At 37.5% G+C, this 144179-nt stretch overlaps 2 protein-coding genes across 4 annotated transcripts; one reads left to right on the plus strand and one right to left on the minus strand.

Annotated features, from left to right (window-relative positions):
* Window positions 1-1339: 1339 nt before the first annotated feature.
* On the plus strand, window positions 1340-7014 carry DNAJC19 (DnaJ heat shock protein family (Hsp40) member C19). The gene is made up of 6 exons (XM_052641575.1): window positions 1340-1494; window positions 2228-2279; window positions 2368-2441; window positions 4397-4476; window positions 5137-5207; window positions 6521-7014. The coding sequence occupies exons 1-6, from the start codon at window positions 1492-1494 to the stop codon at window positions 6589-6591; spliced, it is 351 nt and encodes a 116-aa protein (XP_052497535.1). The 5' UTR covers window positions 1340-1491; the 3' UTR covers window positions 6592-7014.
* Window positions 7015-12912: 5898 nt separating this feature from the next.
* Window positions 12913-84507, minus strand: FXR1 (FMR1 autosomal homolog 1). 3 transcript variants are annotated; one of them, XM_052649643.1, is made up of 18 exons: window positions 84369-84503; window positions 63498-63550; window positions 61885-61978; window positions 40916-40987; window positions 40352-40500; window positions 40027-40120; window positions 39256-39372; window positions 37790-37960; window positions 36246-36324; window positions 32503-32612; window positions 27707-27793; window positions 26119-26176; window positions 25969-26031; window positions 20954-21157; window positions 19031-19231; window positions 18262-18342; window positions 14697-14788; window positions 12913-13965 (listed from the first exon to the last, which is right to left on the minus strand). In XM_052649643.1, exons 1-18 carry the CDS (start codon window positions 84417-84419, stop codon window positions 13795-13797), a joined length of 1947 nt encoding a protein of 648 aa, XP_052505603.1. In that variant the 5' UTR covers window positions 84420-84503; the 3' UTR covers window positions 12913-13794. The 3 variants fall into 3 exon arrangements, with proteins under 3 accessions (XP_052505603.1, XP_052505596.1, XP_052505611.1); XM_052649636.1 differs by having other exon boundaries at window positions 25969-26176; window positions 84369-84502; XM_052649651.1 differs by lacking the exon at window positions 14697-14788 and having other exon boundaries at window positions 13809-13965; window positions 25969-26176; window positions 84369-84507.
* Between the last annotated feature and the right edge of the window lie 59672 nt (window positions 84508-144179).

Raw genomic sequence — 144179 nt, forward strand, 5'->3', positions numbered from 1 at the left:
TGAGAAAATGAAGAATTAGGAATAACTTGCCCAAATGCACATAAATAGTAAGTGACAAAGACAGATTGTGCATCTAGTTTGATTTGCATCCAAAAACAGCTATCTACACTTCAAGTGTCTCCCTATGTTGTCCACCTCTGGTTTCCTAAGTCTAGGCTTGTGTTCCTCAAGCAAGCTACATATCATAGCTTGTATATACCAAAACCATATGTAACAGGAAGTTTTAAACATAGGAACTTTAAACTTTTTTCAGGCCAATTTGATCCCAAGGTCTTATGTCTTACTTATCTTTTGTAGTTGTTGGGTTAAGAACTAGATTTTAAAAAGGCAAAAAAGGAAGACGTACACTTAACACTAGGATCTCAGTTTGGGATAGTTTGTTAACAATAAATTTCATTACAGCTCAGGGCTGCCTTGGAGATCCAAATACAGAATCTTTTTACAGAGGAGGAAACCAAAGCCAACGAATTCACATATTTGTCTAAAAACCAAAGAGCTCATCAAAGCAGAATTTTATTGCAATGTAAACAGACTTCTGATACTTTCTAAGTGGGAATTAATTCCAAATTTATTTTCATTATACAAACACACTGCAAAATTTTCATTATTGTCTCCGTTGTTTTTCTCTTCCCCTTTTATGTATAGATACATGATACCCTGTAAGGCAAAACCAAACATTACTTTTTATTTTGAAAAAGGGAGTAATCTTAAATAGCATTTTTCAGGTGAGGTGATTCTGAGATCCCATGATCAGAATATTAACTGTCCTTAAGTGGTAATTCCATTCCACAAAACCAAACCCCAAACATTCACACAAGTTCCCGTCAAGTCACGTATTTAAATAAAATTATTTAAAAAAAAAAAAAAAGAATCCCACAGAACCCCGAAACAATATGGCTTGCTCCTTTGATTTTCTAGAACATCTTTTTGCTATACTGTATCGCCACATTTATTTGGCTTTATGGTGGAATCGTAACGGCAGGTATATGGATATTAATTACTCTTGACAGTTACAAACAAAATAAATTCCAAGTGGAGGTGCTAACATGTAAAGAAAGAAAAACGTTCAGAGCGAAGCTACACAGTATTTGCTCATGCTCTTCTATACCAAAACCCCTCCCGTAGGAATTCCCATATATTCTAGAACCAGGAGCAAAGAACAAAACGGGGCCAGACTTGAAGGACAAAACGCCAAGAAGCCCTACCTTTGAACCCGATAAGGAGGTGACCCGCCCACCCACCAACCAATCCAAAGTCGCGTTCTCCACCACCCACTGCATGAGCGACCTTTTCCTTCCCGTCTGCGGGCCCACTTTTACGACAGTTTTCCGACCTAGTTTACGGCCGCCACTACCGTATTTCCTGGGGCGCCCTTGCCTAGGTGGTTTGTAAGTGCTGGTGGTGGCCGAATCGCTTCGTGAGAGAGGCATAAACTTGGTGGGCTGGGATGAACCACGCTCCTGGTGGAGGCACGGGAACCGAGCAGGTGCCATGGTGAGTTCGGCCTTCCGGCCTCTTGGGCGATCTCAGGCCCAGTTCTCAACCTCTGCTCAAGGCCTGGGAGAGGAGCCGATGTCTCCCTAATGCGACTCTGAGCTGGGGGTGTAGCGCCTGGGGGAGTCGCCTTCTCTAGGACACAAAGCTGTTGGCTCACCGCTCTCGGGCCTTTGTGCCTGCAGTCCCTAGGGCTCGGAGATAAATGGGAACGCATTTGATTATACCTGCCGTTCCCCTCCATCTCGTCGCAGTCTTATCTACATTGCACTGTCTTCCCCCTTTTTTCTTGCTGACTGACACACTTCTCGATTCCTATACATATTTGGCGGAAGGCGCTATGGAAAGCTAATCTTTGTTAAGCTCACGTATAACGTTGAATCAGAATTTACAGGAACCCTCTGTAAAGTTTTTTCTCTGGCAGAAACTTTATTTCCATTCCTCTTGATTGAATTTAAATGTGACTTCACTTTCAAGGGGCAGGAAATCATCCATTGTTGTAAAAGTAAATAAGCAAATCGACTTGCTTTGTTTCCTCCCGTAGTGAAAGCCCCATACCTTTACAACGCATTGGATGTAAAATTTGCAGGATCCTTGGGCGGAGTATTTTCATCCTCAAAGTTGTTTCTCCCGTTGAAATAAAACTTGTAGTGAGTTGAAATGCAAGAATGGGCATGATAAGGATAGGGGGAGAATGAGAGAAATAAATACTTACTCTGCTTCCCTTTACCAGGCCAGTACAGTGGTAGCAGTTGGACTGACCATTGCTGCTGCAGGATTTGCAGGTTTGTTTATGGTTTGGGGATAGAACTGAAGTAGGAGACGTTGAGGACTTTTTAATTATTTTAATTATTTTGTTGCTTTTGTGTTTAGGTCGTTATGCTTTGCAAGCCATGAAGCATATGGAGCCTCAAGTAAAACAAGTTTTTCAAAGTCTACCAAAATCTGTAAGACTTATTTAGCACTTTTGCTAATTCTTTGCTGTGTATGAAGCCTAGAGCCAGACATCCGTGGCATTCTAAGTGATTGCTTTAGACCCCTTCTCTTGTTTCCTACAGGAAAGGTTTAGAAGTTCTGAGCTTTGTAATGGGGCTAAAGAATCAAATGTTACATATGATGAATTTGGGGAAGAGATGTTAACAGTTCTAGTATCATGAAAGGTAATGTCACTTTATTGTTCATATGTGATTACCTTCAGCATCATCTGCTCTGATCACAAACACAGAAGGATCTAGGGATCTGAAGTGACCCATGGTTACTGTGTGGCCGTGGCACTCCATAACAGCTTACTTGGATAACACAGCAGTTAATTGGGCTCTGGGGTATGACTGAATGTGATAATACCCTCTGTGGTCAAAATTCAGAGTGAATATGATTTTGACAGTCTGTAGAGAATTGCCTTTTATTGTTGTGATTGAGTTACATAATGGGTAATGGTAGGCTTTACCAATAGCATTTCTGACACATGGAGGTCAATGGACCTAATAGCCTGATTTTCTTAGTACTATCTTAAAGTCTTGTTTTAGTAGCTGCCTTGAACCTCAAAATATCCTTGAGCAACTTGCTCAAAAGATCTCCAGATCCTATAAAGCACTTGTTCTAAAACATTTAGTCATAGTCTGAGATCAAGTTTTTATTTGAACATGGCTAGCTTGGAATATCTATATGCAGGTCAGGAAGCAACAGTTAGAACTGGACATGGAACAACAGACTGGTTCCAAATAGGAAAAGGAGTACATCAAGGCTGTATATTGTCACCCTGCTTATTTAACTTATATGCAGAGTACATCATGAGAAACGCTGGGCTGGAAGAAGCACAAGCTGGAATCAAGATTGCCGGGAGAAATATCAATAACCTCAGATATGCAGATGACACCACCCTTATGGCAGAAAGTGAAGAGGAACTAAAAAGCCTCTTGATGAAAGTGAGAGGAGAGAGTGAAAAAGTTGGTTTAAAGTTCAACATTCACAAAACTAAGATCATGGCATCCAGTCCCATCACTTCATGGCAAATAGATGGGGAAACAGTGGAAATAGTGGCTGACTTTATTTTGGGGGGCTCCAAAATCACTGCAGATGGTGACTGCAGCCATGAAATTAAGACGCTTACTCCGTTGAAGAAAAGTTATGACCAACTTAGACAGCATATTAAAAAGTAGAGACATTACTTTGCCAACAAAGGTCCATCTAGTCAAGGCTATGGTTGGTTTTTCCAGTGGTCACGTATGGATGTGAGAGGTGGACTGTGAAGAAAGCTGAGCGCAGAAGAATTGATGCTTTTGAACTGTGGTGTTGGAGAAGACTCTTGGGAGTCCCTTGGACTGCAAGGAGATCCAGCCAGTCCATCCTAAAGATCAGTCCTGGGTGTTCATTGGAAGGACTGATGGTGAAGCTCAAACTCCAATACTCTGGCCATCTCATGTGAAGAGTTGACTCATTGGAAAAGACTGATGCTGGGAGGGATTAGTGGCAGGAGGAGAAGGGGACAACAGGGGATGAGATGGCTGGATGGCATCACTGACTCTGTGGACAGGAGTTTGGGTGAACTCCGGGAGTTGGTGGACAGGGAGGCCTGGTGTGCTGCGATTCATGGGGTCAGAGTCAGACATGACTCAGCAACTGAACTGAACTGAGCTTGGAATAATCTTCCCTGCACTCTCAGAAGAACTGGCTTTGCGGCACCGTTATTTTGTCTTGTCTTTGACAGTTTAGGTTGTCTGGTGCGGTGGGAGGTTGGAAATGGATATTTAATGATCATTAAAATACCTGTTGCTACTTATAAGCTAAAATACCATAGGAATTACTCTTAAAAGTTTTCCGCTGGTTCTGTGAACATTTATAGACATTTTTTAGCAACTTTCAGTTTGATAATCTTTTCCTACAAATGCATTTCCTCTTTCAGGCCTTCAGTGGTGGCTATTACAGAGGTGGGTTTGAACCCAAAATGACAAAACGGGAAGCAGCATTAATACTAGGTGTAAGGTAAATTAATTTCTTACATTTTTAATATTTTTCTTTCAAATTTAGAGCTGTAAGCAACTGTAAGAGAGACCTTTTATTAGTAGTTATTTTTTATTTTTGGCCACACTGTGTGGCATGTGGAATCTTAAGTTTCCCAACTAGGGATCAAACCCATACCCCCTGCAGTGGAAGCAGGGAATCTTAAACACTGGACTGCCAGGGACTTCCATCTATTATATACATTTTTTTAAACCTTCACATTCCCTACAAAAGTCCAAAGAGAAGGCCCACTGACACAGAACTACATTTTAACTCACTGGAGGTAGGTTTTTCAACAGATCATCAGTACTCAATGTTGTTCTCTATAATTGAGTGACAAATTTTGTGGTGAAAATTCTTTCATTTCCAGATACTTAAAGATGCTTTCCAATAACAGGATTGTTGAAATATAGTTTCAAGTTCAACTCAATTTTTGAGAATACCTTATTTTTCTAAGCTCTTGTTTAGTTCTGTGATTCAGAATAGTCATCTTCCTTGTGATAAAGAGGAGGCTCCTAAGTAGCTTTTCATAGTTTTATTGACTTACTCCAGTTTCACAATTTTCAACTTACCTTTATAGTTTTTTAATGTGATCCAGAACTAGTCTGAAGTAAACCAATACCTTTTCCTTTTTAAAATTAGCCCTACTGCCAATAAAGCCAAAATAAGAGATGCTCATCGACGAATTATGCTTTTAAATCACCCAGACAAGGGTATGTATCATTAGAGTTAACACATTTTGTTGGGGTGACTAATTGTTATTAATGGGATAATTTTATAGCTAAATCTTGGTTGTTGTAAGGAAAATGCTTTGATTTGTTTGGGAGCATTGTCTCCCAAGCTGGGTCTACTTGCTGTTTTGGTATCTTAAAAGAATAAATACTGAGTGGAAAATTTACTTATAGACTAATAAGCAGATCTAGTAACTACTTCATTTGGAAGTAGTGATAAGCATTAACCATGTTTTCAGACCAGCAGTTGTGATGTATATTAAATACTGCTAATTACTTTTTGGGGTGGGGCGTGAAGGGTGTCTACATTCTTAAGGAAAATGTTGAATTTCAGTTAATGAAACTAACAAAAACTCCCCCCCCCCCCCGAATCCATTTAGACTTTTTAAACTAGTGGTTACCTAGTTAGAGATAGGATATATTTATTAGTTTCTGATGCACTTCTAAGCAGACTAGGCTCTGTTGAAAGATCAAATGGAATACCAAAATATAGACCACAAAATCCATGAATCAGTGTTTAAGTCCTTTTACTTTCATGTGAGGGGTCTCTCATTAAAGAGTTTTGGCTTCAATGGCGTGGTAAATATTTGGTATTTGACTGCATAACATCTTTTACAAAACTTAGCTGGTATTAACTGTATTCTTGCCTGTATCCCCATGGACAGAGGGCTACAGTCCATGGTATCAGAGAGTCAAGACATGACTGAGTGACTAAGCACACACCAGAGAACTTGATTCCTTAGGTCTGGGATGGAACCCATATATTTGCATCTTAACTAAGCTGACTGACTGCTTGATAATTTGGGGCCACACTTATAAGACTCACTCAAATCACAGCTCCAGTTTAGTAGGAAAGCAACTGTAGGTGATACCATGAAGGGACTGTTGATAACTGGAAAAGGAACTAGACTGAGGTCTTCCAACAAAGCTCAGAAGCCTCTGACAGTTTCTGATTTTATAATAACAATACAATAAATAAGTGTTCATTTATGAAAAAGGTAACTTACACTATTTCAAAGTCACATGAGTATTTTTTAAAATCTCATTTCTGTTTAAGCTTTTTCAAAAGGTGCCATTGTGTGTGTATAAATCTCCCTCATCATTTCCCATTGATCAAATATATTAACTGTTTTTAGTCATCCAGTTCCAGTGTCAGCTATTTTTTAAAAAAATCAAAACTTCATTTCTGCTCATTTCATCTTAAACAGGAGTTCTTGAAACAAAGTAATAGCTTTTCACCAGGCAGAAATTGGAAAATCCAATATAATAACTATTCTTTTTCTTTCTTTCTATAGGAGGATCTCCTTATATAGCAGCCAAAATCAATGAAGCTAAAGATTTACTAGAAGGTCAAGCTAAAAAATGAAGTAAATGTATGATGACTTCAAGTTCTTATTCTCTTATGCGTACCAGCTTTTTATAATAAAATGCCTCAAACCTACAAATTTTAGAAGTTATTTAGCACAAGCTAAATCAAACCCTTGGTATAAACGTTTAAATTTGAGGATTTTAAATCAGATCATAGGTTAGTGTTGTTCACTACTCATTTGACAAATAATTTGGTACCTATTTCAAGACAAAGTGAACAGTCTCTGCCCTAAAGGAATCCCCAATCCAATGGAAGACTGATAATTAAAATGTGATAAGTATGATATTAGCACAGGTTTAGTAGGGACTCATCTCACTGGGAAGGAAGGCTCTTCAAGGTAGGGAGGACTCCCTAGTCACTTAGAACCCTGAATTTTAAAGTGAGTTCAGCCACAACTTTAACCCAAGAAATTGATGTATTTACCTGTCAGTGATAAATCTGAATTGTTTCAGATTTCATACATTAAAAACTGTAACAGCATGATAAAAGATTTGAGAGAACATGTTTTATTTTTAATGAAGTATGTGCATTTTATTTAGGTAGCCCCTTAAAGAGACTATTTATAAATTAATTGGTTATTTACATAATCAAGTTAAACATTTGTTAAAACACAGTAGGCAGAGCACTACTTTGTAGAGACCAGGTGACTCATTTGCACAGCCTACTGGGAAATCACAGGTGATTTTGGAGGTATGAACTTGAAAATAAGAAATCTGCTAATGATTACTAGCCTTTTATTTCAATCTTTGGGACTAATCAAAAATTGCTTATGAACAAGAGTTTAGTATCAACTAAAAAGCAAATTTTTCAGATACAGAAAATACGCCCAAAGGCAATCACGCATTAAGTTTAAAAAGGAAAAGTTCATATGGTAGGTATACTTGAGTGTTTAATGCAAAAATAGCATACCTGTTTTAAGACAGGTATTAAGACAATGGAATACACTTTAAAATAATACTAAGGAGCACAACAGCACATTTTTCTTTCACAATGATCAGTTTTTCTCTAGGCTTAACTTTTAAGAATCTATTTCATTGAAAGCTATTAGACTTACCATTTTTCTTGGGTAAAAAAGTCATGAATTTCAGGGCTCTAGGTCATGATAATTTTTACAAAATACTTGTGTATTGTTACCATTTATTGACTATGATGTGCTAGCACTGTGCTAAGCATTTCCCCTCTATCTCCACAGTAGTTACTATTAATGTACATTTTACAGGTTCAGCGAGGTTAAGAAATTTGCCCAAAGCAACATGGTGGGTCAAGAAAGCTGATCTTTTGCAAACCCAAAGATCTACGCTGTTAACCTCTACACTGTGGTACCTTTCACAAATACGATAACCCAGGGATGTTTTCCTTGGTGGTCTGGTACTTGTCATTACCCTTACACCTTGGGACCTTTTATCAGTTGCTCCTTTCAGATGTAGACACTTAAAAGGGAGGAAGATTATGGTTGAATACAGTACTAGGGAATAGGAGATAGAGGTTTCAAGTAAAACCTTCTGCTATCAATAGCCAGGCAACTTTGAACAAGGAATCTATATGCTTAGAGCTCTGCTTCCTTATCTGTTGGCAGCTGGGGGGTGGGGGTGGGGGGCGCGGAGATGACAAATTGTGACGATTTTTTCACATTTTGTGGAAGGGAAAATGAGAAACTATGCTGAGTTGCACAGCTACCGAAACTACAAGCCCAGAATATGTTCTCCAGTTTACTATGTTCACTTATAATTTGATTCTCTATGTATTAGTCATTAAAAGATGCCTATTTACAGCCGTAATATTTAGAACTAGCATACCCGAGGTTTAGTTTTCCTACTGAGCCCCTTTCCTTTTGCCTTCACTGGGCCTTTAGGTTGTATTAAGATGAGTCCTAAATGCTTCATAAGCTTTATAAACCTGCTTTGCTGGTGATGAAGGTAGGCTATAACGGGTGGTCTTGAAGTTAAATCTATTCCAACCCATCAGAATTTTAAACAAATTCTCTTGCTTTCAAGTGTTTTACAAATGATGGGAATTCCTATGGAAGCATTTAATACAAGTCATGCAGACCAAAACCTTTCAAGAATTAATTGATAACCTGTGGGAAAATACATGGGAACACAAGTCTGTATCTATATATTGTGATGTTTGGTTTTATAGTTTTCTCTGCAGTTCTTAATTTCTTCTCTAAATTACAACAAGGGTAAAAGGCAACTAGATGTAAAAATGAGAAGTGGAAGAAACTACCAACTTAACACAAGGGTAAAAACCTAAACATATTGGACTACTACACATTATAAAACTTTATAATACTCAGCACACTAGAAATTTTATGTCCTAAAGACCTTGTATCAGAAGTCATTTAAATTAATCCAGACAGAATGCCTTCATTTAAGAGATAAACAAGTTTAAACATTTTAGGCTAAAATACTGAGTTTAACTGTTTCAATGAGAATTTATAAGGCATCTTTCTGTTGATAACAACCTGTTAACAGTTTTTTTGCACTTCAGAAGTGTGTCTTGCAGTCATATTTTACTCAGCATAAATGATTCCCCCCAAACATATTAATTCCAAAGAAAATTAAGCAACTGGTTCCAAAACTTCAAAGGATAGAACATGATAGAAAAAAAAATCTATAAATCTGAGGTTAAAATTAAAATGCTAGAATATGTTTTTAAAGAATCCTGGACTGAGAGAACCTTCAGTACCGGGAAACTTAAATAACCTTAAGCTCTGCTATTTGTTGTTGGCACTGTTGTTCAGTGCTGTTTATCTGCTTAGAGTCAGCTGTTGCCTTAGCAACAGGATATAGGAAGAGCTTCTCTCCAATGTTAACCTATTATTCTCGACCCAATGACAAGGTCACATAGTCCAGTGTTAAGATATAATCTTGAAAATGTTAACACTTGCTGTGGCCTTAGTGGTGTTTTAGTTAATGGAATTTCAAGTGAAGTGTTTACGTGACTTTCTTTACAGCCTGAAAACAGCAAGGTGAAAAATGAAGCTCAAAGAGGTTGCAGGACGAGCTCCAGGCAACAATGAAGCATAAATTAGTTCATCTAGAGAAACTATGGAATAATTTTTATAATAAAAGTTGTCTCTAACCTAGAAAATGAGTAGCTACATTTGACAATCCAAGTAAAATAAGGTACAAAATACCAAAACATCCGGAAAATACCCCTGTAATTTCACTCTCCACCCCCCGTAAAATACCACTCATTAAAACACAAACTTGAGAAACTAACTAGTATACTTAATAGTGGAGCTTTGACATTAAGAATATTGGTAAAAAATAATTTTGCCCTTTATTTTTAGATTGTATACAACATAGCTGGAAATGCCTGGGATAGATACATATATAAAACCAAAAACATTTTAATTCAGCATACTCTTTTAGAGTACATAGGACTATAGTTAAGTGTCACACAGTATCTGACATATGACTAGAACCAAGTTATATTAGAAAGGCCCTTATAGGATCTAGTTGGATAAAACAGAATATAGGAAAGGGTAGTACAACTAAGATAGTCACTCCCAATTCTGTACTTCAGTACCTGAAACATTAATATAGAAGATACAGATGAATCTGAATCTAAAGTGATCCACTGATAAACCATTTTTTACAAAATTGTATCTCCCTTATAGAGTATGCACCTCCCTCATCCAGTAATTAAGGGTTTTCTGGATGATTAGACTCAGAAAAGATTCACTGCTTGGATGTCCAGAGTAAATGGATGTCCAGAGTAAATGATTATACCTTAAAATGTATTATTATTAGGCTGAACCATAAGAAACTGTCACTTTTGTGGGTTAGAAGTGATCAGCTCTTGGCAATTTCCTATGTTTCAGCATAACTGAAATTTTCAACTAGCAGCTGAATACAGTTTCAAATTACCACCACTTGCAAAAAGTTTTACTATAGCAGACTGCAGTTATTGTTTTATTCCAACAGTCCTCTGAAATTAAACCCAAATGTTATTATAGGTTAATCATGGGTTATAATGACTATTACACATTCCAGCATCCTTAATAAACTAAAACTTAAAAATAAGGGGTCAGCAAATTCACTATATCAGATATCCTTATAAAGGGTACAAGGGATCCAAACTGTAAATAGCAAAGATAGGAAGACTAAATGAGACTTTACAATGAACACTCTACTTGCTACCTTCTGGAATATTGCTAAACCCATAGATCCAGTTCAAATAAAAGTTCCTGGAAACTTAGAAAACAAGGAATTTTCCTTTACTCGTTTCCAATAACCATCAATCATCTGATGTAGGATTAACTGCATTATGTAACTAATTTTCCATCCACCTGTCTTTAGTTAACTAAGCTCACTATAGACACAGCCTGTAAGAATACTGACTAGTTGGTTTCAACCTCAATCTGTTTACAGCAATATTAAATTAACATACCAACTTTGCAGACCATTCTCAGGTTAAACACCAAACTTATAGCAAACAGTAGCTACAAAAATACTTCCAAGGTGATGGATCCTAGCCACGAAAGAATGGCTGACCAGAAAAAAGAGTAAAACACCAGCTTTAGTGTTTCCCTGTTTAATTTTTTTGCTTACCTGTATATATCTATACTTGCTTTTTAAAGAGTATTTACTTAAGCAATCTCCCTCAGCCTTGTCCTAAGCAGTGTCTCAGTGGTTTGAACTCACTACTTTGATATTCTTTCTCTCACCTTCACATCAAAATATAGTAACTACTTTAGAGTTTTATGTATCCCTACTATAATTTCACCAACAATGACTGACCTGTCAACAGATTCCAATACCATTTTACAAAACAGTTTTAGGCCTAAGGCATCCCAAGTTTCAGGAAATGATCATTTTTACCCCCATGTAATCTCACCTCTTAATTTGTATTTTAGTTCAGATATCATATATAATTTTGTATATATATGCTAAAACAGTATTTAACCTGCAGAGAAACTTTAGAATTGGAGGGGGATGGGATGAGGTCATGGCAGCTGGCAAGTTCTCCCATAGCAACATTTTATGTAACTAATAGCCAAAAAAGATGCACCTCTCTCAAAGTTTGGAAGGCTACCTCTATAAAGAATAGTTACCTTTGGGGACTGGGCTTTTCACTTCTAAATCTGAGCATATGCTATTAAAAAAAAGCCTATCATGATGCTATAGTATGTATTCTTAAAGGATATTGGGATTAGTCATTTGTAAAAAATGAAATCTTAATATTTATATCCTAGAATATGGCTGTCAGTTCTAAAAACTCCTTGGGCTAACCCCACTTTTAAAATGATTTTGTTTCTTCCTTCCTCATTGAACCAGTCTTTACAGAACAAGGAGGATTTTCATGAATATATTCTACTACCTGGAAGAAAATGAAAAATCATTTTCTTTTTGCCATATTTACCAATTTGGAGATTACTGAAAATTCCCATACCTTATAGTTAATTTATAATTCTACTATTAAAGAGAATAATAATAAAGCCAAAAATGTGGTTTTTAAAGTCCAAAGACTGCACTGTTAACACTTCACCTTACTTTAAAATTTTCCATTATTAGGGTTTTAGGAAAAAGTATTTGATATTATCACAGCTTAACCTCACCAGTAATAAATTTGAGGGCTAAGGTTTATATACACTGACCTAGCAAATATTTTTAGCTACACCCTGAATTATCCTTCAGTTGTAAAATCACTGAAGTTTTTTTTTATGCACATAAATTAACACAAGTTATGCACATAAAAATACTTCTCAGATCCCAAGTGAACAAAAGGGCTCCCTCTTCTTGCTCAGTAGTCTTTATATAATATTGTGGAGCAAAACCCTCCCACAAATTCACAATTATTATCAGCTTGCAAACTTTTACTTTGTGTAAAAGTTTGTATAGTCCTAACATTAAACCATCTGGACAAAATATTTACAAAAAATCCAATCAGTAATATGAGAACCTTTAAAATTATTACCTTGAAAACCAAAAATCAGTGACATTCCTTATTTAAAAACTGTTCATTATACTTTATAAAAATAACGAAGACTCAAAGGCAAAAGTAAAATTCTGGATTTTACCCCAATGCCTTCCAAAAGTTGCCTATGACTAGAATTTTGTTACAAAGACTTTCCTAATATCAAATCTCTGAGACCAATTCCCTAAACCATTCTATTCTAACATACTAAATTTTTAAGTACTAAGACTTCAGAGGATTCATTACAAAATGACCAACTAATATTTTAAAACTATTTATGAACAAGTATAAATGCATCTTAAAAAGCAATCAGAATACTACTCTAGGCCTTTAGGTAGGTCCAACTACTTTTCAACAGTTGGTTTAAAAAGTAGAAAGTTAAAAATCAGCAAATGGAAGATCAAAAGTTTATTTACTACCTGCATACAAAAACATATTGCACATCAAACAATCAAAACCAAAAAGAAAAAAAAAAAAAGGAAAAAAAAGGGAGGAAAAAGAAAAGATACTCTACTGAAGGCTAACATGTAGTTTATACAGAATAAACCTTCTGGAAATTGATCTTTTCAGTAGTTCAGGTTATGTCTGAATGGACATGACTAATTCAGCTTAGTGTTTTAACTAAAGCTATGTTTGATTTTTTAAATACTGTACACTTTAATAAATAAACCAAACAAAGCCTCAATGTAGAACAGTCACTGCCAATAACACCCAGTGTCCCTGCAGATGAGTGTTTAACAAATGTATTCCAGTGGTCTGCAGATTTTCCTCTACAATACAGCATTTTAAAAACACATTAAAACAGACCAGTTTCCAGACTAAAACTAATGAAGAAATTACAATTCAGTGCAAAATATCTTAGACTGCATTTCATTCTAGTTTTCCTCAGGTGAAGAAGTGGTTGCATATTATTAAAAATGTAACAAAAGCAGCTAATGCTTTCATAAAGAATATTAGGTTAGGGATCCCACCCCACCCACCTCCCCCCCATCTCTGCCATATTTTGAAAACAAAATAACATTTCCTATAGCCAGCAACTTTTTTTAATGTTACATATACTATTCTCAAGGCACATCTGATGATATATAACACAGTAGGTGTCAAAGTATGTTTAACATATGATTTCTTCAGGATCCCTCCCCTTTCTGAATTCCAAATGGAGGAACTGAAAGTGCGATGGAAAGACTGGCGATCCATATTCTATCTTTGGCAAGCTTGTACAAGCACTATTGTAAAATGTAATGTAAAGAACTGTAAACTAGGAACTTCTTCAGTTTATGAAACACCATTCAGGACTGCTGCGTCTTGAGTATTTTCTTCTTTTAAGGTATTAATCTTTTCTTCTCCTGGAGTACGCTGTAGCTTAGAAATTTCATCGCCAGAAGCACTAGTTGGGCCATTTATTGCCTTTTCTGAAGGACCATGCTCTTCAATCACATCTTTTGCCTGCCAAAGGGAGACAACTTTTTCAACTTCTTTATAAATAAAATCTATAACTGAGGAGGAAAATAACTACATAAACATCAATTAGCTAATAAATAATTTTAGTTTCATATACCACAATGATCTGAATTAAAACATTCTTAAAATTTAAAAAAAAAACCAAAAACCCAATGTATTCACCTCTCTGGGTCTTTCAACTCTTTATCTCTAGTAGCTAGCAGTATATAAGCCACAGGAAGAATCTGTACCTGTTTATTGAAAACTTGCACCTAATTTCATTTTAACCACTGGAAAACTCACCATACAAAAAGACATAAACAGTTAATACCCTAAGTAAGGCAAACAACCACCTATTTACTCACCTTTTTTGGAAACTCAAATTTACGTATCAAATCCCTTAAAATATTTAAAAGAATTCAAACAAAGGTCTTCATCCACCACTTGAAGAGGGTCTATTCAGCCTATTGCTCCCCAAATTAAGGTTAACAGTCTCTATGCCCAATATCTTTTACAAATGCTATTTCTAGTTCTAACTGAAAAATATTTCAGGCTCAAGCATGCATATCTTCAGTTACCTGGGGCCAAAAACAAAATCAAGAGTAGTCTTTAACTAAAATATTTCTGGTCTAGTTGGGTAAACAAGTGATCATACAAGTTAAGAAGTAAAAAATAAAACTAAACCATAACAAAACAAAACCAAAAAAGCCAAAACCTACAGGTTAAATTCTCCTTACCATTTCTTTCTTGTTTTTAGCCAAAGTTTCCCTTGGGAGGTTTCTTTGTCTGCTCTGAGACTCAGCTCTAGAAATATAATCTGCAACTGTGACTGTTGAAGATGAGAAAAAAATTACAGGTGTTGAAAAAATATTTCTAAAGTTTATTTATGGATAAAGAGTAATTTTACTTTTAAAATAGACTAATGGGGGGTTACCCAATTTCAAAATTTTCTTAAGATGGGTACCACCTCCAACCAAAAATGAAGTTTGGAAAATATGCCTGTGGTTTGGTGCTGACTATAGAATATTTCAAGCTGGATATAGAGGACGCCTAGATTAAAGTCCTCTTTCACAAGAATCCAGCTATTTGCTTCTGGTTAGTCTACAGTTGTGGGATAAGTTTGATATAAAAATCCACAACTAAGAATAGGAAATGCCACATTCTAAGCCCAGACAGTGTTTGCACTTATCAGTGGGGGTGGGGAATGGGGGAGGGAAAGGGTAAATTGGGTGCAGATCATGGTGTAGCATGCGTCAATATGAAATTTTCATCAAACATATTACTCAAGTATTATTTAATAGTTCTTTTTTTTTTTAAAGCATAGTAAGATTTCAAAGCGTGTGTTTTATGGTTCCTTTTTAATATTTCACACTAAAAACTGTTCTGAGTAATATAAAAAAATTAAATCAAACTAAAGATTTGTCCACCATCTTAAAATGTGGACAATGATCATGGTGGAAAATGTCCACCACTAATTCAGTAACTATCCCCTTTTCACATTTTGCCAATCTTTCAAGGGACTGACCTTTTTGCAATGGTGGTAGGGACTGGGGAAAAGAAGGGGAAAGACTAACCAAAACTAATACTCTACCAGCAACCCAATGGCAACAAACTATCTCTGGTCTGCTGGGACTGGCCTCATTTTAAACCTGAGAACTTTCTCTTCAAGGACTTGCAACTTAGAATTCACTGATTTGAAGAAATATCAAAATAATCAGTCTCTTCCTTTCAAAGAATTTGTTTTTTCTCAGAAACTGATGAAGAAACATCCCTGATTATGTAAAATATGGTATAAATTATGGGAGCAAGTAAATTATATAAGAATTAAAACTTTGATAAACTTAATATAAGTCACTACATACATGGGAGAACTAATCCATCAAGTTCAAATTACATAAATCATTTTAATATAAGACTGGACTATATTTACATTTCTCCTAGTTACGCATTAAAATGCTAACACCTCTGTAAGATTCATTATTATATGAATCTTTTTAAATCTCAAGAAAACAAGTTAATTCAGAACTCATAAACATCTTTAGAAACACCACTAAAAGATGTTTCATGTCTTAGACTGTTTCCCTCTGTAAGAAACTCAATATTCTCACTTTGGAGCTTTATAAATCATCATTTAAATTCACTGTAAATGAATCTATGAATAAATTTAATAGTTTCCAAAACTGGGGAGAGGGATCAAACCCACTTCTTTATTATGTCTCCATATATGGAAGCCCAAGCATCCTAGGAAGTATTGTAGTTTGGAGAGCACCATAATGAATTCACTCTGTTTCCATGGTTCAGCCTTCAGTGACATCAGGAAGAACTCCGCTACCTGGAAACCTTGATGTACAGGTGCACACACTGCTAAATCTGAACTTACGGTAATTCTTAGAACGTTCGCCCACTATGCAGACACAGAACTTTGATACAGTTTATCAATTAATAGGCACTTAGCTGGAAAGGTAAAAACCAGTGCCCATCCTCCACCAAACAGAGGTAAAATTACAAACTCAGTTGATTCAGAGAAAAACCTGTTTATAGCCAGATATAGTCTGTTTATAGTCCTCATAATGCAAGCCACTTAAAAGTTCAAAACAGATAAGCACTTACATAGGGAAAAAAAAATGAAGCAATTTGTGTGGTATAATTTGGACTCCAGAATTTCCTCTAAGGGATCCAAAATTAATCAGTTGTACACCAGTACACTGTTGCACTTTGCTAAGTATAGTAAATACTCACTGCTTAATACTAAAGGCAACAAGAAATTTTAAGCAAATAAGAACAAATTAAATAACTATTTATTTCAGAGAATGCTGACATTAACTTTTAGATAGACACTTCCTTCCTAGAACTGCTGCCAGAGAGAGCCAAAGGAGAAAATGATGTGTTTGTTCCACCTATCCTATCTTCTGGGTGTGTGGCTATGTGTGTGTTGAGGGCAGGCTGAGAAAGGCAATGAGTTCTAAAGAGGAAATCAGTACTTCCAAAGAACAGAGTAAAAACAGGAATAAAAGCAGTAGAGAACACAAATCATTGTCAAATTATTTAAAACTCCAATTACTCAAGTTCTGATTAATACCATGCAGAAATCTCTTCCTCTTCTTTATCAAAGCCTTTTATGTTATTCCCTTTATGTCCTTTGACTTAGTAATGAACCACCATCCACCTAGTTACTAAATTATGTTTTAATTTATCCTATCTCAAGCCCATACTAGTAACTTAAATTTCCTTATTTATAAAGTATGGCCAGAAACTGGTATTCACTGCTATGCCAGCTTCAAAAACACAAACTAAATACAATCTCTTCATCCCAAAGATATTTCTAACACTAAAGAGAGAGAAAAGAAGATAAAAAAAGACAGTATTTAATTTCTTTTAAATTTACAACTATTGCTAAAACATGAACTTTTTTTCCCCCTAAGAATGGGAACTAATCCCCTTAATCAGTTTTCTCACGTCTCGACAACCACTAAATTTAAAATACTAAATAAAGATACTAGAATTTATATTCTTTATTTGGGGGAAAACACAAGAATTTGCTTTGGAAAGAATGCAAAATTGATTAGTTTAACAAAAGGGATTTATTTCTGGTGCACACAATTTCTCCACTGTGAATATACATGTGATTCTCTGTACACAAGAAATGGAATTATGTTCAAGATAGTATAGACACAGCAAACATGTTTAAGTTACTAAAAACTGTATCTACTTAAATTAACATTCTAAAACTAAGTAAGTACTATTAATTTGAATAGTTAGTAGGTGTAAGGGAAAAGGCATCACACTACAATAAACAAAAACATAACATGCATTCCTCTTATTAGGAAAAAGACACTTTCAAGTATTTTTCTCATTTATACTTTTTAAACTGTGGGTACTAGAACCCCCACAAAAATGAGGTGCTGAATCCAGATACAGTAGCAGGCACCATGCAAAAGCTGTCCAGTTTTGCCAATCATCCAAAATCACAAGCTACAACATAGTCCCTGGGATGGCAGGTCCCAACTCAAATGTGCAGAATCTGCCAAGTGGACAAAATAATGGTCTTTTCAACAGTATTTTCATGTAAAAAAATTGAGACACAACATTAGTTCAATTAGACAGGTTACATTACGGTGTGAAGGAAGAATGCATTTTCTTAATAGTAGTCTTATTAGTTGAGAAAACAATTTATGCAATGCACATCTTGAATGTATATACACACATGTGTACATGTAAGTATAATATATTTAGAAAGCAGACACATGACATTTTTTTTTCATGCTTATGACCTGGTGTTGTCAACAGGTCCACTCAAGTTACCTGGCTGTCTATCTTCTGCCTGACCCCTGAAACGACGCCTGCGGCTACGATTGCGTCGCTGGGGTTTTTTTTCACTATCATCTGTAATTGCAAAGTTCACCATGAAACTATTCTGACAAAAACAATGCAAAAAGACAAAGAAAAACAAAAAATTTCTTGCCTTCAAAGATTTAAGGGGAAAGAACCTTTTAATTAAACAGGAAAGATAAAACAATACATGCTATTCACAGGAAAAATACTTTTGCAGTTTTAAACATTCCTACTAGATTAACAGATGGAATTATCATCCAGAAATTAAGAGGGTTTTTAACTCTTGATTAAACAAACTCTAAGACTTAATTTATCATTCAGGAATAAAATTTTCCTCTCCAACAGAGTTTAGTTTTTACCAAAGTTAATGACATTTTAGTGCTTTGGAAATCAATGCCTACAAAGTATACACACTTTCATCAGTGTCATTTATAATAATACATAAAGAGGCAAGATGAAAGCCCAATTTTGGCTTAGAAGATTGAGAGTATTAAGTGCCCTGTAGTTTGAATATCTGTATTGTTTTAATGGCATCAAAGGGCACTTTAATAAACCCTCCCAGTTTCAAACAGTTTGGCTATACAAATCTGAAAACTAGACATTTAAGACAGACACAAAGCCATCTACCTACTTGAACACTAGGAAAAATTCAATTTGTGAATTGCATATTTTTTTAAAGGCATCATATATTAACAATAGTATACAGTAGTATAAATCTTTTCCCTAAATGCTTACATACCTAGCCCATTTTCATTAACTGAAGCTGTATCGGATTCAGTCATCCCATCCATCAGAACAGCATCTTCATCAGTCCTTCGTCTACGAGACCGCCTACGACGGTTAGTACTGTGATGAGATTCGCTGGCATCAGTGTCTGCAGTCTGATCTGATTCTGTATTATCAAGTAAGCTGTATGGATTGCTGTCTGGATCTTTGAGCACTAAATGCATGTCAGAGGCAAGAAATATTTGTTTAAGAGAGCTGCAGTTATTAGGAATGTTTTGACCTATATTGAACTATATCAATTAATAATAAACTTCAATTTCCCCCAATAAAAATACATCCTCTGTCTTCAGACAAAATGTTTTCTGTATCACTATTTTATCTGAAAAATAACAAATATGAAAAAACTTTAAATGGTGATGTAAAATTAAAACAGAAAATGAGTGAACACCTTGGCTTTCTATCATTTCTTTGACTTGTCTTAAAAACATATTAGGAACTAGTATACATGTTACTTTTTACATTCACATTCCTAGCTAATTCTGTACAGAGGCTAAAGAAATAAAAATGAAAACAAATATTCAGCTAATATATTTCCAAATAATACTCAACACTTGCACTCTATGACATAACAGAAATTTATTATTACAAACTGAAGCAAGCAAACGTCTACACAAAAAAAGGCAAACTAAAAAGTTTGAAATTCTAACTGGTTGTAGGAAAATGTGGGAATGAATGCTGACTAGTACTCCCATCTCCAGAAAGAAGAGTATAGGTGGGATATGGTAGGGTAAGAGTGGGAAAGGAAAGATTTGTAAGACATAAATTATAGGGGAAAAAAAATACCCATCTTACCTATGTGCATTATTGCTTCCAGCAATCAAATTATAGAAGAAATTCACCTAATCACGATTTTTCCTAAGTTTCCTTTGGTAACAGCTAGCAAGCTAGCATCTTTGCAAAAGACACTAAGTTTATCCATTAATCATAAACACTAGGTAAAGTACATTTACTCTGAAATTCAGCAAACTGTAATATTAAACCGTGGTAAAAGTGAGCAATGTTCTAAAATATAAAAACGATTTCCCTAAAAGTCTATAAAATGAACTTAGGACTTGAAGATTATCACTAGAAGTAGAGAGTACTTTTTAAAAAGTTCTTTAAAAAATGTGATTTGATTCACTTTTAAAAAAAAATTAAGAGTGGTTTTCCTACAGATGCCATACAATAACTGTTATGGTTATATCCCTGATAAAATCTAATCCCTGATAATCTTTCCCCAACTCATTATGCTAAGCAAGAACATTCTGTCAACTCCTACACCACCACTTAAGTTATAGCATTTAAATTTTCAAAACAACAATGAGTAAAATGTTTCTTATAGTATCTCAAATCTCAGTCTTCTAGACACTCCTCTTTACAGGTGAATTCCTCAAACAATAAAAGATTTTTTAAAAAGGTGATTTCACAGTTTTTCCCTGTTCCCAAGTGGTGGAGTAGCAATAAATGCTCTTCAGTTGTATACAAAGGTATTTAGATCTCTCTATACATTAGAATTATCTGGGTCTCTCTGGGAAACAGAAATATATAACCCAAAAAATTCTAGAGGGGAAAAAAATTCTAATTACCTAAGCGTCCAAAGTCTGAACATCTGACCAATGAAGCAGAGAAATCAGCTCCAACTAAAATTACTCTGATCTGAAAATTCTGACTAAACTTTCACTGAGAGACACTCTATAGTGCCTTTCCTTATGTTGTTGTTGCGTGTGTGTGTGTGCGTGCATATATATATATATATATTTTACTGTTTTCCTGAGACAGTTAAGCAAAAAGAGAAACTTCCAAAAACAGAGGGCGGGGGTCCTGGGAAATGAATTAACTTTTATAAAGTTATACTGTTTACAAAGAAAAGATTCTGACAGAGTATATAAAAGACTACCAGAACTGATGGAAGATTTGCCACCACGTGGTCCACCACGACCTCGACCCCCTGAAACACTTCTGCCTCTTCCTCCTGGGCGTCTCCTGCTGTCACGCTGATGCCGACTCTCTCGGTCATCTTCTCCCGCCAGTGACCAATCACTCAGCTCATCTTTACGCTCAGATTCAGTTTCAGATGGGTTAGACAGCTCAGAGTTTGTACCTTGGGAAAGAAGAGAACATAAGCTTACTATATTTCTATTTTATAAAAGGAGTGAAAGTTTTCAAACAATTTCTTGCAAATCATTGTTTAAATAACACTGATATATGAAAATGAATTTAATATGGAAAATATTTTTTAAAAAATTTTGCCCACTTTTAGGTCTTTAACAAATTGCTAGTATAATTTAAAAAAAAAAACAAAACACTATCCAAGTATTTAAAAGCCAATTTAATGATATTTAGAAAAATGAGTAACAATTGTATTGTGTATTCTATCACTTGATTCTAAGAAGCATTTTTTTCCCCACATTTAACAGCTCTGAAATCAGGATATTTCTTACGATTGATTGTCTCATAAAATGGGAGTGCATTTTTATTGACTGTACATAAAATTTATCTCTTTTGCACAATAATGTCTTAAGTTAGAACAACACAATGTTTGAAATCACTGAATAAATGTTAGGTTGCTCTGGAAAAAGAAAACTTCAACGTGACAATAAGAGATGAAGCCATTACCAGTGAGACAAAAATTCAGCATAACTTTGAAAGTTAACTACAGACTATTTCTAACATCCCAATGACTGAATTTAATACTTTTTAAAAATGTAGACACCACAAAGATTCTATAAAAGCCTACAATATCATATAATATCACAATTTCTGTGTCAGATTTATATGACCCAATCACTAACATACTCATTTCCACTTCTCTGTTAGCTCTGGGATGGCACTTTTTTATCCTTTCATCATAGAGATATCCTATGCTTTTCAGAAGTTCATTTTACACCATTTGGCTTTTACAAAAGACTTACACTAGTATTTGTTTTCACAAACCAAAAGAAATCCAAAGAGGATTTTCACTTTTAAGGGAAAAAAAGGGCACGAAGAGAAAATAGCCTTCAGTATTCGCTTTGCAGCAAGCCACTGCAATTAAAAGAGGCAGCAAGCAGAGCAAGCAGTGAGAGCAGCATCCCCCAGCTCCTGCCTCAGGAACGAAACTCAGCATCTCAGCATCAAGCCAACATATCTTTGAACTGTACTGGTGAGCATCTGTGCTTTATTTTATTTCCTGCATCTATTAGCAAGATGTGTCCTAAAGTAATTGCTTCTTCACTTTATGCCATTTCAGCTTACAAAAGGTCTCCCAGGAAAACTACTTCCTGATAATGTGGGAAACTATATGTGCAAATCTATCTCCTTAAAATTAAAAGCCCAGTTCAATGTCTGTAGCTTCAGACCAATTTAACTGAAAACAGATATCTCCCCTCATTTCCTTAAAATTAATGTAAAATTAATACAGTATTGCCGTGTTGTTTTCTTTTTCCAATGTGGATTTACCTCCACATTGGTTTACAGTAAAGGGGAGCTCTCTTATACCTCTAAATGCCCACAGAAGCCTAGCAATGCACGTATCAATTTTCTCTTGATAAATTAATTTACTGCATGTTTATGAAGTTCTTATGCTAAACTCTCAAATAAGAACAATTTCAAGATAAACTAAAAATACCCTATATTAACTCCATAGTCATTTAATGATAAAAGCAAAATACAAGAGCTCTTCAAGGACTAAAATGTAAAGTTGAACAAAGCCTACCAACTTCCTTTCTCCTTTAAAGAGGACTCTTCTATCAGTCTTTTTTCTCCATATACCATATAGATGTAGCTAGTAATAAATGGATTAATTTAAGAAAAATATAGCAAGTTTCTAGTACTGACATTTGCATCTTTGTTAAGATGAGTCTCATACTAGAAAATGAATCAAAACACTTATTTTTCCAAAGGATAAGAAAGAATTTTGTTAACTGATGTCATGGTTTGGTGGAATAAGGATAATGTATCATTTCATGAGTAGTTTAAAACAAAACAAAGAAGACTTGGGAATTATAAAAACTTCTGTTGGATTTATTTACAAACCTACATACCCTGACTGAAAACATTACCAAATTTTGAGGTTAGATGAGTATCTCATTTTAAAAGGTTTTAACAAAAGTTCCTATCAAATTATCTTTTAAAAATACAGTGTAGTATTTAACTCAATATCATGAGCAAAAAATTTTTCATAGTTTTAATTTAAATCTAGCATTCAAGATACTTATAGAAGGTATCTAAAATCATAAATAGGTTTCAGGACATAAAGACAACTATTAATGTTAAAAACAACAAAAAAGGCTAATGAACTGGTAAGCTCTCCATTTTCTTCATATTAAACATTTCTGAGCTGGCAAAAGTAACTTTGCAAATGCAATTAAGGTTAAGGAAACAGGTTTGGGGATTATTCTAGACTATTCAGGTGAGGCCAATTTAATCACATGAATAGAATATTTAAAAAAATAGAGAACCATTCTCAACTATGGAAAACCAGAGAGGTGGCTGAATAAGGACTCTCTGTAATCTGTTGTTGTTTAGTCGTTAAGTCAAGTCTGGTTCTTTTGTGACCCCATGGACTGTAGCCCACCAGGCTCCTCTGTCCATGGGATTTCCTAGGCAAGAACACTGGAGTGGGTTGCCACTTCCTTCTCCAGGGGATCTTCCTGACCGAGGGATTGAACTCATGTTTCCTGCATTGGCAGGAGAATTCTTCACCACTGAGCCACCAGGAAAGCCCATCCACCTGTAATTACTGGCTTTTTAAGATGGAGGAAGGAGGACCTAAGCAGAGGAATAAAGGTTGTCTCTAGAAGCTGGAAGTATCAAGGGAACAGATTTTTTCCTAGAGCCTCCAAAAGGGAATACAGACACGCCAACACTTAAGATTTCAGCCCAGTGACATTCACGTCAGATTTCTGACCTATAGAACCATTAAGACAGTAGTACTGTTAAATGCTTTGAATTTTTAATTTGCTGTATAATCAACAGAAAACTAATAAATCTATTGAAGTCATCACAATCATTCCAATCTCAATTTTGTAAAATATAAATTCATGAATCCAGAAATTAGGGAGGGGGCTACAAGAAATAATGATCCATAAAACCAATCCAATTTGTAATGGCTCCAACAAATAAAAATTGTTTTCAACAGAATTTAAATCAGATTTCCCTAAAACTTCTAAAATCACCTTATGAAGATGGTTCACATTCTTTTAAATGAACATGTATGCTGAACTTAACATTAACAGCTAAAGCACCACATTTTATCAAATCCACCATGCCATCCATTGTAAGTCACAATATTTTTTTGTGCCACTTTAGAAAATCCTGCCAATTACAGTTCTAAGACAGCATCCATTGTAAAGCACACTGTAAGTTCAGAGATGTTAAATTCAGAAAGTTTCTTATATAGATTATATATATATTCATCACCTTAAAAATCTTCTGCCATTAAGCAGACAGGAACATCTATAACCAAACTCAAATAATTTTTATTTCTCTGGAGCCCATTTAAGTTCAACAGCTATTTCAGAAAATACAATGTTACTAGTTCAAAAAGACTCAGAGGTAAGAGTGCCATCTACTGAACAATTTGCATAGCGTTCTTCAATCCAAATATTATTCCTCTACCTTCTTATTTAAATTTATTATCTACTATCAACAAAAGCATTTTGCCAAAGAGGGACCTCTCATCAATAAGCTGACTTCCCAGAGGCTTATAAAATTCTTGGATGAATTCATCAACCAAAAAGACAAATCTGATTATTTGCACTAAATAATTTGTACCTCTAAAATCATTCAGTATGTACTTAATCTCTATTTAATTACTGTCTTTTGTATTAAATGTGTTTTCAGGACTGCAATTCTCAATCCTTCACATACCAAATACATTAACTGGAATTTTTCTTTTCAGGTTTCAATATACGGTTAACTTTAAAATAATGAGAAAGCAGGAAGGGAAAATTACCATTCAACTCTACAACAAATCAAATATAGTACCAAACTGACTCTGACATTGTTAGATGATCCTTCAAACATGAAATATGGATGTGGAATCTGTACACTATAAGCATTCATGTATTCGGTTTTCCCTAAATGCCTTCTATTCTGGAAAAGGCTTATGAAATATTTTCCCAAAGCAGTTTGGATGAGCATAGGGGAGTAGAGAAGAGAGAAGAGGAGAGGGAAGAGAACAGAAAAATCAGGTCACTGTTAAGATCCAAGTCCAAATGTAGAAAAATGGAACAACTCCAAAGCTGAAGAAGAAGTAAGAAATTTAGGATTAGAAAATTGTTGACCATCACCATCCACTGGCCCCTTCCTACATGGGTTAAGTCTGATCTTCAAAATGAAATGTATTTTAGAAAAATGTCCATTTATGTTAATTAACTTCTAACTTTTAAAGCCATATTACTGAAATCCTGTATTTCACAAAATAATTGCAGATGTGATATTAATATTCAAAACTACCATGTGAACCAATATAGTGTATTTTAAAAACTAGTACAGACTTGCTATATATAAACACAGCACAGTGACTAGCGTATTTTTTACTTTTACTTTTCCTAAAGGATAAGCAAAAGGTAAATCCTAGTAGTATCACGACCACCACTAGGTTTTTATTGGAAAATGTATATAATTGTACAAGGTAACTATCTGAGAAAACCAGTTGTATATATATTTAAATATTTAGAATAAACATGATCATGAGCTATAAATTTAACAAAAACATGTTTCATTTCATTACATAGCTACTTGAACACTGAACACTACAAATCTTGTACAGTCATTAATATAAAATACAGTCACTACTATTAAAACGTGTACCTCAGAACTATCTCCTACCCTCAAAACCAAGATAAAGTGATGAACTGAACAATAATAACCAGAATGTACTGGAGCACCTAAACTACAACTACTACCAAAAAGAAAAATTTTTTTTACCATAACCGGAGGTGTAATTAGGGCCCCGACGACCTCTGCCTCTTCCACTATAAGACCTAGAACCTTGTACAGAAGAGACGGTACTTTCATCAGTGGCATATCCTTTCTCTTTTTCAGGCCCTCTGGTGGAAGAAGGTCTGAAACCCATACCAATCTGTCGAAGCTGTTCATCAATCTGTAGTCGTTCCATTCTTAGCTGTTCTACTTCCTATAACGAAAATGAAAAAGGATAAATCTTACATGTATTTTTTTTTTTTTCTTAAAGCCTAGAGTTGAGCTATAGTCTGGTCCTACCAGTGAAAGCAGCTGTGATCTTGGGCAGTTACTTGGCAATGTAGACTGTATTCCTAGTAAACATAATTTACAAGGTCAATTCACCAAGCATTTACTAAATGCCTTAGCATCATGTGCCAACCATGCTAAGTACTATAGGTATACAATATAAAAAAGACAAGGACACTTCTTCAGGGGAATGTTTACAGATGAGCATTAAAAAAACCTAGGGGATGGTTAACAGACAACTGTTGAAATAACCTACTTTAATAGCCAATTATCAGACCTAGTCTTTAAGGAGTATCAAACTCTGCTAAATGAGGTAAAGTATCACCTATGACAGGTATTACTAATTAACTACTTTCCTATCAAAATAGTGACAACTGAGTTGTGGCCTAGCTGAACTGGTAGACTTGGTCATTCAGAGACTGAGGTCATTACAGAATGTGAAAGTAAGGTATCTATAGAGAAAGCTCTTGGCTAAAAAGCAGTAGAGTACTGGAAAAGACAAGTTTTTCAAAGAAAGGAAGGACTTAAGGGTGCTTTGAAAATATTAACGTAACAATGATCTGAGTGACTAAAAGGAAAACGTAACTAGAGACAGCAGTTCAAGTACCATAAACCAAAAAAAAAACACGGCAGGAATAAGAATAAAAAATTACAATTGCAACTTAATTTATAGGGCATTTCTTTTCCAAAACCTTTTCTCTTTATTAACCCAGACAGACTAAACAACAATGGTTGCTGCTGCTGCTGCTAAGTCCCTTCAGTCGTGTCCGACTCTGTGTGACCCCATAGACGGCAGCCCACCAGGCTCCCCCGTCCCTGGGAGTCTCCAGGCAAGAACACTGTAGTGGGCTGCCATTTCCTTCTCCAATGCATGAAAGTGAAAAGTGAAAGTAAAGTCGCTCAGTCATGTCTGACTCTTAGCGACCCCATGGACTGCAGCCTACCAGGCCCCTCAGTCCATGGGATTTTCCAGGCAAGAGTGCTGGACAACAATGGTTAACAGTTATCAAATGACATATAAGGAGGTAGTTCACGTGATTCAGAGAGTACCAGTAACCATCAGGTGCCAACTCTGCTAAGTGCTACAGGTATACAATATAAAAAAGACATGGACTCATCTCCTTCAAGGGAATGTTTACAGATGAGCATTAGTAACCAACAGAGGCCACATCATTCCCGGTTCTATCTCCTATTTGCAACAAATTTAAGAGTGGGCATGTCTTAAACAGAAGGAAAGAAATATAAACGTTCAGAGGGAAAGAGAAAAATGTACATGAGGCCAATCATTTTACTATGGCAAAGGATCTTTTAATATTTTCACACAGAAAGAAAAAAAAAGGGAAATATGAAGCTGAATTAACAAAAATTAAGATTTAAAAGTTTACTACAAATACTAATATAAAATTAAAGTTTAATGTGTGGAGGAACATGATATAAATATGAACACTATACAAACCTTTAGATAAGCAATATGATACTCTAAAAGCACTTGCACATTTCCAATGCTTTCTTTAGTGCCAACAAATACAAATGGAACCATTCCCTGTAAGAAAACACAACATCCCAGTATTTAGTATTTATGTCCTCTAATTCAAGCACAGCTTTTAAGTAAATAAACCAACTTTCAAAGAAATTTTCCATCAAACTGGAATGAATGTACAGATTAGATGTATTTTTAGTAGTGCTTGACTTAAAAACATAATAAAACACAATGGGCAGGTTATCCCTGTAATATAGCTCATATAGCAAAACTTTCAACATCTGTAGGTTGGAAGTACTTCGTGACCATTAACAGAAGTATCATGTACAAACTTTCAATATTTACAGTGTAAAATAAAGAAATTACTGATATGGGCAAATAGTCACCTTAAGTTATTAAACCAAATGAAAGGATTAACCCTGACCTGTTTTACTTAGCTGAATTTCAAAAGACGGTTTTAAAAAGTGAGAAGGGAAGTAAGATACCTAAATGATATTTGGTTTTTTTCTTTAAAGAAATAAATTTTCAGCTTCCTATTGGCTAAAGAAAATGAACAGTCTAAGGAAACTCACCCAATCATTTTCAATGTCCTTCACTTTCTTGATTTTATAGAATCATTCCTAACAGTTATTTAAATAACCTGGCTTAAGAATTTTGGGTTCTAAAGACAGAATTAAGTGTGGCTTAACTTTTTATTCTATATAGGAAATCACTATGTGACTTATTTTCAAAATAATTTTTTAAAAATTTAATTAGTGAATTTTAGTATGGGAAATTAAAAAAGAAGAAAGGCACCAGGGCAGGTGCTAAAGCTACAGTACAGAGTACAGCTATCATGGAGCTTAAAGTTGCAGTGACTCTAAAAGAAGTAATTCCAACTAGGAAGGTATGAACAAGGGACTCTAACTTAAGCTTAGGAAGTGAGAATGCCTTGAGCTATCCTCAAGAATTCACATGCAGAAAACAGAGGATGCAAAGTGAACGAAAGATAGGAGGGGGAAAAAAGGAGCTAGAAAGTTTTAATCCATAATGTAACTCTGGGACTATATTATTTATGGTCATTTTAAAGAAATAACCCAATTCTACAGATGGGAAAAAAAATGTGCTCAAAGTCATAAAATCAGCAATTAACCCAACCAATTTCGTATCCAGTTACCTAATTCCAAATAATACCCACTTGTTAACTGCCATAATCTATGTTAAAGAAAAAGGTAAAGAGAATCACAATCTCAGAAAAGGTACTAAACATTCCTGTAATAATCTCATTGTAAAGTATTTGTGGAGGTGATGGAATTTCAGCTGAGCTATTTCAAATCCTAAAAGATGATGCTGTTAAGTATGCCAGCAAAATTTGGAAAACTCAGCAGTGGCCACAGGACTGGCCAAATGTCAGTTCTCATTTCAATCCCAAAGAAAGGCAATGCCAAAGAATGTTCAAACTATCGCACCATTGCATTCATTTAACACATTAGCAAAGTAATGCTCGAAATCCTCCAAGCAAGGCTTAAGCAGTAAGTGAACCAAACAGATGTTCAAGCCAGATTTAGAAAAAGGCAGAAGAACCAGAGATCAAATTGCCAACATCCCTTGGGTCACTGAAGAAGCAAGAGAATTCCAGAAAAACATCTACTTCTGCTTCCTTGACTACTCTAAAGCCTTTGACTGTGTGGATCACAATAAACCATGGAAAATTCTTCAAGAGATGGGAATACCAGGCCACCTGACCTGTCTCCTGAGAAATCTGTATGCAGGTCAAAAAGCACAGTTAGAACCAGACATGGAACAATGGACTGGTTCAAAATTGGTAAAGGAATACATCAAGGCTGTATACTGTCACTCTGCTTATTTAACTTATATGCAGAATACATCATGTGAAATGCCAGGCTAGATGAAGCACAAGGTGGAATCAAGATTGACAGGAGAAATATCAATAACCTCATATATGCAGACAACACCACTCTCATGGCAGAAAGTGAAGAGGAACTTTCAGAAAGTGAAGAGCCTTCCTGATGAAAGTGAAAGAGGAGAGTGAAAAAGCTGGCTTAAAACTCAGTATTAAAAAAACTAAGATCATGGCATCTGGTCCCATCACTTCATGGCAAATAGATGGGGAAACGATTTTAACAGCAAGAGACTTTATTTTCTTGGGCTCCAAAATCACTGCAGATGGTGACTGCAGCCATGAAATGAAAAGATGCTTGCTCCTTGGAAGAAAAGCTATGACCAACCTAGACAGCATATTAAAAAGCAGAGACATTACTTTGTCAACAAAGGTCTGTCTAGTCAAAGCTATGGTTTTTCCAGTAATCATGTATGGATTTTAGAGTTGGACTATAAAGAAAGCTGAGAACTGAAGAATGGATGCTTTTGAACTGTGGTGTTGGAGAAGACTCTTGACAGTCCCTCAGACTGCAAGGAGATCCAATCAGTCCATCCTAAAGGAAATCAGCCCTGAATATTCATTGAAAAGACTGATGCTGAATCTGAAACTCCCAATATTTTGGCCACCTGATGTGAAGAACTCACTCATCGGAAAAGATGCTGATGCTGGGAAAGACTGAAGGCAGGAGAAGGGGAGGAATAGAGGATGAGATGGTTGGATGGCATCACCAACTCAGTGGACATTAAGTCTGAGCAAGCTCCAGGAGCTGGTGATTGACAGGGAAGCCTGGCATGCTGCAGTCCATGGAGTCACAAAGAGTCGGATGTGACTAGTCGAAGTGACCCCACATAAGCCAATATCAACTTCCAGATTTATTTTCACGTTAAAAGGTTTTGGTTATTTAGGCTTTTGGCCTTTCTTTAAAATATTAAAAGATATAGCAAAACAGAATACATACATACCTACACAGCAACCAGATTAAAACTAAACAGCATTGGTTTCTTTTATAGAAAGGCATAGTGTGCCCTCCCCTTCCTTTTTTATCCCAATCTGTTTGATAATTTACATAATCTACTTGGTATCTTTTAGCATTTAAATTTTTTAATTCTGGCACAGAGATGGGAGGTAAAAATAACCACAACTACAAAGTAAAGTGTACTAATTTATGAAGGACATCCTAAAACAATCAGCTTGCAACAAGGTGGTAAATACTGGAAAGCAGCTAGAATATGTCAAGCTAAGGGAAGACTAGATATTAGTATGAAGCTAAGATATTTATAACTGAGTCATTTAATGACCCTGCCCAGTAAACACCTTCATCTTCAGACCAATTTTAGCCAGCAGTTATAAGCCAAACTGTTATTGTTGTTTAGTTGTTAAGTCATGTCCAACCGTTCTGCAACTCCATGGGCTGTAGTCCATCAGGCTCCTCTGTCCATAGGATTTCCCAGGCAAAACTACTGGAGTTGGCAGTCATTTCCTCCTCTGAGGCTCTTCCCAACCCAGGAATCAAACCTGCATATCCTGCACTGGCAGGCAGGTTCTTTACGACTGTATCACCAGGGAAGCCTGGTATGCCAAATGGGTCACCATTATTTTACACATTAAATATATAAACAGAGATGGTGTCAATCATAATAGTATGACACCCTTGATTTTAATGGGGTCATCACCCACCCTCCAGGTAGGGTATGGTGTTTGCTTAATATGAAGTAAAAATTACTTAAGGTTTACATCAATTTTTAAAGCTGTGTAAGATGTAATCAATCTACAAGTACTCATTTGCATAACAGTCATTTGTTTTTCCTCATTCGTTTTTATCACCACATTCTAACTAATTAAAAGAATCAAGGAAATGGTATCTTTCACTGGGATCTTTACAACATCCAATATGTGGTGTGAGGCTGTTTATCTTAGCAAATATCTTCAGTTTCCTCCATGTGTCTCTTTAAAAAAAAAACAAAACTTACTTTGTCCAATAAGCAAATGAACTCCCCAGTTACCCACTGTGCAAAACTGAAGAAGTTGTGAATGTACTGCTTTCTGGGAGATAATTTTGGGGGTGGGGAAGGGGGAAGTCTTTGCCTTATATTCATTCAGACATATAACTATATAGAGTTGACCACTAGAGCCACAAAGGTTAGTGATGCTTAAAGTGGTGGATAAGAAGTTTAAAAAAAAAAACAAGGTGGACAAGACAGTAACATGTAACAAAAAGACTGAAAAAAAATTTCAGAAAGTTGTCATCAGCTGCTGCTGCTGCTAAGCCGCTTCAGTTGTGTCCAACTCTGTGTGACCCCACAGACAGCAGCCCACCAGGATCCTCTGTCCCTGGCATTCTCCAGGCAAGACTACTGGAGTAGGTTCCTATTTCCTTCTCCAATGCATGCATGCATGCTACGTCACTTCAGTCGTGTCCAACTCTGTGCGACCCTATGGACTGCAGCCCACCAGGCTCCTCTGTCCAAGGGACTCTCTAGGCAAGAATACTGAAGGGGGTTGCCATTTCCTTCTCCAATGGCATCAGAATGACCAACAATGTTAGAGCTTAAAGATTTCATTTAAGAAATGGTCAGAGCGTACCAAAAAAAAAAGTCAAAGAACCGTTATTAAGAATTCCTTCACAGCCAACTGTTTTGTTTAGAGTACCAAAATCTTTATACTCTAAGTACAAAAAAAAAAAAGAACTGATAAGATTATCAAACTAGAGTCTTTTTTTTTAATAAAAAATTGGCCTTTTTACTTAAGCACTGAGAAACTTAAAAAAAAAATTTCACTGCAGAGGGAGAGTAGTTCACTGGATATAACTTTCTTCAAACAATTTTTAAAATATAAAAGAATGGGTGGGGGGCTGGGGGGGACACAGGCAAATTACGTTTTAAATACTTACATCTTCTCTAGGTAGTTTATTTTCATTGTCTCCTTCAATTCTCACCCGAACCACACCAGATTTGTCTACTATTTCTTGAATAACTTTGCCATTTTTCCCAATTACTTTTCCTTTAAGAAGAGAAAACATATATAATAATAAATTAAAAACCAACACTGCTATAATTTCAACATCAGCCCAAATAATTTATGACTTGCTATCAAACTATGAAAACCAAGCAAAACTGCATCTTTTTATTCTCAATTAACTCACCCTAACGACTGAGAAACATATCCTTGGTATGAAACCTCCTTCTCTTCAGTATGGCTAAGGTTGCTACTGTTAACTGAGATTAATAACTCTACTCATGTGTAAGATATTTTCAAAGTTCAACTATTTTTTACTATGTTCTATACCATTTTTATATTTTTAAAATATCAAGTCCAACCCACTTATTCTAAAAGCTTGAATTATATAAATGAAGGCAAAAAGAAAACTTTTATTTTGGTATTAATTACATCAATTTGTTTACATTTATGACACATTACATATATTATTATTCAAACAACTAACAATGTCATCAACTTGGCTTTTATTTTCAAAGTCCTACTTAAAAGACAACTGTGACTTGAAGATTCTTTTAAAACGAATATTCTCTTCACTGAAATAAAATGTTTACATTTAACAAGTATTACATTTTACACCTATAAGTGTTTAAAGTACTTTAGAACTATACAACTACATACAAAATGTATATGGGTTGCGTCTTCCTAGATATGAAACACTGTGAAATGACACAGAATTCAAATTATTTACCTTCTCCACACTTAACTTGTTAAGTCTGTCAAATAACAGAGTATCTGACAATTAGAGGAGAAACTAAAAGGAGGAATATGAAGATGCTCTTCACTTAGGGAACTCACTTTTTATAAAGCTAATATACATCCATAAAATAACAAACCAATACTGGGTAGTGTTACCTGGTAACAGAAGTAAATGTTCCAGTAACCATTACTATAAATAGATGTATACTAAGTTAACAGTAACATCTTACTTGTTATTAAGTTCAAATCCTCAGTTAAAATGTTACACTATACCAGCAATCTATTTCCACAATAAATTAATTTTGGATGACACAGGCTATAATGTAAGTTTCTCCTACTGCATGTCTGACAGAACAGCTTCCAATAAAGAATAAATAAGCGGGCAGGGGGACAAACAAGGGAATAATGGCAACAGTAAGCCAGTCAATACAACAGACACTATTACAGGATTTTCGAACTTCCTTGCCCAATAACCCTAAATTTAAAAGCAGCAGCAACTGAACAAGAGAAAAAACAAAACAGAGTAGGACAGGGAATTCACATGATGCATGTCTTCTCAGAACAGCCCTAGCAGCAGCATATAAAAGCAACCTTCATGTTAACACAGTGAAGCTCAAGCAGCAACTCCATCCTTGACCCTGCTAAAAATAAGCAAATATCTTTTCGAAAAAACAAAAATCAGATTGTTACATTATACCCCCTTCCCCAAAATCTGTGCCCCTTACTTCTTGTGAACTATACCAGTGGTGAGTGAATATCCATCACCCTTCTGGGGTCTGTGGCAAGGACCTACCTGCAAGTTTTATTTAGTCCCACCAGAGACCGTCAATATTTTAACTGATCATTTCCACAGTTTAAATTCCAAAGCATATTGACAAACTGAAGCAGACCTGTGGTATAATTTGAGCACTGAGCATAAATGCTGAAGGGACAGAGTAGAGAAGTGATTAAGGAAGGCTTCCAGGAGCTGAAGTTTCAATTCATTTTCAAATCAATGTTCACATAATACTTCTGATTTGGGAGGAGTGGGAATGGTCAACAAGTCTAGAATTCTTGGAACCTGAATATATGTGACAATTCTCTCTGAAACTTACCCACCAAGTAGTCCTCATTTCCTTTTACTTCTCAGTCCTCTTTTTCTCTTTCACTTTGACTAAGAATGTACTATTTTTCAAAAGACTGCTTCACCCAGAAAACATTTTAGAGAAAGATGTAGTACTACTATAAATAGACAGCACTCAACTCAGGTCTTAGTATTACTTCTGAGTATTTAACCAATGTATAACAGTTGCTGCTAATATTTATTTTCTAAATAATAAACAAATAACCCAAATAAACAAAGCCAAACAAGCCAGGGTAGAGGAAAACAAGAGACATGTTAGGTTCTCACATCACTGAACAGATAAACAAAGAGAAGAATCTGAGAACTATAAATATATCAAATTTTCTATTTCTCAAATATGAGAAATTTTTATTTAAGGTTAACACTACCACAAATTCTGTAAGACCAATGCTATCTTCTACAGAACTGTTGGGCTGGAAAGAACCAGGACTCCCCTGGACACACTCACCTCCAAATCATTTTTACAAGTGAAGAAATCTAAGTTAAATTACGTTCTGTGAAAGCAGCAACCAAAATGTTAGTACTGATAGCTGTCAATAATGGGAGCATTATATAAACAATCAAGGGGATCATTTTCAAAAGCATCGTTCTTGTCAAAGGTGATTTCCCTTGACAGCAATGAATATTTGGTAACATTTTGTATCTTACAATTTATTTAAATTATATAAAATTCATAAGACTTATATTTAATTTTAACCTCTCAACTCATCATCTCCAGCCACTCAGTACACAGTGATTGCTAATAATAGATTAAGTGGAGCTAAATTAACTGGTAGTATATCATAGACATCCAAATGTTTAGGCAGAAGTGGAAAGCTTTTTCTATAGTTGAATACCAACAGATTGTCCAAATTCTTGTAGTGTATGCTATTATCCCAAATACACTACTTGTTATTGGCCAAAACAAACATTTCTAATAGCACAAGTGTGCTGTTGTTTTTTAATTTTCACCTATTAATGTTTCAGACTCTGACAAGTAAAATGTGTACAGAATCTTTTCCTAAAGGTAGACAAGGTGTACTTATATATAAATGGAGCCCAAGGGCCTCAATTTCATTATAGTCAAAAAACTAAGGAGACTCAACAGATGACCAAAAAGTCATAAAAAAAAATCATTCCCCTAGAAAATGTCATTACTTTGTGTTAATGCTTATATTAAATATAGAATCACTAAGTATACTTTAACATGTGACCAAGATTTCTGTTTCAGACTGCATCTTAAAGGATAGATCACACAGATATAGGGAATATTATTAACAAAGCTATTAAACAATTGATCTTTCAAATTATAATGCTCATTAACTGCAGCTTCAAAAGCAAAACCTGTTGTCACTTAACTTACAACCCACAGGCACAGCAGTTTTCATCAAAAGTGTCAAAAATTTAATAGTGAAACCTTCCCTAATATCATCACCATCCTTCTCTTCTTATGACTTCTTATCCTTATTTGAGGTTTTTGCAACAACTATCACTTTCTCATACCCTACTCTGTAGTTTATTACCCTATTGTTAGTCCACTCAAACTTTTTCTTCTGCATCAAACAAAAGAAAACAATTATCACAAATACCTTCTCAAAAAAGTACTACAATTTTGATGGATGTATGAAAGATAAAAAGACATCAAGCAAATGAAAATATTAAGGAAGAAGCGAAGGGGATGAAAAAGCTTAAGAAAAACTGTAATGCCAAACCGTTATTAAAAAAAAAAAATTCCACATAACTTAGAAGGTAAATGTTATCAGAAAAAGCTAATTTTTAATTAAGTCATCATATGTAATTAAATAACATTTAACTTAACATTTAGTAGAAGTACTTACCAACAAGATTCCTAGGAACCTGAATAAAATCCTCCACAAATTCCAAGAAACCTCTAGCCTTTTTTACAGCATCAGCACTCTGCAGGGTAGGGTGGGGTGGGGGAACAAACATGAAATTCAATCTCGAAGAAACCCACAATCCACAACAAAAACACAAGAAAGAAAAAAGAAACTGAACTGTCATGCTCCAGTACAAGATTCTGCTCAGACGACCAAAGTGCTATTTCAAGTCAAGTATTCATAGAGTACTTTTCCAAAAAAAAAAGAGGAATCATTAAAGAGCTAGGGGAAAAAGGCTTTTACAATCAAAATGTTAGACATCTTTACAGTCCCTAAGACATCTAAAACTGTCTAAATAGACATCTTTAAGCTCCTGAGAAAACTAAGAGAGTTTTACTTATGTTAGAGAAATTTTAACCCCATCCTAAATACATCTGGCCCACCCTTGTATGTTGGATTCTCCAGGTGAATTAAAAAAAAAACTGTTCATACTGTATGTGCTGTCTGCATTGTTTTCTCCTTCTCAATGTAAGAAATGATTTAAAAGGCTGTTTTTGTAGAGATGCATTTTTAAAATTACCTACTAATATGACCATTAAAATTCCTAAGCTCTAACAGTTAAAATTTAAAAAAACTAGAAGATGGGGGGAAGGTCAGGTCGTGTTCTCTAAAAGGAATTTATAGTTCTCAGTAACAATTAACTTCCACTTTTAATGTTTGTCCTTTAATAACCATAAATCAAGTATGTTGTGTGCTCACCATATCATACACAGCAAAAATTTAAAATCCATATTCAATCTTCATAAACTGTTATGGTAAGCACTATTATTATTTTCATTTTACAATGTGGAAACTATGCAGGGGAACTGCCTAACTTTCTCCAAGTCCTCTCAAAGTGGTAGAGACAAAATTCCAATTCTGATAAATGGCTCTAAAGCCTTTCATCTTAATCACTATCGTATATTGCCTACTTCTAAAAGGTTTCACAAATAAAAATAAATCAGACCTCCAGTCAGATTCACTATATGACTTAAATGAAAAGTCAAGACTTAAATTATCACACCCCAAAACTTAACTATTTACTCTAATGTGAAGGATGGTCTTAATGAAGGAAAGCTTGTTTTATTTTTCAGATTATCTTCATGCCCACACAGCTGTCACAATTAACCAGTGACAAAATATTTAAAATTCAAGGTCTACAGAAGGTATTATATACTATTTACAGCTGCCAGTGCCTGACATAATAAGCACTCAAAAAATACTTGAATAAATTATTTGTAATGCACATAAAGCTGAGAAATTCAGAAGCAGTTGATTAAGGAACAGTACACATTAAATATCCAGTAATCTTTCAAGGCCCCATAATTATATATATTACCATATTATAATACTATAATATATATACTAATATAGTATCTTTAATCAACTTACATGTAATGATACTAGACTGGCAATTTTAAACTATTCTACCCAGAAACTAAAATTCCAGACAACAGTTAATATGCTACAGTAAAATTACCCAAGGTGGGGGACAAGCAGCATACCTCTCCGTAGATTCTAAATGTTCCAGTATCTTCATCTAGCTCAATAGCTGTAACTCCAGGAACCTTTCTAGCTTGCTGTATATTACTACCATGTGTTCCTATCGCCAGGCCCATCAAATCTTCTCTCACAACAAATTCCTCATGAAAAGCCGCTGCAAGTTGCTTTGTGCACTAGTAAAAGGCAAATTCGTATTATAAAAGATAAAAAAAAATGTTTGTACACCCATGTTCATAGCATTATTTACAATAGTCAAGAGGAGGAAGCAACCCAAAAGTCCACTGAATAATGAATGGATAAACAAAATGTGATAGATGCACACAATCAGAATTATTCAGCCCTAAAAAGGAAATTTTGATACGTATATGCTACAACATGGACAAACATTGAGAATATTATACTTAGTGAAATAAGCCAGTCACAAAAAGATAAATACTATATGACTCCACTTACAAAAAGGTTATCTAGAGTAGTCAAATTTGTAAACACAAAGTAGAATGGTGGTGGCGTGGAGCTGGGGGAAAGGGAAATAGGAAGTTATTTAAATGGAGACAGAGATTCAGTTTTCCAAGATGAAAATGTTCTGAAGATTGACTGATCAACAGTGTGAATATATTTAATACTATGAACTGCACACTTAAAAATGGTTAGGATGGTAAATGTTATGTTTATTCTACTACAATTAAGAAAAAGAAACGGGAAAAAAGAAAAAAGGTAGTTCACTTGGTCATGTAATGGAAGGGGCAAGTCTGATCATTCTATTTAATCATGGTCACAGAAAACAGTAATTCTAAAACAATTTTCCAGAACTACTCACACATGGAGCTCTCCAACTCAAACGATTCCTATTTCAAAACTCATTCATGTATCACTTGTTTGGAAGTTTGAAATTAGTTAAGGGCACTCATGTACTTGTCCTAAAGATAAACAAACCTCAAATTCCCTAAGACTATGCGTGGGAGCACATATATGTGTGGGAGGGAGTAGGGGCAACAAATCACCTAACAATGTGGCAGTAAAAAGTAGAAGAAAACAGGAGTACCACAGGACAGAACAGAGAGAAGCAATGACAGGCTCTTTTTTAAAACTACAAGCCGTGTGACCTCCTCTCTTCTTACCCAAGAGTTGTTATACTAATGAACTAGTTACTGAGAAAGTGCATTGACGGATAGCTCACAGGACAATAAAAAAACAGAGTAAAGAACTAGCAATAAAGTTCTACTGGAAATCCCTAATGAGTTTCTAAGCTTTGGCACCATTCAGGTATTTAGCAGCTAAGAGGCTATGTTTGATAAAAGTAATAGAGAAAAGTAACTCTAAGGACACAATAATTCCAGTTATTAGCAATAAAATAGTTCCCAAGTTGCCTTACCTAACAGTCATATAGTTTCAGCCATAGAACTTGAATAATATACTTGGGAAACTAAATGAGAAGCACAAAAAATCTTTTACATGTAAACCCACTTACTTCTAAATGCTTAGTGGCCTCTTCATTTCTGGACATAAGCATCAATTTTGTACGAATACTTCGCAAATGCATGTCACTCAAAATATTTACTCTCTTCACAGTTGCTTCACTGGCAGACTATAAACAAATAAGTTACTAATTCAAAAACTTAAACCCTTTTTTTTTTAATACAAACACAACCTTCCAAATAAAGCCTCCATTGATTTTCATCTACTGTACCCTCCTTACCTAACATGCACCCCCTCCCACAAATAATCTTACTTGTTTTTTTAATTTCCATATTACTTAGATCTGCTCTTCAAATTATAATGCGGGGAGGAGGGATATAGAATCCCGGATCCCATACGTTAAGAGTTTTATGATGTAAAGAATGCTGTATTCAGATTTTTCCTCCTTTCTCCAGGAAAGATTTGCAAATTAACAATTTTATAACTGCAAAAACTTTTTTCTCCCACATTGTATTCTAATAAAGTCACCATAAAACAAGTTATCCTTTATCTTTGAAATATTTAATTATAAAATATGTACAATGTACAGTTTAATAAAGTGAAAAGTGTTAGTCCCTCAGTCCTGTCTGACTCTTTGCAAACCCCATAGACTGTAGCCTGCCAGGTGCCTCTGTCCATGGAATTCTCCAGGCAAGAATACTGGAGTGGGTTGCCATCCCTTCTCCAGTGGATCTTCCCCACCCAGGGATTGAACCTGGGTCTCCTGCATTGCAGGCAAATTCACAATATTCATTATATACCTCAAAATATGGAGTTATCTTACCAGTATCATTAGCTGTGTTGTTTCTGGATGGTAAAAAATTCTGCATGCTCCTACTGCTTTCTTAAAATCTTTATGTGCATTTTCATTAGCACACCTAAGGAGAGAGTAATTCACGTTTAAGACCGAAACAACAAGTTAAATTTAGAGGGCAACTGTAATGAAAACTTTTGTATTTCATACTGACACCACCCACTGAAAACTTTTGTCTGTTAGAAACATTTTCTGTCAAAGTTTTAATTGGGTGTTTGGGGTAAAAAAGATTTCTGTAGCACTGAAAAATCCCCTTAATTCACAAAGCAATTCAACAGTAAACAAAATTACTCACGCCTCTCTCAAATCCTCAGGAACATCCACTGTGCATTTAAAGAAGGTATTTTTTTTGACAGTTTTATTTTGATTGACAGGCCGAAGTCGTTCAAATGTGACTATTTCATTGTAAGTGGCATCACAAGCAGCATATTCAATGACATAAAACTAAAAGACATCAAAACACTTTAAAAATCCCATCCGAACAAAAATAATGACCTTTAAATGAAGTTCTAATTACTTTGCTTGGATTAAGCAGTAGACCCTCCCCCTTGTGGCACAAGTACTAAGCACAGCTTAGTTACATCAACCTGATTTGCCTAAACTAGATTAGAGGTTCTTACAAGCAAGAACTCTGGTGGTCCTCACATGCTTGCAAAATACCTCTGGAGAGCAGCTTTGGTATTTGCAAATCCAGAACACAAACAGAAATTAATGATCTGATGAATTTTTGAAATACATGATTATTTCTGAAATAGGCTTTTTAACAACAAAACTAAGAGTTGGAGTAACAGTTACAGAAACCAAGAGTCAACTTATTTCCTTGAAAATTAATCACAAAGCAAGTTTCAACATAACTTACTTCTCCTTTCATCATTCGAACTTTAGCCAACCACCATCCACATGGTTCTTGATCATTTGCTCTTGAATATACCTGACAGAAAAAAAAAAGTGCCCTTATTCCTTTATCCCAAAAGATTAACACTGTAAATAATGACTTTTTATAAGTGCAAAATTATGTTAGACTCAAGAATCAAAAAATGTTACTGTGAACAAGATGAAACTGCTACATAAGCGTAATGTAACAAGAACTATATATGCATAAGGCAGAGGAATCAGAGATCAAATTGCCAACATCCACTGGATCATAGAAGAAGCAAGGGAATTCCAGAAAAACATCTACCTCTGTTTCACTGACTATGCTAAAGCCTTTGACTGTGTGGATCTTAACAAACTGTGGAAAACACTTAAAGAGATGGGAATACCACACCATCTTATCTCTCTCCTGAGAAACCTGTATGTAGGTCAAGAAGCAACAAGTAGAACCTTCTATAGAACTGACTGGTTCAAAATTGGGAAAGGAGTACAACAAGGCTGTTTACTGTCACACTGTTTGTTTAATTTATATGCAGAGCACATCATGCAAAATGCCGGGCTGGATGAGTTACAAATCAAGATTGCCAGGAGAAATATCAACAACCTCAGATATGCAGATGATACCACTTAGTGGGAGAAAACAAAGAGGAACTAAAGAGCCTCTTGATGAGGGTGAAAGAGAGTGAAAACGGCAGCTTAAAATTCAATATTAAAGAAACTAAGTCAAGGCATCCAATCCCATCACTTCATGGCAAATAGAAGGGAAAAGGTGGAAGCAGAGACAGATTTCCTCTTCTTGGGCTCTAAAATCACTGCAGATGGTGAGTGCAACCATGAAATTACAAGACAATTGCGTCTCGGTAGGAAAGCTATGGGAGAAGGCAATGGCACCCCACTCCAGTACTCTTGCCTGGAAAATCCCATGGACGCAGGAGCCTGGTAGGCTGCAGTTCACAGGGTTGCAAAGAGTTGGGACACGACTGAGTGACTTCACTTCCCCTTTTCACTTTCAAGCACTGGAGAAGGAAATGGCGACCCACTCCAGTGTTCTTTCTTGCCTGGAGAACCTCAGGGACGGCAGAGCCTGGTGGGCTGCCGTCTATGGGGTCGCACAGAGTGGGACACGACTGAAGTGACTTAGCAGCAGCAGCAGGAAAAAGCTATGACAAATCTAGACAGCCTATTAAAAAAGCAGAGACATCACTTTGCTGACAAAGGTCCGTTTAGTCAAGGCCATGGTTTTTACAGTCGTCTTCTATGAATGTGAGAGCTGGACCAAAGACTGAGCACTGAAGAACTGATACTTTCAAACTGTGGTGTTGGAGAAGATGTTCTTGAGAGTCCCGTGGACAGTAAAGAGATCAAACCAGCCAATCTTAAAGGAAACCAGACCTGAATACTCACTGGAAAGACTGATGCTGAAGTTCCAATATTTTGGCTACCTGTTGCAAAGAGCTAACTTACTGGAAAAGACCCTGATACTGGGAAAAATTGAAGACAGAAGGAGAAGAAGGCAACAGAGGATGAGATGATTGGATGGCATCATTGATTCAGTGGACATGAGTTTAAGCAAATTCTGGGAGATGGGGAGGGACAGGGAAGCCTGGCATGCTGCAACCCATGGGGTCGCACAACTTGGAGACTGAATAACAATGTATACGCTTAAATTTTACTACTGAAAAACAGAATTGAACCTGTTTGGGCAATTTGGTGCCCTGAAAATTGAACTTCAAATTCATGAAAGTCTAGTCTAGTGAAAGTGTCAGTCACTCAGTTGTGTCCAACTCTTTGTGACACCATGGACTGTAGTCCAACAGGCTCCTCTGTCCACAGAATTCTCCAGGCAAGAATACTGGAGTGGGTAGCCGTTCCCTTTTCCAGTGGATCTTCCCAACCCAAGGATTATACCCAGGTCTCCTGTATCGCAGACAGATACTTTACCATCTGAGCCACCAGGGAAGCCCCAAATTTATGAGTGTCTAATAAACATAAATAAGTATTATTATAAAGAAATGTTTCTTACAGGACAGTTTCACATAGTGTAAAGCACACGTCTTTAAGCTTACGTCAACACGGTTCACCTCTGAACATGGCATTCTGATGATTTACGTATCAGAAGTGAGGATAAGCTAGAACTTTAAAAAGATGTATTTTAAAACTGGTATCAGTGTTGAGAAAATGCTGAATTAAGAATTGTTTTTAGAAAGTATAGTAAGACAAGGCTGTATATTATCACCCTGATTTTTAACTTCAATGCAGAGTACATCATTGAGAAACGCTGGGCTGGAGGAAGTACAAGCTGGAATCAGGATTGTCGGGAAAAATATCAATAAACTCAGATGTGCAGATGACACCACCCTTATGGCACAAAGTGAAGAACTAAAAAGCTTCTTGATGAAAGTGAAAAAGGAGAGTGAAAAAGTTGGCTTAAAGCTCAACATTCAGAAAACTGAGATCATGGCATCTGGTCCCATCACTTCATGGCAAATAGATGGGCTAACAGTGGAAACAGTGAGAGACTTTATTTTTCTGGGCTCCAAATCACTGCAGATGGTGATTGCAGCCATGAGATTAAAAGACGCTTGCTCCTTGGAAGAAAAGTTATGACCAACCTAGATAGCACATTAAAAAGCAGGGACATTACTTTGCCAACAAAGGTCCATCTAGTCAAGGCTATGGTTTTTCCAGTAGTCATGTATGGATGTGAGAATTGAACTATAAAGAAAGCTGAGCGCCGAAGAACTGATGCTTCTGAACTGTGGTGTTGGATAGACTCTTGAGAGTCCCTTGGACTGCAAGGAGATCCAACCAGTCCATCCTAAAGGAGATCAGTCCTGGGTGTTCACTGGAAGGACTGATGCTAAAGCTGAAACTCCCAATACTTTGGCCACCTGATGCGGAGAGCTGACTCATTTGAAAAGACCCTGATGCTGGGAAAGATTGAGGGCCAGGGGAGAAGGGGACGACAGAGGATGAGATGGTTGGATGGCATCACTGACACAATGGACATGGGTTTGGGTGGACTCCAGGAGTTGGTGATGGACAGGGAGGCGTGGCGTGCTGCGGTTCATGGGGTCGCAAAGAGTCGGACACGACTGAGCGACTGAACTGAACTGAAACCCTATTTTAAAATTCCTTCAAGGTATCACATTTAAATCCCTTGCTAAGGAACTTAGATGTACTAAAAGTCTGTAATTAGTCACTCAGTTGTGTCTGACTCTTTGTGACCCCATGAACTGTAGCCCATCAGGCTCCTCCCTTCATGGGGATTCTCCAGCCAAGAATACTACAGCGGGTTGCCAAGCCCTCCTCCAGGGGATCTTCCCAACCCAGCTCTCCCACATTGCAGATTCTTTACCATCTGAGCCACCAAGGTCTAGCTAACAAAAACATTATGAATGGCATCACACTCCAGTATTCTTGCCTGGAAAATCCCATGGACAGAGGAGCCTGGTAGGCTGCAGTTCATGGGGTAGCCAAGAGTGGGACACGACTGAGTGACTTCACTTTCACTTTCATGCATTGGAGAAGGAAATGGCAACCCACTCCAGTGTTCTTGCCTGGAGAATCCCAGGGACAGGAGAGCCTGGTGGGCTATAGGGTCGCACAGAGTCGGACACGACTGAAGCAACTTGGCAGCAGCACCAGAGTAAGTTATCTTACAAAACCATCTATCCAAAAAAAAAACCCCAAAAAACCCCTGCTATCTTATATACTCTATAATTATCAAATGTTTCAAAATATAATAGATTAGAAAAGTTTCTATTGAGGATTAGAGCTGTTTCTTATGACACAGCAGTGTGATATATTTTCAATACATGGAAAATGAGGTGCAGAAAGGAAGGCTAGGAAAAGATGACCAAGAAACACCTACAAAATATTGATTAAACTAAGGCTGCCCCTACACAGGTAGGCGGAGATATCTACCCATCAATACATGTTAACAGCTATTTGTGAAATAATGCAAACTACTACTGATAGGCAAATAGTTTTGGAAAAGTCTGAAGCTTCTATCAAGATGATGTGAAAGGAACCTTGGAAGTGGTGGAATTACTGGAACTAAAAATAAATAAGCCAAAATTTCATGTTCAACTTTAATGTATACCATGGTTAGAGAAAAGCTATGAGCGGAAAAAAAGCATATTTACCACAAAGCTTCAGTGAATTCAATTTAAGCTTTTGCATTTCTTATATATCTGTTTCATGACTCTATCCTTTCTTAACGATCTTCCAAAAAGATAAGACACTTCACCTTTTTTTAGAATAGAATAACTCATTGCAGTTACTGTATGTATTCAGGGAAAAAAATGAAAGTGTTACTCAAGTCATCTCCAACTCTTTATGACTCCGTGGTCTATAGCCTGCCAGGCTCCTCTCAAGGAATTCTCAAGAAGGCAAGACAATTTCCTTCTCCAGGGGATCTTCCCAACCCAGGGATTGAATCCAGGTCTCCTGCATTGCAGGCAGATTTTTTACCACTAGCGCCACCTGGGAAGTCCCTTCTTACAGCTCTTCCCAAAAAATAAGACTTTACCCTTTTTTAGAATGGAATAAAACTCACTGCAGTTATTATATGTATCCATGAAACCCTTACATAAATCTAACCTAGAGTCCAGGAACCTTATTTTTCCTGTATCCTAAATATTCAATACTTTGCTATCTTGACTAGAAAGGAAAAGATGATAAAGAAATGCACAAAATGCAATGGATTAGTCAATCCAATTGGTTATATGAAGTGGTGTAATTATAGCACAAAGATGACAATATTCGGGCTTCCCTCGTGGCTCAGCAGTAAAGAATCTGCCTGCCAATGCAGGAGACAACAGTTTGATCCCTGGTCTGGGAAGATCCCCCACACGCCATGGAGCAACTAAGCCTGTGTGTTTCAACCACTACTGAGCATACCTGCTGCAACTGCTGAAGCCTGTGTGCCTGGAGCCTGTGCTCCACAACGAGGGAAGCCACTGCAATGAGAAGCCCATGCACCACAACTAGACAGTAGCCCCCTGCTCACGACAACTAGAGAAAAGCCCAAGCAGCAATAAATAAGTAATTTTTAAAAATGGCAATACTCAATTCCAGTGATCCCCAACCTTTTGGCACCAGGGATGGGTCTCGTGGAAGACAATTTTTCCACAGACTGGGGGTAAGGGGAAAGGTTTTGGATGATTCAAGTGTATTAGATTTATTGTGCACTCTATTATTATTACATCAACTCCACCTCAGATTACCAGGCATTAAATCCCAGAGGCTGGGGACCCCCGTGCTCTAGTCAGTAAAATTAGAAGCCATCAAAAATTCCAAAATACAACTGACCCTTGAACAACAAAAGGGTTAGGGGCTCATTCATCCTCTATGAATCCAGGGGTTGAAAATCAAGTGTTAACATAGCCAGCCCTCTATATACAGTTCCACATCTGCAAACTCAACCAACCACTGATCATGTAGTACTATCATATTTTCTATGAAAATATGAAAACAATCTGAGTGGGAATTCGCTGATGGTCCAGGAGTTAGGACTTTACACTTTCAGTGTCAAGGACCCAGGGAGTTCAATCTCTGGTCAGGGAACTAAGATCACACAAGATGTTGAGGGTAGGGTGGGCAGGGGTGGAGTGGATGTGTGTAGGGTGTGTGTGTGGCAGTGGGGGTGGGGGGGAGTGTCTGTAGAATCTGAGTTTAAACAGACTCATGCAGATCAAACCCATGTTGTTTAAGTGTCAACTGCATTCTAACCTGAAAGCATTGATGCATTCTGATAATTCCAGGGTAAGATGAAACAGAAGATAAACTAGAACTTACAGAGATAGACTTTAAATTTGCTATCAGTATTTATTACAAGATGTGTATGTTCTGGGTTTATACATGATAGCTGATGAGCAGTAAATAATACACAGAAAACTTTGCTCCTTTTAGGTATGTGTGTGCTAAGTCACTTCAGTCACATCTGACACATCTGACCCTATGGACTGTAGCCTACCAGGCTCCTCTGTCCAACGGATTCTCCAGACAATATTACTGGAGTGGGTTGCCATGCCCTCCTTCAGAGGATCTTCCCGACCCAGGGATCAAACCCAAGTCTCTTGAGTCTCCTGCATTGGCAGGCTGGTCCTTTACCAATACAGCCACCAGGGAAGACCCACTGTCTTAAAGCCTATGTTTAATAAGCAAGGTGAAAAGACAGCCTTCGGAATGGGAGAAAATAATAGCAAATGAAGCAAGTGACAAACAACTAATCTCAAAAATATACAAGCAACTTATGCAGCTCAATTCCAGAAAAATAAACGACCCAATCAAAAAATGGGCCAAAGAACTAAACAGACATTTCTCCAAAGAAGACATACGGATGGCTAACAAACACATGAAAAGATGCTCAACATCACTCATTATCAGAGAAATGCAAATCAAAACCACAATGAGGTACCACTTCACACCAGTCAGAATGGCTGCGATCCAAAAATCTGCAAGCAATAAATGCTGGAGAGGGTGTGGAGAAAAGGGAACCCTCTTACACTGTTGGTGGGAATGCAACTAGTACAGCCACTTTGGAGAACAGTGTGGAGATTCCTTAAAAAATTGCAAACAGAACTCCCTTACGACCCAGCAATCCCACTGCTGGGCATACACACCGAGGAAACCAGAATTGAGAGACACATGTACCCCAATGTTCATCGCAGCACTGTTTATAATAGCCAGGACATGGAAACAACCTAGATGTCCATCAGCAGATGAATGGATAAGAAAGCTGTGGTACATATACACAATGGAGTATTACTCAGCCGTTAAAAAGAATTCATTTGATTCAGTTCTGATGAGATGGATGAAACTGGAGCCGATTATACAGAGTGAAGTAAGCCAGAAAGAAAAACATCAATACAGTATACTAACACATATATATGGAATTTAGAAAGATGGCAATTTCCTGTATGCAAGACAGGAAAAAAGACACAGCTGTGTATAACGGACTTTTGGACTCGGAGAGGGAGAGGGTGGGATGATTTGGGAGAATGGCATTCTATCATGTATACTATCATGTAAGAATTGAATCGCCAGTCTATGTCTGACGCAGGATACAGCATGCTTGGGGCTGGTGCATGGGGATGACCCACAGAGATGTTATGGGGAGGGCGGTGGGAGGGGGGTTCATGTTTGGGAACACATGTAAGAATTAAAGATTTTAAAATTAAAAAAAAATAAAATAAAATAAAAATAAGAAACAGACTAGAGAGCAACAGAAAAAAAAAATAAAACATAAGAATTTCTATTCAACAGTAAAAAAGCCATCATCTTTAGTGGTTCTTGCCACTAATTTTATCAAAACACTTTTACTACCAGACCTTTCAACAGATTCTTCAAATGGCAAGTTACAAGGAGAAGGGGTGTGGTAGAACAATTACATTAATGCCTCCACCCCCAATTCACCCCTTTCTGTGTCCCAGACTTTTGTCATATAAACTTATAATCTCCCCAGCTCTGACACAGGTCCTGATTATGTGACAGGGTTAGTCGCTCAGTCGTGTCTGACTCATTGCGACCCAATGGACATGGGATTTCCCAGGCAAGAATTAATAGAGTGGGTTGCCATGGCCTTCTCCAGGGGATCTTCCCAACCCAAGGATTGAACCCAGGTATCCTGCACTGTAGGCAGATTCTTTACTGTTTGACCTGATTATGTGACACGCTTTAGCTAAATAAATGTTGTGTTTATTTAGCTGGGGAAAAAAAAAAAAATGCTCATTAAAATATCTAATAATGCTGATCTTCACCACCCTTTTAGTCTTACTTCTATAAATTTATATGTAAAATGACTTTAAAATACAAAAAATTTGTAAAAATGGTCCATTAGACCCAAATGGTAAATTATGACTATTTCCCCTAGTATGAGAATTAAAAAAAAACAAGCAAAAAGAAAACCTTGAGAACAAGTGCCATTTCCAACTGCTACCTGAGAAAGGCAGTTCGACTAATGTATCTCTTGTTGATCTATAGTGGATGGCTGCCTCAAGCTTAAATGCTGAAAAATGGGTCTTAAAAACATCTGTTCTATTTTCACCAAAGAATAACTGTCTAGAATGACTACCTATGTTATTTTGCCTAAAAAAAAAAAGAAAATAAATCATTGTGGACTGCCTTGTAGCTTTCTCATTACATTTTATTCATCTCTGTAAACTTCAATAATAACTGTATCCCTGAAAGACAAAGCCACTCTCATAAAGCCAAATGAAACTAAGTTCCTGGGGTTTGAATCAAGGTGCTACGAATCTGCCTCCATTTTGTGCTGTGAGTCAAATCACATCCTTCACAAAACGAACAGTGTACTCAACACAATAAAAACTCATTTTAAAAACTCAGCATTAAAAACATGTCCTAGTGTACTATGCCCAAAATGCTGATTACTGGATTTATTTATGACTATGCTGTTGGAGTAAGACCACCTCATAGAAATTCCCTTACTTCACATTTCAATTCACTTACACCTCCAAACTATCCCAAAAAAGCATTTCACACTCTAAGGGAATGGCCCTCATTTCTCTAATATTTTAAGTTTCTTCAAATCTAAGAAAGAGCTTTAGAAAAGCCGACGACTAAGGGGTGCCCATGAGACACCTAAAAACACAATAGTAACCACACTGAAGAAGGTTATAGTTTCATGGAATAATAAAATTCCAAAATCTATACTATACAGTTCAGTACTCTACCAAATTAATTCAAGTCAAACCTTATTGGCCTACAAATTCTAGCACATAACCAAATTGTGACTTAAATAGCATACCATTCCAGATCCTAATGTGGTCAACTTTTCACTCAAGTTAATAATGTTCAACAAGGTCTTTCAAAGTTATAACCAAATAGAAATAATGTGAAAACTGAAGTAGAGAATATTTTTTTACCAGTTTTTATCAAGTTCTAAATGATGTCAAGCATTAAACTGAATACTTAATCATAATGACCTATTTTACAACTACATGAAAAACATTTGTTGACTACTGTTCACATCTATTTCATCTCATTACAATCTATGAATAGAAAATGTACATTAGGAAAGCAAGCTTAACATCTAGAAAACACTAAGGTGCTTTATCTACTTACACAACAGTATTATCTCATTAGCATTCGTGGCTGATACTTTAACAAATCATTCCCCCCAAAGAAAAAGATGTAAATAATAAAGAATATATTCATTCATCCTTTAACATATGAGCATTTCCAACCACAAGGACTAACAATGCTGACTTGGTATTATGAGAAAGACTGACTCTAACTACACACAGCTATAATTTTCAAAGTGGTTCCAAGAACCAAACTGACACAGTTTTAAAAGTAAGATGCAGGACTTCTCCTGGTGGTCTAGTGGTTAAGAATCCACCTGCCAATCAAGGGGACAGGTTTGATTTCTGGTCCGGGAAGATTCCACATGCCTTGGGAGCCTGTGTGCCAAAACAACGGAGTCCTGCACTCCAGAGCCCTCAGAGTGCAACTACAGAAGCCCGCCTGCCCTAGAGCCAGTGCACCTCAATAAGAGAAACCACTGCAATGAGAAGCTCGAACACTGCAACTACAAAGTAGCCCTTGCTTACTTCAAGTCTACGTGATGCAATGATGACCCAGCACAGACAAAAATAAAAAAGAGAAATATATTTAAAAACTTTTAGAAAGGCAAAATGTAAATTATACATGTATATTGTATTTTATATAATTGTAATATTAACTTTAAAAAACTGTACAGTAAAGGGACTTCCCTGGAAATCCAGCGGTTTATGACTCAGTGCTTACACTATAGCAGTGCAGGCTGGATCCCTGGTTAGGGATGTAAGACTCAGCATGCCACATGGTAAGGTAAGGGAGTATCCTATCAAATTATTCTTATTCCTTTTACCAAATCTTTCAAGGGACTTATCACAAGATTACAACTAATTATAAAGATGTACCATAATGTCTATCTGCCATAAAAGATGGAAGAAAATGTATATGTCACAAGAATAAAAACCTGTTAATCTGTATTTCAACCAGATTTCACAATTCCAAAAGAAAAAATAGTTTTAAAATATTAAATATGTTAAACCCAAGAGGAAAAACTTAAGTCTTAAAAAATTACAGATTAGCTTGAAATGTCAGGCTTCCTATGTAACATGTTTATGTGTCATTAACTTGCTAAATAAGATAATAAAAACAAAGCATCTTACATGTGAACTCACAGGGAAAACATTTTTTCTATTGGCTTTTCAATATGCCAGAACATTATACCATATATCCAGCTTAAGAGAACCTAAGGAACTCCTCATTTTCCCATCATCTCCAACTTTACCAGCTGAAAATTACATTTTTGGCAATCTTTTTTTTTTTTTTTTTTTGCCATGCCACATGGCTTACAGGGTATCTCAGCTCCCTGATCAGGAATCAAACCCAGGTCCTCAGCAGTGAAAAGTGCGGAGTCTTAATCACTGGACCACCAGGGAATTACCAATTTTCCTAGCAATCTTTAGTTAGCAAAACCAACTATTTAAGCAAATACTTAATCAAAAAAATTAATTAAAATTAATACTTAATCAAAAAAATTGAGACTAGAAAGATTTTAAAATATACGGCATTACTGTTTAAGAAATCAAATACAAAGCCACTAATTAGGTTTAAAAAAGAAACTTTGAATCTTAAGACTTTTCAAAACCAACTTTCTAGTTTAGGCCATATAGTGTCTTCTTGAGGCCATTTCTAGACACGCTAACTTATGTTTTATAATTTCATGTAAATCTCATAGGCTGGCTGAAAAGGCAAATCTGAAGGAACCAAACATGTTTGTAAAGTGGTAAAATTTTAGAGTAAGCCAGGTGAAATTGTGACCTGACCAACAAGAACAGAAAGTTCAGATGGCTGAATTTTTTTAATTATAATTTTTAAACAAAAGTATAGCTGATTTACAATACTGTGTTTCAGATGCACGGCAGTGATTCAGTTTTGTGTGTGTGTGTGTATATATATATACACACACACACACACAGACACTTTTCAGATTCTTTGTCATCATAGGTTATTATAAAATATTGAATATAGTTTCCTATACTATACAGTAAGTCCTAGTTGTTTATTTTATAGATAGTAGTGTGTATATGTTAATCCCAAATTCCTAATTTATCCCTTTCCCCTTCCCAATTGGTAACCCTAAGTTTTGTATGTCTGTGAGTCTGTTTCATAAATAAGTTCATTTATGGCTTCATTATAAGTTCATGAACTTCATAAGTTCATTCATTTTAGATTCTACATACAAGTGATATGAAATGTGGAATTCCCTGGTGGTCTAGTTTAAGACTCTGCACTTCCAAATCAGATGGCATGGGTTCAATCCCTGGTTGGGAAACTAAGATCCCACATGCTGTGCAGCACAGCCAAAAAATTTAAAAAAAAAAAAAGAAAATTTTTAAGTGATATAAAACATTTGTCTTTGTCTTACTTCACTAAGTACAGTAACGTCTAAGTTCATCTATGTTGCTGCAAATAGCATTATTTCATTCCTTTTTATAACTAATACCCCACTGTATGTACACATACACACGTATATATATAATTCCATTATCTTCTTTATCTACTCACCTATCAATAGACACTTGCTTCCACGTCATGGCTATTATAGTGTTGCTATGAACAATGAAGTGCCTATATCTTCTCAAATTAGTTTTCTCCAAATATAAGTCCAGGAGTGGGACTGCTGTATCATATGGCAGTTCTACTTTCAGTTTTTAAAAGAGCCTCCATAGGGACTGCACCAATGTGAATTCCCACCAACATGCAGTAAGGTCCCCTTTTCTCCATACCCTCTATTTCTTCTTGATGTGTGCTCAGTCATGCTAGACTGTTTGCAATCCCATGGACTACACCAGCCAGGCTCCTCTGTCCATAGGATTCTCCAGGCAAGAATACTGGAGTGCGTTGCCATTTCCTTCTCCTGGAAATCATCCCAACCCAGGGATCAAACCCAAGGCTCTTATGTCTCCTGAACTGGCAGGCAGGTTAACACTAGTGCCACCTGGGAAGCCCATTCCCTCTTCAGTATTTATTTGTAAACTTTTTGATGATGGTCATTCTGACCAGTGTGAGGTGATATCTCATTGTAATTGTGATTTGCATTTCTCTAATAATTAGCCACACATGATGGTGTGGGAACTCACCTAGAGCCAAATACCCTGGAACGTGAAGTCGAATGGGCCTTAGGAAGTATTACTATGATCAGTTAGTGGAGGTGATGGAATTCCAGCTGAGCTATTTCAAATCTTAAAAGGTGATGCCGTTAAAAGTGATAACACTCTATATGCCAGTAAATTTGGAAAACTCACCAGTGGCCATAGAACTGGAAGAGGTCACTTTTCATTTCAATCCCAAAGAAAGGAAATGTCAAAGAACGTTCAAACTACTGTACAATTAAGTGCTCATTTAACATGCTAACAAGGTATTGCTCAATTCCTTCAAGCGAGGCTTCAGAATGACGTTAAATGAGAACTTCCAGATGTACTGGAGAACTTTCAGATGGATTTAGAAAAGGCAGAGGAACCAGAAATCAAATTGCCAACATCTGCTGGATCATAGAAAAAGCAAGCAAATTCCAGAAAAACATCTACTTCTACTTCACTGATTATGCTAAACTCTTTGACTGTGCAGATCACAACAAACTGTGGAAAATTCTTAAAAGAGACAGGAATACCAGAACACCTTATCTGCCTCCTGAGAAACCTGTATGCAGAAGCAACAGTTAGAAGTGGACATGGAATAGACTGGTTCAAAACTAGGAAAGGAGTATGTCAAGGCTGTATATATACTGTCACCCTGGTTATTTAAATTCTATGCCAAATAAATCATGTGAAACACTGGGCTACATGAATCACAAGCTAGAATCAAGATTGCCAGGAGAAATATCAACAAGCTCAGATATGAAGATGATACCACCCTAATGGCACAAAGCATAGAGGAACTAAAGAGCCTCTTAATGAGGGTGAAGGAGCAGAGAGGAAAAACTGGCTTAAAACTCAACATTCAAAAAACTAAGATCATGAATCCAGTCCCACCACTCCATGGCAAACAGGGACAGACTTTATTTTCTTGGACTCCAAAATCACTGTGGATGGCAACTGCAGCCATGAAATTAAGTCACCTGCTCTATGGAAGAAATGCTATGACAAACCTAGACAGAGTATTAAAAAGCAGAGACATCACTTTGCTGACAAAGGGCCGTCTAGTCAAAGCTATGGCTTTTCCAGCAGTCATGTATGGATATGAGAGTTGGACCATTAAGAAGGCTGAGTGCCTAAGAAATGATGCTTTCGAATTGTGGTGCTGGAGAATGAGAGGGTAACAAGCAGGAAGGCCAGGGGTCTCCAAACGGAGAAAATAGGTTGCAAGTGTCAGACATTTTTTTATCGGAGAAGGCAATGGCACCCCACTCCAGTACTCTTGCCTGGAAAATCCCATGGATGGAGGAGCCTGGTGGGCCCCAGTACATGGGATGGCGAAAAGTCAGACACGACTGAGCGACTTCACTTTCACTTTTCACTTTCATGCATTTGGAGAAGGAAATGGCAACCCACTCCAGTGTTCTTGCCTGGAGAATCCCAGGGACGGGGGAGCCTGGTGGGCTGCCGTCTATGGGGTCGCAGAGTTGGACATGACTGAAGTGACTTAGCAGTAGCAGCAAGCAGCAGGAAGAAACAAACTAGTGTTACATTTTTTTCCCCTTCTCTATACAAATTTAAAAAGAGGTTTCTCTTAAAACTCTTGTGTTGCCATAATGACAACTGGTTCCACCTGAACTTATCTCAAACCTTGAGCTAACCAATGCATTTTTCTTATGGCAATGTTTTGTCTTAAACTGTGTTAATGTACCATGCATCTACCTCAGACTCTGTTTTCAAGTTGGTTCCAACTAAAGGCTCAGAACCATCATGACAAATCAGTATGTTATACTCATACGTTGTTCTCCTAATCTATGTTAACGAAACTATATATTTGTATGGGGATCTGCCTTTCTTCAAGATTCATGTCAAATATTTTATGGCATGGCATGACTCACCTGGTGCCAAGATTATCTCAAAATGGATCTTGTGGGTGAGGGGCCTGGTGCCATTCTGAGTTTTAAGACATTTCCTTTCTCTAATTAGCAGACTGCTAATAGCATTCCAATCCCAAAGAAAGACAATACCAAAGAATGCTCAAACTACCACACAACTGCACTCATCTCACACACTAGTAAAGTAATGCTCAAAATTCTCCAAGCCAGGCTTCAGCAATACGTGAACTGCGAAATTCCTGATGCTCAAGCTGGTTTTAGAAAAGGCAGAGGAACCAGAGATCAAATTGCCAACATCCGCTGGATCATCGAAAGAGCAAGAGAGTTCCAGAAAAACATCTATTTCTGCTTTATTGACTATGCCAAAGCCTTTGACTGTGTGGATCACAATAAACTGTGGAAAATTCTTCAAGAGATGGGAATACCAGACCACCTGACCTGCCTCTTGAGAAACCTATAGGCAGGTCAAGAAACAACCATTAGAACTGGACATGGAACAACGGACTGGTTCCAAATAGGAAAAGGCATACGTCAAGGCTGTATATTGTCACCCTGATTATTTAACTGATATGCAGAGTACATCATGAGAAATGCTGGGCTGGAAGAAGCTCAAGGTGGAATCAAGATTGCCGGGAAAAATATCAATAACCTCAGATATGCAGATGACACCACCCTTATGGCAGAGAGTGAAGAGGAACTAAAAAGCCTCTTGATGAAACTGAAAGAGGAGAGTGAAAAAGTTGGCTTAAAGCTCAACATTCAGAAAACGAAGATCATGGCATCTGGTCCCATCAGTTCATGGCAAATAGATGGGGAAACAGTGGAAAGAGTGTCAGGCTTTATTTTTGGGGGCTCCAAAATCACTGCAGATGGTGATTGCAGCCATGAAATTAAAAGACGCTTACTCCTTGGAAGAAAAGTTATGACCAACCTAGATAGCATATTCAAAAGCAGAGACATTACTTTGCCAACAAAGCTCCGTCTAGTCAAGGCTATGGTTTTCCCAGTGGTCATGTGTGGATGTGAGAGTTAGACTGTGAAGAAAGCTGAGCGCCGAAGAATTGATGCTTTTGAACTGTAGTGTTGGAGAAGACTCTTGAGAGTCCCTTGGACTGCAAGGAGATCCAACTAGTCCATTCTGAAGGAGATCAGCCCTGGGATTTCTTTGGAAGGAATGATGCAAAAGCTGAAACTCCAGTACTTTGGCCACCTCATGCGAAGAGTTGACTCACTGGAAGACTCTGATGCTGGGAGGGACTGGGGGCAGGAGAAGAAGGGGACGACAGAGGATGAGATGGCTGGATGGCGTCACTGACTCGATGGACATGAGTCTGAGTGAACTCCGGGAGTTGGTGATGGATAGGGAGGCGTGGCGTGCTGGGGTTCATGGAGTCGCAAAGAGTCGGACACAACTCAGTGACTGAACTGAACTGAAGAGCTATATAACATCCAGCTAAAGACTATCAGGGGGGTAGTCTTTCTACCTGTTCTGATGTCTCTGTCAGAAGCTTTCTCTCTTTTATACTTTAATAAAACTTTATTACACAAAAGCTCAGAGAGATTAAGCCTCATCTCTCGCCCCAGACTGAATTCTTCTCCTTTGGAGGCCAAGAATCCTGGCGTCTTTCATGGTTTAGCAATAACCTTTCAAGAAGACTCTTGAGAGTCCCTTGCACAGCAACACAAGCAAACCAGTCAATCCTGAAGGAAATCAACTCTGAATATTCATTGGAAGGACTGACACTGAAGCTGAACCTCCTATACTTTGGTCACCTGATGTGAAGGGCTGACTCACTGGGAAATAGGAAATACCCCTGATGCTTGGAAAGACTGAAGGCAGCAGGAGAAGGAAACAACCAAGGATGAGATGGTGGCATCACTGACTCAATGGACATGAATTTAAGCAAACTCTGGGAGACGGTGAGGGACAGGGAAGCCTGGTGTGCTGCAGTCCACGGGGTCGCAAAGAGTCGGACACGACTTAGTGACTGAACCACCAACACCATTCCAATGGCAGAAAATGAAAAGGAAATAAAGAGCCTCTTGATGAGGTGAAAGATGAGAGTGAAAAAGCTGGCTTAAAACTCAACATTCAAAAAACTATGATCATGGCATCTGGTCCCATCGCTTCAATGGCAAATAGATGGGGAAAAAGCAGAAACAGTGACAGATTGTATTTTCTTGGACTCCAAAATCACTGCAGATGGTGACTGCAGCCATGAAATTAAAAGACGCTTGCTCCTTGAAAAAAAGGTATGACAAACCTACACAGTGTATTAAAAAGCAGAGACATCACTTTGCAGACAAAGGTCAGTATAGTCAAAGCTATGGTTTTTCCAGTAGTCATATATGGATATGCTAGTTGGACCAAAGGCTGAGCACTGAAGAATTGAGCCTTTCAAATTGTGGTGCTGGAGAAGACCCTTGAGTGTCCCTTGCAAAGCAAATAGATCAAGCCCAGTCAATCCCAAAGGAAATTAACCCTGAATATTCACTGGAAGGACTGATGCTGAACTTGAAGCTCTAATACTTTGGCTACCTGATGCAAAGAGCTGACTCACTGGAGAAGACCCTGATGCTGGGAAAGACTGAAGGCGAGAGGAGAAGAGGGTGATCGAGGATGAAATGGTTTGATGGCATCACAAACTCAATGTACATGAGTTTGAGCAAACTCTGCAAGATAGGACAGGGAAGCCTGGCGTGCTGCAGTCCACAAGTTCACAAAGAGTCAGACACAACTTAGCAACTGAACAACAATAATAATAATAATCAGCTGAAGTGACTATCTGTATGTTGCCCATTGGTATGTCTTTTGGAGAAATGTCTTTTTAGGTCTCTGTCATACAGTTAAGACTTTAGATAAATGCCTGAATAGCTAATGAAAAACTCCCTCCTGTATCATTTCTGTTCTAAGTCAATTAATAATGGCCAAATCAAAGTCATCTTTCCGTTCTTCAAAAAGAAATGGTTCCTACAGCTGTAAAAGTAAGAGTTGGTAATCTGGCACAAAACTGACAATACCCTGCGAATATAGCATGATATATTAGAGTAATATATAGGACAAAAACTTAACCTGGTTATCAACTTCCTAACCATCAGGCTATAGGAAACTTGGAAAGGTTAGTAAAGATATTCACAGAATTTCAAAGAGGCCCTCAAGAAACTTATTTTAAACTGAGATAGGTGTTTAAAAAGTCAGTTAATTATATATTTCATGGTTAGTGTCAGATGTTTGCTCACTAAGTCGTGTCCAACTCTTTTGAGACCCCCATGCACTGTGGTCCACCAGAGGGTCCTCTGTCCATAGGACTTCCCAGGCAAGAATACTGGAGTAGGTTGCTGTCTCCTTTTCCAGGGGCTCTGCCCCACCCAGAGACTGAACTTACATCTCTTGCATTATCAGGAAGATTCTTTACCACAGAGACAGCAAGAAAGCCCAGTGTCAGCTGTTTTCACTGCTACTATAGTACTGACAACTAGCAGAAAGAGAATAGTGGCCAAAAGAAATTATACAAATCAGCTTATTTATAAAACAGAAACACAGACTTAGAAAAGGAAGATGGGTGGAAGGGGTAGTTTCAGAATTTGGGATAGACAGGCATACACCAGTATATTTAAAATGGATAACCAACAACATATTGGATAGCATAGGGAACTCTGCTTAATGTTTGTAGCAGTCTGGATGGGAGGGGAGTTTGGGGGAGAATGGATACATGCATTTGTATGTATGGCTGAGCTGCTCTTCTGTACACCTGAAACTATCACAACAGTGTTAATTGGTTATATTCCAATATAAAATAAAAAGTTAAAAAAAAAAACCTAAATGCTCTTTAAAAAAATTCAAAAAAGGGGGCCCACATCTGTGGAACTACTAAAATGCGTTATCTTGGAGGCCACACTGGGGAAACTGGCAGACCTGAATAAGTGAAGAAATAAGTTCTTAATGGCAAAAGTCACTAAGCACAGACTGCCTGGGAGAAAACACAATATACAACAGATAGAAGCTTACCCATAAAATAAACATATTTGACATAAAAAACTACATGAATCAAGAATAAAAACACAATAAACAGAACAAGCAGCTAACAGTCATAAAAAAGACACTGTGTATCACTAGCATTTAAGGTTCACAAAATATAAAAGACAACAACTTCTTTCTACCATATTTATGAAATCTTACAGATTAGATTAACAGTAATCCAGTCAGTCGATCTATGAGGAGCAAACATCTTGAGCATTAGCAAACTTATGAAGTGGTCATTCAAGGATCATTTCTGAAGGACAAAATGGTACATTTTGGTATCAATCACCAAGATTTAATACTACCATATGATGATGATTTACATAAGAACACTAAATCTGGATTTGAGGTGGGGGCGGGAGGGGGAAATAAAAGCAAAAAAAACCCAGCAATTTCAATGTTTTCTAATTATAATACATCTGTACCACCCAATACCATGGTGTGATAAGGAAAATAAGGTTAAATCTGTATGTGCAGACAGGAAAATGTCTACAATACATTAATTAACTGAACACAAAAATTTATAAATAAGGTGTATTCCCAATTTGTTTAACTTAAAAAGAACACATATTCTTTATAAATGCAAAGAAAAAATTTGAAGAGACTCAACTTTGGTAAATGAGATTTAAGCTGGGATTGGCAGATAAGCACACCAACATGCCTACACTAGAGGGAAGTTCACTTGTTACCGTAGGGAATTTTGTATCATTTCACTTTTTATATGAAGCTTTGTGACTCTGAATTTAAAAGAGGCGGAGCTTACATAAAGTTATATGGCTCAAAATATAAAGTACTAATAACCATAGTTCTTAAACATTTCACATCCTAAGGATAAATTCCTAAATTCATGGTGGCAAAAACTAAAAATAAATAAATAAATAAATAAATCCACAGGTGGCAAGATTAATTTTAAACTTTTTCCTTATATGAACTTTCAAAAATTAAAGTAATAGTAACATCTTAATTCCAAACCACCAGTCTCATATTTTTAAGGAACAAAATTTCCCAAGACTGAACCATAAAACAAAGTGAAAGAAAACACCCCATAATCATTAATTTTCAAATCATTCAATAAAGTTTTGTATACAATTGGCTGGGAGGTAGGGGAGCCCAAGCCATAAAGATGGTCCAGCAACTGGACAGGATCTTCTGAGACTGAGGAAAGCATACTGTAACAACAATACCCTCAGCATTCCGCCAAGTCTTCCCTTTAACCTGAGCCTTTACATTACCAATAACTCTCTGAACAACAATTTTTTAAAATATGAAAAGCACTACTCACAGAACTGATCGCCACACATGTGGCACCCTGACACAATGAAGTTATAACCTGCTTTGAAAAAAGTGTTAGTCGCTCAATCGTGTCCAACTCCATGGATTGTAGTCCGCCAGGCTCCTTTGTCCATGGGGTTTTTCAGGCAAGAATACTAGAGTGGGTTGCCATTTCCTTCTCTAGGGATCTTCCTGACCCAGGGACTGAACCCAGGTCTTCCACACTGCAGGAAGTTCTTTACCATCTAAGCCACCGAGGGAAGCCTATAATATGCTTTGCTTTTAGCAAAAGCAGAAGAATGCATGCTTAGTCGCTCAGTTGTGTCCAGCTCTTTACAATCCCATGGGCAGTAATCTGCCAGCTCCTCTGGCCATGGGATTCTCCAGGCAAGAATACTGGAGTGGGTTGCTAGTTCCTACTCCAGGGGAGCAGAAGAATTAGATCAAGTAATTAAAATCTAGGCAGAATTTTAGAATGTGAGTTAGGGGTTAAAGTCCTACAAACTGACTTTCCAACATAACATCTACAATTAACTCAAAAGAAAATTTACCATTTAAAAAATTATGAAGCATAAAAGTGGCAAGTAACTAAATTAGCTCATATGCAAAGCACTCAGAACAATGTGTGGCACAAAGTACGTACTGTTAAGTGTTTATAAAAACATTTAAACAGCTGTTTCATCACTAAAGATTAACCTGTGTCCCCAGTTCTCCCACCCTAGCCTACATAAACTAGGCACAAATGACATTTGAAAATCTTTCAACACTATCAAGACAACTGTTCGTGAGAAATACAGTTAGCATATTTGAGCTCCTTGGAGGTACCAATTTCTTGAAAAATCAAAAATCAAATTTTCTCTCTCCAACAAATTCATACTTCTATTTCATAATTATTTCAAAATTCCTGTCACATAAGAGCATACATCTTAATCAAAAATAAATATATACTGAAGACATTCAGGAGCTACTAACTGTGACAAAAACAAGATACAAAGAAATACAATTTTTATTTTTTTAAAAGAGAGAAAAGGAAGAGCCTGGGAATATGTGAACCATGAAATACAGGATTTTAAATCTAGGAAGTGATTTTTGCTTTTTTCTGTTTTAAATCTTTCTGAATATTAGAATATTCAAAAAGGCAGTATGCTTATTACAACATTTCACATTGTTACATATGAACTATATTAATGATCACTATAATAAAGGATAAATACTAACATTTTACAAAAATACTGAGGAAAACGCTGAAGACAAAATAATTAGCAAAAGAAAAGGAAAATAATGACCAACATCATATGGTTCTCTCCACCAGATTCTGTGGAAAACAATTCAAATGCACTATCATTTTTAATTCTCAAATTATTTTTATTCTAGTGGTTAAAAAAAACAAACTTGACCAGGGCTATAAAGCTAAAAACAGTAGCACTGAGATATTAATCCCAGTTCCGTCTCCAAAACTCAAGTACTGCTACATTACACAGCCATTACCAATAGGAAGAATAGAAAAAAGGAATTTAGACTTATTCTCTATCAGCTAACAGATTTTCCTACAAGAATATCTATTTGAAACAAAAAAATAGGTACACAAGAAAATAAACTTATAAATACATACCTCTACTTCATCTCCTTCACTAATTTCTTTTTTTATATCAGGTGGTGGTGGTAATCTAACTTCATTGAATGGAACCTGGCGTTCTGGCTGCCAACTGAAGGATTAGAAAATGAATGAACTTTAATATATACTATTCTAATACTCCTTAATATAGAAGCTATATAGTCTATGGTTAGCACTGTAAATTTTTCAAATCAATCATTTAGCTTTCCCCCCAAAAAAACAACCTCTGCTTGAAAACTTTTTCTAAGCAGAATGTTGAGCTAGAACAGATTTTGCATAGCTCTTGATGAAGTTCATAGGTAATTAACGTCACTGATAATAATTACATACTACCTTCCTAATCATTCATCCTAAGGTGACAGCACACACATCATTCTGCAAATGAAAAAGGCTAAGCTCATAGTAATGACTCAGATTTAAAATGTCATTCATCACTGCTACAGTGATCAACTTGCTGCAAACATTTTTACAACTAAATGACCTGTCAAAGGAACACAATTCCAAAGATTATAAAATATAAACTGCATAATTCCTTTTTAGTGTACATGTTCACAGAAATATAGAAAACTAGTCAATATTATTCTGAACAGTAAATTACAAAAAGATTTATTTTTCTTACAATTTCTTTTCTACAATGAACACATATAATTAAAACCTAGAAAAACATATTTTAATCTTTGTAGTAAATACAAATGTATTAAAACTACTGCTTTAGCTGTGCTTTTTGTGTGCTATATTTTATAACTAAGTTGATAAAATTAAAATGCTTTCCTATTTTAGGTTCTAATAAATCATTCATATGCCTGGGAGGTACAACAGCACATAATATATTCCTATGGCTTCTAAGAGTCGGACTCGACTGAGCAATTGAACTGAACTGAACCGATGGGCTTCTATAAGCCAACGATGGGCAAAAAAGAGACAAGTAAAAGATATTGGAGTGCTTTCTTTTCATCTTTACTGTCTAAATAACAGATGCTCAAAGACAGGAATCTTCTCAACACTTGTTTCTACATGAAACAGCTGTTGGGCAGATAGCTCTTCACGTAGTTCCAGAAACAGCTTAAAAGGGAAAGCTGCCCAATTCTTTTCTGACCTTCAATTATACAGTGCTTCTTTATAATCCTTCCTAACCAAGCTTAGCACACATCTTTGACATTTTTAGCCCTTTACCTAACCTTTGCAATATCTATGAAACTGTTTATTATTCCTTAAGACTAATCAAGCAATTTAAGGCAGCCTAATATACTTATTTCGCTAAAATGGCATTTGGAAGGCCTTATATAGTATCATTTAAAAATTCTGGGTTTTAAGAAGTATGCATGTTATAATTACATCCATGCCATCTTTCTTGCAAAAACTGATTCATTGTTCACATGTGATTTGGCAAAGAAAGGAGTCTTGGAAAAAGTGACAAGTGAATGGTGAGCAAAAAACCAGGTGAAGTCATCAAGAACTAAAAATCATTTTAACTCAAAAAGATAATCAAACCAAAGAACCCCCACCCAAAAGCACCTTCATTTTCCGATCGCAAAAGGAATATCCAAAAGCAGCAGTTTGGCACTACCAACCGTCAAAATTAGGATCTCTATCAATAAAAAATAACTTACTTGTTCTCAAAAACAACTGTAAGGGAGTCTTCATGAACATCTTTGATAAATCCCTGTAAAAAAATTAAAAGGAAATATTCAATTAAATGTTACCTTAACTCTAAACCACTATATTAGAGATACAAAGACAATATGGAATACTGATAACTCAGAGCTTGGAATAGGCTGATCAGGTTTTGCTTTCCATGTCCATCATTTATGAGTTGTGTTGACCCTGCAGATTACCTAACCTCTCTTTCATGATTACAACAGATATTAAATGACACTGTATTACTGTCAATCAGAATTGCAATATTCTCAACCTTTGCCAAATGGTCACACACTCTGAACCACTAGGCACTTAAATTCTTTTCTTATTATTACTACTACTAAGTCGCTTCAGTCGTGTCCAACTCTATGCGACCCCATAGACGGCAGCCCACCAGGCTCCCCCGTCCCTGGGATTCTCGAGGCAAGAACACTGGAGTGGGTTGCCATTTCCTTCTCCAATGTATGAAAGTGAAGTCGCTCAGTCGTGTCCGACTAGTAGCGACCCCATGGACTGCAGCCCACCAAGCTTCTCCGTCCATGGGATTTCCCAGGCAAGAGTACTAGACCCCATAATATACAGTATCAACTAGCTAAATAAATACACACATAAACTTGTAGTACTTCTTTAAAACATGTCCTCATCAATTTCCAAAAATATTTAAATACTATGTGTCAGATATTATTTTAAGCAAATTAGCAAACTAAAGACTAAGAAACAAACTGACAGTGGAAAAACCAAAAGTAAATAGATCAGCACTGCCACCTCGGAAAATCGTTGGAACTAAAGAAAAGTCTTAAGAGAGGAGAAGGTAACAGATGAGGCTGAAAAATCATTTTACTTTCTTTAATAATGCAGGATGATCAATCACAAAATATGTAAGTCATGTATCTAGTCTCTCAATGCCCTCCTCCCACATTTGCTACTCAACTGTATGATTCCGTAATTTTGCCTGGATCACCCTTCAGCTCCAAATGCCTGTGATCGATTTAATTGCGTGCTATGGGGCATTTCAATGCATATATCTTCATGCAAGGCCTAAAACTCAAAGATACTTTCCAGAGTGCAGTAGTAGCTCCTGACTTGCAATTCTGAAGACTGTTCTCCTCTCAAAGGTAGAGATGCCATTCAGTTGAAGCTGTGATTTTTCTCATCACACTACAACAATGACTTCTCAGCCAGTCTCTACTTCTACTAGTTTATCTGCACATCTACTTTCAGCAATCATTTGGTCACCAGCAAATCTCTCTTTATTATACTCTTGCCATTTGTAAGGTAAAGAATTTATAAGGTAAGGAATATTTTCTCAAAAACTGAGAATTACCAAATTCATAAATATTAGAGTAAGACATATCTTTCCATAGGAGATCAGCCAAACTTTCACTAATGCCTCCTAGTACTTAACAAACAAAAATAAAAGTGTTTGAAATGTTCCATTAATCTTTATCATTTCTATATAATTTGTATATTGGGTAAGTTCAACCAGAGCTCCAAATCATTGGAAAATTCTACTGTTATAATAAAAATCTTCTCCTATCTAAAAATCAGTGCTTATACCTCTCCCCACTCCTACTTTACATACACCACAAACATCAGCATCAGCTTTGGGCGCACACATTTTTAACATTTATAGGAAAAAAGATAACTCTGGAACCTACTCTTATTGCTAGTACCTTTCAGGTATGAGATTAAATAAAGTAAAAACTTGATACCCAAATAAAGTGTATTTGGACTGTAGTGAACAATTAAAGGACATATTCTAATCCCCATACCCTAGATTCTTGTGATAAAGAACTTCTAATGGTCAGATCTCTATAAAATTGACACACTGATACAGAACACAGTAAACACTTCTCAATTCACGAGAATAATGGTGTTTCCTAGATACTCAAAGAGATGGCAGGGTTAGGTCTCTGCCAAAATGAGAGTCAGGAAATGCCAAATAACAATGGCAACATTTTCCTGCACACGATTTTATGACTAAGTATCCCTAACTTCTCTCTTCCTTGTTAGTCCAGCCTTTGGGGATTTGGTCTCTTCCTATTCATACTCATCTGGCCCAGAAACCTATTTCTCAATACTCTGACGTTTACTTTTCTTCTCTTCATGTATATACAAACGCAGAAGATTTCAAGCCATCATAAAATGGTCCCTTAACTTGTTCATTCATACAGCTGGGTATATATTTACAGTTGAATCTCTTAACTACAATTTAAAATAATCATGGATAAGTGACAAGGCACTTTAACATATTTAAAGTACAATCAAAACGTTTTAGGAAGCCATCCCTGATGAAAAAAAGCATTATACAGTCAAAACTCAGGAATGCCAAAAATTATATGTAAACCAGGAGTAAGAGAGGGATGAAGAGAATAGGAGGAAAATCTGAGCACTTGAACTAATTGAAGAACTGTTTTTTTCTAAAGCAATTCAAAATAAAGTAACCTAAAATAAAAATTTTAAAGACAACTCAAAGATTCAGTAAGGTCCCAAGTCAACCAAAATTAATTTTCCTTTCTAGCTAAAAATAAACAGCTGAAAAATAAAACAAATCAAAAAAATAGTCTACTAACAACAGCAAAGTCCTAGAAGTACCCTCAACAACACAAAAACTGCACACAACCTATGTGCTGACATGTGTAAAACTTAATTAATGAATTAGAATATTTAGAAAAATGTAAACCACATCTCATTTTTACATCTTGATATTTTAAACTTGTCAATATACATTTAAATGGAATTCCACTGAAACACTAAGGACTGTAATTCTGTTGAGGGAATAAGAAGTTGCACTTTAGTAACAAGAAAGCATTCAAAATGACAACTTGTAAATGATGGTAGGGAAAAACAAGAAAACACTATCCATACCAAATACTAAAATTTATTTTAAAGCTACAGTAAAAAAGACCAAAAAAAGACAAGGTATTTGGTAATTTTTAGGCGGGAGCTTAAATAGCCAATAGAAAGAACAAAGTGCGGGCTCCAAATATCTGCCTAACTGAAACACACATTTTTCAAGTTACAGAACACTACAGCTGAAAAACAGGTTTTTCAATTCGATTAGGATAATCATAAGGGTGACACCACCCTTATGGCAGAAAGCAAAGAGGAAATAAAGAGCCCTCTTGATGAAAGTTTAAAAGGAGAGTGAAAAAGCTGGCTTAAAACGCAATATTTAGAAAACAAAGATCATGGCACCCGGTCTCATCACTTCATGGCAAATAGATGGGGAAACAATGGAAAGCACGAGAGAATTCTATTTTCTTGGGCTCCAAAATAACTACATATGGTGACTACAGCCATGAAATTAAAAGACGCTTGCTCCTTCGAAGAAAAGCTATGAAACAACCTAGACAGCATCTTAAAAGGCAGAGTTTGCCAACAAAGGTCCATCTAGTCAAAGCTATGGTTTTTCCAATAGTCACATATGGATGTGAGAGTCATAAAGAAAGCTGAGTGCCGAAGAACAGATGCTTTTGAACTGTGGTGTTGAAGACTCTTGCCAGTCCCTTGGACTGCAAGGAGATCAAACCAGTCAATCCTAAAGGAAATCAGTCCTGAATATTCACTGGAAGGACTGATGCTGAAGCTGAAACTCTAATATTTTGGCCATGTGATGCGAAGAACTGACTCATTGGAAAAGACCCTGATGCTGGGAAAGACTGAAGGCACAGGGAGAAGGGGACAACAGAGGATGAGATGGTTGGATGGCATTACTGACTCAATAGACATGAGTTTGAGCAAGCACCGGGAGTTGGTGATGGACAGGGAAGCCTGGAGTGCTGTGGACCATGGGGTCGCAAACAGTCAGACACGAGTGAGTGACTGAACTGAATCATAGGGGGGGAAATCCTATAGTTTAACAATAAACATGATATGAATGAATTTCAGGAATTGAAAGATTGAGGTTATACAGTCAAAAGTCAGAACAGATGAATTACGGACCCTGGCTATGGGAAAGCCACTCGGAAAATAAGCAGACCTTCCAGATTCCACAATTTCTTTTTAAGACCTTCCAGATGCCTCATTCTCACTGCAAAGAAAGAGAAGCTGAAACTATACACATATATACAGCCCCCAAGTTTTACTCCCTAGATTATAAATGCTGAACCTAAAATTTCATCTTGGGACTTCCTGGTGGTCCAGTGGCTAAGACTCTGCTCTCCCAATGGAGGGGGCCCGAGTTCAATCCCTGGTCAGGAAACTAGATCCCATATGCTGAAACTAAAGACTCCACAAAATATTTATTTTTTAAAATAAATATTAAAAAACCTCATCTTCTGTCTGGAACACTTTCCATTAAATCCTTATAAATTAAATAATAGAATGCTTTTGCTAATTCATGTTTTTAAACTCCAAAAAGTCAAGTCTGATAACAATACTATTTTGAAGAAATAAGGCACCTTTCCTAAAAAGCCTATTTAAGGTAAAGTCCCAGAACAAAACATCAAAATCTAATTTACCTACCTTGTTTAAAATACTGATCAATTTATCAGAGGCTCTGCTTGAGTGATGGCTTAGAAATCTACAGAGATCCATAAATCCCTTTGAAAACATTCCCACTAAATTCATTAGGAACACATCATACTAGTCTAAAAAAATTACTTGGCCTGCAAAGTGTCATTTCAAATTCACTTGCTACTTAGGCTTCTCAAAATCCTGTAATGACCTCCAATTATTGCAATTCATTACAACACAAAATTTACTTGTCCTATAAAGAAGGAAAAAGAAACTTTAAAAAAACATTCAGGGTCTTCCCTGGTGGCTCTGTGGTAAAGAATCCACCTGCCAATACAGGAGACACTGGTTCAATCCCTGGTCCAGGAAAAGCCCAAGTGCCATGGAGCAACTAAGCCCGTGTGCCACAACTACTGAGCCTGTGCTCTAAAGCTGGGGAGCCGAAACTAGTGAAGCCCAAGTATCCCAGAGTCCACAAGAGAAGCCACCACCACAATCAAAAGCCCAACTATAGAGTAGCCCCCACTTGCCACAACTAGATAAAGCATGTGCTTTCAATGAAGACTCAGCAGAGCCTCCCCCTAAAATAAGTAAATCAATCAATAATTTAAAAAAATCTTAATACTCAGCAAACTACTAACAGAAGTCTTACAGCTTAAATCCTTAAAACAAGATGTAAGTGGAAGCCCATACCCCAAAACCCTAAAGCCGTTAAGTCTTAAACTTCAAAATTCTTGTTAGAAGCATTTACTGATTATCAATAGACTGAGCAAAAGGGCCATCAAGAAACAGAATAATCTTCCTAATTGGAAACTATATTTTTTCCTTAATATTTACTTGGCAGGGTCAGGTCTTTGAGGCAGCACGCAAGGTCTTCACTGTAGCATTTGGAATCTTTAGCTGTGGCATGTGGAATCTGGTTCCCTGACCAAGGACAGAACCCCAAGGGCAGAGTCTTAAGCCACTGGACCATCAGAGAAGACCACCACAGAAGTCTACGTTTTTAATGACTCTAATCCCAAGTGGTAAAAGCAAAGGACCATCATTTTATTCTCCTAAGCAAGCAAAGAAACTCTCACAGTCACATGACTGCCTCCTTCAAATCTGATCAAGTATTCCTATAAAATTTAAGATCTATTCCAGTTTCTCCTCTTTAAAGACTTTCTCAGGATCAGTGGCATGAAATTTAAAAAAAAAAGGTTATATTTATTTAGCACAACAGTCAAATTAACTACATTTCAGTCATCTTTTCCAATGTGTTAGGACATTACCACCCCTATGGCAAAAAGCGGAGAATTAAAGAGCCTCTTGATGAAAGTGAAAGAGGAGAGTGGAAAAGTTGACTTAAAGCTCAACATCCAGAAAACTAAGATCATGGCATCCGGTCCCATCACTTAATCGCAGACAGATGGGGAAACAGTGGAGACAGTGGCTAACTTTATTTTTCTGGGCTCTAAAATCACTGAAGATGGTGATTGGAGCCATGAAATTAAAAGACGCTTACTCCTTGGAATGAAAGTTATGACCAACCTAGACAGTGTATTAAAAAGCAGGGACATTACTTCGTCAACAAAGGTCCATCTAGTCAAGGCTATGGTTTTTCCAGTGGTCATGTATGGATCTGAGAGTTTATAAAGAAAGCTGAGCACCGAAGAATTGATGCTTTTGAACTGTGGTGTTGGAGAAGACTCTTCAGAGTCCCTTGGACCACAAGGAGATCCAACCAGTCCATCCTAAAGGAGATCAGTCCTGGGTGTTCATTGGAAGGACTGATGTTGAAGCTGAAATTCCAATACTTTGGCCACCTGATGCAAAGAGCTGACTCACTGGAAAAGACCCTGATGTTGGGAAAGATTGAGGGCAGGAGGAAAAGGGGACGACAGAGGATGAGATGGTTGGATGGCATCATCAATTCAATGGATATGGGTTTGGGTGGACTCCGGGAGTCAGTGATGGACAGAGGCGTGGCATGCTGCGGTTCATGGGGTCACAGACAGTCGGACACGACTGAGGGAACTGAACTAGGACATTACAATTGATGGCTCAATTACTGAAGCAAATTTATGATAAAATATTGCATTTCTAAATAAATAAATGTTGTATTTCTGAACATAAACTGACAAAGAACAGACCTGTGGTTGCCAAGGGGGAGTAGAGTGGAGGAGGGATGGATCGGGAGTTTGACACTAGCTGATGCACACTATTATATACAGGACAGAAAAACAACAAGGTCTTACAGTATAACACAGGGAACTATATTCTATATCCTGTAACAAATTATAAGGGGAAAGAATATGAAAATATATATATATGCAAACCAAATCACTTACACTTAGCTGTACAACAGAAACACAACACATTGTAAATCACCTATACTTCAATAAAATATTTTAAAAATAAACTAAAATAAATTCTCAATATATTAAGAGGGACAGGCTTCAGTTTGTTAGATCCTATAGGGCCTTTCCTCTGACTGGGTACACTCTCCATTTTCCCAGCCTCCACAGTTAAAGTTCACTGCTGCAGGTAAATGTAATTACAAAAACGTAACCCCTGAGAAAGGAAAAGGTTAATAGCATAATTTATGAAAAATCTGACTTCAGGTTTTTGTTTTTAAAAAATTGACAAAATGGATGTTCACTTGTTATTCTTTGATCAATTATCAGTTTCGTGATTCTCTGGCCCCAGTCTACCTTCCCAGCTCATCAATTCTAACATTCTGAGTCCCTAAAATCAGGATGCTTCCTAGAATTGATGGCATCTTAAAATAGCAAACAGCTGAATGGCTGCCAGGATATAAATGTCACTGTTAAGCATGCTCAAACTTGGTTTGCTTGCAATTTTCTGTGGCACTTGACTGCAACCCCTTGATAATTCAATCTGCAAACCAATGAAGTACCATTTTAGGAAGGATTTAGGTTTCTTACCAGAAGGTTGTTATGTTGACACCTTCTGATAAAATCAAGAAAGCACCAGCATCAAAACTTGCAGAGTGAGTGAAAATTCTTGGAAGAAAATCCTGGAGATAATAGAGGAGAGCTCTTTTAATGTATGCTTGCAACATCAATGCTCTCCATGGCACTGAGGAAAATATTGTAAGAAACACGATCATCTGAACATAAAGATGTCACAGCCAATTTATTTTGCTTGTACTTTCCATTTTATGAATCTTAAGTGTTCAAAGATAATCTTTCACTAAGTATACAACAAGAGTTCTAAAAGATAAAACTATGACTACTCAGATCAATTGGCAACATTTGTTCTTAGTGCTTCTTACAACTGATGCCATTCTAAAGAAATTGCATAACTCTTCCACTGATTTCCCAAATCTACTTACAGAAAAATAATCCATTCTCTGGACTCTAAGACCCAAATTTCAACTATACACACATCTTCACCCATCACTTACTTTTGTACCTAAAAACATTATCAATAATTAGAATCGTCTGCTGTCCTGTTTTTGCACTTTACACCTGTATGATCCATTTTACAGGATTAAAAAAAGAAAAAAGTGAATACAGCAAACTATTTCTTAATCAGGGTTCTAAGAGAATATAATATAGTTCAATCACTAAGGCATTCATCGTGTGTAATGAACTAACTCCTCACCCAGGCATAAAGAAAAATACTAGCTATGCACAATCCTTGGGAAAACTGAAAAAAAACAGCGTTTCTGTTTTATAATTCAGATGAGAAACTCTATTAGGTTGAGAAAATTGACTTAAGGACTCCCGGAGCTAGGTGGTGATATTTACCTAAACAATTTTACACATAAGGGTCCCATTCAATCTGCAAACTGAAGGAGCTGAAGCTTCTTCAATTAAGGTTATTTCCAGGCACTCAAAGACATGCTAGAAGTACTTAAAACTACTCCTCTCCCCAACAAAATACCAGATATTCTTTCTGGAACTTTTATGTCAAGTAATTTATAAAGAATTTACAATAAACACTTCATGTTTCTGGACTGTGCATATGGTTAACAGATACAGAGAGAACTTATTAGAGAAAGGAAAAAAACTTAAGTGTGCAGTATTACTGGTTTTACTGTTAAGACTGGTCTCAGATCCATTACTTATTATGTGGTAGGTAAAACTAGAGAGGGACCAAAGCGGTAAGGTAAGGAAAATAAGACTCCTAACTAGCTTTATCTCCCCAGAAGCAAGTCACAATATCCTCCTTTACAGACTTTTTATGGTATTCCCAGAGCACCCGAGACTTTTGGGAACAATTTTCAGAAGGTTCTATCAACAATGAATGGGACCCATCTCTCCCAAATGCTGGACATCTTCCTTTCCTCCCATCCCAGACAGTACCTAATTTGAGCATGTGCAAAAACAGAAAAAAATCTTTTTAAAACAGAGACTATGTAATACATGGTGCTAGCACAACTGCCTATGAATAATCAAAATAAGTTTTAATGTAGTAAACCTGACATAAATGAATACAACACTACCAGCAAATCTAAGGAATTATATGTATAACCTGGACACTGGCTGTCTTAACCAGGCTGGACACCCAGAAGTCTGTTTAACAGGGAAATAATAGTTCAGTACATAAAAAATAGAACTTCTCTATGGACAGGGATACCATAAAGTTAACAGATTACAGACAAAGAAGGGTTACTCTTACAATGAGTCCTCAGTTCAGTTCAGTCGTTCAGTCATATCCAACTGTTTGTGACCCCATGGACTGCGGCACCACCAACTCCCAGTTACTCAAACTCATGTCCACTGAGTCTGTGATGCCATCCAGCCATCTCATCCTCTGTCGTCCCCTTCTCCTACTGTCTTCAATCTTTCCCAGCATCAGGGTCTTTTCGAATGAGTCAGCTCTTCACATCAGGTGGCCAAAGTATTGGCGTTTCAGCTTCAACATCAGTCCTTCCAGTGAATATTCAGGACCCATTTCCTTTAGGATGTACTGGCTGGATCTCCTTGCAGTCCAAGGGAGTCTCATGAGTCTTCTTCAACACCACAATTCAAAAGCATCAATTCTTTGGCTCTCAGCTTTCTTTATAGTCCAACTCTCACATCCATACATGACTACTGGAAAAACCACAGCCTTGATTAGATGGACCTTTGTTGGCAAAGTAATGTCTCTGCTTTTCAATATGCTGTCTAGGTTGGTCATAACTTTCCTTCCAAGGGGTAAGCGTCTTTTAATTTCATGGCTGCAATCACCATCTGTAGTGATTTTTGAGCCCAAAAAAATACAGTCTGCCACTGTTTCCCCATCAATTTGCCATGAAGTTATGGGACAGGATGCCATGATCTTAGTTTTCTGAATGTTGAGTTTTAAGCCAACTTTTTCACTCTCCGCTTTCACTTTCATCAAGAGGCTTTTCAGTTCTTCTTCACTTTCTGCCGTAAGGGTGATGTTATCCGCATATCTGAGGTTATTGATATTTCTCCTGGCAATCTTGATTCCAGCTTGTGCTTCCTCCTGCCCAGCGTTTCTCACGATGTATTATGCATACAAGTTAAAGAAGCAGGGTGACAATATACAACCTTGACGTACTTCCTTTTCCTATTTGGAATCAGTCTGTTGTTCTATGTCCAGTTCTAACTGTTGCTTCCTAACCTGCATACAGAATTCTCAAGAGGCAGGTCAGTGAATGTTGACAATTTGATCTCTGCTTCCTCTGTCTTTTCTAAACCCAGTTTGAACATCTGGAAGTTTATGGTTCACATACTGCTGAAGCCTGGCTTGGAGAATTTTGAGCATTACTTTGCTAGAGTGTGAGATGAGTGCAACTGTGTGGTAGTTTGAGCATTCTTTGGCATTGCCTTTCTTAGGGACTGGAATAAAAACTGACCTTTCCCAGTACTGTGGCCACTGCTGAGTTTTCCAAATTTGCTGGCATATTGAGTGCAGCACTTTCACAGCATCATCTTTCAGGATTTCAAATAGATCAACTGGAATTCCATCACCTCCACTAGCTTTGTTCGTAGTGATGCTTCCTAAGGCCCCTTTGACTTCACATTCCAGGATGTCTGGCCATTATCTGGGTCGTGAAGATCTTTTTTGTACAGTTCTTCTGTGTATTCTTGCCACCTCTTCTTAATATCTTCTGCTTCTGTTAGGTCCATACCATTTCTGTCCTTTATTAAGCCCATCTTTGCATGAAATGTTCCCTTGGTATCTCTAATTTTCTTGAAAAAATCTCTAGTCTTTCCCTCTATTTCTTTGCACTGATCACTGAGGAAGGCTTTCTCTCTCCTTGCTATTCTTTGGAACTCTGCATTCAAATGCGTATTTCTTTCCTTTTCTCCCTTTCTTTTCGCTTCTCTTCTCTCACAGGTATTTGTAAGGCCTCCTCAGACAATCATTTTGCTTTTCTGCATTTTTTTCTTGGGGACAACGAATCCTAGGAATCTCAGAAAGTGAAAAAGGATATCCCAGAAATAAAAGGGAGAAAAACAAGCAATTTATGGAAAAGCAAATCCAAATGGCCAGCATACATTAAAATTCACAAGCAGGGATTTGCAAATCAAAGTTGCAATCAAATAACCCTTTACACCCAATAAACTGGCAAAAATGAAAGATTATAATAAAGTCTATTTCTGGCAAGGATGTAAAAGGGCTGGGATTCACTGACTGAGAAAATACTAAAAATTTTAAAAAAAAGCCTTTGGAGTGTAATCTGTTAACATTTATTACAGTTAACTGATAAATCTCCCTTCCATCAAGCTATCTTGTTACTCTTTGAAACCTATCCAATGAAAGCATACACGGGGTGGCATGTATGTTTGAAACAAAGTGTTTATTAACTACAGATGGCTGAATTTCATGGTAATTATGTGAAACATGTAACCATTAAAAAAAAAAACTACATTCCCAGAGAAAGTGGCCAAGACATTAGATTATCCTATTTTTATAGAGCAGTGCTGAGAAACAGCTACAATTTTATCTCAGCTTGTATCTATTACATTCTAGGAGTATGAAAAAAAATCTGGCATGATGTCTACTTGGCTATGAACAGGCTACCTAAATGATGGATTGTGGATGGACAGATAGAGTGAAGGGAATCCAAATGTGCAGGGCAGGGGTGGGAGGGGGGGATTTAATTATAATAAAACAAGTCTGTATATGCTCAATGAAACTACATATTTGCATATGCATATATAAGTCTCTTTAAAGAGTTGAGATATAGCTTTAATACTGTCAGTCAGCACTTTTTCCAGACAGCACATATATATACATAACCACACCCCACATCTTTTCAATTATTCCATCTCTAGAGACCTCAAATCCACATTCTAGGTAATAAACTTGTGTTTAATGTTTACATACAACACCTAAGAGATCTGAGTTGTAATTTGATCCCAGTAACAAGCACATTCAAGAGTGCAATTGCAATCAAAATTTTCTTAACTTCAAACAATATACTTTTCTTTAAAGGATCTACAAGCTTTGACAAACAGTGTATTAAACAGCAGAGACATCACTTTGCCAATAACGATCAGTACTGTTAAAACTATGGTTTTTCCAGTAGTCCTGTACGGATGTGTGACTTGGACCACAAAGAAGGCTGAGAGCGGAAGAATTGATGCTTTCAATTGATGCTTTCAAACTGGTGCTGGAGAAGACTCTTGAGAGTCCTCTGGTCTTCAAGGAGATCAAACCAGTCAATCCTAAAAGACATCAACCCTGAATATTCACTGCAAGGACTGATGTTGAAGCTGAACCTGCAGTACTTTGGCCACCTGCCACAAACAGCTCACTGGAAAAGACCCTGATGCTGGGAAAGATTGAAGGCAACATGAGAAGGGAGCAGCAGATGATGAGATGATTAGACAGCATCGCCAACTAAATGGACATAAATCTGAGCAAACTCCAGGAGATAGCAGAGGACAAAGCCTGACATACTATAATCCATGGGTTTGCAAAGAGTTAGACACAACTTTGCTACCGAACATGAACAATATCTACAAATCAATGGACACATGCGCTATAAATAAAGTTCACAAATTTACTAATTACATTATGCATTACAGAAATTATTGCATCATTATGCATCAGGTTCTATTAAGGAAAAAAATTACACAAAGCAAGCCTTCATCATCCATTAGAACTGTTTAACTGTTAATTTAACTGTTCCGAATGAAAAATGGCAATGAAAATGTGAGGATTTCATAAAAATACATAAATATCTACTAATACATACTAGTAATCTTCTAGGCTTATTAATTTCACAAGTTTATAATATCAAACAGTTTCTGAAATGGAAAGACTTGCAGGTTTCAAATGGCCACACTAAACTATAATGACTTTCTTTTTGCCAAGAGTTGAAGTTCACTTTAGTCCTGTATTTTCCCTGTTGGCTCACACAGTAAAGTCTGCCTGCAATGCAAGAGACCAGGGTTCAATCCCTTGGTTGGGAAGATCTCCTGGAGAAGGAAATGGCAACCCACTTCCACAGACAGAAAAGCCTGGTGAGCCCCAGTCCATGGGGTTGCAAAGACTTTGACACAACTGAGCAACTAACACTTCACTTCATAAGTTCTGAGACAGTATCTTAACTTGAATCAATGCATTAAAAAAAATTTTTTTAAGTTTAGTTTGAAACAAAACTCAGAAATAATGAAGTTAGTTTTGTATATATTTTGTTTATGGACTTCCCTGGTGGCTCAGACAGTAAAGCGTTTGCCTACAATGCAGGAGACCCAGGTTCAATCCCTGGGTCGGGAAGATCTCCTGGAGAAGGAAATGGCAACCCACTCCAGTATTCTTGCCTGAAAAATCCCATGGACAGAGAAGCCGACTTCACTTTCACTTTCTTTTCATTGTATTTATACAAAGATTAACAAGTCAGTGTCCAGAAACCAAGAACGACTGATTCATTTGTTCATTCAACAAATACTTACTGACAGTTTACTAACATACTATTTATATATATATCAAGTCACTAGAAAACATGGCTTGAAAATAACCTAAAAAACTATTAAGGCAAAAAGCAATGAATCAAGAAAGAAGTTTTATTCTGGGGGAGGTGGCGGGCAGTGCTGTGCAGCCTATGGGAATCTTAGTTTCTGGTCCAGGAATCAAACCCCTGCCCCTTGCACTGGGAGAGCGGCATCTTAACCACTGGACTGCCAAGAAGTTGTTTTACTACTATTAATTAACAGAATAGGAAAGGCACAAAGACAAGAATCTGAAAGATGAAATTTCTGATTCTTAAGAAATACTGACAGGGAAATGCCATGTAGCTTTGGCAACAATAACTATAAATATCAGTTATCAGTGGGGGAGACCTCTATTTACGCTCCCCAAAAACCTAAGCAAAAAGTGCTGAGGCCAGAATATGGAAGACAAGTTATAACAACTGATATTTAACATAGATTTAATTTTGGTTCAATTTGTCATGGCTTCTCAGCCTCTTTAATGTCAGGAAAAATAAACTGAAGAGACTACTGTACATATAAATATAAATGTTCAGGTTAACAGAAATAATGCTTTGCATTGCTTAATTTTGTTTTGTTCAAGCTATTCTTTATGAAGATTTGGTTCAAGAAAACTTCATACAAACATCACAACAGAACTTACTACTATTAGCTAAACATTTGCCAAAGAATTTTTTCAAGCCTTTGATAACTACCATGCGAATATTACCAAAAGGTGCCACATCTTCACAAAATTTGAACAGGAAGTTTCATTATATATATATATATATAAGCATTTCAAACATTTCCCCAAATACCTAACATAACCAATAATATAAAGCTAACAACTGAGGATGTATAAATCATAACTATCCAGCATAAATTATAATCTGAGCCATCATCTAGTTTTCAAACTTCTAAGTACATTTAAGTAAAATGGTTATTTCAAATGTAATCAGTATTTTAAAACTATGGAGTTCCAGGTGGTGCAAGTGGTAAAGAATCTGCCTGCCAATACAGGAGAGAAAAGAGATGCAGGTTCAATCCTTGGGTCGGGATAATCCCCTGGAGGAGGACATGGCAACCCACTCCAGCACTCTTGCCTGGAGAATCCCATCGACAGAAGAGCCTGGCAGGCTGCAGTCCATGGGGTCGCAGTGTCAGACAAGACTGAAGCAACTCAGCACACACACACACGGAAGTCTTGCATTCCTTTTTTTCATATTAGTATGACTTTTCCAATTAAAGCACATCTCAATTCAGACTACATTTCAGCCCCATGGATAGTGGTTACTAGATTGGAAAGGGCAGATTTTTGTAATATTAAGACATAGTTCAAATCATTTCTCCAAGAATCCTCCCAATTCAGTCCTCTTGACTCCCACTGTATTCACCAGAAAAATTTATAATTTAACAGTAATTTGGTAAGCCATATATTCATACTTAAAAATCGTATAATGGCTAAAGACATCAGGCTCTCTGGGAGTCAGAAACATCAATCTGAATCTTGAATCAGCCTATTCATTTTATGGATAGATTCACTTAGCCTCAGTTTCCTTAACTGGGGTAACACCATCTCTTTCACTGTGATTGAGAGGAGTAAATAAGATAAATTCAGGTAAAGTACCTGCACAGAATGACAGTCTGAAAAAAGCTCAGTCTTGCAAGACTCTTTACAACCCCATGAACTGTAGCCTGCCAGGCTCTTCTATCCATGAAATTCTCTAGGCAAGAATACTGGAGTGTGTTGCCATGCCCTCCTCCAGGGGCTTTTCCCAACCCAGGGACTGAACCTGGGTCTCCAGCACTGCAGGCACATTCTTTACTGTCTGAGCCACAAGTGCTCAATAAATTGCTGCTGTTGTTAGAGCTAGATAGAACCTCAGTGAACTAAGGACCTAGTAGATTCCACCACTTGATGAACTGTGAAAAAAAAAATCCAAGTGCCTCATACTGCTGATGGAAAATCTAAGGCCTCACAACTAGCCAGTATAAGATTTAGGGGTCAGTCATAGAAAGTATACTGCAGTTCAACTACAAAAAAGCAACTTTGCTACATCCTTAACACTGTGGTAGAGAACTCAGTTCCTGAATTATTATCCAGTCAAAACGTATAAGCCTCAAAGAATGCACAGTAAGTAACAGACATTACTTTGTTCGTATAGTCAAAGCTATGGTTTTTCCTGTAGCCATGTACAGATGTGAGAGCTGGGAAATAAAAAAGGCAGAGTGCAGGAGACTCTTGAGAGTCCCCTGGACAGCAAAGAGATCAAACCAGTCAATCCTAAAAGAAATCAACACTGAATATTCATGGGAAGGACTGATGCTGAAGCTAAAGCTCCAATACTCTGGCCACCTGATTCAAAGAGCCAACTCACTGTAAAAAGACCCTGATGGGAAAAGATAGAAGGCAGGAAAAAAGGATGACAGAGGACCAGATGGTTGGATGGCAGTGCAGACTCAATGGATGCGAGTTCGAGCAAACTCCTTGAAATATAGGGAAACTCCTTGAAGGATGGGAAGGCTGGCATGCTGCAGTCCATGGGGTCACAAAGATTGGACACGACTGAGCAGACTGAACAACAACAAAGAACAATAGCGCCTCCCTAATGGCTCAGACTGTAAAGACTGCAATGCAGGAGACCAGGGTTCAATCCCTGGGTAGGGAAGATCCCTGGAGAAGAGAATGGCTACCCATTCCAGTATTCTTGCCTGGGAAATCCCTGGAGACAGAGGAGCCTGGTGGACTAGTTCATGGGGTCAAAAAGAGTTGGACACGACTGAGCAACATTACTACTACTACTCAGTTCAGTCGCTCAGTCATATCTGACTCTCTGTAACCCCATGAACTGCATGCAGCACACCAGGCCTCCCTGTCCTTCACCAACTCCCGGAGTTCATCCAAGCTCATGTCCATCGAGTCGCTGATGCCATCCAGCCATCTCATCCTCTGTCATCCCCTTCTCCTCCTGTCCCCAATCCCTCCCAGCATCAGCATCAGAGTCTTTTCCAATGAGTCAACTCTTCACATCAGGTGGCCAAAATACTGGAGTTTCAGCTTTAGCATCAGTCCTTCCAAAGAACACCCAGGACTGATCTCCTTTAGAATGGACTGGTTGGATCTCCTCGCAGTTCAAGGGTTAATGGACAATAGTAATAAGCAATAGTAAATTATTATTTTACTTACACAATACCCACAAATATATGATGACGTATAGAAAATATGGAAAAATATGTTTTCTGTAAGTAAAGCCAAGGTCTTGACATTGTCTCTAGATACGGAAGATCAAGGCTTTCTTTTTTGCTTTTGTGTTTTCAGATTTTTCATTAATTACACATTGTTCTTGTAATACAAAAACAAAACTTCATGGGAAAATTAATTTTTAAAAATTAAGTGGTCTTTTCACTTAATTAAATGCTAGTTCTTTTACATTTAAAAAACTTCATTTTAAAACATGTACAACTAAAACTAGCTTCAAAATATCTTAAACTATGTTAACCTAATAGTGTCCATAACATAACACAGCAACCTTCTTCTCAATTACTAATCTCCACAAAGAAATCAACCATCTTCTATGTAACTTTGAAAAGTAAGCACATTTTCAAAATACAACTCTTTTACTATAAGTCTATTGGCCATCATCCTTAGCAATAATAAATCCGTTGTATAATTTAATTACTCTCAAATTTCAATATTAAGCTAAAACAAAAAGCAAATTTTGGAAATATCAAGGTACTTTAAAATGTTTTGTAGTTGATCAATTACATAGTCAAAAGCTGAAATTACAGAGCTTTAAAAGTAATTCTATCTTCTAAAGAGAAGAACTGAAAATTCCTTCAGCCATCTTAGAGACCACACATTTCCATGGAATACCATGGAAACTCCTCTCCAAGTGCCAGAAACTGAGTGACTTACTTTCAACTTCTATTTAAAATTATATTCTGCCCACGGCTATGCAAGTTGCAGTGCTATTACAAAGCTTAAAATCATATACATCAGTTAAAAAGCATTTTAATGACTCCAAATGGGTACAAGGCTTTTTGAGGGGTTAACGAAAATGTTCTAAAAAGAGACTGTGGTAATGGTTACACAATTCCGTAAATATACTATCAATACTATCAGAGAATGTAAATTCTATCTGAAAGCTTTAAAAAGATAAATAATAATAAATGCATCTTAAATGGCACAGCAGTATAAACCCTATGATGCTGCACTCCAGATAAAGGCTATAAAAACAAGTTTGTATATAAAATTACATCCCCTATCAAGTAATTAATTACCATATTTCCCATTTTTCCAATCCCTATAGTTACCTAGCTTCAAACAAGAGTTAAGTTTTTATCTCTTTGACAACCACAGATCTACTGTTCTTAAGTAAAAAGAGCAGGATGCAAAACAAAGTATTTGTGTAAATATTTAGGGGAGGGAAAAAAACTATCCTATTTTAGATTCCATCTTCAGCTTTTCACTGGTTCCAACTAATTTCTGAAATGCAGTTTCAGTTCCAGTAAAAACCTTTAATCAATCTCTACAGAGCACTGCCTCAAGCATGATGATACTGGCCACTAACCCCATGACTTTGAAACTCTTGAATGGTAATTCACATTCACAGTCAAGTGTGTGGTGGGAGGGCAGGGCAAAGGGGGAAAAATAAGAGGAAAATCAGAACCACCAGTATATTGAAAACCACCGCTGAAAGAAAAAAACACCAAAATGTTAACTATTATTCTAGCTTTTTCTGATAGTTTCTAAAATCCCTCACTGACCATGTATTACTTTTTAAATTTGAAAAAATTACGTAAAATTACTTCCACGTTAAACTGAAGAACCCAAACTCAAAACTGTATTCTGTATGATTCTATGTTTAGGGAAAACTATGGGGACAGAAACCACACTAGGTTCCAGGGGTGAGGAGAGAGGATGACTACAAGGGGACAAGATAGAAATTTGGGGAATGTGGAATTATTCTATCCCTTTACCCTATTGGTAGTGATTACACAACTGTTAGCATTTATCAAAGCTTACATAATCGTCAAAGAAGATGTTTTTGAAAAGATGCATTTTACTATAGGCAAATTAATCTAAAAAAATTCATGAAGCTACAATTAATAATGTGCTTATGCAGTAAGCCAGTTTTTTCCAAGTGGACAGTTTCATGGGATAAAAATATTACAAACTACTGAACTACTTCAAACATCTTATTTTACACAAAACAATATAGGACCAGGAATATTTGGTCAACAGTGCATTGCTAGATAACCTTTAATAAGCTGAAGTATGTAGAGACCCAGAGTTCCTATTTAACTTCAAATGTAGGGCTCCTTCCACTTCATCATCTTTACTCTTCCAGAGTTCTGAGGACCATAGCTTCCACAAAGTACAAGTCTATTATTGCAGGACATAAAATTCAAAACATTTAAGTGCTACCTCAGCAGATTCAAATGTGGCTAGGGTCCTTCCCAACCTCTGCCAAAGAACCACCTTACTACATGTAAACAAAATAGGTGTAATGGACTCAAAAAGTCTAAGAATCAAGCAGATTTTGTAGAGTATGGATAAGTATCATCGATAAACTACAGTTCCAAAACAAGGACAAAAGCAAAAAAAAAAAAAAAAAACTATGCAAAACCAACGTAAGATGGTAAACAATCTTTACTAAAACTTGCAAACTGACGATATTATTGAACCTTTAAAATTTTTTTAAAAACGTAAACGTTTAGCAGATGAACATAAAATATACTTGCATAAAAAGAAATGGTGTTGTATTATCTATCATCGACATGCTGAAAATAATTTGTTAAAGCAAAACAATCTTTCCTGTGTTTCGATATGCCAGGAAAAAATGCGTATCTCCACTACACAAGAATTCAACAGCCGAATAGTGAGAATAAAGCAAAAATGATGAACCTTATCTACCTTTGACAGTAAAGTATGATAAGCCCACTCTTTGTGCAGTGCCACAAATGTTATCTGCAGTCTTTCAAAGAGGGCAACCATTAGAACAGGCTAATGATGTACCTACTCAAATTTTACTCAGGGCTTTTGTATGACAAAAAGTTGTTAACCTAGACTGATAATGGAACTATTCACTAATTAGGACTCCTTTCCACTAGTCACTTTTCACTTTTATGTTAACCACCTAAGGAGATTTAAACTTGTAAAAAGCTTAAAGAGATCCTTTAGACGCCAACAGTGATTCTCTACTACGCTATAACCACGTGACAGCTAAACCAATTTCACACAGCTAATTAGTAAACTAGAAAAGGAAAACGCTAAAAATAGGAATTACGACCACCAAGTAAGAGAAAATTCCGTGGGAGATACGAGGTACGCTGAAACTAAACTCAGAATACATTCTGCGTACTCACAATACTACTCCTGTATTAGGAGAAGGCCCTTCATAAAAATAGCCAGGACTCTCAAACATTTGAGATGCTGGCTTAGTAAGACTGACTGACAGACAACAGCTGGGGAGATTTTTGTATTGATCTTGTAACATCGCGGCATTACTTTGGGAGAAAGGGAGAATCGGGAAAAGGGACTGTTATAATGGCAAGACTAAACTTGTAAGGATTTCATTTTCAATTAAGTGACCCCTACACTGGAAGCCCCTAATAAATTCCTCTACTCTCGAATTCCTCTTCCGTTTTCCAGACTCGATCCCACAATAATGCACCTTCAAAATACGTGTGTGTGTGTTGCGGGGGGGGGGGGGGGGGGGGGGGAATCAACACCCTCCAAAAACACTGGATAACTGAAAAAGAAACTAGCTACCTCCCCACCTGTGTCTTCTTAATCTATCTCACATTTTAAATCTTAAAGCCTAGAACTCTCTCGCCTTTTCTTCCGTAATAGAGGGGCTAGGGCGCCGCCCAATTTCCCAGGCAAAAAATAAAATATTTCTACCCGCCACACTTCAAGGTTTTCTAGTTTTCTCTTCGATCCTAATCTTCAATTCTGCACTCGCTCTCTCTTCAGACACTGAAGTTTATAAACCCAAAACCCTAGTACAAAGGTGAATTCCTAAGATTCCGCAAGGCACCCCCCAAGGGGGTGGGGAGGGGTCGTAGCCGCGGGCCGAGGCGCTCTCGCTCGGCCCAGTTCGAGGGGCGGGGGAGTGGCTGTGACCAAACAATCCCACCACCTCCTTTTCACGACTCCCCCCACCTCTCGGCGCTCGGGCCTGCTCCCAGGAAGCTTCCTGCGGCCACTCGGCTTCTCCTCACCGGCCCGCGAACGGCCACACTAGCATCCAAGAAAAAGGTTCGTAAGTAGGAATACGCAAGAACTGTCCGACGTGTTGTTTCAAAATATAACGGAGCCCGGGCCCCCGAGACCGTTAAACCGCGGGTGGAGGGGGGAGAAGCGATGAACCCAGTGGCCTCAGGCTTTGTCCTGGCTGCCTTTTTCGACCCCAAACGCCACTATGTTGAACCACCAACCCTCCCCCAAACCGGCCCGAGCCCCCAGAAGAGCCAACAAAGCAGCAAAAGGGTCGGTACCTTGTAGAAAGCCCCGTTGGAGCCGCGAACCTCCACCGTCAGCTCCGCCATGTTGGAACCGCAAAGGCCGCTGGGAAGAGATTCTAGAAACTTTCCAACCAGAGGGGAGGAGGGGGGAGGGGCGTGAAGGAGGCGGGGGGAGGGGCGGGGAAAACAGGGCGGGACTGGAATCCCCCGCCCCACACCCCTGGGGTCTCACCGTGCCGCGCCGGCTCTCCCAGTGGGATCCCTCCGCTCCTTACATCACTCCCCCCCAGCTCCGCCCGCCGTCGCCAACGCCCCGTTCGCCTCCCGACACAATCGCCCGACCTTTGGTGACCCGCCCTACGTCTCCGCCCCTAAGCGCCGGGTGCTTGCCCGCCCTAGCCGGTCGGGGCCTCCTGCTGCCCGGGAGTGAACTGCCCCGGCACAGCTTGCCGCACGCATCTGCGTTCCGGCAGGCTCGGCACCTTGCCCTGAAACTTCCTTGAGATGCTGGAAGCCCTGGAGTAGCTTCCTTATCTGGTGAAAAGCAACTTTGGTGGCTTCAGTTGCACACTGGCACAAACTTTAGGGGAAAGAGAGAACCTAAAAATGTACATACTATGTGCTGTAAATTTTGTAGCCTCGCTTTCTTAGGAAAAAAAAAAGTGTTACATTGGTGGCTTCTTCCTGACTCCCAGTCCAGCCCTCTCCCCACCTGTTAACCACTTTCAGTTCAGTTCAGTCCGACTCTTTACGACCCCATGGACTGCAGCACGCCGGACTTCTCTGTCCATCACCAATTCCACTGTTTAAAAAGTTGAACTAAGTATTTCCAGTTCAAGTTAGATGTATTCATAACCCGGGAGGTAATACCATTGTTAGAAGTAACCATGAAAACAATAGAGCTGTAGAGCACGTTTTTCCCCTCCTGCAGTGCAGGAACTTCCACACACAGGATCAAAGCAGAACCAATTTGTATGGCTTTTCTACCAGAACCTACACCAATACCATTAAGTGTTCAAAGTGGAGATACTTTGAATATTTAACGATACTGAAACATTTTCCGAAAGCAAGGACTTTGGAAACAGTACTGGAAGTATTCTTTTCTGTGTGTTGTTTTACCGTTTTGACAGGAAAACCCTAGAAAAGGATGCTTTGCCGGCACACTAGCTCTTAAGGAAATGCTCATGGGCCTAGCCCTGGCCTTTATGAGCAAGGGGGTCCTTTAAAATGTACGTAAAATTCCATCTGAATTACTAAGGGCTCCATATTGCTATGGATGGAATGTTCTTTTTAAAATGTTCATCATTGTGAGGAAAACACAAGCACGCTAATACATCAATGAGTAACAGCCACCATTTATTAAAGGCTTCATGTGTGTATGACACTTTATATAATCATCTTGCTATGATCCTTCAGAATTAAAATACCCTAATTTCCTTTTTCCCTCACAGCTGTATTGAAGTGTAATTCACCTACCTTACAATTCATCCATTTAAGGTGTACAATTTAATGGTTTTTAGTACATTTACATAATTGTGTAATCATCTCCGCAATCAATTTTAGAACATTTTCACCATCCCCCCACAAAACCCTCGTATCTGTTGACATTCCCCATTTAACCCTATTGTAGCCATGCGTTCCAGGAAACAAACTCAGAAGGACAGTGCAGATAGTGGAGTGCAGTTTATTACATCGGCAGTCGAAAGCCAGAGTCTCTTAGCCAAGGACCCCGACCAGTCTTTGTGAAAACCTTTTATACCCTAAGTGTGTAAGGTTCCCTGAAACTAGTCTGAACAAAGGAAAAATAAAGATACAATCAAAGTTAACCCGTGATTCATATGCCTTAAGCCTAGGTAGTTAACAGTGGACAATTATCAATAGACTTACGGTCATACCCCAATAAGCATAATAGAATGTATGATTCTATTCGGTTACACAGATAATTAGGGTATTCTTTTAGGCAAGGAGAGTCCTGGGGCTCTGCCTTCTGGGGGCCTGGTTTTCCAGCTGGTACTTCGTTTTTGTAGGTACTGGGCATATAGCTCAAAGTCCGCAGTCTGGCCCAAGATGGAGTCCTGCTTTCAGACAGAGCCTGTTCTGTTTCCTCCTTCAACCCCAATCCCCAAAACCCTAAGCAACCACTAATCTACTTTCTTCCTTTTTTCTTCCTTCTTCTTTCCTTGGCCTTCACATTTGTTCCTGAATGTCAATCACTTTGGGTAGGGCTATGAAATTTCCATTTGGACTAAAGTCAAGTTATTTGAACTTTGAAGAATAAAGATTGTTCCTCTTCAGGCCTTGTATACTAAAAACATTTTGAGGTTGGACACCCCCAACCTGTCTCCACTAACTCCTGCTATTAATAGATAGAACTATGACTTCCATTAAACAACAGAGATATATAGCAACCAGTCATATATCTAAGATCACATAAGATCTAAATTAGCAGAACTGGAATTTAAGTCACACCTCTTTCATTTCCAGAACTCATATCATGACTCTGTTGTCAGCATGTTATGTTCATAGTGGAATAGTACACAAGCTTTAAAATTTTGATATAGATCTGTATTCATCATTTTGAAAAGACAATCATTATTAAAAGGAAAAGAGTTACATCTCAATAAAACTGGGAAATAAGTAAAATTTTTAAAAAAGGAAAAGTCACAAAACAGCAAGCATAATCACCTTTAAATAATGAATGTGCTCATGTGTATATGTGTATATATATGGTGATGGTGCTGGTGAAGACCCTTGAGAATCCCTTGGACTGCAAGGAGATCAAACCAGGCAATCCTAAAGGAAATCAACCCTGAATATTCTTTGGAATGACTGAAGGTGAAGTTCCACTATATGGCCACCTGATGCAAAGAGCTAACTCATTGGAAAAGACCCTGATGCTGGAAAAGATTGAGGGCAGGAGGAAAAGGGAGACATACAGAATAATATAGTTGGATGGCATCATTGACTCAATAGACGTGAATTTGAGCAAACTCCAAGAGCTAGTGCAGGACAGGGAAGTCTGGCGTGCTGCAGTCCATGAGGTTGCAAAGAGTCAGACACAACTTAGCAACTGAACAACAACAAATGCACTGTTGTGTTGTTTAGTCCATAAGTCATCTTCATCTCTTTTGCGACCCCATGTACTGTAGCCCATGAGACTCCTCTGTCTAAAACCATGTCTCCTGCGTTGGCAGATGGGTTCTTTACCACTGAGCCACCAGGGAAGCCCCCTGTATGTGTATACATATGTGTGTGTGTGTCTGTATGTGTGTGTGTGTGTGTATATATATATAAATATATAAATATATATACATACATATATATATGGAAGACTTGGGTTCGATCCCTGGGTTGGGAAGATCCCCTGGAGAAGAACATGGCAACCCACTCCAGTATTCTTGCCTGGAAACTCCCCATGGACAGAGGAGCCTGGCAGGCTGTGGTCCATGGTGTTAGAGTCAGATGAAACTGAGCGACAAAGCATGGCACAGAACATATACAAACACATATCAGTTCAGTTCAGTCACTCAGTCGTGTCCGACTTTTTGCAACCCCATGAATCGCAGCACGCCAGGCCTCCCTGTCCATCACCAACTCCCGGAGTCCACCCAAACCCATGTCCATTGAGTCGGTTATGCCATCCAACCATCTCATCCTCTGTCGTCCCCTTCTCCTCCTGCCTTCAGTCTCTCCCAGAGTCAGGGTCTTTTCAAATGAGTCAGCTCTTCATATCAGGTGGCCAAAGTATTGGAGTTTCAGCTTCAACATCAGTCCTTCCAGTGAATATTCAGGACTGATCTTTACGATGGACTGGTTGGATCTCCTTACATTCCAAGGGACTCAAGAGTCTTCTCCAACACCACAGTTCAAAAGCATCAATTCTTTGGCTCTCAGCTTTCTTTATAGTCCAACTCTCACATCCACACATGACTACTGGAAAAACCATAGCCTTGACTAGACGGACCTTTGTTGACAAAGTAATGTCTCTGCTTTTGAATATGCTGTCTAGGTTGGTCATAACTTTCCTTCCAAGGAGTAAGCGTCTTTTAATTTCATGGCTGCAATCACCATCTGCAGTGATTTTGGAGCACCCCAAAATACAGTCTGCCACTGTTTCCCCATCTATTTGCCAGGAATGATGGGACCGGATGCCATGATTTTAGTTTTCTGAATGTTGAGCTTTAAGCCAACTTTTTCACTCTCCTCTTTCACGTTCATCAAGAGGCTCTTTAGTTCTTCTTCACTTTCTGCCATAAGGGTGGTGTCATCTGCATATCTGAGGTCATTGATATTTCTCCTGGCAATCTTGATTCCAGCTTGTGCTTCATCCAGCCCAGCGTTTCTCATGATGTACTCTGCATATCAGTTAAATAAGCAGGGTGACAATATACAGCCTTGACATACTTCTTTTCCTGTTTGGAACCAGTCTGTTGTTCCATATTCAGTTCTAACTGTTGCTTCCTGACCTGCATACAGATTTCTCAAAGGCAGGTCAGGTGGTCTGATATTCCCATCTCTTTCAGTTTTCCACAGTTTATTGTGATCCACACAGTCAAAGGCTTTGGCATAGTCAATAAAGCAGAAATAGATGTTTTTCTGGAACTCCCTTGCTTTTTCCATGATCCAGTGAATGCTGGCAATTTGATCTTTGGGACCTATGCCTTTTCTAAAACCAGCTTGAACATCTGGAAGTTCTCAGTTCACATATTGCTGAAGCCTGGCTTAGAGAATTTTGAGCATTACTTTACTAGCCTGTGAGATGAGGGCAATTTTGCAGTAGTTTGAGCATTCTTTGGCATTGCCTTTCTTTGGGATTGGAATGAAAACTAACCTTTTCCAGTCCTATATACATATATATATAATACAACCACATACACATCTACACATATATGGTTTAGAAGTTGATATTAATTGTTGCATATTTCCTGAAGAGGACTTATGGTTGACATAAATTTTGCAATTTTTGTTTTCTTTTGCATTTTCTGAATTTTTTTGAATGAGCGTGTCACTTGATTCTCATTAAAAAAAAAGTATTTTCTGTTTTTAAACACTATACATGAATATTCCACCACCATTAGAGATAAAATTTTAGAGAAATATTATTGATACGAGTAAAGGTCTACAATGTAACTATGAAAAGAAGACTATCAAATACTGTATATGGAGTCAATTTGTACAGAAAATATATACACATATTGCATAAAAGTATATAGAAGTTTACCAAAATGTTAGCAGTGGTATCTTCAGGCAGTTGCATTATAGATGATTATTTTTCTTCATGATTTCTACGTTTTACAAGTTTTCTATATTGAAAAGTGGTACTATTTCTAACTTTTAAAAAATATAAATTAAATAGGAAAATGTCCCTCAAAAATAAACTTTGTATACACAGCTACTGGAACACAAAGAACTTAAGATTTTGATCAATTTTGTGGCACTATATTTAGTTTGAGTTGTCAGTGAAATGTGATAAGGAAACATGCTATCATCATTTAACATCTTCTCAAAGTAGTTCATTTGAAGATAATTTTAACTTGACTAAATTGAGATTATAAGAGTTTTTCTTCCTTGGGATATAGAAATCTAGAGGGTCTAAAATATTGATATTTTAACCAACAGTTTCCAAAACAAATTGTGCCCTATTTTATAAACAGCTAATGAAAGACTCCGGAGAAGGCAATGGCATCCCACTCCAGTACTCTTGCCTGGATAATCCCATGGATGGAGGAGCCTGGTGGGCTGCAGTCCATGGGGTCGCTAAGAGTCAGATACGACTGAGCAACTTCACTTTCACTTTTCACTTTCATGCATTGGAGAAGGAAATGGCAACCCACTCCAGTGTTCTTGCCTGGAGAATCCCAGGGACGGGGGAGCCTGGTGGGCTGCTGTCTCTGGGGTCGCACAGAGTTGGAAACGACTGAAGTGACTTAGCAGCAGCAGCAGCAATGAATGACTCAGGAATCATAATCTAAAGTGTTTTAACCTTTTTTTGATAGGCATCTTTGATTTTTTTAATCACAATATACTAACATACATTGAGTATAAGAATTAATATTTTAAAAATTATGTTAAACCATACTGTTGAGTTTAGTTGTCTTGATATTGTGAAGGGTCCATATGATATAGACAATTCCAGATAAAGGAAGAAAGAAACAATACCAGTCTCATTTTGCAAGTCAGAAACAGAGCTTCACTCCACCCTAGACCCTAATCTAATGTGAAGTTGAACTTAAAGCAAAAAACTATATTGCAAGACCACTGAAAAGTAATTAATAAGAGTTAAGATCATGAGCTCTGCATATGGATTGCTCTTTTGAAGTCCAAATAAAATTTGTTATTTCCTAGTTCGGACTCTCTATGAGCAAAAAAAAGTTTAATGTTATGCCACAAAGATTTTAGGTTATTTAAGCAGTTAGCAATTAATCTGACAAATGCATATCCCTACTTTATTACTTAATTCAAAATTAATTCCATTTGGAATAAAGATTTAAGTGCAAACAAAATCATGAAAATAGTACAAGTAAACATGGGTAAACTTTAAACTATTGTTTAATTGTCTCTGCCATTACAAAATGCCCAGAAGCCAATGAGGAAAGATTGTAAGTTTGAATACATAAACACGTAAAACTTCTCAAACGAAAAAAAAAAAATTACCTTAAGCGAAGTTAAAGGCAGCAAGGAGTAAAAATCACTAAGTAAGTTAGTCTGTTAGTTGCTCAGTCGTGTCTGACTCTCTGCTACCCCATGGACTGTAGCTCACCTGGTTCCCCTGTCCGTGGAATTATCCAGGCAAGAATAATGGAGTGGGTATCCATTCCCTTCTCCATTGGTATCTTCTCCACCCAAGAATCAAACCTGGGTCTCCTGCACTACAGGCAGATTCTTTACCATCTGAGCCACCAGAACGCCCTAAAAAACGACTAAGCTCTTTACTAAACAAAGATTTTTATTTTTTATTTTTTGCCTTTTGTTAGGGGATCCTAGTTCCCTACCCAGATTGAACCTGGGCCCCCACCGGTGAAAGTTCAGCGTCTTAACTACTAGAGAGCCAACGAATTCCCAGTTATCTCCTGTAAGTCATATGGAAATACAAATAATCCCAAAGAAAAATGGACAAAAAACAATTTTTAATTGACATAAAACTAAATATAAATAAGAACATAGTAAAAATGCTCAGAACTAGAACTATAAACAAAGAAATATATATTAAAACATTATTCACTGCTGAGGTTCCAGTCTGATCCCTTCTCCTGAAACTAAAATCCAAGCCCTGTGGGGTGGCCAAGGAGAAAAGAAATGTGAGAAATTTTTAAAAATAATAAAAAAAACATCACTTAGATACCACTTTCCCCCTCTCTGAATGATAAAGGTTTAAAAGTTTCATGAAATTAGTGTTAAAAACAATTTGGAAAATGGCCATGATGATACACAAATATGCAAATTGATGAAACCTTTTTGGAGACATATTTTTTAATAGTATGAACATTTAAATTAATGATACCATTTAAGCCAGCAGTTCAATTTGTAAGAATTTATCCTACAGATATACTCAATAAGGTTGCAATATTGTTCATAAGGAATTTTCACAAGTGGAAGCAACACACAAAAACAATTAAAAGAATAAATGAAAGAGGAAAAGAAATAAAAGCCAGCAAAACCTATGCTTACCCTTACAGAGTAGTAATTAAAACAACTTTATCCATAAAATTGATTAATATGCGCCCATTAAAAGGAATGGGATAGAGTTACAGTTCCCAAATTGTGCAACAACAGATACCAGGACATGACAGTGAATTCACAGAGGTGCCTGAAGATACGTTACATTTTTGGGTAGACATAGTAATGTTTAACACCTGTTGGACTTTGTGCACACTGCTATCTCAAGGTAGTTCAATTTCAGTATTAAGTCATGCTACATTCCATTTGGTGATTCTATATCTTTCAAACATGAGTTTTTAGCAATTCCTGTAACAGTAAAGCAAAAATCAATTTAGAACAGGAAATGAGGGTGGCAATGTCCACTGTGATTCCAGGAGAGGTGTGTAGTGACCAGTGTGGATGCATATCCCATTAGCAAGAAATTGGATTATTCAAGAGTGAGGTTAAAGTATTTTTTCTAGTAGTTTACACTTTATTTTCCACCTATGTATTGAATTGTTATGACATAAATGCTTCCTAAGTTTTGACATCTTATTACTTAATAACATAATCATTAGGTATTTATTTAGGCAGTGTAGTGAGTACTGAGATACTGAGAATGCTATGAACCAAGAATGCTTGGGAAGTTTTGAGGAAAAGAGTACATCTATATTTGCAAAGATGGAAAGATCTTTTACCTATATTGTTAAGAGAAATAAGCTGCACAATAGTGTGTTTATGGGAGGGGGGAGAATTGGTTTATTATGTTTTACTTTTATGTGCATATACTACCTTTTGTAATTTCTTAAAATTGTTATTTTTAAAATAAAGTAACATCCTCCCCCACAAAAAAATGATCAAATTATCAATCACCAAGATCCTTACTTGGATATGGTAAGGTATTTCAAATTTGTATATTTCTCTTGCTTCATAAAAAATAAATTACCGCAGATTTAGAGTTTTAAAACAGCAGAATTTCTCCGTCAGAATATGGATTCTACCATACCCTCCCTCCTGTGTGTAGATCTTCTCCATCACTGAGGCCTTAACTCATCTCACATGCTAGTAAAGTAATGCTCAAAATTCTCCAAGCCAGGCTTCAGCAATACGTGAACCGTGAACTCCCTGATGTTCAAGCTGGTTTTAGAAAAGGCAGAGGAACCAGAGATCAAATTGCCAATGTTATGCTCCGAGCCCGTATCTCCGATCCAACCGCGAGAGTGAACAAGTCCACCACAGTAATGCAAAAGCAAGAAGGGAAGTTTATTTCTAGCGCGCTAGGGCTCAAGCCTCATCCGACGCAGCAGAATCAGTCGAGAGCCCCGAACAAAGGAGTATGGCAGCTTATATACAGGCAGTTCTTTGTCTCAGTTACAGGAGTAGCTGGCGTTACATGGTTGGCTAGGCAGGATGAGCGCATACATTGCCTCCCTTATGTTATCGCATATAGAAATTTTTCCCTATATGGTCAAGGAATGCTGTTTTTTTCCAGCTAACAGGAAACATGACTCAGGTCCCTGGTGCTATGCACCTCACTGAGCCGTCCGGCCTGCCTGACAGCCAACATCCGCTGGATCATCGAAAAAGCAAGAGAGTACCAGAAAAACATCTATTTCTGCCTTATTGACTATGCCAAAGCCTTTGACTGTGTGGATCACAATAAACTGTGGAAAATTCTGAAAGAGATGGGAATACCAGACCACCTGACCTGCCTTTGAGAAATCTGTATGCAGGTCAGGAAGCTGTAGTTAGAATTGGACATGGAACAACAGACTGGTTCCAAATAGGAAAAGGAGTATGTCAAGGCTGTATATTGTCACCCTGCTTATTTAACTTATATGTAGACTACATCATGAGAAACGCTGGACTGGAAGAAACACAAGCTGGAATCAAGATTGCCGGGAGAAATATCAATGACCTCAGATATGCAGATGACACCACCCTTATGGCAGAAAGTGAAGAGGAACTAAAAAGCCTCTTGATGAAAGTAAAAGAGGAGAGTGAAAAAGTTGGCTTAAAGCTCAACATTCAGAAAACTAAAATCATAGCATCCAGTCCCATCACTTCATGGGAAATAGATGGGAAAACAGTGGAAACAGTGTCAGACTTTATTTTGGGGGGCTCCAAAATCACTGCAGATGGTGACTGCAGCCATGAAATTAAAAGATGCTTGCTCCTTGGAAGAAAAGTTACGACCAACCTAGATAGCATATTGAAAAGCAGAGACATTACTTTGCCTACTAAGGTCCGTCTAGTCAAGGCCATGGTTTTTCCTGTGGTCATGTATGGATGTGAGAGTTGGACTGTGGGGAAGGCTGAGCGCCAAAGAATTGATGCTTTTGAACTGTGGTGTTGGAGAAGACTCTTGAGAGTCCCTTGGACTGCAAGGAGATCCAACCAGTCCATTCTGAAGGAGATCAGCCCTGGGATTTCTTTGGAAGGAATGATGCTAAAGCTGAAGGTCCAGTACTGTGGCCACCTCATGCGAAGAGTTGACTCATTGGAAAAGACTCTGATGCTGGGAAGGATTGGGGGCAGGAGGAGAAGGGGACGACAGAGGATGAGATGGCTGGATGGCATCATGGACTCGATGGACGTGAGTCTGAGTGAACTCCAGGAGATGGTGATGGACAGGGAGGCCTGGCGTGCTGCGATTCATGGGGTTGCAAAGAGTCGGACACGACTGAGCAACTGAACTGAACTGAGGCCTTAAAAGACCAAGGTTTCCTCAAAAGGAAGGAATCTGTATCCAGACTGCCCTCTGACTCAAGACTACCACATCAACTACTGTCAAGACTTCCAGCTTGAGGGGTGGGAGAATGTATTTGGTTATTCAAAAGGAGACTTAACACCAGAGTATAGGCTAATGAGGTGATTTAAGTTGGTCCTCCTAGATAGCCTCAGGATAGGGCTGGTTTTCAGAAGGACCAAGGAACAATCACAGAGGGTTAGGGTTTTCAGCCCCAGCTCAAACTCTGGGAAGGAAAAAGGACAAACAGGGAGGCTGGAAATTAGTTCAGTCAGTTCAGTCGCTCAGTTGTGTCCGACTCTTTGCGACCCCATGAATCGCAGCACACCAGGCCTCCCTATCCATCACCAACTCCTGGAGTTCACTCAGACTCATGTCCATCAGTGATGCCATCCAGCCATCTCATCCTCTGTCATCCCCTTCTCCTCCTGCCCCCAATCCCTCCCAGCATCAGAGTCTTTTCCAATGAGTCAACTCATCGCATGAGGTGGCCAAAGTACTGGAGTTTCAGCTTTAGCATCACTCCTTCCAAAGAAATCCCAGGGCTGATCTCCTTCAGAATGGACTGGTTGGATCTCCTTGCAGTCCAAGGGACTCTCAAGAGTCTTCTCCAACACCACAGTTCAAAAGCATCAATTCTTCGGCGCTCAGCTTTCTTCACACTCCAACTCTCAGATCCATACATGACCACAGGAAAAACCATAGCCTTGACTAGATGGACCTTTGTTGGCAAAGTAATGTCTCTGCTTTTGAATATGCTATCTAGGTTGGTCATAACTTTCCTTCCAAGGAGTAAGCGTCTTTTAATTTCATAGCTGCTGTCACTATCTTCAATGATTTTGGAGCCCAGAAATATAAAGTCTGACACTGTTTCCACTGTTTCCCCATCTATTTGCCATGAACTGATGGGACCAGATGCCATGATCTTCGTTTTCTGAATGTTGAGCTTAAAGCCAACTTTTTCACTCTTCTCTTTCACTTTCACCAAGAGGCTTTTTAGTTCCTCTTCACTTTCTGCCATAAGGGTGGTGTCATCTGCATATCTGAGGTCATTGATATTTCCCCCGGCAATCTTGATTCCAGCTTGTGCATCTTCCAGCCCAGCGTTTCTCAGGATGTACTCTGCATACGAGTTAAAAAAGCAGGGTGACAATACACAGCCTTGACATAATCCTTTTCCTATTTGCAACCAGTCTTTTGTTCTATGTCCAGTTCTAAAAGGACATTTGATGATTATTCTGCTTGGTGAACACATACCATCTGTTGGAAGGGTGGAGCATCTTATTTCCCTAAGAACTTTTTACCTCTTCATGTGGGTATTCATCTGTAATATCCTTTATAAGAAACTAGTTGTAGTTCAGTTGTTCAGTCATGTCTGACTCTTTGCAACACCATGGAATGCAGCACGCCAGGCTTCCCTCCGTGTCCTTCACCACCTCCTGGTGCTTGCTCAAACTCATGTCCATTGAGTTGGTGATGCCATCCCACCATCTTGTCCTTTGTCATCCTCTTTTTCTCCTGCCTTCAGTCTTTCCCAGAATTGGGGTCTTTTCTGATGAGTCAGCTTTTTGCATCAGGTGGCCAAAGTATCAGAACTTTGGCTTTAGCATCAGTCGTTCCAATGAATGTTAAGGATTGAGTTCCTTTAGGATGGACTGGTTTGATCTTCTTGCAGTCCAAGGGACTCTCAAGGGTCTTCTCCAACACCACAGTTCAAAAGCATCCATTCTTCAGTGCTCAGCCTTCCTCATGGTCCAACTCTCACATCGGTACATGACTACTGGAAAAACTATAGCTTTGACTAGACGGACCTTTGTCAGCAATGTAATGTCTCTGCTTTCTAATACACTGTCTACGTTGGCCATAGCTTTTCTTTAAGGAGCAAGCATCTTTTAATTTCATGGCTGCAGTCACCATCTGCAGTGATTTTGGAGCCCAAGAAAATAAAGTTTCTCACTGTTTCCACTGTTTCCCCAGCTATTTGCCATGAAGTGATGGGACCAGATGCCATGATCTTTGTTTTTTGAATGTTGAGTTTTAAGCCAGCCTTTTCACTCTTTTCTTTGACCTTCATCAAGAGGCTCTTTAGTTCCTCTTCACTTTCTGCCATTAGGGTGGTGTCATCTGCATATCTGAGGTTATTAATATTTCTCCAGACAATCTTGATTCCAGCTTGTTCTTCATACAGTCTGGCATCTCACATGATGTACTTTGCACATAAGTTAAATAAGCAGGGTGACAATATATAGCCTTGATGTACACTTTTACCAATATTGAACCAGTTCGTTGTTCCATGTCTGGTTCTAACTGTTGCTTCTTGACCTGAATACAGGTTTCGCAAACTGGTAAACATAAGTAAATGTTTCTGTGAGCTGCTCTAGTGAATTAATCAATCTTGAGGAAGAGGTGGTTGGAATCTCCAATTTACAGGCTGATCTGAAGCACAGCTGGACTTGGAGACTGGCATCTGAAGTGAGGGCAGACTTATGGAACTGAGTCTTTAACCTATGGGATCTGATGCTATCTCCAGGTAGTGTCAGAATTGAGTTAAATTTGTAGGACATGCAGTCTCTGTTCACTTAGAATTGGAGAATTGTTGGTGTTGGAAAAAACATCTGAGAGAGTAACCTGTTTTACTCAAAAATCTATTGGCATTTAAATGTCAGTCATATCTTTAAATGAATAAATCACGTCCATTGGGTTGCACAAGTGAAAGTGAAGTTGCTCAGTCATGTCCGGCTCTTTGCGACCCCATGGATTATAGCCTACCAGGCTCCTCCATCCATGGGATTTTCCAGGCAAGAATACTGGAGTGAGTTGCCATTTCCTTCTCCAGGAGATCTCCCCAACCCAGCGATTGAACCTGGGTCTCCTGCATTGTAGGCAGACGCTTTACCGTCTGAGCCACCAGGGAATTCCATGGGGTTGCAAAAACTTGGACAAAATTTAGAGATTGAACAACAGCAACACATCTTTAAAATACTTTCACAGTCACATCTATACTTGTGTTTGATTAAACAACTGGGCACAAGAGCTTAGCCAACTTGACAATAAAATTAACCATTATAGTCTCTGACCTTTAGACTCCCTTTTAAAGGGCTCACCTGATTAGGTTAGGCCCACCCAGGATAATCTTTTTTAACTTCATTTTGATGTCAGTTTCTTCAAAACCTTAACTGCATCTTCAAACTTTACCTTTGCCAAATTCTATTGGTTAGCAGCAAGTTATTGGTTCAACCCACAGAAAAACATGGAAACCAGGGAACAAGAAGTATGAAGCCCATCTTAGTGCCTGTGTGTGTGTGTGTGTGTGTGTGTGTATGCTCAGTCGTGTCTGACTCTTTTTTGACCCTATGGACTGTGGCCTGTCTGGCTTCTCTGTCCTTGGGATTTCCCAGGCAAGAATACTGAAGTGGGTTGTCATTTCCTTCTCCAGGGGATCTTCCCAACCCAGAGATTGAACCCACGTCTGTTGCATCTTCTGCATTGGCAGGTGGATTCTTTACCACTAGCACCACCTGGGAAGCTCCTAATTCTGCCTACTACAAAGTAAAGAGAGCAGAACCTAGTGGTGACTCTCAGAATCTATGAAGCACAGTTTTTACAAGCCAACCTCTCTCCAGACTATTTCTCTCATTTATTCATTCATTCGTTTATCCATTCATTCGTGTGGAAGAAAACCAAGCACATAGTAAATAGTATTGACTCATTTTTATTTTTTATGGTTTAAACAATTATTGATAGTATATGCCCAGTGCTAGGTCTAATATATACCAGGTACTCAACAAATGATTGTGATGGTGTCAGATAATCAACAAACCATTGCAAGTTTAGAAGTAGGGACATCACTTGATCACCTTTGGGTTTTAGAAAGAGAATTTTTATCAGTAAAGAGAAAGACTTAAAAATCACAGTAGAGAAGGCAGAAACCAGTTAAGTCTATTGCAGGCATAGAGGAGAGATAAGTAGAGCCTGAACTAAAGCAATGAAAGTGGAGAAAAAGAGATAGTACTGAGATATTTAAAATGTTGAAGAAATGGAAACTAGTTGCTAGAGATGATGAGCAATGAGCAGAAACTCAGGAGAAATTTACTTAGATAATTGGATACGTAATTATGCCATTAATTTAAAACATAAGGGAAGATCCGTGGAGGGAGATAAGAAGTTCTGTTGGAGAAATAATTGCTTTGGAGGGGTCTTCAAACATTCAGTGAAGATTTTAGTAGAAGGCTACAGTAGAGATTAAGTTTCAGGAGACTCCAGTGAATATTTAGCATTTAAGGAAAGCTGATGAGATTTCCTAAGTAAGGTTTTTAAGACAAATTAGAATAAGAATAAATGCAATTTATCGATGAGACTATTTGGGAAAAGAGGCTACAGACCATAGGAGAATATATTATCCTATTAATATAGACTAAACAATGCAATGCAGGAGACACAGGAGATGAGGGTTCAACCCCTGGGTCAGGCAGATCCCCTGGAGGAGGAAAATGGCTACCCTTTCCGGTATTCTTGCCAAAAATATCCCATGGACAGAGGAGCCTGGTGGGTTATAGTCCATGGGGTCGCAAAGAGTCAGACACAACTGAGCGACTAAGCAACAGCAAATATTTAATAATAATATCAATAAAATAGGAAACGAAGTGTCTGACTAATATAAAGTAGACATAGATTCCCCTACAGCAATGATTTATTTCTGCTTATGCACATTAGCAGGCTTAGCATTCAAAATATTGTGGGTGGGCTCTAAATATGAATGAATGCATTTGACAGGACAGGGCTTCCCCAGTGGCTGAAGCAGTAAAGAATCCACCTGCAAAAAAAAAAAAAAAAAAAAAAGAATCCACCAATGCAGGAGACACAGGTTTGATCCCTGGATCTGGGAAGATCCCTTGGAGAAGGAAATGGCAACCCACTCCGGTATTCTTAATTGGGAAATCCCGTGGACAGAGGAGCCTGGCGGGCTACAGTCCATAGGGTTGCAGAGTGGGACAAGACTGAGCATGCGCACACACAGGCCATGCAAGAGGAATAGTAACAATAAATACCTAATCTATGTAACAACATGGGAAATGCTTAACAAGATATGAATAAAAACTAAAGTAGGATGTAAAGGTTGATCTGCACAGTGATTACAACTATGTAAAACATACACAAATAGATAAGAGTAAAATGAGCTTAAACAAATGAAAAAAGTTTAATTTGTTAGGGTGATTGGAATGTTGCTTTTTTCTCTGCATTTAATTGGAGTTAGATTCATTCCCTGGTGGCTCAGATGGTAAAGAATTCGCCTGCAGTGTGGGAGACCTGGGTTCAATTCCTGGGTTGGGAAGATCCTCTGGAGAAGGGAACTGGCTACCCACTCCAGTATTCCGGCCTGGAGGATTCCATGGACGGAGGAGCCTGACAGGCTACAGTTCATGGGGTAGCAAGGAGTAGGACACAACGAATGACTTTAACTTTCACTTTACATACTATAAGTAACTGTGAAAGGATATAGGACCAGAAGGCAAGAGAACTCTCCATGCAGGCCCAATTCTATTGTGATGTCAATTCACCTTTCTGAGGGAGTGCTGCTGTGCTGAAACCCAAAAAAGTTGATTCCAGATTTAATCAGGTAGAAAGAAGACAGTAGTAAAGGGTACAATATACTAGTCAGAGAAAAAAAGATTGTGTGAAGGCCCCAAGGGCAGAATGACTGGAGCATAGAGTACAGGGAAGATGTGGCAAGACGTGAACTTTGCTAGAGATCCCAAGCAAACAACCAAGGGCTTTAAATTTTTTATGAAGGACAATGGGAACCTATTAAAGGTAGAATAAACAAGCATGTGGCTTGCACAAGACTAGAAGCTCAGGCTAGAGAGCACACAGTTTCATCAAAATGTATTACTATATGATGTTCCACATTCATTTTATATTTTTCTATAGCCCTGTCTAAGAATAACAGTATTTTTCCAAGATGTTTTTTGATTCATTGTTTGTCCCCAGATTTAGCCAATGACAACCTCTTCAAGTGGGCTTGTGAGTTCTTTTAGTATGGCTCATCAATGTTTGAGCAAAATGTACTCTCTTGCACAAGTTGTTCTAGGTTCACTTTATGCTTTCCAGTGGTGGTGGAGTCAGCTATTTCTCCAAGGAACCCTGGCTCCTTTTATTAGGAAATTGCATTTAAAAATTGAGGTCTGGGTCATAAAAATATATCTTATCATTTTATTTATTTTAGTTCAGTTCAGTTGCTCAGTCATATCCAACTCTTTCCGACCCCATGGGCTGCAGCATGCCAGGCTTCCCTGTCCATTGCCAACTCCCAGAGCTTTCTCAAACTCATGTCCATTGAGTAGGTGATGCCATCCAACCATCTCATCCTCTGTCGTCCACTTATCCTCCTGCCTTCAGTCTTTCCCAGAGTCCGGCTCTTTTTCAATGAGTCAGTTCTTCACATCAGGTGGCCAAAGTATTGGAGTTTTAGCTTCAGCATCAGTCCTTCCAGTGAATATTCAGGATTATTTCCTTTAGGATTGACTGGTTTGATCTCCTTGCAGTCCAAGGGACTCTGAAGAATCTTCTCCAACACCAGAGTTCAAAAACATCAATTCTTTGGCACATAGCTTTCTTTCTTTTTTATTAAAAAACAAAACAAACAAACAAAAAAACTGTGTTTGGAGCCATTGCATGGTTTGTGGGATCTTATTTCCACAACCAGGGGTTGAACTCGTACCTCTTGCAGTGAAAGCACAGTCTTTAACACTAGGCTGCCACAGAATTTCCAAATTCTTTTAAAACATGAAATGTCATCAAAGACAATTTTAGAGACTAAACTTGTTTTTAATACTGCAGAATTTTATTCTTAGGTATGAAAGATGAGCTAGGATGCTATGGACTCCAGAAAGTTTCTTTTTGGACTTTGGTAGTTCTGAAAACTAGAAGTTAGCTTGTTGTAAACATGGACTTGACCATTGTAGTTTAGTATTGTAGCAAAGAATTTGAGAAACACATGCAATTATCTGTATCAACTTTAACCTATTTTCCCATAACTATTAAAGAAGAAAAACACAACTACCTTCTAATAGTGTGCTTCCTCCCATCAACCCTTAGGCCAAAGCTTCTTAACATTTAAATAAATCCTTCTTAGTACAAAGTACTTTAGCCTATTCCTTATTACTTTGTTTTACAGTTTTTAAAATGTTCATAATGATCTGGTGAATTGACTCTATGATCTGACAATGAATCAGACACTGGGCAATTTTTTAAAAGTACAAAGTGCCCATGATGATTTCAAATAATTGAGTTTCATATTTAAAATATTGATTCTAACAGTAATACTCTTCTCGAGTTTATTAATAATGGCTGAGCACTCATTACATGCCAGACACTATACTCAGCATCTTTATGTATATTGCTTCATTCAATCCTCTCATTAGCCCTTAGAGGTGGCAATTATTATTTTTCATTTTAAAAAACAGAAAACTACAGCTCAGAGATGTTAATTAAAACCATCTAACAAAATGAAGGATCAAGTTAGCCTTTACAATCAGTCTTTCTGATTCTAAAGTTTATGCCTTTAACTGCTGTATTACAACATCTTAGTAGTATTAGCAAGCTAATTAAGGTGGAATGTGCATAACAGTTAGATGATAAGAGTTGCCTAAAGAAGGTGGTGATGGAAGTCAGCTTATGAGTAGAAAAAATGATGTGATAACTTGAGGTTAAAATAGGAATCTAAACTTGAGAACCATGTCTTGTCTATTGACCTTCTGAACATTCTTCCACTTTTCTTAGTCACCACTGGTGCTACCAGACCTCAGACTTTCAGTCCTGGACTCTCCTAAGAACACATAGGATACCCTCTCTTTCTTTTTTAAAAATTATATAGCCCCTCGTTTTAAAAAATGAATTAATTTTATTTTTGGCTGTGCTGGTCTTTGTTGCTGCTCTCGGGCTTTCTCTAGTTGTGGTGAGTGGGGACTACCCTTCATTGTGGTGCACAGGCTTCTCATTGCTGTGGCTTCTTTTGTTGAGGAGCATGGGCTCTAGTGTGCACGGGCTTCAGCAATTGTGGCACATGGTCTTAGTTGCCCTGCAGCATGTTAAATCTTCCTGGACCAGGGATCAAAACCATGTGTCTTGCATTGGCAGGCAGATTCTTAACCACTGGACCTCAAAGGAAGCCCAGATATCTCCTCTTAAACTTTTCTTTTTGCCAAGATTTTATCTAATTTGAAGAGTCAATTAGTTCTCAAGGAATTTTAGAAAACTGCTGTGCTCCACTCCACCTATAATCATTTCCCCTTTCCCATGGACAACCACTTTTAACTTTTTAGCTTATTGTTTTGCCATCTTTTATATTTCTAAATCATATGTGGGCATTATCTATTGACTTCTCTCTGTTGAAGAGGAGGCCTTGGGTCTCTTCTTTTTCCTGCCTCACCTATAACATGCATCCTTTCTGTTGCTTTTCCTTCAGTTTAATCTTGTTGAAATTTAGCTTATATCAATTATCTATTTATCTACTCACATATTCACAGCTGAGGCATAAGATAACGAGGATTTAAGGATGATTTTATACTTTCCCTAGAGTTTCATTTTTTTAATTTAATATTTTGCTACTTATCAGCAATTCAATTCCAAAGTCTCTCCCAGAGATGCTTTTACCTTCTCTAAACTAGACTGGTTATACTCTTCACCAGATACACAGCTATCATCCTGAGATCTCCCTTCGTCAACATCCTGAGGATTTATTTCACCTCTCTTCTGTATTAGTGTTCCTTGTTTATCTCAGTTGCTTCCTCAGAAAGGATGCAAGGAAGTAAATATTTCTGTTTTAAAGTATTTTTATTCTACATCATGCTGCTGCTGCTGCTGCTAAGTCGCTTCAGTCGTGTCCGACTCTGTGCGACCCCATAGATGGCAGCCCACCAGGCTTCCCCGTCCCTGGGATTCTCCAGGCAAGAACACTGGAGTGGGTTGCCATTTCCTTCTCCAATGCATGAAAGTGAAAAGTGAAAGTGAAGTCGCTCAGTCGTATCTGACTCTTAGCGACCCCATGGACTGCAGCCCACCAGGCTCCTCCATCCATGGGATTTTCCAGGCAAGCGTACTGGAGTGGGGTGCCATTGTCTTCTCCGATTCTACATCATAGCTGATGACAATTTGGCTGGCTATAAAATTCTAAACAGGAAATCATTTGCTTTCAGACATTTGAAGTGCATTGTTCAAGTATCTATTTGTTTCCAATGTTGCTACTGAAAAGTCTAAACAAACCCTAACCCCCTGTCTTTTGTGTGGGGTCATTCTTTTAACTGGAGAAGGGAATGGCAAACCACTTCAGTGTTCTTGCCTTGAGAATCCCATCAACAGTATGAAAAGGCAAAAAGATAGGACACTGAAAGATGAACTCCCTAGGTTGGTAGGTGCCCAATATGCTACTGGAGACCAGTGGAGAAATAACTCCAGAAAGAATGAAGGGATGGAGCCAAAGCAAAAACAACGCCCAGTTGTGGATGTGACTGGTGACAGAAGCAAGGTCTGGTGCTCTAAGAGCAATATTGCATAGGAACCTGGAATGTTAGGTCCATGAATCAGAGAAAATTGGAAGTGATCAAACAGGAGATGGCGAGAGTGAATGTTGACATTCTAGGAATCAGTGAACTAAGATGGACTGGAATGGGTGAATTTAACTCAGATGACCATTATATCTACTACTGTGGGCAGGAATCCCTTAGAAGAAATGGAGTAGCCATCATGGTCAACAAAAGAGTCCAAAGTGCAGTGAAATGAAGTGAAGTCGCTCAGTTGTGTCTGACTCTGTGACCCCGTGGACTGTAGCCCACCAGGCTCCTCTGTCCATGGGATTCTCCAGGCAAGAATACTGGAGTGGGTTGCCATTTCCTTCTCCAGAGGATCTTCCCAACCCAGGGATCGAACCCAGGTCTCCCACATTGCAGGCAGACACTTTAACCTCTGAGCCACCAGGGAAGCAATGCAGTACTTGGATGCAATCTCAAAAATGATAGAATGATCTCTGTTTGTTTGCAAGGCAAACCATTCAATATCAAAGTAATCCAAGTCTATGCCCCAACCAGTAATGCTGAAGAAGCTGAAGTTGAACAGTTCTATGAAGACCTACAAGACCTTTTACAACTAACATCCAAAAAAGATATCCTTTTCATTATGGGGGACTGGAATGCAAAAGTAGGAAGTCAAGAAATACCTGGAGTAACAGGCAAATTTGACCTTAAATACAGAATGAAACAGGGTAAAGGCTAATAGAGTTTTGCCAAGAGAATGCACTGGTCATAGCAAACACCCTCTTCCAACAACACAAGAGAAGACTCTACACATGGACATCACCAGATGGTCAACACTGAAATCAGATTGATTATATTCTTTGCAGCCAAAGATGGAGAAGCTGTATACAGTCAGCAAAAATAAGACTGGGAGCTGACTGTAGCTCAGATCATGAACTCCTTATTGCCAAATTTAGACTTAAATTGAAGAAAGTGGGGGAAACCACTAGACCCTTCAGGTATGACCTAAATCAAATTCCTTATGATTATACAATGGAAGTGAGAAATAGATTTAAGGGACTAGATGTTATAGACAGAGTGCCTGATGAACTATGGACGGAGACTCGTGACATAGTACAGGAGACAAGGATCAAACCATCCCCAAGAAAAAGAAATGCAAAAAAGCAAAATACCTGTCTGAGGAGGCCTTACAAATAGCTGTGAAAAGAAGAGAAGCAAAACGCAAAGGAAAAAAGGAAAGATATGCCCATTTGAATGAAGAGTTCCAAAGAATAGCAAGGAGAGATAAGAAAGCCTTCCTCAGTGATCAATACAAAGAAATAGAGGAAAAGAATACAATGGGAAAGACTAGAGATCTCTTCAAGAAAATTAGAGATACCAAGGGAACATTTCACACAAAGATGGGCTCAATAAAGAAAAGAAATGGTGTGGACCTAATAGAAGCAGAAGATATTAAGAAGAGGTGGCAAGAATACACAGAACTATACAAAAAAGATCTTCACGACCCATATAATCATGATGGTGTGATCCCTCACCTATAGCCAGACATCCTGGAATGTGAAGTCAAGTGGGCTTTTGGAAGTATCACTACGAATAAAGCTAAGTGGAGGTGATGGGATTCCAGTTGAGCTATTTGAAATCCTAAAAGATGATGCTGTGAAGGTGCTGAACTCAATATGTCAGCAAATTTGGAAAACTCAGCAGTGGCCACAGGACTGGAAAAGGTCAGTTTTCATTCCAATTCCAAAGAAAGGCAATGCCAAAGAATGCTCAAACTACCACACAATTGTACTCATCTCACATACTAGCAAAGTAATGCTCAAAACTCTCCAAGCCAGGCTTCAGCAATACGTGAACCATGAACTTCCTGATGTTCAAGCTGGTTTTAGAAAAGGCAGAGGAACCAGAGATCAAATTGCCAACATCTGCTGGATCATGGAAAAAGCAAGAGAGTTCCAGAAAAACATCTATTTCTGCTTTATTGACTATGCCAAAGCCTTTGACTGTGTGGATCACAATAAACTGTGGAAAATTCTAAAAGAGATGGGAATACCAGACCACCTGACCTGCCTTTGAGAAATCTGTATGCAGGTCAGGAAGCTGCAGTTAGAACTGGACATGGAACAACAGACTGGTTCCAAATAGGAAAAGGAGTATGTCAAGGCTGTATATTGTCACCCTGCTTATTTAACTTATATGTAGAATACATCATGAGAAACACTGGGCTGGATGAAGCACAAGCTGGAATCAAGATTGCCGGGAGAAATATCAATGACCTCAGATATGCAGATGACACCACCCTTATGGCAGAAAGTGAAAGAGCCTCTTGATGAAAGTGAAAGAGGAGAGTGAAAAAGTTGGCTTAAAGCTCAACATTCAGAAAACGAAGATCATGGCATCTGGTCCCATCACTTCATGACGGATACATGGGGAAACAGTGAAAACAGTGTCAGACTTTATTTTTCTGGGCTCCAAATTCAACAGAGATGGTGACTGCAGCCATGAAATTAAAAGATGCTTACTCCTTGGAAGGAAAGTTATGACCAACCTAGATAGCATATTCAAAAGCAGAGACATTACTTTGTCAACAAAGGTCCGTCTAGTCAAGGCTATGGTTTTTCCAGTAGTTATGTATGGATGCGAGATTGGACTATAAAGAAAGCTGAGCGCCGAAGAATTGATGCTTTTGAACTGTGGTGTTGGAGAAGACTCTTGAGAGTCCCTTGGACTGCAAGGAGATCCAACCAGTCCATCCTAAAGGAGATCAGTCCTGGGTGTTCATTGGAAGAACTGATGTTGAAGCTGAAACTCCAATACCTTGGCCACCTGTTGTGAAGAGCTAACTCATTTGAAAAGACCCTGATATTGGGAAATATTGAGGGCAGGAGGAGAAGGGGACAACAGAGGATGAGATTGTTAGATGCATCAGTGACTCAATGGACATGAGTTTGGGTAAACTCCAGGAGTTGGTGATGGACAGGGAGGCCTGGTCTGCTGTGGTTCATGGGGTTGCAAACAGTCAGACACAACTGAGTGACTGAACTGAACTGATTCTTTTAACTATTTTTGTCTCAAATATTCTGGAATTTTATGATGATGTACTTTGGTGTGATTTTATTTATATCTATGGATGCACACAAGGTATTGTGTGTCTTTCTTTTTAGGTCATGTTCCTGAATTAATTCATTGACCCTTTCTCCTCTCCCTTTTCTCTGTTGTTGCTCTTAGAATTAATAGATGCTTACTATTTGGATGTGGTATCTCCTAAACTGATATTCTAATTTTCTTATCTTTTCTCTCCTAGTGCACATATCTTAACATTTTTGATCTATTTTCTGGAAGATTTCTCCAGCTTCTCTATTGTGTTTTTCATTTTTGCTATCATACTTCTCAATTCCAGAGGCTCTTTCTAATTTTCTAAAATAAATAAATTATATAATTGCCTTAGCCCATTTGTGGTATAATAAAATATTACAGACTGAGTGGCTTATAAGAAATAAATTTATTTCTCACTGTTCTGGAAGCTAGTATGTCCAAGACCATGGTGCTGATGAATTCGATGTCTGGTGAGGGCCCACTTTCTCATAGACAACTGTTTTTTCACTGTAACCTCTTGTGGTGGGAAGGGCATGGAATCTCTCTGGGACCTCTTTTATAAGAGCATTAATCCCATTCATGAGGGCTTAGTTCTCAGGATCTAATCATTCCCCGATGCATGTATGCAATGTATGTAATATAGTATATATATGTTTTTACATTCTTCAGATAAATATACATATATATGCAAACATAAACATTTCTGTTATGTTTGGCAATATTAATATATTATTAAGTAATGATCTTTTGTAAGATTTTGTAAGTTTGTCCACCTTGTATTGTCTCTGTATCTTTCAAGTTAACCTACATTATTGTTCCAACATGTTTTACCTATTTGCTTATGGTCTTGGTCACTGACTTCTTAAAAAAGGGCTCGTTTACACTCTCAGTGAAGCTGAAGCAAGATCATATCATAAAATTCCTGTTCAGTTTCTATTTCCCTTGGAAGGTATATGTAACAGAGGCAATAGAGCCTTTTCTGTATACATCTAGGTTCAGGGTTTTCAAAACTAAACAAGAAACAGGAAATTGCTTAGGGATGGGTGATGTAAAGAAAAGCAAGGGAATATTTAGCAGAGACGTCAGGATAGCAGTTCTTGGGATAGGTGAAAGAAAGATTTTCAACCTGGGAGGGACAAGAAAAGAGCTTCTAAAACACTAATGATGTTTTATATTTTAGGTTAATGGCCTTCTCAGTGTTCATTCTATTGTTACTTTTATTCTCTAGATTGATTTATTTTTACATACTTTATGAATGTATGACACATCTGAAATTTTTAAAGATGATGTGTAAACTTAAAACATGATAGGCATTTTTAGTTTTACTGTAAAATTCCTTGTATTTTAAATTTAACCACTTTTGTTAATTTTGACTATACTATTTATAATAAGGCATTTTGAAAGATAACTGCAGATGATGTATACTTTGAATTAGTTTTGAAAAGGTTTTGGATATAACTACTTTGTAACACATGTAAAATTTAATAATATTTTTTCCAATTTCCAATATAAAGGAAATTTCAAAACCCAAAAGATGGAAATATATATCTTTTAAACATTTTACTGTCCAATACTCTCAAGAGTTAGTAAGACAGGAGAGAGAATTGGTTTTATAAAATTTTTTAAAACAGGCCATATCATTTCTAATGATATGAAATGTGCATCAAAGAAAATTATTCTAAAACTCTATAAAGCATGACAGTATCAGAGTTCTGGTCAATTATGATAAGAGGAATTGGCTAGAACCCATATAATCTGCATGTGAATTTGATTAAAATTGTTTGGCTTCAAATCTATCCTTGGTGATGTTAAGAGGAAGATATTCCTAAATAAACATGTAGATGCAGTTGAATCAAAATGGGAATGAAGATATATACTTTAACTGAGGGTAGATAAGAAAATTTTTGGTTTTCTTAGGTTCAATGAATTTTTTATCTGGTTTAACTGTTCTCGTTTTTTGCTTTTCTTATGAACTCACTTATTCATTCTGCTCCCTGTGAATAGGTTAACAACTTTTAAAAAGGAGTTGCAGTAATACTAATGGTACCTTGCTATTAAGAAGCCTTAAAATCAGGGGATGTCCAGGGTGTAATGGATTCTGTGCACTGAATAAAGCTTGATTTTTATTCATAAGTAGGTTTTTTTTCCCCCCTCTGCCAGGCTTTATTAGATATACTGGTTAATATAATCTAACCAAATATAAATTTGTATAGAGTAAAAGATAGGATTTTTGAAAATTCTAGTGTGACATTAAGAGTAACTGATACTTATAATTTTTTGTCCACTCATCAATTAAACATTTCTGGAATATATACAACATGTCAACTATATGCTAAGTGCTAGCTATGTAAAGAGCAAGAAAAGACATGGTCAATTTCTTTCAATGTCATATTCTTTTTTTCCCCCCATTTTTATTTCAACAAGTATTTTAAAATGTTTACAATGTTGTGTTGTTTCTGCCATACAACAATGCAAATCAGCCATAATTACACATATGGGCATATGTTGAGTAAAACTTTAAAATTATATGGATTCTCCATCCTCTCCTTAAGAAGTAAAGGATGCGAGAAAAGTGAAAAAGGATATAATTCTTGAATCTTCAACTTCCATTGAATTCTCCAACTTACTAACTACATTGTACATAGCTTTAATATGAAAATAGTAACCATGATACTCCTATTCATAGATCATATTATTGCTGAGTGGCTCAGCATTCATTATGAGAAAGAACAAATAATATATAACTTCACTTATGAAATGGCTTGAGAACTTATTATTAGTATACCCATGCAGTCGATATTTTATTATAATTTTGTTTCCTGAAATTCACTTACAGATCTATTTTATTCCTTTTTCTGATCTTGCTTTGCAAATTATTCTTCTACCATGACAAGAAAATAGAAACATTTTTTCCTTCTCTACTAAGAATTATCTTCTTGGGGAAAAAGTTGTCCTTGGTAAGATGACATTTTGGGGGAATAATACATAATTAATTCATAGCAACTCAACAAGTGTACTATGAATTTCATCTTCTTGATAATCCCACATTCAAAGATATCGGTTTTCTAGGTAAATATACTTTGAAGGCATTTTAATGATACTGTTTTGTTATTATTATTATTGCATCTTCCATGCAAAAAATTTTTGTCCCATATCACACAGCTTGCAGGATCTTAAGTTCCCCCACTAAGGATGGAATCTATGCCCTGTGCAATGGAAGCGCAGACTCCTAACTACTTCATGAGAACGTTGTGAGACAAAAACACCTTAATACTTAATAATTATAATTCAATCCTATCTCATGAAGATACATATTCTTTGTACATCATGAACTTTTTGGGAGAAGAATTTTATATTAATCAAATGTCTAATTTAAACACCTAGGGAAATGCCTGGCCTGGCATATAGTGTATAGCCAATTTTTTTCATTTGATTGAATGATACTAACAATGGTAATGGGTCTCACAAATAACAAGACAAGTTGGAGACCTATTATAACTGGATATTTCATTTAAATGTTCTTTTTAGTTATCATTACTTTCATTTTTCTTTAGTTGTGTAGATGTCAAGATGGTCAGTATATATTGGATATTAGTGTACGGTCTGTTTTGAGGCTTTCAATTATGTTGGTTCAATTGAATTGTGAAGCTGTTATGCAAAAGATAAATGAGTACCTTCCTTCAAGAAATTACAGTCTAATTGAAAATGTACAAATGCCTTTACAAAAAGGACTAAGAGAATTTTGAAAACAACAAATAAATGTGATGTATTAGAGGGCTTCCAAACCTTTTATATCTTGATTAAAATGTAAGATATACATTTTAGATGGTGATCAAGCATGTGTACATATAAATAACTAAAAAAAAAGCTTCATAAAACAATAAGTACTTTTATAGTTGCATTCTGGTTTTTTATTTTATCATATTTCATTGTACTTTGTTTAATTTTTAAAATTCTGGAATCTGCCAACTAAACTTTAGCTTAGTTTATGACCCATAATTAAGTCATGGCCTACTTTTGGAAAACATTGAGTTTGTTAGATTACTACTAAATCATTTTTCATTTATCTATGATAGCATGCCTTCTGTGCTTTCAGTGTTTTGATCCACAAAAGTTACGAAGAAGATATAAAATGATGACACAATGGCAATCATTTTGTATGAGGCAAAAATTGTTTGACAAGAACATAGTTGATAAAGCTACAGGTTTCTAGAGAGAATAATCCAGGGCAATAAGTGTGAACCAGGCAAAGTTAACTAGAGAACTGTGAAAACAAGAATGGTGACAAAAGCATTGTCCCTAGGAGCAGAGAAAATACTGAATAAAATGGCATTAAGTGAAACAAGAGCGGAGCTGGAGACAGAGTGGGAACATGGCTGATGCAAGATATTTGAAACATGAGATCAGCTAAAAGAAGCCAAGAGAAATACAATTTGACTTGCTTGTGGTCACTTGGAATGACCCCAAAATTAATACTTGCTAAAATATTTTAGAATGAAGGAAATATAATAGTCAACCTAAACATTAAGCATATTAAATACAAGACCCCATACTACAAATTTGATTTCTGAGATTATGATGTTTGACTGCAAAGTAGTCATTTACATGTGTTTTTTGCTCTGATGTTTCTTTGTGTGATCTCAAAGTCACTGTGAGTTGCTTTTTTTAATTGTAATTTATTTTAAACTATCTTTACACATAATATTCTTGTAATCAACCAGTTTGTGTCACACCAGAAACATTAATTTTTGAGATAATAAAAGTAAACATTTGTTCAGTGCTTACTGTATGTCAGACATTACTATAATCACTTTGCACATATTCACTTGTCCAAACCTTGGAACACCATTTTGAAATAGAAGATATTATTACTCCTTATTTTATAAAAAGGTTAACATAAACAGAAATAATCTGCCCAATCTCATACAGTTAGCCAGTAGCAGAATTTGGCCTCAGGTCCCTTCTTCTTTTTTTATATTAAACTTAAAATTTTGTATTGGGGTATAGCTGATTATTATTGCCAAATTCAGACTTAAATTGAAGAAAGTAGGGAAAACCATTGGGCCATTCAGGTATGACCTAAATCAAATCCCTTAATATTATACAGTGGGAGTGAGAAATAGATTCAAAGGATTAGATCTCATAGAGTGCCTGAAGAAATATGGACAGAGGTTCATGACATTGTACAGGAGACAGGGATCAAGACCATCCCCAAGAAAAAGAAATGCAAAAAAGAAAAATACCGTCTGAGGAGGCCTTACAAATAGCTGTGAAAAGAAGAGACGTGAAAAGCAATGGAGAAAAGGACAGATACATCCATTTGAATGCAGAGTTCCAAAGAAAGACAAGTAAAAATAAGAAAGCCTTCCTCAGTGATCAGGGCAAAGAAATAGAGGAAAACGATAGAATGGGAAAGACGAGATCTCTTCAAGAAAATTAGAGATACCAAGGGAATATTTCATGGAAAGATGGGCTCAATAAAGAGAATAAATGATATGGACTTAACAGAAGTAGAAGATATTAAGAAGAGGCGGCAAGAATACACAGAAGAACTATACAAAAAAGATCTTCACGACCCAGATTATCATGATGGTATGATCACTCACCTAGAGCCAGACATCCTGGAATGCGAAGCCAAATGGGCCTTAGGAAGTTTCACTATGAACAAAGCTGGTGGAGGTGACGGAATTCCAGTTGAGCTATTTCAAATCCTAAAAGATGATGCTGTGGAAGTGTTGCACTCAATATGCCAGCAAGTTTGGGAAACTCAGCAATGGCCACAGGACTGGAAAAGGTCAGTTTTCATTCCAATCCTTAAGAAGTTCAGTTCAGTTCAGTTGCTCAGTCGTGTCCAACTCTTTGCGACCCCATGAATTGCAACACTCCAGGCCTCCCTGTCCATCACCAACTCCGAGATTTCATTCAGACTCACAGTCCATCGAATCAGTGATGCCATCCAGCCATCTCATCCTCTGTCATCTAGTTCTCCTCCTGCCCCCAATTCCTCCCAGCATCAGAGTCTTTTCCAATGAGTCAACTCTTTGCATGAGGTGGCCAAAGTACTGGAGTTTCAGCTTCAGCATCATTCCCTCCAAAGAACACCCAGGACTGATCTCCTTTAGAATGGACTGGTTGGATCTCCTTGCAGTCCAAGGGACTCTCAAGAGTCTTCTCCAACATCACAGTTCAAAAGCATCAATTCTTCAGCACTCAGCTTTCTTCCCATTCCAACTATCACATCCATACATGACCACTGGAAAAACCATAGCCTTGACTAGATGGACCTTTGTTGGCAAAGTAATGTCTCTGCTTTTGAATATGCTATCTAGGTTGGTCATAACTTTCCTTCCAAGGAGTAAGCGTCTTTTAATTTCATGGCTGCAGTCACCATCTGCAGTGATTTTGGATCCCAGAAAAATTAAGTCTGATACTGTTTCCACTGTTTCCCCATCTATTTCCCATGAACTGATGGGACCAGATGTCATGATCTTCGTTTTCTGAGTGTTGAGCTTTAAGCCAACTTTTTCACTCTCTTCTTTCACTTTCATCAAGAGGCTTTTTAGTTCCTCTTCACTTTCTGCCATAAGGGTGGTGTCATCTGCATATCTGAGATGATTGATATTTCTCCTGGCAATCTTGATTCCAGCTTGTGCTTCTTCCAGCCCAGCATTTCTCATGATGTACTCTGCATATCAGTTATATAAGCAGGGTGACAATATACAGCCTTGACGCACTCCTTTTCCTATTTGGAACCAGTCTGTTGTTCCATATTCAGTTCTAACTGTTGCTTCCTGACCTGCCTATAGGTTTCTCAAGAGGCAGGTCAGGTGGTCTGGTATTCCCATCTCTTTTAGAATTTTCCACAGTTTATTGTGATCCACACAGTCAAAGGCTTTGGCATAGTCAATAAAGCAGAAATAGATGTTTTTCTGGAACTCTCTTGCTTTTTTGATGATCCAGCGGATGTTGGCAATTTGATCTCTTGTTCCTCTGCCTTTTCTAAAACCAGCTTGAGCATCTGGAAGTTCACGGTTCATGTATTGCTGAAGCCTGGCTTGGAGAATTTTGAGCATTACTTTACTAGCGTGTGAGATGAGTGCAATTGTGTGGTAGTTTGAGCATTCTTTGGCATTGCCTTTCTTTGGGATTGGAATGAAGACTGACCTTTTCCAGTCCTGTGGCCACTGCTGAGTTTTCCAAATTTACTGACATATTGAGTTCAGCACTTTCACAGCATCATCTTTTAGGATTTCAAATAGCTCAACTGAGTTCCATCACCTCCACTAGCTTTGTAGTGATGCTTTCTAAGGCCCACTTGACTTCACATTCCAGGATGTCTGGCTCTAGGTGAATGATCACAGCATCATGATTATCTTGGTTGTGAAGATCTTTTTTGTGTATTCTTGGAATGTTAGGTCCATGAATCAAGGCAAATTGGAAGTGGTCAAAGAGGAGATGGCAAGAGTGAATGTCGACATTCTAGGAATCAGTGAACTAAAATGGACTGGAATGGGTGAATTTAACTCAGATGACCATTTTATCTACTACTGCGGGCAGGAATCCCTTAGAAGAAATGGAGTAGTCATCATGGTCAACAGAAGAGTCCGAAATGCAGTACTTGGACACAATCTCGAAAACGACAGTATGATCTCTGTTCATTTCCAAGGCAAATCATTCAATATGACAGTAATCCCTAAGAAAGGCAATGCCAAAGAATGCTCAAACTACCAAACAATTGCACTCATCTCACACGCTAGTAAAGTAATGCTCAACATTCTCCAAGCCAGGCTTCAACAGTATGTGAACCCTGAACTTACAGATGTTCAAGCTGGTTTTAGAAAAGGCAGAGGAACAAGAGATCAAATTGCCAACATTCAGTGGATCATTGAAAAACCAAGAGAATTCCAGAAAAACATCTATTTCTGCTTTGTTGACTATGCCAAAGCCTTTGTGTGGATCACAACAAACTGTGGAAAATTCTGAAAGAGATGAGAATACCAGACTGCCTGACCTGTCTCTTGAGAAATCTGTATGCAGGTCAGGAAGCAACAGTTAGAACTGAATATGGAACAATAGACTGGTTCCAAATAGGAAAAGGAGTACGTCAAGGTTGTATATTGTCACCCTGCTTATTTAACTGATATGCAGAGTACATCATGAGAAATGCTGGGCTGGAAGAAGCACAAGCTAGTATCAAGATTGCCAGGAGAAATATCAATCACCTCAGATATGCAGATGACACCACCCTTATGGCAGAAAGTGAAGAGGAACTAAAAAAGCCTCTTGATGAAAGTGAAAGAAGAGAGTGAAAAAGTTGGCTTAAAGCTCAACACTCAGAAAACGAAGATCATGACATCTGGTCCCATCAGTTCATGGCAAATAGGTGGGAAAATAGTGGCAACAGTGACAGACTTTCTTTGGGGGCTCCAAAGTCATCGAAGATAGTGACAGTAGCTATGAAATTAAAAGATGCTTACCCCTTGGAAGAAAAGTTATGACCAACCTAGACAGCACATTAGAAAGCAGAGATATTACACTGCCGACAAAGGTCTGTCTAGTCAAGGCTATGGTTTTTCCAGTAGTCATGTATGGATGTAAGAGTTGAAGTATAAAGAAAGCTGAGTGCTGAAGAATTGATGCTTTTGAACTATGCTATTGGAGAAGATTCTTGAGAGTCCCTTGGACTGCAAGGAAATCCACCCAGTCCGTCCTAAAGGAAATTAGTCCTGAATATTCATTGGAAGGACTGATGTTGAAGCTGAAATTCTGGTAGTTTGGCCACCTGATGTGAAGAACTGACTCATTTGAAAAGACCCTCATGCTGGGAAAGATTGAAGGCAGGAGGAGAAGGGGACAACAGAGGATGAGATGGTTGGATGGCATCATTGACTCAATGTACATGAATTTGGGTGAACTCTGGGTGTTGGTGATGGACAGGGAGGCATGGCATCCATGGGGTCACAAAGAGTTGGACATGACTGAGTGACTGAACTGAGCTGAACTCTACTAAGAGCCGATTAACAATGTTGTGGTAATTTCAGGTAAACAGAAAGAGTTCAGCCATACATATACATATATCCATTCTCCCTCAAACTCCCCTCCCATCCAGGCTGCCACACTGAGTTCCATGTGCTGTACAGGAAGTCCTTGTTGGTTATCCAGCTTATATAGAGCAGTGTAGAAATCCATTCCAAACTCCCTGACTACCCCTTCCTACAGCAACCATAAGTTCATTCTCTAAGTCTGTAAGTCTCTTTCATTTGAACAAGTGGGATTCATCACAGGGATTCAGCACCTTTTTTTTTTTTTAATATATTTTTTTAATTGGAGGAACATTGCCTTGCAGTATTGTGCTGGTTTCCTCTGTACAACAACACGAAGTTGCTATATAACATAGGGAGCTCAGTGCCCTTATTCTTAAGCTCTGTGTGATACAGTCTGCCTGAGGCTAGTGTAGTCTGGGGACCATAGCTACTCTCAACATTGTGTTTTATAGTACCAAGGCCTAGCCATCTGACCTAAGAGGCTCCAGTCTGCCCTTTTTTGACTCAGTAGTAGCATATATAACATATACACACTGCATAAACTTAGAAATGATATGTATGTAAGAAATGATAAATTAATCACACACATTAAATATTTAATGTAATTGCAATTTGTGCAAAGGAATTACATGAATACTGACAGGATAATACAGGGAACGCTATTTCTTTTATTAGCAAAAATGAAAGGTTTTGGAAGACAAAGAAATACCACTTAGCTCCAGTAGGTGCACTGCTTCTTCTCACCACAATTTGAACCTTGTGCTGGATATCTTCTGTTAGCCTCTCTAGGCTCTCTCCACTCTTCTTTAGCTAGCTCTATGCCCTAGGAGGCTGACTTACACTGACTGCATCACAGGCTTTTTTGTCTTTCAGCTTTGGGTGAGGGCTGGGCTTCTCAGGTGGCACTAGTGTTAAAAGAACCTGCCTGCCAATGCAGGAGAAGTGACAAATGCAGGTTTGATCCCTGGGTTGGGAAGATCCCCTGAAGGAGGAAATGGCAACCCACTCCAGTATTCATGCCTGGAGAATCCCACAGACAGTGGAGCCTGGCAGGCTACCATCCACTGGGTCTCAAAGAGTCAGATGTGAGCGACTAAGCACAGCACACAGTAGGAGATGGTGAGAGGGCAGAGAGCTATGTGACCTGGGTCCACCATCCTACCTCTTCTGTTTGCATCCATTGACTAAAGACCAGAGTACCTTTCAGATGGTCCTCTTCACAGAGCTTTCTGCGTCTCTAGGAAAAAGAAGCCACAAATCCACCCCCAGCCCCAACCGTCCACCCTTAGCAGCTCAGCTCCTATTGTACTATCTTACATAGTTTCCCTAGATCTTGATAATACTTCTGAAATAGTCTCTTTTTAAAAAGTCTCCCCAAGTTATCCAGTTTGAGAATGCCATCTATTTCCTTCCAGTACCTAAATGATAAAACCTTTTAGGATGGCTGTTATTCACCGTTACTATAAGGAATTGAAAATAAATAAGGCAAAATATCTAGGATGTCCTTGATATATTTTTCCCAATACAATGAAACAGTATTTATTGTTTACTTGTCTTTCTCCATTCATATTGAAAAAGGAAAGGAAGAAGGGAAATGGGGTAAAAAAACCCAAAAGTATGAAAATAGGAAATTAACAGTAGAAACAAAAGCAAATTAAGCCCAATCAGATGGGTGGCAGAGTACAGTAAGCACTGAGTTCTAAAGTCGCCAATACTGACTGCACCACACAGCCACTCACCAACTGTGTGACTTTGAGAGAGTTACTTTCTCTTATCTCTAAGCAATTGAATAACATTTCCTACATGATATTACTGCTCTGAGGATTTAATTACTGCTCTGAGGATTGAGGGAAAACATTTGTATCAATTCTTGGAAAATTTATGTCTTCACTAATTCTTACTTATTTCTTATTTCCTTTCCCTTAGGCTTTATTGAAGGCTACTAAACAACAGGCAACTACTTTGGGTGTATTTTCACTCACATGGAATTAATGTAGTACTGAAATAGAATCAACACTTACTCTTCCTGATTCCTAACACCTCAGCAAAACTAAGGTGGCTCAGAGGTTAAAGCGTCTGCCTTCAATCCCGGTTCGATCCCTGGGTCGGGAAGATCCCCTGGAGAAGGAAATGGCAATCCACTCCAGTATTCTTGCCTGGAGAATCCCATGGACAGAGAAGCCTAGTAGGTTACAGTCCATGGGGTGGCAAAGAGTCGGACACGACTGAGCGACTTCCCCTTCCTTCCAATTAATTTGTGCTTCATAAATTCAGAATTCTAGGCAGGAGTTCATGATATTCAATATCAGTTTAGTTCATATTTCATAAAACTGAACTTCTGTATTGAGGAGGTAAAAACAAAAATGTAACAACAATAAAAGATTATAGTGATTTTTAAAAATATCTACCATTTCTTGGATGATTATTTGATTTCATCAAGAAACTTTTAGAAGAATCATGTGTAAAAGAATCAAGAATATTTTGATTCATTTAATAATATATAATTCATCTCATTCCCAGGAAAATGTGATTTTAAAATGTGGGAAGCTTAATTGATAAGCATTAACATTTGAAAATAACAATATTAAATGCATTAAGAATATTAATAAGAAATCATTCTCCACTGGTGTTATTTTGTTTGTTTCCTTATTCACTAGTTAAATTAAGGAAAAGTATGCACATACAATATGTAAAGAACATATGTGGTGTATAGTATATGCAATATAGTATATATGAATGTAATATATACATGTATATATTTCAGAATCTAAAATTAACAGAATGAAAGTTGAATGACTATATGATATAGAATTTACTTTCATAAGTACAGTAGCTCTTCATAACATAATTTACTGTATTCAGTAGGGATATAGCTATGATTGCTTCCGGTGAGTACTTGGAAACTAGTTAGTGTGTTTTTTTGGTATGATGTATATATAGCTTTTGAAAGCTTTGTTGTAACATCCAAGGTCAAATTTTTAAAAAATGTATAATGTAGCAAAGAAAATCTTCAAGTATAAACTTAAGAACATTTAAAAATTAAACCTGAATTAAACCACATCATGAATAGTGTAGTGTTCACATATATGTCTGAAAGATATTTGAAACATTTAAAAAAATTAGTACCTTTTAAATACAGAACAATATGTTATCTTTTTAATAATGGATTATATTAAGTCAGAAATATGAGTCACCCTTGAAAGAAGTGAATCAGTTTTTAATTAAAGGGAGATTCTGAAGCAGTCATGTGACCCCCTGGTTTATTCAGCTGTAGTGCAGTAAATTCCCCTGCTCTGGAATATTTATAATACCTTTTCAACACTAGCTGACCATTAGGCATAAGATTCAAAGCCCTGATTCAGACTGTTTTCTGTTACACTCTAATGTCCTTTAAAGGTTTCTTCCTCTTTCTGTCATCTGTATCCTCAAGTTATAAAAACTAAAAAGTCTCTCAAAAATGCTACAAAAACCATATCCTAATACAAATATAAACACTAACCCTTATTCTTGGTTTACTTTGTTTTGTGATTATGCTTTAGATACTTTTTGAAATCATAAGACATGGCTGGTATTGAAGTTAAATATAGTTTACATATTGTAATATTATCTGTCCCCAAGGTCTGTTTTTATTTTTTGTTTTGTTCCTTTTTCCACCTTCACATGAGTCTTTTGTTTTCATAGTCATTAAAAACAAACAGGCAAATCCACCTCAGTGTAACTTAACGTTGCCTGAGAAAGCAGTTCCCTCTAATTTTTTCGGCTGCAGTTATTTGAATGAAACTTAAAGATTCCTCAGCTGTTTTTTGAACTATAAGGTAACAGAAGCTGAATATAAGTTTCACGGCAACAGGAATTTTTATTTTGTTTACTAGTATATTCCAAATACCTTGCTGTAGAACTTCAATAAATGTTTGTTGACTATCATATGTTTCGGATATAACTCATATAAACAATACAAAAATGTTTAAATTAAAAAATGTCTTTCCTTCCACAATCCTGATTTCCAAAGGTAATTAAGTGTATTAAGTGATGTGTGTTCTGGTAGACTTTTTCCATGTATATCTACTTTTTTCAGAGCTTAGTGATAGTGTCTATTTTTATATGTTAATTGGCTGTTTGTATTTCTTATTCTGTTTATATACTTTGCTCTTTCTTTTCCTCTTAGGAAAAATGATAAAAATAACAAGACTGCACTACTGCTGTACGGCATCAGCTACAGTGCATTTCTATTTTCAGTCACTGCATCGGTATTTTAAGATCATTTGGTGGATTAAGTCACATCCCAGAAATTTCCAGAAAGCTAATTCTGATTTGTTACTAAAATGTTATGCGAGCTTAGGAAAGTTATTCAACATCTCTCTGCCTTTTACTTTTGTCTACAAAATGGAAGCAGGCAAGAGGTTCATGGTGAAATTTGGCAAATTGTGGTCAAAGAAAATGAATAATGAATGGAACCTCCATCTCTCACAGTCCCAATCTCATGCCAAAAATGAGCAGGAATCAATAAATTGCATATGCTGCAAAATTAAGAGCCAATAATAGCACTCACTTATTTTTTTCCTTTGTCATTAATAAAACCATGTTAAACTCATACTTCAAAAATTTGGTAACACTGATAAAATTATCGATAACACTGTCATCATACAATCAAAATTTGAGAAAGCGTTTATGATTTATAAATGATATGAAATGCTTGTGACAACTACCTAAGATTACTTAGAGTGGAATCAGAATTAGAATGAAATTCTTTTCTGGATTGAAAATTCTTCCTAATTTAAAGCACTTTTGCAGATACAAATGCAAACCTTAATCTAACTCATTACATTTTAAAAAATCTTTGGTCAGAGTTCGAAGAGATTGCTCTGGATATTAGTACAAAAATGCTAAAAGAGTATATTTAAGATTTCTAAAAAGACTCAACAAGAGAGACTTAATCCAGATTTATAGCCTTCTAAGAACTGAACTGAACTGAAGAAATCTATTTACAAAGTCTCCAAACGTTTTCGTCCTTTAGTATGGTTAAAGTAAAGTCAACATGACTGGATGTTTTGTTTAGCAAAGTTCCTTACTTACACAAGGAATGTTATCTAAATCTGCACCTATGTGTTCAAAGTCACTTCAATAGTATTGGACTCTTTGCGACGCTATGGATTACAGCCCACCAATCTCTTCTGTCCATAGGATTCTCCAAGCAAGAATACTGGAATGGGTTGCCATGCCCTGCTCCAGGGAATCTTCTCCACCTAAGGATGGAAACTGAGTCTCGTCTCCTGCCTTGGCAGGCGGGTTCTTTACCACTAGTGCCGCCTGGGAAGTCCTAACTGCACTTGATTGACTAACCAGGCCTTTGTGCTAATTGGAATAACTTCGCGTGGGGCTCTTGCACTACCAAATCACAGGTTTTTACAACCGACTGCCTGGAAAGACCTAGGACACGGCAGTAAACAAGCTGAAGAACTGCTGAAAAGAATGTTGGAATTAAAATTAAAATGTATCTTTTTTAACTGTTAGGACCCCAAGGAATTTTTCATCATGCATTTTGTCTTAAGGGCTTTACGAAGTTGGGAAAACTAGTTATTGAATTTTAATACCTGAAATCCACACCTAAAAAGAGCAGATCATGACCCCACAGAAGTCTAAAAATACCCTCTGATGCCTTCAGACCTTGATTCTGTTACAATATTCTTCTTAGGTTGCTAAACTAAGAATTACTGCTAATGCAGACAGCAATATGTGAGGGACATTTGGTGTTGGTTTGTTGACCCATGAACCTCAGGAATGTTTGATACCTTATGTAAAACTTATCAAATTTCTGCTTCCTTTCTGCTGAATAGGAAAAATCTATTTATAGACTACATGATAACATGAAAAGCATGGCACAGGTTTCTTTCAGCCAATAAAAATATAATGCAATTCTTTCCTTATAATGAAAAACAAATAGCTTTACAAGTGTAATTCTGTAGCTGCTTAAAAGAGGACCACTTTTTAAAAACTGATCTTTTAGTGTTCTGATGGTGAAAATTAGAAGCACCTCTTAGTATTAATAGTTGTCTGTATGTAATAATTATTACACAAATATACCTCAGTGGGTATTGGAAATACCAAGACATGGAAGGTGTATTCTAACATATTTAATAAATGGTTAGTGATATTGAGAAGGAGAGGTAGGGAGGCAAGAAAAGAAGGAAAAAAGAAATTTGGTCTATTAGGCCATGCCCAAAGTCAGCTTGCATTCTTAATTAGGTTAGCCAGCTCATGAACTTGTCTGTTGCAGTTCCATTTTGAGACATGAGACATTTATTAAGCATACTATTTTAGGTAATGTCCATACAGGCAGTAACCTATTTGTTCAAATGATATATCATTACACCTTGTTTTAGATAATTCTTTACATGCAGTTGAAGCAAGAACTTTATGCAAGCATATGGGAATGAGTTAAAGGATATTTTATTGTTCCTGGTATATACTGTCTCCATTTTTAAAAATGCTACACCACCTCCACCTCCCAGAATTCTGGAAATAAAAGCAAAAATAAACAAATGGGATCTAATTAAAATTAAAAGCTTCTGCACAACAAAGGAAAATATCAGCAAGGTGAAAAGACAGCCTTCGGAATGGGAGAAAATAATAGCAAATGAAGCAACTGACAAACAACTAATCTCAAAAATATACAAGCAACTTATGCAGCTCAATTCCAGAAAAATAAACGACCCAATCAAAAAATGGGCCAAAGAACTAAATAGACATTTCTCCAAAGAAGACATACGGATGGCTAACAAACACATGAAAAGATGCTCAACATCACTCATTATCAGAGAAATGCAAATCAAAACCACAATGAGGTACCACTTCACACCAGTCAGAATGGCTGCGATCCAAAAATCTGCAAGCAATAAATGCTGGAGAGGGTGTGGAGAAAAGGGAACCCTCCTACACTGTTGGTGGGAATGCAAACTAGTACAGCCACTATGGAGAACAGAGTGGAGATTCCTTAAAAAATTGCAAATAGAACTGCCTTATGACCCAGCAATCCCACTGCTGGGCATACACACCGAGGAAACCAGAATTGAAAGAGGCACATGTACCCCAATGTTCATCGCAGCACTGATTATAATAGCCAGGACATGGAAACAACCTAGATGTCCATCAGCAGATGAATGGATAAGAAAGCTGTGGTACATATACACAATGGAGTATTACTCAGCCGTTAAAAAGAATTCATTTGAATCAGTTCTGATGAGATGGACGAAACTGGAGCCGATTATACAGAGTGAAGTAAGCCAGAAAGAAAAACACCAATACAGTATACTAACACATATATATGGAATTCAGAAAGATGGCAATGACGACCCTGTATGCAAGACAGGAAAAAAGACGCAGCTGTCTATAACGGACTTTTGGACTCAGAGGGAGAGGGAGAGGGTGGGATGATATGGGAGAATGGCATTCTATCATGTATACTATCATGTAAGAATTGAATCGCCAGTCTATGTCTGATGCAGGATACAGCATGCTTGGGGCTGGTGCATGGGGATGACCCACAGAGATGTTATGGGGAGGGAGGTGGGAGGGGGGTTCATGTTTGGGAACACATGTTAGAATTAAAGATTTTAAAATTAAAAAAATAAATAAATAAATTAAAAAAAAATAAAAATAAAAATGCTACAGAAAAATATGAATAAAGAAATGTTTGTGGTTCACTGAAATATAGTAACAACTGAAAATTGGAAGGAATCTAAATATCAGTTACTGCTGCTGCTGCTGCTAAGTCGCTTCAGTCGTGTCCGACTCTGTGCTACCCCATAGACAGCAACTCCATAGACCCCATAGACCGCTCCCCGTCCCTGGGCTTCTCCAGGCAAGAACATTGGAGTGGGTTGCCATTTCCTTCTCCAATGAATGAAAGTGAAAAGTGAAAGTGAAGTCGCTCAGTCATGTCTGACTCTTCACGACCCCATGGACTGCAACCCACCAGGCTCCTCCGTCTATGGGGTTTTCCAGGCAAGAGTACTGGAATGGGGTGCCATTACCTCCTCCATATCAGTTACTAGATATGGTTAAATAAATTATATGTACTCCATTATTGAATATTATGTTGTTGTTAACATGAGCTCTGTATTGTTTAGTCAAGTTGTGTCCAACTCTTTTGCGATTCCATGGACTGCAGCCTGCCAGGCTCCTCTCTCTATGGGATTTTCTGCAAGAATACTGGAGTGGGTTGCCATTTCCTTCTCCAGGGAATCTTCTTAATCCAGGGTTCGAACCGCGTCTTCTTCACTGCAGGCAGATGCTTTACCACTGAGCCACCTGGGAAGCCCAAGCCCTGTATATTGACTTGGAAATTTTTTCAAAATAAATTATTAAGTAAAAATGCAAACCGCAGAATAGTATATTGATGATGACTACATTTATATAAAATATTTAAAGTTATATGTGTGTATGTATGCAAATAGTTATAAAAAGAAAGGAACTTGGAGATTGTTTGAATCTTTCATAATAGAATACATTCATGTGTTACTTATGAAATTAAACAGACATCTGAAAATAGCAGTTATATTTGGGTTCAAATTGGCTCATTGTGTGTTTAGCATGCAGCTGGGTACAAAATTAGTGCTCTTTGTTCTAGTTCTTTTCGTTTCTTGTCAGTTTTTAAGGCAAATATATTACAGTTACTGCTTAAAACACATGGGCATTACATCTAATTTTCAAAATACAGTGAAAATAAAATCTGTCAATCTCAGAAAAAACTCATTTAGGAAGGTTTGAGAAGAAAAATCTGGGAACTCTGCCCTTAGTTTATTTTTGGATAAGGTTCTCAAGGCTTTAAAAAATAATTCATTACTATAATTTTTATTCATAATCACAATCAACTTATTAGTTTTCTCAATATTCTCTGAGGCCTTGAAGGCAATAAGCTTAGAGTTTCCAAAACAGGACCACTGAAATTTCCTGAAGAGAAATCAAACGTAGAATCAGCCACTCCCTGTCCATAAATGAACCATACCAGGAAGAGAAAAAAGTTAACATATCAATATTATCAGTAAAAGTGCCTTTGGTTCCAGATAACCTAAACGAAAACTCAATTAACTTAAATAATAAGGAAAATTCATAATTTCACAAAACAAGACATCTGTCAGAGAAGATTGCCTGGGAAGGTAATTGGTCTCCTGCAGAGAATCTGACAAGCGGACTGTTGTTTCTAGTCGCAGTTAAGGGTGGATCAGTAGCTGTAAATACAGAAAGAAAGGTCCATGTCATGGTTGCTGCCGTTGGAAGGGTCTATCAGGTTAGTCACCAAAGGACTCATAAAGCCATCTTTATGAATAAGGAGTTCCCTGGTGATCCAATGGTTAGGATTCTGTGCTGTCACTGCTGTGGCCTAGTTTCTACCCCTGGTTGGGGACCTGAGATCCTGCAAGCTGCATCGTGCTGTAAAGTGTGGCCAAATTTTAAAAAACAAGCAAACAAAAGACTCAGTTTTAAGTATCCGCCAAACCAGAGAATGCAGACTTCTTTTTTCTTTTATCCTGGCCACACCATATGGCTTGCAGGATCTTAGTTCCCTGACCGAGGATTGAAACCTCACCCTCGGTAGTGAAAGTGCAGAGTCCTGACCACTGGACCACCAGGGAATTCTCTTCAGTATTTTATTACTTTTGATGTTACTATAAATGGAAATTTTAAAATTAATTTTGCTTTGGGTTTTCATTGCTGGTGCATATAATTGAATTTTGTATGTTGATCTTGAATCCTGCAGACTTGTAGAGTTTGTTTCATGGTTCTTGTAGTTTTTTGGTGTATTTCTTAAAGTTTTCTACATATGAGAGTATATCAACTTCAAATACAGAGTTTTGCCCTTCCTTTCCTATCTGGATGTCTTTTATTACTTTTCCTTTTTTCCCAATTGTCATGGCTAGATCCTACAGAAAGTATGAGGTTGAATAGAAATGAAAGAGCGGATACATTGCTTATTCCTGATCTTAGGGAAACGAATCTAGCCTTCAGTCTTTCACCATCTAGTTGATATTGTGTGTGTGCTCACTCACTCAGTCTTGTCCCACCCTCTGTGACCCCATGGGCTATATCCCACCAGGCTCCTCTGTCCATGGGATTCTCCAGGCAAGAATACTGGAGTGGGGTGCCATTTCCTACTGCAGGGGATCTTCCTCGCCCAGGGATCAAATCCGCATCTCTAGTTGTACTTTATCTGGTTGAGGAAGTTCTCATCTGTTTCTAGTTTGTTGAGCATTTTTGCCACAGAGGCTGGCAAAGCTCAAATGCTGTTTCTGCATCACTGAAGTACATCCTTGCTTCATCATATATGCATTTTAAGCTTTGCTAGATAATGTTAAACTGCTCTTCTCAAGCTATAGCAATTTATATCCTTAAAAGAAAATTTGAAACTTCCCGTTTCTTCGTTAAGAGCAATGATTATTATCATGGTCCTTTATTTATTGTCAATCTAATGGATGAAAAATGCTATCTCCTTATTTTACTTTGCATGTTTCTGATAACTAGTAAAGTTGAAGATGCTTTAATAGTTTGAAATTTATGGATGTCTATAATGTTTCTTGTGAATTATCATAATATCAATATCCTTTGATCATTTTTATATAGCTTCATGTTAATTTGTGGAAGCCCCTTATACTCATTTCATATCATTTATGAATATTATAGATATTTTTCCAAGTTCATAAGAAGATAATTCTGGAGCATATAGGAATTATTAGTCCTATCTTAATCACTGCATTAACATTACTTTTTACATAAGATCTTATATTTACAGTATGTAAAACAGTGATTCCCTTTAGGTCTTAAAAGACATGCTTTCCATCACATCTTTGACACATTTAAAATTATATTCTCAGATTCTACTGATGCTTTTTGCTAGAGAACTGATCATAAAGAAACTAAAAATTTCTGTATGTTAAAAACTATCATTGTAACTATGCCTTATAATTTTCCATAATTACTTCTGTTCTCTTTCAATTCTATACTACCCTGCTTTTGCCTGAGTAGAATTGAAATTTCCAAAGGAAATTGGTAGTTTGTATCTTTCAAGGAGTTTTAATATTTCATTTAAATGGTTGAATTTCATGGCATAAAGTTGTTCATAATATTCCCTTATTATACTTTTAGTATCTGCTTTTAGTAGTATCTGAAGTTTATTCACCTCTCATTCTTGATCTTTCATTTGTGTCTTTGTCATTTTTCCTGATCATTCTTACTATATGTTTGTCAGTTTTATAGATATTCACACATAGCCAGCTTTTGTTTTTATTGATTATTCTCTAATGTTTTTTTGTTTCCTATATCATCAATTTCTGCTGTGGTCTTATTATTTCCTTTACTCTTATTACTATCGGTTTCATTTGATCTTGTTTTCCCAGTTCCTAATGGTTGAAGCTAAGATCATTTGAGGGCTCTCATCCATGGTAGGTGTTTAATGCTATAAATTCTCCTCTAAAAACTGCTTAAGGTGTATTTCATAAATTTTGCAGTACCCTACTCATATTATGTCAGTTGCAAAGACTTTATAATTTCCCTATTGATTTCTTTGACCCATTGGTTATTTATAAGCATGTTTTTTAGTTTCCAAATTTTAGGTTGTTCTCCAGAAATCTTTGTTATTGATATCTGAAGTAATTATATTCAGAAAACATACTTTAAATGATTTTAATTCATTCAAAATTTTAAATTTTGTTTTATGACCCAGGATATACAGTCTAGCTTTGTTAATGTTCCAGATCCATTAAAGAAAATATGCGTTCTGCTGTTGTGTTTGTTCAATAAATGTCAATTAGGTCAAACTGGTTTATAGTGTTGTTCAAGTTCTCTATACCTTTGCTGATTTCTTGTCTACTTGTCAATTATTGAGAGAGGGTAATTGAAATCTCTGAAATCTAATGGCAAGCTTTTTTCACCTTGAAGTTCAACATTTTAGCTTCATGTATTTTAATGTGCTGGCACTAGGCATACACATATTTAGAATTATTCTGTCTTCTTAATGAATTGATCCCTTTATAGTTATAAAATGACCCTCTTTATTCTTGGAAACTTTATTTGCTCTGAAATTTACTTTGTCTGATATTAATATAGCCTTTACAGCTTTTTCATTAGTGTTAGCATGGCATATTTTTCCTTTTCTTTAATATGAAACCTATTTGTAATTTTGCTTTTAAGTGAGTTTACAATATTGTTGAGTCTTCTTATTTTATCCAGTCTGACAATCTCTGTCTTTTAGTTGTGATGTTTAAATTATCTACATTAAATGTGAGTATTGAAATGTTTGTGTTTAAATCTGTAATCTTGCTATTTGTTTTCTATTTGTGCCAACTGTTCATTGTTTACTTTTTCTGTTTTTCTGCCTTATTTTAGATTAACTGAACATTTTTATTTTATTTATTTAACATTTATTTCTTTGTTGGTTTATTAGCTGTAACTCTTTGATAGTTATATAGTGATTAGAGTTTACATGTGTACAGCATACATCTTTAAGACATCATACTCTGTCTTCAAGTGATATTAAATTACCTCTCATAGTATAACAACTTTGTAATAATATGCTTCCATGTGTTTCAAGTGTTTGTACTATTATTGTCATACATTTTACTTCTACATATTTTATGAAACCCAAGACATTATTATTTTGCTTTAAACAGTCAAGTGCCTTTCAAAGGGATTTAAATAATAAGAGAAAATATCTTTCTAATTATCTATATAGTTACCATTTCTGGTATTTTTCGTTCCTTTGTGCAGTTCTAGATTTCAGTCTGTTATCATTTTCCTTCTGATTGAAGGACTTGAACATTTTTTTTTTAATAGTGCAGTCTTGCTAGCTTGTAATGAATTCTTTCAGCCTTTCTATAACTGAAATAGTTTTTCTCTTACCTTCATTTTTGTGACTTAGCAGCAGCAGAATTTTTGTCAGATGTTTTTGCTGAGTGTAGAAATCTAGGTAAACAGTTTTAATTCTTTCAGTATTTTAAACGTGTTCCTATCTTCCAGCTTCCATTGTTTTCAGTGAGAAATCTGTAGTCTTTGTTCCTGTGTACATAATGTGTCTTTTTCCTCTGGTTGTTTTTAAGGTTTTCTTTTTATCAATGATTTTAAGAAATTTGTTTATAATATAATATGTCTTGCTATAGTTTTCATTGTGTCTCTTGTTCTTGTAGTTTACTGGGAATCTTAGATTCATGGGTTTGCAATATTTATCAAATTTGGGAAATTTTTAGCCATTATTTCTTCTAAAGTTTTTTTCTGTTCTCCTATCTATCTTTTCCTTTGGGGACTTCAGTTACACTTAGGTTAGGCTGCTTGAAATTCTTCTGCAGACTGGATGTTCTGTTACTTTTTTTTACCTCCTCCCCCTTATCCTTTGTATTTTTCATTTGGCTAGTTTCTATTTCCACATTATTTCATTAACTAACTTTTTCTTCTGCAATGTATTCCTCTAGTTAATTCCATCAAATGTATTTTTTATTTCAGATGTCATTTTTCATCTTTAGAAATTAAGTTTGTGTCTTAAAAAATCTTTCATATCTCTATATGTTCAGTCTTTCCTCTAACTTACTGAAATTGTGGAATATAGTTATAGTATTGGGTATAATACATACTTTAATGTCCTTATCTAATAATTCTATCATCTGTGTCATTTCTAGATCAGTTTCTATTATATTTTCTCTCCAGTCTTGTTAAGGTCTGAGGATTATCGAATGTTTTTTCCCTCAGTCTCTAGTAGTTTTCTTAATGTATGTACTGATCAGTACTCAGCACCAGGTGGAACCTGTATAGACCTCTGAAATTCTCTCAATGCAGATTTCTCCTCTCTGGGACTCTGCTTCATAAACTGTAGTTCTTTTGGTCATTCAAAAGCCCAGCTTTAATTCTTCAAGTCAGGAAGACAGACTACTTGGGTATTTCTCCCTACATCACAGCCTGGAAACTTTCTCAAGGCAGTAGGCTGGGTAAATGTCAAACTCATTTTATTGTTTTCTGACTCAGAGTTCACTATTCTTTCTCGCCTAATGCTCAACATCTTTAAAACTATCATTTGATATATTTTGTCAGAGTTTTGGTTATTTCAGAAGGGAGAGTATATCTGGTTCTATTTATTCCAGAACTAGATATACCTTAGTATATCTGTCCAGAAGCAGACATCCCTTATACTGTTTAGTTGCAGCCAAGTTAAAGCTTCAGCTATCCTCTCCTGTGTAATTCATATTCCTCAAAGTAATCTCATTTCTAGGAATTCCTGTTATCTTCTTTCCCATCGCATTAAATTACCTACTCATTCTTTCTTTGTGTTGCATATTAGTTAACTCATTAAAGGACCAGTGCTAATGAACTAACAAATCTCTTATTCTAAGCAATTTTTCAAAAATATTAAAAAAAAAAACTCCTTTTTTGCTTATAATAATAAAAATGCTAAGTCTAAGGAGAATGTGTTAAGAAGAACTTGAAGGGACTTCCCTGACGGTCCCATGTTTAAGATTCAACTTCCACTGTGAAGGTGTGGGTTTGACCCCTGGTTGGGGAATTAAGATCCTGCATGCCCTGCAATGCCGGGGGGGTGGGGGGTGGTGGTGGTGGAAATCACCTGTTGTCAGTTTATCCCAGGATTTTTTCAATATATTTTAACGGAATCATGTAAATATGCAATTTTGAATTCTGCTTGTTCCACTCAGCATTTTAGTGAGATTTTGCTCTACTAGTAAACTTCTCTGAGAAGCAATTTAAGTGATGCATAGTATTTCATTTCACTATAATCATATGTTTAGATAGTTTCCAATGTTTACTATTACGTATAACGGTATACAAATATTTTTCTGTATCTCTGATTATTTTTAGAGTAAGGTCTCAAAATGGAATTACTAAACCCAAAGATATAAACCTGTTTGTTTATTTTAGCGAATATTACCATTTTTACCTCCAGAAACATTATACCATTTATACTTCCACCAGTAGTGTGTGAAATTATCTGTCTCATCATCTTCTTATTTTCATTGCATATCAAAATAGCAGGGGCTTCCTAGAGAGAGGAAAAAGCTTATTCACAAGGAATTATTTGAATGATAGAAATTTATGTGCTGTAGTTGATAGTACCTCTTAAGGCTTTTAAGTACAGTTGTACAGTTTGTACACTGTACAGAAGCACCTGGCTGGGGGGCCAGAGGAGGTTAAAATCCATTTCATGCTCTGCTTTCCAAATGGAGTCCCCACAGGGCTTTTTCTAATTCTAAAGACCTGTAAAGTCTGTTGGTGGCCCTGATAGCTACCATTTATCCCTGTAATTATTATGTGTCTGACATATGCTGAGGATTTTAAATTTATTATCACATTTAATCCTCATAACAACCTTGTGTTGAAAGTATTATCATTTCATTTTAGAAATGAAAAAACTGAGGATTAGAGAATTTATATAATCTGATCTAAATGTTCAGAATTTACACAGAATTTATAGGTATTGTAGTTTGAACTCAAATTAGATTTGTTTGATTCCAAACCTAGTGCTATTTTGACAAGGACTGATTTTTAGTTAAGTGGACCATCAAGCGTTCCTCAAATGTCTCTGCTAGGTCTTTTAGGCAGGTAAAATGATCACAGTTTACCAGTCACTAAGAAAAATAACACAACAATAACATGATTGCTTGAAAACATTTGTACTCTGGGGAAAAAAATTTGCTACTTTCGTAACCCAATATGCATACAGATAAATAGTTTGAGTAATATTAATATTAGGTGATACACATTTATAAAAGTAGGTAATCTAGGAAAAGCACGTTCTCACTGCAGATTACTATCTTCCATTGTATTTTATAGTGAGACCACTTATAGTATAGTGCTTGTTCACATCCCTCACAGAATATTATGGCCACAGCAATTTTAGTAAAGGGCTGTGGAAGAAAGCTTTATGAACAATATAAAGACTTGGTAGGACAATGATTCATTTAATATCCTGCTAACATTTTTTTCAGTGATAGCCATGTTGGACTGTTACTGTAATCATTAGTGAAAGCAGTGATGCCCAGAGTTACTCAATCTAAGGAGAAAATTTGGCAGGGCCTAATATGCCCATCTTGTAATCGCCATTAAATCTTGTTTTGGCTCTCATTTAATGCAAGACATTACCTGGGGGAAGCAAGGCCTGGAGTAGAATATCATACTCTTTCATATGTCATTTATCTTTTATGAGTTCTAGTCTACCCAATGGAGTGTGACTCAGAGGTCATGTTGCTGCTACCTAAATACTATATTCATTGATATTTGACCTTTGGCAAAGAGGTAGGTTTTCCATAGATACTATTGTTTAATGAGCTCTGGTTGTAAATATCTCCCTGTTCTCCTTGGCAATAATAATTCCTACCTGTTGGGAGCTCCAATTGACTCTGAAGTAATCATCTTATGAAAGGTAGAAATCATCAAAATTTCATTTGTTGATAGAAAGGTAAATATAAAGAAGATACTTGTTATTGTTATGGAAGAAAAAAAGGCATAGTTGTTTGAACTGCTTTAATTAAAGAAAAGATGGTTGCAAATGAGTTGATTTCTGTGTTTGGGCTTCTCATGAATGATATGTTTTATATAAATATGTTAACAGAAATCCAGTAAACATTATATGTTGATCCCTGGGGGAGACAAGGACATGGTGTAATATAAACTCAGCATTTTTTTAGTATGTATCATATAGCTTGATAAAAGGATTGATGTACATAAGAATTTGGGGCTTCCAGTTTAGTTCAGTTGCTCAGTTGTGTCCCACTCTTTGCAACCCCATGGACTGCAACACACCATGCTTTCCTGTCTATCACAAACTCCCGGAGTTTACCCAAACTCATGTTCATTGAATTGGTGATGCCATCCAACCATCTCATCCTCTGTTGCCCCCTTCTCCTCCTGCCTTCAATCTTTCCCAGCATCAGGGTCTTTTCAAAAGAGTCAGTTCTTTGAATCAGGTGGCCAAAGTATTGGAGTTTCAGCTTCAACATCAATCCTTCCAGTGAATATTCAGGACTGATTTCCTTTAGGATGGACTGGTTGGATCTCCTTGCTGTCCAAGGGACTGTCAAGAATCTTCTCCAATACCACAGTTCAAAAGCATCAATTCTTTAGCACTCAGCTTTCTTTATAGTCCAACTCTCATATCCACCCATGACTACTAGAAAAACCATCAGTTCAGTTCCATTCAGTTCAGTTGCTCAGTCATGTCTGACTCTTTGTGACCCCATGGACTGCAGCACACCAGGCTTCCCTGTTGATCACCAACTCCTGGAGCTTACTTAAACTCATGTCTATTGAGTTGGTGATGCCATCCAACCATCTCATGGTCTGTCATTCCCTTCTCCTCCTGCCTTCAATCTTTCCTAGAATCAGGGTCTTTTAAAAAGAGTCAGTTCTTTGCATCAGGTGGCCAAAATATTGGTGTTTCAACTTCAGCATCAGTCCTTCCAATGAATACTCAGGATTGATCTCCTTTAGGATGGACTAGTTGGATCTCCTTGCTGTCCAAAGGACTCTCAAAAGTCTTCTCCAACACCACAGTTCAAAAGCATCAGTTCTTCGGCACTCGGCTCTGTTTATCATCCAACTGACATCCATACATGACTACTGGAAAAACCATAGCTTTGACTATACGGACCTTTATCAGCAAAGTAATGTCTTGGCTTCCAGTTTTGAGTAAATGAAAGTTGGCTTGAAGTGTGGTACTTTTAAAGGACATTTACCCTCTAGTCATCATCTAACTAGGGCTTATGTTTTCACTGATTTGTATTCTAGGTCATTTATTTATAAAGTTGTGCAAAATTTGGGAAACTGAGAAAGGGATTATTCTTATCAGGTAGCTATATCTTGATGACAATTCTGACATTTCAAGATGACCTGTTGATGGTATTATATCTTGTGGGTTTTTTTTTTTTCTTTCTAATACTTAGTTTAAAGAGTAAGATAAAGGGCCTGTAATAAAGCTCAGAAATGCTTCTGTCTAAAAGACAAATATGGTGATTGCTCTTTACACACAACCTGCAATCAGGAACAATATGACCAGCTAAGGATATAGAAATTTAAATCTGAAGTGCAGAGGGTTGCATCCTGGTGTACCTGAAACATGCCCCATACTACCTTGGCTTTAAAATTCTCGATTTTTTCTATTTTATTAGAAGTTATTCACTTTGGGAGCAATAAAGAAACTCCAACTTGAACTGCCTTGTATCTTTTAGTTGGAATTTTCCCAAAGCACAAAAGTTAAAATGTAAAAGTTGCTGTGTTTCATTAGTTTTATTCTTTTGAATGTTGCTGCAGTGAAAGCTCTGTGTGAAATTATTAGAAGACAAGTTTTCAAGTGATTGTAAAAGAAGATGCATATATGGGGACTCACTCAAAGGGCATTATTTAAAAAAGAAAATTTTCAGCCACCTATATCTCAGGGTATCTGTTCCCATTCAAGGATAGAGAAGCCACCATCTATATGATTATTTTTACATCTGAACTTTTTTTTATACACCGGAGAGACTCAAAACTTTCAGGGTCATTTGCCCAGCATGTAGTGGAATGTCCTGTGCAATAGATTCCAATTAATATGACCATGTTCAATAGCCCTGTACCACCAATAATGTTTAACTGCTTTCCACTTGGCTTTATATGGCACTTCTTTGTTGCAGCTGCAACCAGGTCTATCGCCCCTTTGATAGAATTTCAGTTACCCCAGGGAGAAGCTTTCAACTTTATTAAGCATTGAAGTCTGCACATTTATTCTTCTATGGAAGAACAGATCAAAAGCACACTTTCTGAGGAAGTAATCTGAAAAATTAGGATAGCACTTGTCGACTTTGGCAATAATATTTTCCTGTAATTGAAGCCTAAGAACCTGTGTCAAATGACTAGACTATTATGAACTTCTTAGCATTTAACAAACCTATCTTGCTCTCTCTCTTTTTTTAAGTAAATAAGGTTCTTTAATTCGACTTAACTAATTCTTTAGCATGCTGTGTCCCTTTGCTGTGGTTAGGAAGCCTAAATCTAGGTTTAGAGATAGGGAACTGACAATCAAGGAAGAAAACAATTAGATGATTAAGTTATGAAATTTAAAAAAAAGCCTGTGGTTTTCAGTCCTTCTCTAGCATTAACTCATTTTGAAAAATTGAAAAAGACACTTAGATTTTCTGGGCCACAGTTTCCTTATCTTTGAAAAGTGAGGATTAGCTGAAGTATCTGTTAGACTTCTGCTGAATCTGCAATTCTAAATGTTGAGTCTAAATGTTGCGCAGGATGTGACCAGACAGAGACAATTCCTTATGTTTGTACACAGCCATTTTTATTTTGCATCCTCTGTGTGTTTCGATTTCACGTTTGGCTTGGCAATGGAATAATGCAGTACATTTTTCTTGCAAGTTGAAATGATATGTACCTGGAACACAGGTAAAGCCAGAGTAATACTGTCTTTACAGAGGAGATTAGACTGAGTCGCATTTCTCCCATCAATCCCAAGAAGCTAGAACTTTGGAAAGATATCACATAGACACCTCTGAGAAAATTGTCTCATATACATACACATACAGGAGGGACAGCAGCTAGATAGCCGGCCTGGTGGTGTGAAGCTGCAGCAGGCACACAGTGCTGGGCAGGAGAGGGAGCTGGACTCCAGGCCCTGGTTGAGGCAGGCAGGTGAGCAGGACTGCCCAGTGATCTGCTTCTGAGCATGCAAAACCTTGTGCCTCCTGGGGGACGGCCTGAAGTCCATGCTATGGAAGAGGAGAAGCTAATGGCAGAGAAAGATAGCTTGGACCCATCTTTTATGCACTCATCTTGCCTTTTGGCAAAAAGATGGGAGACTAGATGGCAGAGTAGAAGGAACTTCAGCTCATCTCCTCCCAAGAGAACACTAATACCAAAACTAACTGCTGAATAGCTATTGATAAAAAGGACTGCTGCTGCTGTTGCTGCTAAATCACTTCAGTCATGTCCGACTCTGTGCGACCCCATACATGGCTCCCCATCCCTGGGATTCTCCAGGCAAGAACACTGGAGTGGGTTGCCATTTCCTTCTCCAGTGCATAAAAGTGAAAAGTGAAAGTGAAGTTGCTGAGTTGTGTCCGACTCAGCGACCCCATGGACTGCAGCCCACCAGGCTTCTCCATCCATGGGATTTTCCAGGCAAGAGTACTGGAGTGGGTTGCCATTGTATTCTCCTGATAAAAAGGACTGGAACTTACCAAAAAGGATATTCTATATCCAAAGACATAAAGTCCAAAGAAATGGTAGAAGGTATAATTGAACCATTTTGCTTTACACCTGAAACTCTCACAAGGTTGTTAATCAGCTATACTCCAAAATAAAAGCAAAAGTTAAAAAAAGAGAGATGGTAGAAGGGGCACACTCATGATATAATTGAATATCATACCTACGGGGTGGGAAACCCACAAACTGGAAAATTCTATTGCAGAAGTTCTTCTGCAGAAGTGTGATTTCTGAGCCCCAATCAGTCTTCCCAGCCTGGGGGTCTTGCATCGGTAGGAGGAGCCCCCAGAGCATTTGGCTTTGAAGGCCAGCGGGACTTAATTGCAGGAGCTCCACAGAATCAGGTGAAACAGAGACTCCACTCTTGGAGTGCACAGACATGGTCTCCTGCACCCCTGAACCCAGGGCAAAGGCAGTGACTACATAGTCACGGAGCCAGATCTACCTACTGGTTTTGGAGGGTGTCCTGGGAAGGCTCTCTCTGGGGTCATAAAAGCTGGTGGTAGAAATATTGGGGAGTGTTCATCTACTTGAACTCTGGTTGGAGGCAGACATCTTGTTTGGATAATTAGCACCAAGACCTGGCCCCACCCACCACACCTGTAGGCTCCAGTGCTTGGATGGAAGTGAAAGTGTTAATCACTCAGTCTGGTCCAACTCTTTGCGACCCCACAGACTGTAGCCTGCCAGCCTCCTCTGTCCATGGAATTCTCCAGGCAAGAACACTGGAATAGGTAGCCATTCCCTTCTCTAGGGGATCTTCCCAATCCAGGGATCAAACCCAGGTGTCCTGCATTGCAGGCAGATTCTTTACCATCTAAGCTACCAGGAAAGCCCAGTGCTTTAGGCCAAAAAACCTATGGGGTGTGAACACAGCCCCACCTATCCGCAGACAGGCTGAAAAAGACTTCCTAAGCCCACAGCCACCTCAAGACATGCCCCCTGATGCAGCCCTGCCTGCAAGAGGGCCACAACCCCAGTTCTACCCACCAGTTCTACCCTGCCAGCCCCTCCCACCAAAAAGTCTGCACAAGCCTCTAGACTAGCCTCACCCTTGGGGCAGACACCAGAAGCATGAAAACTATGATCCAGCACCCTGGGGAATGCAGTTCATAACCTACCCAGGGACCAACTGGTCCCTGGCCCTTGTGTGATGAGATAGGGAGTACTTCTAGGACACTTAGGATGTCCCCTACAGAGGGCCACTGCTCCAAGTTTGAGAAAACTAACTAACCTTCCATATACATAAAAATACAAATAGAAATTTAAACAAAATGAGGTGGCAGAAGAATATGTTCCACACAAAGGAACAAGATAAAACCCCAGAAGAACAACTGTGTGATGTGGAGATAGACAACCTACCCAAGAAAGAATTCAGAGTAATGATTGTAAAAATGATCCAAGAACTTGGGATAAGAATGGATGCATGGAGCAAGAAGTTACAAGAAGTTTTTAACAATGAATTGTTGCTCAGTCACATCTGACTCTTTGAGACCCCATGGACTGTAGTCCATCAGGCTCCTCTGTCCATGGAATTCTCCAAGAATACTGGTCGGGGTAGCCATTGCCTTCTACAGGGGATCTTGTTGACCCATGGATGGAACCCTGGTCTCCTGCATTGCAGGCAGATTCTTACCATCTGAGCCACCAGGGAAGCCCCTAACACAAAGTTAGAAAATATAAAGCACACACACATACAACAGAACAGGACACACATACAACATGACAGCAAGGAGATCAGACCAGTCCATCCTAAAGGAAATCAACCCTGAATATTCATTGGAAGGACTGATGTGGAAGCTGAAGCTCCAATACTGTGGCTACCTTATGTGAAGAGCTGAGTCATTGGAAAAGACCCTGATGCTGGGAAAGATTGAAGGCATGAGGAGAAGGGGGCAACAGAGGATAAGATGGTTGGATGGCATCAGTAACTCAATGGACTTTAGTTTGAGCAAACCGCGGGAGGCAGTGAAGGACAGGGAAGCCCAGCATGCTGCAGACCATGGGGTCGCAGAGAGCTGGACACAAATTAGCTACTGATCACCACCACCACATACACACACACACAATTTAGATTTCTCCACAACTGATGGGACAAATTATTGCCTTCTGTGTTAGTCTGAATCTGAGGGCTAACCTTGTTATTAGTTCTTTCAAAGGTTTAGATAAAAATCTTGTGTTCCAGTTTGTGGAATTTAGATCCTTGAAAGAGATTTCCTTGAATCAAAATGTATACTACATACTGCCTGTAGGCTGAATATAATTTCTAACAGTATTTTGTCAATGGATGCTCAAAACATGGGTACTAAATGCAGAAGTCCTCAAAATGTTTTAGCTCTAAAATGTTGGAAATTATTTTATAGGCCAATTCTGTGGTGGGAGGGGGGTTCAGCATTGGGAACTCATGTACACCCGTGGTGGATTCATGTCAATGTATGGCAAAACCAATATAGTATTGTAAAGTAAAAAAAAAAAAAATTTTCAATTCTGATGATTAGGGATCAAGTGGAACCATGTCCCTCTTCAGAATTTTAATAAATACCAGCAAGGATCTAACTGCCACTAAGACATGGATGATATTATTGGAAACTTTTACTTCTGAAGTATGAATTTAGCAGCTACGTTTCTAATCTCAGATCTTCAGCATTTTATTTCTGATATTGAACAATTTACTTGTCCTATCTGTCCTTGTATTATCTTTTATACTATACCAAACCCCTACAAACAATAGTTTCTTGAAGGTTAATAACAATGTGGAATGTGAAACCATATGAAATAACTTTGTATATTTGATTGGGTTAGAAATTTACTGATCTATCTCAAACTTTGAATGGTTCTTTTTACTAATGCATGATTTTGTAATATTATTCATTGATCGTTGGAAAAATATTTGTTCCCTGATTTATTCAGATACTCTGAATTTTAACCCATTCATTATGTATTACCCCCCAAATTTTCTGTTAATATCATCATGAATCTCATTAGATAAGACTTTAAATGTTGAGAAGTTGTAAAATTCACCATGGTAGACTCAAGTGTTCCAAAATTTTAGTTTTCCCTCAAATTTTATCAGGGGCAAAAAAACCCCCAAAAAACCATATGTTGTTTCCCTTGAAGTGACAGGCTTATTTGTTAATTAAATTGAAAAGTGTAACAAATATCCAATCTGATAATCCATCATTTGTCTGTCAGTCTTTTTTTTCATGTAAAAATGATGTTTTATGAAAATGTAAACTGTTTCCATTTTTTACTCAATTGTGCAAATTGCTTTTCCTAGAGACAATATCATATTTCAGAATATAGCAGAAGGGTTTCAGGCATACTTCTCATTTCATTATACAGAACATTAATAAGAAGTATACATTTAATAAAGTAATCATTTTATTGCTTTATAAAGGACATTCTTTTCAGATTTCAAACATTTTTGTTTGCTCTTTTGACTGTGCCATACAGCTTGCAGGATCTTAGTTCCACAACCAGGGATTGAACACAGACCCTTGGCAGTGAAAGTGCAGAGTTTGAACCACTGGAAATTTCCTGTAAATGACATTCTTAAGTGAACCTAGCATTTTACTGATATTTTTATTTTTAGTGCATAATGGTGAAGAATGTAACTACCAGTGTAGTATGGTGTCACTGTTTTTATTCTTCCTAAGGGACCAAAAGTTTTACCCACCATTGCTTTTGCACCACTAGTAAATATTAACATAATGAAGAAAAAAAATAACATCTTAGTTTTTTTTTTTTTTCAAACTGTAAACTTTTTATTTTGTATTGGTGTGTTTTATTATGAAAGTATCTTTGGCTTTGCACACTTCCTGTGTCTTGGAGACCCCAGGAGCATGCAGATTGCATTTCTCCATCCAGAAAACCACTGGACTAGAGTTCAATATTAATATGTGATAGACTCTGAGCCTGCTCTGGTCCTGTAGTTGAAAACTTTAATATATCTATTATTTCCTTTTCTTTTATAGTGGAGATGGGGGAAGAGAAGTATTAACAGTATATTTACTTTCCATAGGCTTCCTCAGATAATGCAGTTCATGTCAAGCACAGCATCAATTTTTCCTAATTTTTTTCCAGGTTAGAGCTAACTGGTTAATAATTGAATTTTATCTTTAGGCCAACACTTAAATGTAGATGAGAAAGTAATCATCTTCCATTTTCTAGAATTGTTATTAAGGTTTTAAAAATTCAAGCCAAAAAATGCTCTGTTGGACAAGTTTCTTTCGTCGAAGTGAAAAACATAAGCTAATATTACACTGATGATTACAAACAGATTTTTGAAAGGAAGATCTTTGACTCATTTTTCACCATGTACAATGTACCTGGTGCTTGGAAATTCCTCAAGAACTGCATATGTGCAGATGAAAATGGAGTTCATAATTAATCCATAGGACAAATAAATTCCTGAAAATGTGAAGATTCTCCCTTAGAACCCAAGAACATAAATGCTAACAATTTATTCACTGAAACTGAAAACAAGATTTGAAAATTTAAAGAAGATTATCTTTGCACAGTAGGAAAAGCTAGCTAATCATTTTTATTTGACAGGTTTTAAGCTTCATTCTTCTTTAAAATTCTTCCTAGTCTAGAAAACACTAAAATACATAAAAAATCAATAGTGCAGGTTGCATTTCAAATGTGTCTTTAAATTTTCATATCCAACAGATTTGAAAATTGAATCATATTTTAAATGTATTAGGAAAAATCCCCATATAAAAGAATCATAAGATGAATCATTTCAGTAAGGAATTCTATTGTTAACCACAGAAAAATCCATTCTAAATTATATTTTGAGTGTCTGGATTTATGTATTTCATGTATTCGAAGAAAGATATGTTACAGCAGAAGCTATCATAAGGAAAGGAAAAGTGAAGTTGCTCAGTCCTGTAGCCTACCAGGCTCCTCCCTCCATGGGACTTTCCAGGCAAGAGTACTGGAATAGGTTGCCATTTCCTTCTCCAGGGGATCTTCCTGATCCAGGGATCAAACCCGAGTCTCCCACATTGCAGGCTGATGCCTTACCATCTGAGCCATCAGGGAAGCTGTTATATGTAAATGTATAATGGTAGAAGTTATTATTTCCTTATTATTTATCAAGTCAGAATCACACTGGAATTACACCATACTGTTGAGAAGTATCTTGGCTCTTTGACTCAACTACTTCTTGATTACCTTTTTGGCCCTTTTCTCAGAGTCCCTTTTTGGTTTATACTCTATCAGATATCAGAACTCTTCAGGTCTTAGCCCTGGGATATTCTATTCTTACACAAAGTCAGACTTCAAGGATATGAATCCTTGTTACAGTGCTTAAACTCACTTACACCTATGTGCCTCAGTTTTCTAGTATATGAAAATGAGATAATAGTAATATCTACTTCTTGGGGTTATGGTGAGGATTATGTGAATATATATAAAGAATTTAAAATAGTGCCTGATATATAATAGGCACTCAGTAAAATCCTGAAAGATGATGCTGTGAAAGTGCTGCACTCAATATGCCAGCAAATTTGGAAAACTCAGCAGTGGCCACAGGACTGGAAAAGGTCAGTTTTCACTCCAATCCCAAAGAAAGGCAATGCCAAAGAATGCTCAACTACTGCACAATTGCACTCATCTCACACGCTAATAAAGTAATGCTCAAAATTCTCCAAGCCAGGCTTCAGCAGTACATGAACCGTGAAATTCCAGATGTTCAAGCTGGTTTTAGAAAAGGCAGAGGAACCAGAGATCAAATTGCCAACATCCACTGGATCATCAAAAAAGCAAGAGAGTTCCAGAAAAACTCTATTTCTGCTTTATTGACTATGCCAAAGCCTTTGACTGTGTGGATCACAATAAACTGTGGAAAATTCTGAAAGAGATGGGAATACCAGACCACCTGACCTGCCTCTTGAGAAACCTATATGCAGGTCAGGAAGCAACAGTTAGAACTGGACATGGAACAACAGACTGGTTCCAAATAGGAAAAGGAGTACATCAAGGTTGTATATTGTTACCCTGCTTATTCAACTTATGTGCAGAGTACATCATGAATGAGAAACACTGGGCTGGAAGAAGCACAAGCTGAAATCAAGATTCCCGGGAGAAATATCAATCACCTCAGATATGCAGATGACACCACCCTTATGGCAGAAAGTGAAGAGGAACTAAAAAGCCTCTTGATGAAAGTGAAAGAGGAGAATGAAAAAGTTGGCTTAAAGTTCAACATTCAGAAAATGAAGATCATGGCATCTGGTCTCATCAGTTCATGGGAAATAGATGGGGAAACAGTGGAAACAGTGTCAGACTTTATTTTGGGGGCTCCAAAATCACTGCAGATGGTGATTGCAGCCATGAAATTAAAAGACGCTAACTCCTTGGAAGGAAAGTTATGACCAACCTAAATAACATATTAAAAAGCAGAGATATTACTTTGCCAACAAAGGTCCATCTAGTCAAGGCTATGGTTTTTCCAGTGGTCATGTATGGATGTGAGAGCTGGACTGTGAAGAAAGCTGAGCACCGAAGAATTGATGCTTTTGAACTGTGGTGTTGGAGAAGACTCTTGAGAGTCCCTTGGACTGCAAGGAGATCCAACCAGTACATCCTAAAGGAGATCAGTCCTGGGTGTTCTTTGGAAGGACTGATGCTAAAGCTGAAACTCCAGTACTTTGGCCACCTGATGCAAAGAGTTGACTCATTGGAAAAGACTTTGATGCTGGGAGGGATTGGGGGCAAGAAGAGAAGGGGATGACAGAGGATAAGATGGCTGAATGGCATGACCGACTTGATGGACATGAGTTTGAGTGAACTCTGGGAGTTGATGATGGACAGGGAGGCCTGGCATGCTGTGATTCATGGGGTCGCAAAGAGTCGGACAGGACTGGGCGACTGAACTGAACCAAACCAAACCAAAGCTTTTATTTGCTTTTATTCTGCAATACATGCTCTCCCTAAGTAATTGTATCAATTCCCGTAAATGTGTGCTCAGTCACTCAGTCGCCTCAGACTCTTCGAAACCCTACAGACTGTAACCCACCGGGCTCCTCTGTCCAAGGAATTTTTCAGGCAAGAATACTGGAGTGGGGTGCTATTTCCTATTCCAGGGAATTGTCCCAAACTCATGTCTCATGCATTGGCAGGCAGATTTTATATCACTGAGCCACCTGGGAAGCCCATTCCCACCCTTTTGCCGATAAATCCTAAATGGTGGTGGTCACTAAGTCCTATCTGACTCATGACCCCATGGACTGTAGCCCACCAGGCTTCTCTGTTCATGGGATTTCCCAGGAGTGGGTTGCCATTTCCTTCTCCAGGGCATCTTTATGACCCAGGGATGGAACTCAGCTCTCAAACACACATCTTCTGCATTGCAGGCAGATTCTTTACCTCTGAGCCACCAGGGAAGCTGATAAATCCTAAATATACACCTCTAGTTCAGATGTTTCTTCAGAGAATCAAACCTTATACCTATCTATTTATTATCTTTTGCATTTCTCTCAGACACATTTTTAGGTCTTTAATCCATTTTAATCCACTCGCAAAGAGTCGGACATGACTGAGCGACTTCACT

Source organism: Budorcas taxicolor, chromosome 1, assembly GCF_023091745.1.
Source record: "Budorcas taxicolor isolate Tak-1 chromosome 1, Takin1.1, whole genome shotgun sequence".
Taxonomy (NCBI): Eukaryota; Metazoa; Chordata; class Mammalia; order Artiodactyla; family Bovidae; genus Budorcas; species Budorcas taxicolor.

What these genes read in the sequence shown, in the direction of transcription:
- FXR1 (XM_052649636.1), bottom strand. Translation starts at nt 84,419, where the DNA reads ATGGCGGAGCTGACGGTGGAGGTTCGCGGCTCCAACGGGGCTTTCTAC. An exon ending in ATCATATTGCTTATCTAAAG is followed by an intron (nt 26,177 to 27,706) that starts GTTTGTATAGTG and finishes TTTTCGTTATAG; the next exon opens with GAAGTAGAACAGCTAAGAAT. An exon ending in GGCAGAAGATAGACAGCCAG is followed by an intron (nt 14,789 to 18,261) that starts GTAACTTGAGTG and finishes CATCTTCAACAG; the next exon opens with TCACAGTTGCAGATTATATT.
- DNAJC19 (XM_052641575.1), top strand. An exon ending in TGCTGCTGCAGGATTTGCAG is followed by an intron (nt 2,280 to 2,367) that starts GTTTGTTTATGG and finishes TTTTGTGTTTAG; the next exon opens with GTCGTTATGCTTTGCAAGCC. An exon ending in TTCAAAGTCTACCAAAATCT is followed by an intron (nt 2,442 to 4,396) that starts GTAAGACTTATT and finishes TTCCTCTTTCAG; the next exon opens with GCCTTCAGTGGTGGCTATTA.